The sequence below is a fragment of the Pseudochaenichthys georgianus genome, chromosome 5 (genome assembly GCF_902827115.2).
Source record: "Pseudochaenichthys georgianus chromosome 5, fPseGeo1.2, whole genome shotgun sequence".
Classification (NCBI taxonomy): Eukaryota; Metazoa; Chordata; class Actinopteri; order Perciformes; family Channichthyidae; genus Pseudochaenichthys; species Pseudochaenichthys georgianus.
Genome location: NC_047507.1, coordinates 1 through 110,138, shown reverse-complemented (window position 1 = coordinate 110,138; position 110,138 = coordinate 1). Strand labels below are relative to the sequence as shown.

General features: G+C 40.2%; 5 protein-coding genes and 2 long non-coding RNA genes across 8 annotated transcripts; 4 read left to right on the top strand and 3 right to left on the bottom strand.

Annotated features, from left to right (window-relative positions):
- Positions 1-11,374: 11,374 nt before the first annotated feature.
- LOC139433836 (uncharacterized) lies at positions 11,375-12,823 on the top strand. The gene is made up of 3 exons (XR_011643238.1): positions 11,375-12,068; positions 12,267-12,401; positions 12,611-12,823. It is a non-coding gene; the product is annotated as an uncharacterized lncRNA (long non-coding RNA).
- Positions 12,824-25,854: 13,031 nt separating this feature from the next.
- Positions 25,855-27,845, top strand: LOC117447286 (uncharacterized). Its single transcript, XM_034083979.2, has 3 exons — positions 25,855-26,548; positions 26,747-26,882; positions 27,093-27,845. The coding sequence occupies exons 1-3, from the start codon at positions 25,956-25,958 to the stop codon at positions 27,843-27,845; spliced, it is 1,482 nt and encodes a 493-aa protein (XP_033939870.1). The 5' UTR covers positions 25,855-25,955.
- A 6,182-nt stretch (positions 27,846-34,027) lies between these two features.
- Positions 34,028-38,220, bottom strand: LOC139433835 (uncharacterized). Its single transcript, XR_011643237.1, has 3 exons — positions 38,141-38,220; positions 37,103-37,247; positions 34,028-34,082 (listed from the first exon to the last, which is right to left on the bottom strand). It is a non-coding gene; the product is annotated as an uncharacterized lncRNA (long non-coding RNA).
- A 3,469-nt stretch (positions 38,221-41,689) lies between these two features.
- On the top strand, positions 41,690-46,043 carry LOC117447280 (homeobox expressed in ES cells 1-like). Its single transcript, XM_034083973.2, has 5 exons — positions 41,690-41,770; positions 44,218-44,342; positions 44,914-45,059; positions 45,240-45,341; positions 45,882-46,043. Exons 1-5 carry the CDS (start codon positions 41,751-41,753, stop codon positions 46,041-46,043), a joined length of 555 nt encoding a protein of 184 aa, XP_033939864.2. The 5' UTR covers positions 41,690-41,750.
- An 8,414-nt stretch (positions 46,044-54,457) lies between these two features.
- Positions 54,458-99,431, top strand: ergic3 (ERGIC and golgi 3). 2 transcript variants are annotated; one of them, XM_034083089.2, is made up of 14 exons: positions 54,458-54,627; positions 57,599-57,669; positions 60,741-60,828; positions 61,620-61,739; positions 68,710-68,806; positions 69,333-69,498; positions 70,531-70,588; positions 74,627-74,641; positions 75,920-75,951; positions 77,037-77,133; positions 87,389-87,453; positions 88,112-88,248; positions 92,579-92,634; positions 94,070-99,431. In XM_034083089.2, the coding sequence occupies exons 1-14, from the start codon at positions 54,480-54,482 to the stop codon at positions 94,147-94,149; spliced, it is 1,230 nt and encodes a 409-aa protein (XP_033938980.1). In that variant the 5' UTR covers positions 54,458-54,479; the 3' UTR covers positions 94,150-99,431. The 2 variants fall into 2 exon arrangements, with proteins under 2 accessions (XP_033938980.1, XP_033938981.1); XM_034083090.2 differs by lacking the exon at positions 74,627-74,641.
- romo1 (reactive oxygen species modulator 1) lies at positions 84,269-86,557 on the bottom strand. The gene is made up of 3 exons (XM_034083091.2): positions 86,423-86,557; positions 85,076-85,206; positions 84,269-84,495 (listed from the first exon to the last, which is right to left on the bottom strand). Exons 2-3 carry the CDS (start codon positions 85,204-85,206, stop codon positions 84,387-84,389), a joined length of 240 nt encoding a protein of 79 aa, XP_033938982.1. The 5' UTR covers positions 86,423-86,557; the 3' UTR covers positions 84,269-84,386.
- On the bottom strand, positions 92,661-93,257 carry LOC139433923 (probable inactive protein kinase DDB_G0270444; the record flags this gene model as incomplete). The annotated part of the gene is made up of 1 exon (XM_071203334.1): positions 92,661-93,257. A coding segment is annotated over one exon (597 nt), but the record flags the coding sequence as incomplete, so codon positions are not given.
- Positions 99,432-110,138: the final 10,707 nt, after the last annotated feature.

Genomic DNA, 110,138 nt, shown 5'->3' with positions numbered 1-110,138 from the left:
GAATAAAGTATTATTTTCTTTAAAAAAAAAAAGGTTTTTCGGATTTCATATTGTATTAACACCATATCCCTACATGCATTGCGGCTAAAACATCCAATCAGCAAGCTTAAACCATAGCTGAGGATCTTGGGTAATTAGTTCAGTGGCTGTGTATCGCAATGATGCTCGAAATGTCCCTTTTCGGCCTACGTCTGTTTCCGGTGTTATTTTTATTTTGAAATTCAGTTCCTGACGGACGCCAAAAAAGCCCGAGAATATGGAATCAAACCAATAAATAAAAACAAGGATAATTGTGTGTTATTGGTGAGTAAATAACAGTGTGTTTTTTAGAAAAGAATAACAAATTAGAAGGAAAAAAAGATTTAAAAAAATACAGATTTCAGTATTCTGAGGCTCTGAGCCCCATTTATTTTCCTCAAAGACGACAAAAAGAGTCAGACATTATATGATTTAAAATAAAAACAATAATCGTGGCTTGATATTGAGTAAGAACATGTTTTTATGATCCACACAGCTTCCGGTCTTCCAAGACCCGAAAGGACAAAAAGACGTGCTGCAGGCACGAAACATACTACCAATAGAAATACATTGCTTTTAAAATCGTTCTGTGTGACATGAAAAAAAGGGGAAAATCGTGTTGGTGAACACGAATCAATAGATGAAATGTCGTGACTATAATACGAAATGCCGTTGGATGTGCACTCTTTTGAACGTTTATGCCGGTGCACCGATGCAAATCGGTGAATCGTAACATCCCTAGTGTGTGTGAGCAGGCTCAGATTGGCCATCGGGAGATTCGGGACTTTTCCCGTTGGGCCGCTGCCTTCGGTGGGCCGCTGGCTCTGGCATAGGTGGGCCGTGGACTGTCACAGCATCCGCCGCCATTGCGAGGCTCCGTTGCGAGGCTCCGTTGCGAGGCTCCGTTGCGAGGCTCCGGCACAGCGGCGCTGTGAAAGTCCACCGCCGTTGCGAGTCTCCGGCTGTAACAGTCCACTACCGCCCGCGAGGACCCAGGTTCGATTCCGGCCTGAGGTCCAAAAAATAACTTAAATAAAATAATAATCTCCCGTTTGTCGCGTCCATTCGCGACCCACCTATCACATCTCTGCGCCCCACACTTTGAGAAACGCTGCTTTATAGCCAACATTAGCCACCTCTAGCTTAGCGGTGGTGACGTGAAGTCATGTGACCGTGCTGTAGTTCCTTTATAGCCCAACATTAGCCACCTCTAGCTTAGCGGTGGTGACGTGAAGTCATGTGACCGTGCTGTAGTTCCTTTATAGCCCAACATTAGCCACCTTTAGCTTAGCGGTGGAGACGTGACGTCATGTGACCGTGCTGTAGTTCCTTTATAGCCCAACATTAGCCACCTTTAGCTTAGCGGTGGAGACGTGAAGTCATGTGACCGTGCTGTAGTTCCTTTATAGCCCACATTCGCTAAAAACAGGATTATTTTAATTTAAAAAAATCATGTTTGGCTTTGGTCTCACCTGACACAGTGATGTCATCTTGGATCCTGTGTTTGATCAGCTGCTGTGTGGCGACGCAGTGGAAGCGATTGTTTGATGTCTTGCTCACAGTGGTTTGGATGCTAACGTCACAGCGTCCTCCTCTCTCTTGCCCCTTTCACATCAACGCGGTTCCTGTTCTAGCTCCGTGCTTGCGCTCTTCTGGTTCTCCCCAACGGCGCTCACAACAACAACAATGGTGGACTGCGTCGGGTCGATGATCGTGTTGCTTTTAATCATACAAAACCAGATTAAATTAAATAACGACTTCTCCAACCTTATACTTTTCTCAACCTGATCTCACCAGAATCCGTGACTCCACCACGACTCCTTAACACCACAATGCGTGGTGGAGTCACGAACTTTGTTACATTTACGTGTCTGCACCACGCAAACAACCCCAATGTAAAGTGAATGAGGCTCCTTTGTCGTGGTGCACACACGCATTTCTACAACGTCCCACAGTGAGCTTGTATTCTATACAACGTTTTTGAAATCTACTTTATAGCTTGTAGTAACTCACGGGAGGCTTCTTTTATTTTATTTGTATTCATAATTATTTAAATTTTTCGTCAGAATGTAAAAATTTGTGTTCTCAAAAAACAGTACATTGTGTGTAATGCAACTGTGATTTTTATTAAATTAGTTAGTTTTTAAGGAAGGCCAGAGCTTCAGCTGTGTCAAATAGATTGTTCCCTTTAGTTAACGTTATTTAAAAGATAATGATCATGTCCCCTGTATTGTATTACGAGCGTCCATTCCCATTGGATAACGGAGAATTTTACACCCGGAAGTAAGTATTCTCCTTACTGTCGATTGATTTTACAGTGATATCTGCACTACTCATAGGATGGCCGAAGACACTACACTACCCAGAATCCTCAGCTATCGTGTCCTACCCCCCCCCCCTTAGGTCACAGGCTCCTCCAACAGTGCTACGCAATAAAACAGATACACAGAAAAAATAGTGAAATAGTGCAATAAGAGTCTATATACAAGTGATTGGAATATGATATATTAGATAAATAATTTCTAAGTAGCAGCCAGATGAATGTTATTTCTAAGTTCAGGTGTTTAATAGTCTTCTGGCCTGTGGGATGAAGCTGTCTCTGTGTCTGGTGGTTTTAGTCCGGATGCTGCGGTACCGCCTGCCAGACTGCAGCAGACAGAACCGTTTGTGGCTGGGGTGATGGGGGTATTTTATAATCCTGAGGGCTTTCTTTAAGGTTAACCTGGTATTTTTACTCCACTACATTTATTTTAGTTACTTTACAGATTTGGATTAATGATGTGGAATATAAACAACCCTTAAATCAGACTTTAGTTACACCTGAGTGAAATTCAGGGAAGGTGATTGTCAAGTGCCAACAATCAGGAGAGATATTTGATAGTTGGTGCTTGAGAAGACTAAATATTTATCTGCAGATCCATTTAAAGCATATTCATTACTCGTTATTCTCTAATAGTTCATTAAAGACTGTATATAATTGCTATTTTGCACATCCCTTTCAAGATTTCAAGATTTTCTAAGGTTTATTGACATATCATATACACAACAGTGTAGTTATGCAATGAATGAACAACTTGGGTCACAGATTCATCAACAGTGCATTACAAGACATCTATCAATGTGTGTATACTTCCACCATTACACTGTCGTATTCTGCACATTTCTTTAAATAAAGCCGTATTAGTTAGCACATCCTCCTATCAGGCACTAAACTGTTTTACTCTAGATATCATTTGAGTATCTTCTTGATATTTTCTATTCTATATTTATATAATTGACCTTCTACTTTCCCACTATTTTGTATGTACTCTTAATATTTAAATGTTTTCATAAAATATAACACATTCAAAAGTGCTTTACAAAAATGAAAGACATTAAGAAAAAGGCATTTTAAACAGTCATTAAAATCAACACAATCTTCCTGCATTGCAATTACTCTAAACGTGCAATAACGTGCTTTAACCAGTAGGTGGTTTGGGTTAAGTCAAGTCAAGTCAAGTTTACAGTGTTAACAAAATAAAATATATTTCCGGTTTAGTTTACGACGAATATTATTTTGTTATTGTTTTGATATTTGTAACACAAAAGCGATGGAAAAAACCCATAGCAACAAAAAAAAGATGGTCTTAACATGACCCAGTTGTCTAATAGTTAATAAAAAACAATAATATCAAAACAAAATATTACTACTAACTTTATTGTGAAATTAAAACAGAACGGTAAAAGAATAGTTTCCGGTCTATTCTGATGCCCGATCTCTGTAGATAAATAAAGAACTACGACAGATGTGTAATATTTAATGCAGCCAAACCATGTATTACAATGCATTCATGTGATGACTTTCAAAGAGTAAAGCAAGCACTGCTGAATAAAGTATGATTTTCTCTTTTACGAAACGTTTTTTTCATATGGAATGCAGTTGGAGGTCAACCAATCAAAGAGCTTGAGGACTGATCACAGGGTTTGTCAAGCTAAGCACATGGTGTAGTCCCAAACGATAGCTGAGGATTCTGGGTAGTGTAGTGTCTTCTGCCGTCCAAAAACTCAGAAAAAATATTTGTTTCTCCGAATCGAAGGGGGAAAATACAAAAGCATTGCACACAATTCAAACCAATCAATGTTGTGTAATTAACAAGGATAATCTGGTGTTTTTTAGTCGATGAGTAGTGCAGATATCACTGTAAAATCATTCGACAGTAAGGAGAATAGGCTACTTACTTCCGGGTGTAACATTCTCCGTTATCCAATGGGAATGGACGCTCGTAATACAATACAGGGGACATGATCATTATCTTTTAAATAACGTTAACTAAAGGGAACAATCTATTTGACACAGCTGAAGCTCTGGCCTTCCTTAAAAACTAACTAATTTAATAAAAATCACAGTTGCATTACACACAATGCACTGTTTTTTGAGAACACAAATTCGTAACTAATGTAATTTTTACATTCTGACGAAAAATAAAAAATAATTATGAATACAAATAAAATAAAAGAAGCCTCCCGTGAGTTACTACAAGCTATAAAGTAGATTTAAAAAACGTTGTATAGAATAAAAGCTCACTGTGGGACGTTGTAGAAATGCGTGTGTGCACCACGACAAAGGAGCCTCATTCACTTTACATTGGGGTTGTTTGCGTGGTGCCGACACGTAAATGTAACAAAGTTTGTGACTCCACCACGCATTGTGGTGTTAAGGAGTCGTGGTGGAGTCACGCATTCTGGTGAGATCAGGTTGACTTTTCTCCTGAGTGCCGTGGTTCATTGCTTATTAATGTGTTTCAGCGGCATTTACCGACCGCTGCAGTGCTGCTCGTCAACCGGAGTTTATTCTCCCGGCAGCGGCCGCTGTAAAGTATTCACTGTATGACTGTAACACAAGCAGCTGATACATATCCCCAATTCCCCATAAGTGAATGTGTTTCAGTATGAATTGATGCTGTTTGGCATCACAACGCTGTTACGAAAGTTTCTCTGGTATAAAATGGGTGAAGTTACCATAGCAACCGAAGCTAAACTGACTATAACTTGACTACTTATTGCTATCCTATTGTGGCATAAGCCGTTTTCTACAGGCACATTTTACCGGCGTATTTTTCATTATGATTCTACTTGTGATAGTCGGACATGACAACCTGTGCAGCCCATGTATCGATTCCATCCGATAGCTGCTATAATACAAAACTAAACGTCTGCCTGCTCTCCACAATGATCAATAACAGCGAACGGATGGTCAAAGTCAGGTACAAATAAACAGATTCACACGAAGCCTGGTTAGTGTTGCCTGACTTTATAAAGTGTGTTTTTTTTATAAGTGTGTGGTTGCATTCTAGTCCCTTTGCTCAGCGCTACTGCTTGTTACAACTTTCATTTGCCGTACTCGCCATAAACGTAATCAAAAACAAGGTATTTAATTAATACTTAGAATATTAATGACTAAAGAAATAGATTTGAAAATGTACAGTAAAGAAACACTCAGCCATGCATGAAATAACAAATCGCAAAATAATACGGGTAATGTTTGACCCATGTTGTGCCTTAGAAGTGTAGTGATACAAACATGATTTTTATTCAAAAAGTAAGAAAGGTAAAAATAAAAATTAGAATTGGTGTTGATCCAAAACAGGTTAATTGAGGAATACCTGGAATCCTGAATGATTAAAGTAATTTATTGCAAAGATATTTACAATTAAAACTAATTCAGATCACTTTTGACGCATGTTGGTTGTATGTTGTGTAACAAAGGGTTACCATGACAGCTGTAATGTTCACTCTTTTGACAGAGCACCAGTGGACAGTGAAGACTATGGAAGAGAAGATGTGATGGCTTTGTGTGGAAAGCTGCTGACGCCAGCCGGTGTCCCTCTCATCAGTCTCTCCAGGCAGCACCCAGCTATTCTTCTTCCATCTTGCAGATGAAAATACTTTGATATGTGAGTAATAACTAACTTGTGTCTAACATAATATTGAATGTGTTTTAGTAAAGTATTTAAAAATAATAATAAGAGTCTGAGTTTGAAAAATATGAACAACTCTTCATAGAGCCACATCCACAAAGCTCAACCTGATCTCACCAGAATGCGTGACTCCACCACGACTCCTTAACACCACAATGCGTGGTGGAGTCACGAACTTTGTTACATTTGCGTGTCGGTACCAGCAAACAACCCCAATGTAAAGTGAATGAGGCTCCTTTGTCGTGGTGCACACACACATTTCTACAACGTGCATTGTGTGTAATGCAACTGTTAATTTTATTAAATTAGTTTGTTTTTAAGGAAGGCCAGAGCTTCAGCTGTGTCAAATAGATTGTTCCCTTTAGTTAACGTTATTTAAAAGATAATGATCATGTCTTGTATTACGAGCGTCCATTCCCATTGGATAACGGAGAATTTTACACCCGGAAGTAAGTAGCCTATTCTCCTTACTGTCGATTGATTTTACAGTGATATCTGCACTACTCATCGACTAAAAAACACCAGATTATCCTTGTTAATTACACAACATTGATTGGTTTGAATTGTGTACAATGCTTTTGTATTTTCCCCCTTCGATTCGGAGAAACAAATATATTTTCGGAGTTTTTGGACTGCAGAAGACACTACACTACCCAGAATCCTCAGCTATCGTTTGGGACTACACCATGAACCCCGTGATCAGTCCTCAAGTTCTTTGATTGGTTGACCTCCAACTGCATTCCATATGAAAAAAAACGTTTCGTAAAAGAGAAAATCATACTTTATTCAGCAGTGCTTGCTTTACTCTTTGATAGTCATCACATGAATGCATTGTAATAAATGGTTTGGCTGCATTACATATTACACATCTGTCTTAGTTATTTATTTATCTACAGAGATCGGGCATCAGAATACACCGGAAACTATTCTTTTACCGTTCTGTTTTAATTTCACAATAAAGTTAGTAGTAATATTTTGTTTTGATATTATTGTTTTTTATTAACTAGACGACTGGGTCATGTTAAGACCATCTTTTTTTGGTTCCTATGGGTTTTTTCCACCCCTTTATGTTACAAATATCAAAACAATAACAAAATAATATTCGTCGTAAACTAAACCGGAAACAGCAGTATATTTTATTTTGTTATCACTGTAAACTTGACCCAAACCACCAAACCACCCTACTGGTTAAAGCACGTTATTGCACGTTTAGAGTAATTGCAATGCAGGAAGATTGTGTTGCTTTTTAATGACTGTTTTAAAATGCCTTTTTCTTAATGTCTTTCATTTTTGTAACGCACTTTTGAATGTGTTATATTTTATGAAAACATTCAAATATTAAGAGTACATACAAATAGTGGGAAAGTAGAAGGTCAATTATATAAATATAGAATAGAAAATATCAAGAAGATACTCAAATGATATCTAGAGTAAAACAGTTTAGTGCCTGATAGGAGGATGTGCTAACTAATAAGGCTTTAATTAAAGAAATGTGCAGAATACGACAGTGTAATGGGTGGAAGTATACACACATTGATAGATGTCTTGTAATGCACTGTTGATGAAACTGTGACCCAAGTTGTTCATTCATTGCATAACTACACTGTTGTGTATATGATATGTCAATAAACCTTAGAAAATCTTGAAATCTTGAAAGGGATGTGCAAAATAGCAATTATATACAGTCTTTAATGAACTATTAGAGAATAACGAGTAATGAATATGCTTTAAACGGATCTGCAGATAAATATTTAGTCTTCTCAAGCACCAACTATCAAATATCTCGCCCGATTGTTGGCACTTGACAATCACCTTCACTGAATTTCATTCAGGTGTAACTAAAGTCTGATTTAAGGGTTGTTTATATTTCACATCATTAATCCAAATCTGTAAAGTAACTAAAATAAATGTAGTGGACCCCAGCCACAAACGGTTCTGTCTGCTGCCGTCTGGCAGGCGGTACCACAGCATTCGGACTAAAACCACCAGACACAGAGACAGCTTCATCCCACAGGCCAGAAGACTATTAAACACCTGAACTTAGAAATAACATTCATCTGGCTGCTACTTAGAAATTATTTATCTAATATATCATATTCCAATCACTTGTATATAGACTCTTATTGCACTATTTCACTATTTTTTCTGTGTATCTGTTTTATTGCGTAGCACTGATGGAGGAGCCTGTGACCTAAGGGGGGGGGGGGGGGGGGTAGGACACGTTCGATTCCTGTTTTGAATAGTGTGCCGTCGATGGGTTTCATTCCATTTCAAAGTCCTTTTGGACCCTCTGTGTAAACGTCGCGCATCCAATCACAGAGGTTGAGGACTGATCACGGGGTTTGTCAAGCTAAGCACATGGTGTAGTCCCAAACGATAGCTGAGGATTCTGGGTAGTGTAGTGTCTTCTGCCGTCCAAAATGAAAATATATTTGTTTCTCCGAATCGAAGGGGTAAAATACAAAAGCATTGTACACAATTCAAACCAATCAATGTTGTGTAATTAACAAGGACAATTTGGTGTTTTTTTAGTCGATGAGTAGTGCAGATATCACTGTAAAATCAATCGACAGTAAGGAGAATAGGCTACTTACTTCCGGGTGTAAAATTCTCCGTTATCCAATGCGGAATGGACGCTCGTAATACAATACAGGGGACATGATCATTATCTTTTAAATAACGTTAACTGAAGGAACAATCTATTTGACACAGCTGAAGCTCTGGCCTTCCTTTAAAAACAAACTAATTTAATAAAAATAAACAGTTGCATTACACACAATGACACGTTGTAGAAATGCGTGTGTGCACCACGACAAAGGAGCCTCATTCACTTTACATTTGGGGTTGTTTGCGTGGTGCCGACACGCAAATGTAACAAAGTTCGTGACTCCACCACGCATTGTGGTGTTAAGGAGTCGTGGTGGAGTCACGCATTCTGGTGAGATCAGGTTGACAAAGCTTTAAAAGTTGTTAGGAAGCCGAAGCATGCATTCGTGCCAGCGCCTAGTTGTAGTTTCTAAGGTATTAGAAGTTGGTTTTTCTGGAAGGTGTTTAGCATTTGATCAATTCCCTTGGGATGCTATCAAGAACTATTTTACAATCAGTGTGTGTGTGTTTAAGTTTCCAACCCTGCTTCAAAGGTCATCATACAAGATAGGGATCTATTGGCAGCTGCTGATAATAACATTCATCATTATGGTTTATAATTGTTGTACTTTTGTTCCTCTAGGTTGCACTGCCACATCTACAGTAGCGCAGAATGGACAGAGGAAACATGATTGGGCCTCAAGTTTTTTGCAGCCAATATACATTCTCCTACAAACTTGGGATAGGAGGGTGAGTGAACAAGTTATCCATTGGTTGGAACCTACCATTGTAGACGTACTAAATCCTGCACAATGCTCCTTCAAATTGACAATGTGAACATATGTCGCCATTTTGTAATTTCTGTTATTTTTAGTTGAGAATGTTTCAAAGTACTCTTAAAAAATGTAGTCTGCCGTGGTTCCATTCCATTTCAAAGAGCTGTTGACGCTCAGGGTAACCTTGTCACACTGCCACTCCAACCTCTAATCACAGTGCTTGATGACTAGTCACAAGGTTTTGTAAAGCAAGGTGGATGTTGTAGTCCCAAACGATAGCTGGGGATTCTGGGTAGTGTAGTGTCTTCGGAAACTGTAGTATCTAAACTCCTTTTGTTTCTCTGAATCGAAGGTTTAAAAAACACAAAAGCATTGTACTCAATTTAAACCAATTAATATTGTGTAATTAACAAGAATAAACTGATGTTTTTTAGTGGATGAGTAATGCAGATATCACTGTGTAATCATTTGACAGTGAGGGGAATATATCCGGTTTTATTATGAAAACTTCGAGACCGGAAAAACTGTTTCTCACCCACGCTAACTTACATGGAAGCTGCCGCATATACACGTTCTCCTGGCGAGACCTCAGATCATCTTCGTAAATATCTATCAAACTATAGATCCTACACATCCACTGGATGTGGATTCTAAAAGTACAATATACACTTCTCGCTAGAAATCTAATCAAAAAGCATTTTAATGGCCAAACTATTGCACAATTTAGGATTTTCCAGAGAGGGTTATTTGTGAATAAATGGGAGCATGTTGTTTCTTACACGACCACTAGAGGTGCTACACTTTAAAACGTGGCTATGGGTCGTAATCTAAGCTGCTTAACAATCGACCTATTTGTAGTTTGTTGTGTGAGGACAGGCTTGCTATATTCCCTGGGAATGTGATGCTCCATTACGCATGGTGAAATGGACATGGGTTATTAATTGAGTAGGTGTGTTTTTGTACTTCTGGTAACGGACGGACCAGTGGGGCGTGGACTACTTCCTGCTTCGCCCTTAACCCAATAGCGACAGCCTTAAAGGCGAAGCCTTATACGATATAGCACTGGGGTTACGTACTGTAACCCAGCTTCTATGAGTATAGAGTGGCAAAGCCCCTCCCTTCCGGTGGACCTCCATGGGACCTTATTTCGAAAAAATTATGTATTGAAGTCAATGGAGAGAGAAAGATTATGTTTCGATCCCGTTTGAATTGTGCCACAAATTACACATATGATGTTTGTCAATTTAAAAGATAATTTTGCAAGTCAAAAAAAAAAAAACACATTTGTTTGTGTGAAACGCTGAATGAACTACATCTCTGGTCTCGCAGAGCAACACCACGTCACCAAGATGGCCGTCACTACTGTCTTGTCAACAAAACGATTGGCTACCCTCACTATCACCACAAGGAAACACGTCCTGAAGAATGTCATGCAAAGCTGCCTGCCTGCCTGCCTTTGATTCTCCCTGAACTGCCTGGTCTTTTTAATGTTTAATGTCAACCATTTGTGCAGATAGCATGAAGTAGAAAAGATCGGCGATCGGCGATGCTAGCGTTAGCATTTATCCCCCGGGCTTAAATTGTGTATTATATAATGATCACACCGTGACAGTACTCTTCAAAAGGTTCACGAAATATGACTATTACTCTTACTGTTTAACATTTTTGGGTTACTTAATGTTACTTCATATTAAGGCTAATAAAAATGACAAGGCTAAGACTGTAATGCTAACTAACGTGCTAGCTACTAGCTAGGCAGCTAACTTGATCCAGCCACTTCTGTTCCTTTCATCAGACGGGAAGCGAAAGAACGAGCAAGACCCATTGCTGGTATGATAACAACCTGGTACTAAGCACACAGGCATCTTGTTAAAGTTATCTTATCTTAGCCAGCGCCATATAGATAGATTATATCTATATGGCGCTGATCATAGCTATCTCTTAGTGGAGGAAAACAATTGGATTAAGTCTGTCGGTGCTGCACATGTGCAGTGGGATTACCCAATAGGCTACATGCACTAGGGTCTGAGACGTACTTCCGCCTTAGCCGTAATACTGCTTGGGAGCTTCCGGTTTGCTTCCGGTCTGCGTAGCTGAGCGTCCACAAATGTTTTACTGTTTAAATCTATGGTTTAAATATGAGTCGACGGAAGATTTTCAAAACGGAGCATTTGCAAAGACAAGTAAAGAACTACTCCGAGCACTGCTGTGTCCCACTTTGTACGGCGTCAGCTAAATTTAACGGGGTCCTAAGTTTCCATGGCTTTCCGACCGAACTCGAGCTGCGAAGACAGTGGCTGGTTAAAATACGACGCGATAACTTCACAATCTCCTCTCACTCCAAGGTCTGCAGTCGTCACTTCGCTACGGATCAACTAATAGAGCCAAAAACCCTTGATGGCCGTAGGAGGCTTGTGAAAGGTGCTGTACCAACTCTGTTTGAGTGGAATCACTTCACTGCTCAAACACCGCGGGCTAGTGTTTGGGAGAGAAGGGAGCGGCCCACTGAACCAGTCTCTCGGGAGGAGCAGGAAGAGCACATCGATGTCCGTGACCATGATTACTGCTCAGCCCCTGAACCAGCTTCACTGGACATGTCCTCTCAAGCTACAGAAGACAACTCCAAAACAGTGGAGGATCTGCAGAAGCAACTGCAGGAGTTAAGAGTCCAGCGAGAGTTTTGCTTACAGCGGTTTGCTGGCTCCGACGACAACATCCGATTCTATACCAGGTAATGCTTTGGCTAAATTCTATCCAAGTTTTTGAGATGGGTTACATGTTACTGCTGTATATTACTATACCTGCACCAAGTGCCTTCTTAATCAGTCTATTTGAATTGTAATGTATTATAGCAAACAAGAGGAAAGCATTAGCCCATGTGTGTCAGTTAACGAGTCATTAATGACTGACATGTGTCTTTTGTGTACAGATTCCCGAGCTATAACCACCTGATGGCCTTCTGGTTTTGATTGAGCCTTCCATTTATAAAATGGTTCGTGTCACAAGAGCGATATCAGCTGCCAAGAGGAATGAAGAAGTGGTTACACACGCACGTCCATCAACGGTAGGCTACGTTTCTTTTAACACACACTCTAAACACAAACTGAAGGGAAAATGTTTCTCTGACATTTCATTGCTTTCGTGTAGGCTAAAAGGCTAAGTACTCAATCATTTTTGAATACATCAGAGAACTAAAACAGCTTAATGTTTTTCCCATGGTGTGCTACTCTCATGACATTAATATAGTACCCTTTTTTTGTTTTTATCTTCCAGAGACAGCTGCTTCAGTCAATTGACGAGTTCTTCCTTTTTCTCTGCTTCCTGTCGGTGGGTTTGAAAGAAAGGGACCTTGCAAACCGCTTCAACATACACCAGTCCACTGTGAGCCGCATCATTGCAACATGGACAAGTTTTCTTACAACTTTATTGGGGTCACAGTGCATCTGGCTTACACCTGCAGAAGTTCAAGCCCACCTCCCAGAGGCATTCAAATTTCCCAGACACACAGGTGATCCTGGATTGCACAGAGCTGAGGTGTCAAACACCATCCTCACTCCTCCTCCAAAGTGAAATGTATTCTACATACAAATCTCACTGCACCATGAAAGCCCTGGTTGGCATAGCCCCACATGGCGCAGTGACATTGTTTCCAGTCTGTAGGTGGTTCTGTCAGCGACAAGGAGATTTTCAAACAGTCTGGAATAGCTGCGTTGTTGACTGAAAACATGGCAGTGATGGTAGATAAGGGCTTCCTGATCAGCGATTGCTGCAAATGCAAAGTGTACTGCCCACCTTTTCTGTCGAAGCAGAAGCAAATGCCAGCCTATCAGGTGAGGGAGACACAGGCCATTGCCAGACTGAGGGTTCATGTGGAGCGTGTCATCAGGAGGATAAAAGAGAACAAACTTTTTGATGGCGTCATCCTCCTGTCCCATGCCTACAACATCACCCAGCTGTTTGCAGTAGCATGTATGCTGTCAAACTATCAGAACAAAGCACTGGTCAAGAAATGGGTGAAATAAGACAAGATGACACCTGTGCAGGTAGCTGTGATAAGCTGGGCGAGCACACCGTGTTGCCTGACACACGCTAGTGTTTTGTTTGAATAAATGGTAAATAGCAAATTACAATGCGTTGATGATTTCTTACAAATGCAATGATTTACTATTCATTACAAAAAATCACTTCACTTTATTGTCTTTTTAAATACAATTGTATATTTATTTACATATATGAAATGTGAACAAACAAACAATATAAACAATATATATCAAAAACAAAATATTAAAATCACATTTTGTTGTCATTCAAAACTAGGGTTGGGTACCGAGAACCGGTTCCGAACCGGAACCGGTTCCAACATTTCGATTCCAACGGCATCATTTAGAAATGTGAATTTCGGTTCCGCTTTTCGATGCCTGAGGAAATGTTTCTCGCCGCTCTCCGTAGCCTACTATATGCCTGCAGCGGGGCGGGAGATGTAGCGTTGTACCTACACTTTCTACAGTGTAACCTGAGACCAGGGCCGGCCCATCGCACTGGCATTATAGATGTTCGCCTAGGGCGCCAGATCTGTGGAGGCGCTGCGCTGGCAGCTCTGGGAGGAAAACAATTTGTTTTGACCGTTGGTGCTCATCCTAATTGTTGGCCTTGATGTAACAACATTCATAATTAAGTAAATGTAATACCCTTTTCATCCCGGTTACAATTTTCATTTCCCCTGTACGATGGGCGCTGCAAGTGATGAAAATGGGGGATGTTGGCTTATCTGGCAACCGCAGCTCACAGCCAACGTGCGAGTGAGCGAGGGAGAAAGGGAGGGCGCTGTTGTTATTAGCATCTGGTGCTAGCTGCTCTAACGGAAGAAGATGTTTCTACAATGATGTGGAAGAGAGTCCTCTCCAGTCAGACTAAAGGAGGTAAAGGACTCTGAGGGTTGAGATAGTTCACTTTAGTCTAAGTTATCTCAGTGGGTCTCAAACGTTTTGATCACAATTTACGTAAACACATATTTCCAAGGCTCTCCTTTATAATTATTGGGATAAAACAGGTTTGAAATCATTCCAATGTATACTATAGGACAGTAAACCAGACATATCGTTTTAAACTGGAGAGATACAAAAATATGCATAAATAAAATAGTAAAATAAGATATGAATGAACAACAAAAATAAAATACGTTACATGTATTTGTTATTGGCTATGGTAGGTTACTGGTTATGTTCACATACTTATTTAATTATTCAAATGTGAACCGATCTTTTTCATATGGGTGTTTAGAGTTGTACCCCCTAGATCTAGTCTCTAGTAATTCTGCTTAAAGTGTACCAGATTGAAGCATTTTACTTCAAAATGTTCAAACCTTTCTTCCCGGTATGCCTGAGAGGCAGATATGCTGGTTTTTCTCAACAAGAACTGTTCTTTAAAAGTTGGACTGTTGCACTGTTGTAGCTTCAGTGGTTCTCAGGTTGCAGTTACATAGCAGTGAATATAAACAGACTGATTAATGTGAATATTACTGTAAACTAACCTGTGTAAAAGTTTCTCGAATAAATGTAATTTTTTTGGTGGAAGAAGCATGTATCATTTTTTTTACCCTGCCCCTCAAAGAACCGGAATCGAGAACCGTTAAGAACCGGAATCGAAAAGTAGAATCGGAATCGGAATCGTGGAAATTCAAACGATACCCAACCCTATTCAAAACACATGATTGAGGGATTGCCTCCTAAAAACAATGGCGGCTGAGCCAGGGTCTAGCAGCTAACTGCTCACAGAGTTATCAATGGCTGCAGTGCCCACTACTTTTTAATGACAGGTACTTCGGCATGTATGTGTAAAAAAAAAAGTCTACTTTTTCTCTGATTGCTCTTTGCACTTCTGGATCTGTGTATATTCTTTGCACCAGGTAGTCCTCCTGTGCCCACACTACAAAGTCACACCACTGCATCCAGACACAAGAAGTTGACCCTGTACTTGCCAGTAATAGGCATGGCTTTTCTTGAGCTTAGGGGAGCACATATTTGCAGTCGACATAATTTGGGACATTGGGACATTTGAATTCAACAAGGCCAAATTGGGGATATTCTGTTGGGTCAAAACAACTCCATCAGGGGAGGCACCAAGCCAGGGCGTAGAGGGGTGAATGACAAGGCCACAAGGGGAGTAGTTCACGTTTGCCAGTCTACTGTATTCAGCTGCTACTGTGGGCTCCATCTCTGCACCTCTCCTCATTTCTGCAGTCTGCCTTGTACCTTTGAGTATTCGCTCTGCAAGAGAGTTAGCAGAGCTCTCACCTCTGACGTGACAATCTCTCTAAACCTAGAGGCAGTAACCCTGGGTTTGCGGAGCAGATGCCACTCTGAGCTAGAGCTTTGCTCACGGGTAGCCTCCTCAATTTTGTGAGACATTTCTAAATCAACAGATAAGCTGTTAATATGCAGTTGCTCCTCTTCTGAGCACACCAGCGGTAAATCACATGGCAAGATCACATACCCCTCTATGGGCAAGTGGGTGTTGGTGGTGTGTCAGTGTGAAGTGTGGTGTACCGAGACGTCAAAGCAGGCATCTGATAGGACAGAACACTGCCCTCCTGCACATCCCGAAGGCACTTTCCACAAGGGGCTTGTCAGGTCTCATGTTCATTGTGGTCACAAGCGGTCTGTCTTCAATGCTGAACGCTGAGTATGCCTCCGTAACTCTGAACAGGCAGGGATCTGGTAATGGCCCCACCATGCCTCTGTAACTCTGAACAGGCAGGGATCTGGTAATGGCCCCACCATGCCTCTGTAACTCTGAACAGGCAGGGATCTGGTAATGGCCCCACCATGCCTCTGTAGCTCTGAACAGGCAGGGATCTGGTAATGGCCCCACCATGCCTCTGTAGAATCCACTCCTACAAAGAATGGCAAAGACAATATAGCACATTAATGTGACAAAGGTTAGGAATACAGCACCAGAATTATGAATTTAAAAAACACAGGAAACACAATTTTCCAGCTAAAATGACCTCACTCCAGTCTGCACCATCCTATCAGGTACGGCTTGGTGAACACCATGGAGTTGATGGCCCTGGCTTCACACCCTTAAGGAAAAGACAAGTACTGTTCGTTGAGTCACTTTAAAACAGAAACTCTGTGAAAGATTACAAGTATTTGAACCTCATTGAAATTACCATTGTTCGCGGCTTGTGCCATTGCTGTTCCGATTCAGTACAGCTATGCACAGGTGGCACAACTGACATGTTCAGTTCAGTGTAATGTGCTGTTTGGAACAGCAATGCTACCGTGTGATTGCACTAAACAGTTCCTGCAACACAGGAGCGCTGGTTGTGCGTGAGCACCACTGGTGATGAATCACGAAGCGTTATCTAAAAAAGAGAGAAGAAATACTAGTGACTAGTAACCTCACTTGTGGCAAATGAGCCAGGAGGTTATGAGTAGAATTATTGGTTATTTTTACTGACCCATTATCCGAGAAGAAGCATGTATTCCTGAATGCTTGGTGTTACCCTCTTACCCTACAATACCACAATGAACTTTCTTTGGAAACTAAGATGCCTTGAAAATTGTATTAAAGCAGTTTTGACTATATATTTGAACCCCCATACTTACACATCCATAATCAATGTAATAATATCTGACCAATCAGCTGTGATAAAGCAGTAGGACACTGTAGGACAAGTAGGACACTGTTGATTTTTCTAAGTAGCAGCCAGATGAATGTTATTTCTAAGTTCAGGTGTTTATAGTCTTCTGGCCTGTGGATGAAGCTGTCTCTGTGTCTGGTGGTTTTAGTCCGGATGCTGCGGTAACCGCCTGCCAGACTGCAGCAGACAGAACCGTTTGTGGCTGGGGTGATGGGGGTATTTTATAATCCTGAGGGCTTTCTTTAAGGTTAACCTGGTATTTTTACTCCACTACATTTATTTAGTTACTTTACAGATTTGGATTAATGATGTGGAATATAAACAACCCTTAAATCAGACTTTAGTTACACCTGAGTGAAATTCAGGGAAGGTGATTGTCAAGTGCCAACAATCAGGAGAGATATTTGATAGTTGGTGCTTGAGAAGACTAAATATTTATCTGCAGATCCATTTAAAGCATATTCATAACTCGTTATTCTCTAATAGTTCATTAAAGACTGTATATAATTGCTATTTTGCACATCCCTTTCAAGATTTCAAGATTTTCTAAGGTTTATTGACATATCATATACACAACAGTGTAGTTATGCAATGAATGAACAACTTGGGTCACAGATTCATCATGCATTACAAGACATCTATCAATGTGTGTATACTTCCACCATTACACTGTCGTATTCTGCACATTTCTTTAAATAAAGCCGTATTAGTTAGCACATCCTCCTATCAGGCACTAAACTGTTTTACTCTAGATATCATTTGAGTATCTTCTTGATATTTTCTATTCTATATTTATAATTGACCTTCTACTTTCCCTATTTTGTATGTACTCTTAATATTTAAATGTTTTCATAAAATAACACATTCAAAAGTGCTTTACAAAAATGAAAGACATTAAGAAAAAGGCATTTTAAACAGTCATTAAAATCAACACAATCTTCCTGCATTGCAATTACTCTAAACGTGCAATAACGTGCTTTAACCAGTAGGTGGTTTGGGTTAAGTCAAGTCAAGTCAAGTTTACAGTGTTAACAAAATAAAATATATTTCCGGTTTAGTTTACGACGAATATTATTTTGTATTGTTTTGATATTTGTAACACAAAAGCGATGGAAAAAACCCATAGCAAACAAAAAAAAGATGGTCTTAACATGACCCAGTTGTCTAATAGTTAATAAAAACAATAATATCAAAACAAAATATTACTACTAACTTTATTGTGAAATTAAAACAGAACGGTAAAAGAATAGTTTCCGGTCTATTCTGATGCCCGATCTCTGTAGATAAATAAAGAACTACGACAGATGTGTAATATTTAATGCAGCCAAACCATGTATTACAATGCATTCATGTGATGACTTTCAAAGAGTAAAGCAAGCACTGCTGAATAAAGTATGATTTTCTCTTTTACGAAACGTTTTTTCATATGGAATGCAGTTGGAGGTCAACCAATCAAAGAGCTTGAGGACTGATCACAGGGTTTGTCAAGCTAAGCACATGGTGTGTAGTCCCAAACGATAGCTGAGGATTCTGGGTAGTGTAGTGTCTTCTGCCGTCCAAAACTCAGAAAAAATATTTGTTTCTCCGAATCGAAGGGGGAAAATACAAAAGCATTGCACACAATTCAAACCAATCAATGTTGTGTAATTAACAAGGATAATCTGGTGTTTTTTAGTCGATGAGTAGTGCAGATATCACTGTAAAATCATTCGACAGTAAGGAGAATAGGCTACTTACTTCCGGGTGTAACATTCTCCGTTATCCAATGGGAATGGACGCTCGTAATACAATACAGGGGACATGATCATTATCTTTTAAATAACGTTAACTAAAGGGAACAATCTATTTGACACAGCTGAAGCTCTGGCCTTCCTTAAAAACTAACTAATTTAATAAAAATCACAGTTGCATTACAACAATGCACTGTTTTTTGAGAACACAAATTCGTAACTAATGTAATTTTTACATTCTGACGAAAAATAAAAATAATTATGAATACAAATAAAATAAAAGAAGCCTCCCGTGAGTTACTACAAGCTATAAAGTAGATTTAAAAAACGTTGTATAGAATAAAAGCTCACTGTGGGACGTTGTTAGAAATGCGTGTGTGCACCACGACAAAGGAGCCTCATTCACTTTACATTGGGGTTGTTTGCGTGGTGCCGACACGTAAATGTAACAAAGTTTGTGACTCCACCACGCATTGTGGTTGTTAAGGAGTCGTGGTGAGTCACGCATTCTGGTGAGATCAGGTTGACTTTTCTCCTGAGTGCCGTGGTTCATTGCTTATTAATGTGTTTCAGCGGCATTTACCGACCGCTGCAGTGCTGCTCGTCAACCGGAGTTTATTCTCCGGGCAGCGGCCGCTGTAAAGTATTCACTGTATGACTGTAACACAAGCAGCTGATACATATCCCCAATTCCCCATAAGTGAATGTGTTTCAGTATGAATTGATGCTGTTTGGCATCACAACGCTGTTACGAAAGTTTCTCTGGTATAAAATGGGTGAAGTTACCATAGCAACCGAAGCTAAACTGACTATAACTTGACTACTTATGCTATCCTATTGTGGCATAAGCCGTTTTCTACAGGCACATTTTACCGGCGTATTTTTCATTATGATTCTACTTGTGATAGTCGGACATGACAACCTGTGCAGCCATGTATCGATTCCATCCGATAGCTGCTATAATACAAAACTAAACGTCTGCCTGCTCTCCACAATGATCAATAACAGCGAACGGATGGTCAAAGTCAGGTACAAATAAACAGATTCACACGAAGCCTGGTTAGTGTTGCCTGACTTATAAAGTGTGTTTTTTTTATAAGTGTGTGGTTGCATTCTAGTCCCTTTGCTCAGCGCTACTGCTTGTTACAACTTTCATTGCCGTACTCGCCCATAAACGTAATCAAAAACAAGGTATTTAATTAATACTTAGAATATTAATGACTAAAGAAATAGATTTGAAAATGTACAGTAAAGAAACACTCAGCCATGCATGAAATAACAAATCGCAAAATAATACGGGTAATGTTTTGACCCATGTTGTGCCTTAGAAGTGTAGTGATACAAACATGATTTTTATTCAAAAAGTAAGAAAGGTAAAAATAAAAATTAGAATTGGTGTTGATCCAAAACAGGTTAATTGAGGAATACCTGGAATCCTGAATGATTAAAGTAATTTATTGCAAAGATATTTACAATTAAAACTAATTCAGATCACTTTTGACGCATGTTGGTTGTATGTTGTGTAACAAAGGGTTACCATGACAGCTGTAATGTTCACTCTTTTGACAGAGCACCAGTGGACAGTGAAGACTATGGAAGAGAAGATGTGATGGCTTTGTGTGGAAAGCTGCTGACGCCAGCCGGTGTCCCTCTCATCAGTCTCTCCAGGCAGCACCCAGCTATTCTTCTTCCATCTTGCAGATGAAAATACTTTGATATGTGAGTAATAACTAACTTGTGTCTAACATAATATTGAATGTGTTTTAGTAAGTATTTAAAAATAATAATAAGAGTCTGAGTTTGAAAAATATGAACAACTCTTCATAGAGCCACATCCACAAAGCTCAACCTGATCTCACCAGAATGCGTGACTCCACCACGACTCCTTAACACCACAATGCGTGGTGGAGTCACGAACTTTGTTACATTTGCGTGTCGGTACCAGCAAACAACCCCAATGTAAAGTGAATGAGGCTCCTTTGTCGTGGTGCACACACACATTTCTACAACGTGCATTGTGTGTAATGCAACTGTTAATTTTATTAAATTAGTTTGTTTTTAAGGAAGGCCAGAGCTTCAGCTGTGTCAAATAGATTGTTCCCTTTAGTTAACGTTATTTAAAAGATAATGATCATGTCTTGTATTACGAGCGTCCATTCCCATTGGATAACGGAGAATTTTACACCCGGAAGTAAGTAGCCTATTCTCCTTACTGTCGATTGATTTTACAGTGATATCTGCACTACTCATCGACTAAAAAACACCAGATTATCCTTGTTAATTACACAACATTGATTGGTTTGAATTGTGTACAATGCTTTTGTATTTTCCCCCTTCGATTCGGAGAAACAAATATATTTTCGGAGTTTTTGGACTGCAGAAGACACTACACTACCCAGAATCCTCAGCTATCGTTTGGGACTACACCATGAACCCCGTGATCAGTCCTCAAGTTCTTTGATTGGTTGACCTCCAACTGCATTCCATATGAAAAAAAACGTTTCGTAAAAGAGAAAATCATACTTTATTCAGCAGTGCTTGCTTTACTCTTTGATAGTCATCACATGAATGCATTGTAATAAATGGTTTGGCTGCATTACATATTACACATCTGTCTTAGTTATTTATTTATCTACAGAGATCGGGCATCAGAATACACCGGAAACTATTCTTTTACCGTTCTGTTTTAATTTCACAATAAAGTTAGTAGTAATATTTTGTTTGATATTATTGTTTTTTATTAACTAGACGACTGGGTCATGTTAAGACCATCTTTTTTTGGTTCCTATGGGTTTTTTCCACCCCTTTATGTTACAAATATCAAAACAATAACAAAATAATATTCGTCGTAAACTAAACCGGAAACAGCAGTATATTTTATTTTGTTATCACTGTAAACTTGACCCAAACCACCAAACCACCTACTGGTTAAAGCACGTTATTGCACGTTTAGAGTAATTGCAATGCAGGAAGATTGTGTTGCTTTTTAATGACTGTTTAAAATGCCTTTTTCTTAATGTCTTTCATTTTTGTAACGCACTTTTGAATGTGTTATATTTTATGAAAACATTCAAATATTAAGAGTACATACAAAATAGTGGGAAAGTAGAAGGTCAATTATATAAATATAGAATAGAAAATATCAAGAAGATACTCAAATGATATCTAGAGTAAAACAGTTTAGTGCCTGATAGGAGGATGTGCTAACTAATAAGGCTTTAATTAAAGAAATGTGCAGAATACGACAGTGTAATGGTGGAAGTATACACACATTGATAGATGTCTTGTAATGCACTGTTGATGAAACTGTGACCCAAGTTGTTCATTCATTGCATAACTACACTGTTGTGTATATGATATGTCAATAAACCTTAGAAAATCTTGAAATCTTGAAAGGGATGTGCAAAATAGCAATTATATACAGTCTTTAATGAACTATTAGAGAATAACGAGTAATGAATATGCTTTAAACGGATCTGCAGATAAATATTTAGTCTTCTCAAGCACCAACTATCAAATATCTCGCCCGATTGTTGGCACTTGACAATCACCTTCACTGAATTTCATTCAGGTGTAACTAAAGTCTGATTTAAGGGTTGTTTATATTTCACATCATTAATCCAAATCTGTAAAGTAACTAAAATAAATGTAGTGGACCCCAGCCACAAACGGTTCTGTCTGCTGCCGTCTGGCAGGCGGTACCACAGCATTCGGACTAAAACCACCAGACACAGAGACAGCTTCATCCCACAGGCCAGAAGACTATTAAACACCTGAACTTAGAAATAACATTCATCTGGCTGCTACTTAGAAATTATTTATCTAATATATCATATTCCAATCACTTGTATATAGACTCTTATTGCACTATTTCACTATTTTTTCTGTGTATCTGTTTTATTGCGTAGCACTGATGGAGGAGCCTGTGACCTAAGGGGGGGGGGGGGGGGGGGGGGGGGTAGGACACGTTCGATTCCTGTTTGAATAGTGTGCCGTCGATGGGGTTTCATTCCATTTCAAAGTCCTTTGGACCCTCTGTGTAAACGTCGCGCATCCAATCACAGAGGTTGAGGACTGATCACGGGGTTTGTCAAGCTAAGCACATGGTGTAGTCCCAAACGATAGCTGAGGATTCTGGGTAGTGTAGTGTCTTCTGCCGTCCAAAATGAAAATATATTTGTTTCTCCGAATCGAAGGGGTAAAATACAAAAGCATTGTACACAATTCAAACCAATCAATGTTGTGTAATTAACAAGGACAATTTGGTGTTTTTTAGTCGATGAGTAGTGCAGATATCACTGTAAAATCAATCGACAGTAAGGAGAATAGGCTACTTACTTCCGGGTGTAAAATTCTCCGTTATCCAATGGGAATGGACGCTCGTAATACAATACAGGGGACATGATCATTATCTTTTAAATAACGTTAACTGAAGGGAACAATCTATTTGACACAGCTGAAGCTCTGGCCTTCCTTAAAAACAAACTAATTTAATAAAAATAACAGTTGCATTACACACAATGCACGTTGTAGAAATGCGTGTGTGCACCACGACAAGGAGCCTCATTCACTTTACATTGGGGTTGTTGCGTGGTGCCGACACGCAAATGTAACAAAGTTCGTGACTCCACCACGCATTGTGGTGTTAAGGAGTCGTGGTGGAGTCACGCATTCTGGTGAGATCAGGTTGACAAAGCTTTAAAGTTGTAGGAAGCCGAAGCATTGCATTCGTGCCAGCGCCTAGTTGTAGTTTCTAAGGTATTAGAAAGTTGGTTTTTCTGGAAGGTGTTTAGCATTTGATCAATTCCCTTGGGATGCTATCAAGAACTATTTTACAATCAAGTGTGTGTGTGTTTAAGTTTCCAACCCTGCTTCAAAGGTCCATCATACAAGATAGGGGATCTATTGGCAGCTGCTGATAATAACATTCATCATTATGGTTTACTAATTGTTGTACTTTTGTCCTCTAGGTTGCACTGCCACATCTACAGTAGCGCAGAATGGACAGAGGAAACATGATTGGGCCTCAAGTTTTTTGCAGCCAATATACATTCTCCTACAAACTTGGGATAGGAGGGTGAGTGAACAAGTTATCCATTGGTTGGAACCTACCATTGTTAGACGTACTAAATCCTGCACAATGCTCCTTCAAATTGACAATGTGAACATATGTCGCCATTTTGTAATTTCTGTTATTTTTAGTTGAGAATGTTTCAAAGTACTCTTAAAAAATGTAGTCTGCCGTGGTTCCATTCCATTTCAAAGAGCTGTTGACGCTCAGGGTAACCTTGTCACACTGCCACTCCAACCTCTAATCACAGTGCTTGATGACTAGTCACAAGGTTTGTAAAGCAAGGTGGATGTTGTAGTCCCAAACGATAGCTGGGGATTCTGGGTAGTGTAGTGTCTTCGGAAACTGTAGTATCTAAACTCCTTTTGTTTCTCTGAATCGAAGGTTAAAAAACACAAAAGCATTGTACTCAATTTAAACCAATTAATATTGTGTAATTAACAAGAATAAACTGATGTTTTTTAGTGGATGAGTAATGCAGATATCACTGTGTAATCATTTGACAGTGAGGGGAATATATCCGGTTTTATTATGAAAACTTCGAGACCGGAAAAACTGTTTTCACCCACGCTAACTTTACATGGAAGCTGCCGCATATACACGTTCTCCTGGCGAGACCTCAGATCATCTTCGTAAATATCTATCAAACTATAGATCCTACACATCCACTGGATGTGGATTCTAAAAGTACAATATACACTTCTCGCTAGAAATCTAATCAAAAAGCATTTTAATGGCCAAACTATTGCACAATTTAGGATTTTCCAGAGAGGGTTATTTGTGAATAAATGGGAGCATGTTGTTTCTTACACGACCACTAGAGGTGCTACACTTTAAAACGTGGCTATGGGTCGTAATCTAAGCTGCTTAAACAATCGACCTATTTGGTAGTTTGTTGTAGGAGGACAGGCTGCTATATTCCCTGGGAATGTGATGCTCCATTACGCATGGTGAAATGGACATGGGTTATTAATTGAGTAGGTGTGTTTTTGTACTTCTGGTAACGGACGGACCAGTGGGGCGTGGACTACTTCCTGCTTCGCCCTTAACCCAATAGCGACAGCCTTAAAGGGCGAAGCCTTATACGATATAGCACTGGGGTTACGTACTGTAACCCAGCTTCTATGAGTATAGAGTGGCAAAGCCCCTCCCCTTCCGGTGGACCTCCATGGGACCTTATTTCGAAAAAATTATGTATTGAAGTCAATGGAGAGAGAAAGATTATGTTTCGATCCCGTTTGAATTGTGCCACAAATTACACATATGATGTTTGTCAATTTAAAAGATAATTTTGCAAGTCAAAAAAAAAAAAACACATTTGTTTGTGTGAAACGCTGAATGAACTACATCTCTGGTCTCGCAGAGCAACACACGTCACCAAGATGGCCGTCACTACTGTCTTGTCAACAAAACGATTGGCTACCCTCACTATCACCACAAGGAAACACGTCCTGAAGAATGTCATGCAAAGCTGCCTGCCTGCCTGCCTTTGATTCTCCCTGAACTGCCTGGTCTTTTTAATGTTTAATGTCAACCATTTGTGCAGATAGCATGAAGTAGAAAAGATCGGCGATCGGCGATGCTAGCGTTAGCATTTATCCCCCGGGCTTAAATTGTGTATTATATAATGATCACACCGGTGACAGTACTCTTCAAAAGGTTCACGAAATATGACTATTACTCTTACTGTTTAACATTTTTGGGTTACTTAATGTTACTTCATATTAAGGCTAATAAAAATGACAAGGCTAAGACTGTAATGCTAACTAACGTGCTAGCTACTAGCTAGGCAGCTAACTTGATCCAGCCACTTCTGTTCCTTTCATCAGACGGGAAGCGAAAGAACGAGCAAGACCCATTGCTGGTATGATAACAACCTGGTACTAAGCACACAGGCATCTTGTTAAAGTTATCTTATCTTAGCCAGCGCCATATAGATAGATTATATCTATATGGCGCTGATCATAGCTATCTCTTAGTGGAGGAAAACAATTGGATTAAGTCTGTCGGTGCTGCACATGTGCAGTGGGATTACCCAATAGGCTACATGCACTAGGGTCTGAGACGTACTTCCGCCTTAGCCGTAATACTGCTTGGGAGCTTCCGGTTTGCTTCCGGTCTGCGTAGCTGAGCGTCCACAAATGTTTTACTGTTTAAATCTATGGTTTAAATATGAGTCGACGGAAGATTTTCAAAACGGAGCATTTGCAAAGACAAGTAAAGAACTACTCCGAGCACTGCTGTGTCCCACTTTGTACGGCGTCAGCTAAATTTAACGGGGTCCTAAGTTTCCATGGCTTTCCGACCGAACTCGAGCTGCGAAGACAGTGGCTGGTTAAAATACGACGCGATAACTTCACAATCTCCTCTCACTCCAAGGTCTGCAGTCGTCACTTCGCTACGGATCAACTAATAGAGCCAAAAACCCTTGATGGCCGTAGGAGGCTTGTGAAAGGTGCTGTACCAACTCTGTTTGAGTGGAATCACTTCACTGCTCAAACACCGCGGGCTAGTGTTTGGGAGAGAAGGGAGCGGCCCACTGAACCAGTCTCTCGGGAGGAGCAGGAAGAGCACATCGATGTCCGTGACCATGATTACTGCTCAGCCCCTGAACCAGCTTCACTGGACATGTCCTCTCAAGCTACAGAAGACAACTCCAAAACAGTGGAGGATCTGCAGAAGCAACTGCAGGAGTTAAGAGTCCAGCGAGAGTTTTGCTTACAGCGGTTTGCTGGCTCCGACGACAACATCCGATTCTATACCAGGTAATGCTTTGGCTAAATTCTATCCAAGTTTTTGAGATGGGTTACATGTTACTGCTGTATATTACTATACCTGCACCAAGTGCCTTCTTAATCAGTCTATTTGAATTGTAATGTATTATAGCAAACAAGAGGAAAGCATTAGCCCATGTGTGTCAGTTAACGAGTCATTAATGACTGACATGTGTCTTTTGTGTACAGATTCCCGAGCTATAACCACCTGATGGCCTTCTGGTTTTTGATTGAGCCTTCCATTTATAAAATGGTTCGTGTCACAAGAGCGATATCAGCTGCCAAGAGGAATGAAGAAGTGGTTACACACGCACGTCCATCAACGGTAGGCTACATTTCTTTTAACACACACTCTAAACACAAACTGAAGGGAAAATGTTTCTCTCACATTTCATTGCTTTCGTGTAGGCTAAAAGGCTAAAGTACTCAATCCTTTTTGAATACATCAGAGAACTAAAGCAACTTAATGTTTTTCCCATGGTGTGCTACACTCATGACATTAATATAGTACCCTTTTTTTGTTTTTATCTTCCAGAGACAGCTGCTTCAGCCAATTGACGAGTTCTTCCTTTTTCTCTGCTTCCTGTCGGTGGGTTTGAAAGAAAGGGACCTTGCAAACCACTTCAACATACACCAGTCCACTGTGAGCCGCATCATTGCAACATGGACAAGTTTTCTTACAACTTTATTGGGGTCACAGTGCATCTGGCTTACACCTGCAGAAGTTCAAGCCCACCTCCCAGAGGCATTCAAATATTTCCCAGACACACAGGTGATCCTGGATTGCACAGAGCTGAGGTGTCAAACACCATCCTCACTCCTCCTCCAAAGTGAAATGTATTCTACATACAAATCTCACTGCACCATGAAAGCCCTGGTTGGCATAGCCCCACATGGCGCAGTGACATGTGTTTCCAGTCTGTACGGTGGTTCTGTCAGCGACAAGGAGATTTTCAAACAGTCTGGAATAGCTGCGTTGTTGACTGAAAACATGGCAGTGATGGTAGATAAGGGCTTCCTGATCAGCGATTGCTGCAAATGCAAAGTGTACTGCCCACCTTTTCTGTCGAAGCAGAAGCAAATGCCAGCCTATCAGGTGAGGGAGACACAGGCCATTGCCAGACTGAGGGTTCATGTGAAGCGTGTCATCAGGAGGATAAAAGAGAACAAACTTTTTGATGGCGTCATCCTCCTGTCCCATGCCTACAACATCACCCAGCTGTTTGCAGTAGCATGTATGCTGTCAAACTATCAGAACAAAGCACTGGTCAAGAAATGGGTGAAATAAGACAAGATGATGACACCTGTGCAGGTAGCTGTGAGTAAGCTGGGCGAGCACACCGTGTTGCCTGACACACGCTAGTGTTTTGTTTGAATAAATGGTAAATAGCAAATTACAATGCGTTGATGATTTCTTACAAATGCAATGATTTACTATTCATTACAAAAAAATCACTTCACTTTATTGTCTTTTTAAATACAATTGTATATTTATTTACATATATGAAATGTGAACAAACAAACAATATAAACAATATATATCAAAAACAAAATATTAAAATCACATTTTGTTGTCATTCAAAACTAGGGTTGGGTACCGAGAACCGGTTCCGAACCGGAACCGGTTCCAACATTTCGATTCCAACGGCATCATTTAGAAATGTGAATTTCGGTTCCGCTTTTCGATGCCTGAGGAAATGTTTCTCGCCGCTCTCCGTAGCCTACTATATGCCTGCAGCGGGGCGGGAGATGTAGCGTTGTACCTACACTTTCTACAGTGTAACCTGAGACCAGGGCCGGCCCATCGCACTGGCATTATAGATGTTCGCCTAGGGCGCCAGATCTGTGGAGGCGCTGCGCTGGCAGCTCTGGGAGGAAAACAATTTGTTTTGACCGTTGGTGCTCATCCTAATTGTTGGCCTTGATGTAACAACATTCATAATTAAGTAAATGTAATACCCTTTTCATCCCGGTTACAATTTTCATTTCCCCTGTACGATGGGCGCTGCAAGTGATGAAAATGGGGGATGTTGGCTTATCTGGCAACCGCAGCTCACAGCCAACGTGCGAGTGAGCGAGGGAGAAAGGGAGGGCGCTGTTGTTATTAGCATCTGGTGCTAGCTGCTCTAACGGAAGAAGAAGATGTTTCTACAATGATGTGGAAGAGAGTCCTCTCCAGTCAGACTAAAGGAGGTAAAGGACTCTGAGGGTTGAGATAGTTCACTTTAGTCTAAGTTATCTCAGTGGGTCTCAAACGTTTTGATCACAATTTACGTAAACACATATTTCCAAGGCTCTCCTTTATAATTATTGGGATAAAACAGGTTTGAAATCATTCCAATGTATACTATAGGACAGTAAACCAGACATATCGTTTTAAACTGGAGAGATACAAAAAATATGCATAAATAAAATAGTAAAATAAGATATGAATGAACAACAAAAATAAAATACGTTACATGTATTTGTTATTGGCTATGGTAGGTTACTGGTTATGTTCACATACTTATTTAATTATTCAAATGTGAACCGATCTTTTTCATATGGGTGTTTAGAGTTGTACCCCCTAGATCTAGTCTCTAGTAATTCTGCTTAAAGTGTACCAGATTGAAGCATTTTACTTCAAAATGTTCAAACCTTTCTTCCCGGTATGCCTGAGAGGCAGATATGCTGGTTTTTCTCAACAAGAACTGTTCTTTAAAAGTTGGACTGTTGCACTGTTGTAGCTTCAGTGGTTCTCAGGTTGCAGTTACATAGCAGTGAATATAAACAGACTGATTAATGTGAATATTACTGTAAACTAACCTGTGTAAAAGTTTCTCGAATAAATGTAATTTTTTTTGGTGGAAGAAGCATGTATCATTTTTTTTACCCTGCCCCTCAAAGAACCGGAATCGAGAACCGTTAAGAACCGGAATCGAAAAGTAGAATCGGAATCGGAATCGTGGAAATTCAAACGATACCCAACCCTATTCAAAACACATGATTGAGGGATTGCCTCCTAAAAACAATGGCGGCTGAGCCAGGGTCTAGCAGCTAACTGCTCACAGAGTTATCAATGGCTGCAGTGCCCACTACTTTTTTAATGACAGGTACTTCGGCATGTATGTGTACAAAAAAAAAGTCTACTTTTTCTCTGATTGCTCTTTGCACTTCTGGATCTGTGTATATTCTTTGCACCAGGTAGTCCTCCTGTGCCCACACTACAAAGTCACACCACTGCATCTCAGACACAAGAAGTTGACCCTGTACTTGCCAGTAATAGGCATGGCTTTTCTTGAGCTTAGGGGAGCACATATTTGCAGTCGACATAATTTGGGACATTGGGACATTTGAATTCAACAAGGCCAAATTGGGGATATTCTGTTGGGTCAAAAACAACTCCATCAGGGGAGGCACCAAGCCAGGGCGTAGAGGGGTGAATGACAAGGCCACAAGGGGAGTAGTTCACGTTTGCCAGTCTACTGTATTCAGCTGCTACTGTGGGCTCCATCTCTGCACCTCTCCTCATTTCTGCAGTCTGCCTTGTACCTTTGAGTATTCGCTCTGCAAGAGAGTTAGCAGAGCTCTCACCTCTGACGTGACAAATCTCTCTAAACCTAGAGGCAGTAACCCTGGGTTTGCGGAGCAGATGCCACTCTGAGCTAGAGCTTTGCTCACGGGTAGCCTCCTCAATTTTGTGAGACATTTCTAAATCAACAGATAAGCTGTTAATATGCAGTTGCTCCTCTTCTGAGCACACCAGCGGTAAATCACATGGCAAGATCACATACCCCTCTATGGGCAAGTGCGGTGTTGGTGGTGTGTCAGTGTGAAGTGTGGTGTACCGAGACGTCAAAGCAGGCATCTGATAGGACAGAACACTGCCCTCCTGCACCATCCCGAAGGCACTTTCCACAAGGGGCTTGTCAGGTCTCATGTTCATTGTGGTCACAAGCGGTCTGTCTTCAATGCTGAATGCTGAGCCTCCGTAACTCTGAACAGGCAGGGGTCTGGTGATGGCCCCACCATGCCTCTGTAACTCTGAACAGGCAGGGATCTGGTGATGGCCCCACCATGCCTCTGTAACTCTGAACAGGCAGGGATCTGGTAATGGCCCCACCATGCCTCTGTAGCTCTGAACAGGCAGGGATCTGGTAATGGCCCCACCATGCCTCTGTAGAATCCACTCCTACAAAGAATGGCAAAGACAATATAGCACATTAATGTGACAAAGGTTAGGAATACAGCACCAGAATTATGAATTTAAAAAACACAGGAAACACAATTTTCCAGCTAAAATGACCTCACTCCAGTCTGCACCATCCTATCAGGTACGGCTTGGTGAACACCATGGAGTTGATGGCCCTGGCTTCACACCCTTAAGGAAAAGACAAGTACTGTTCGTTGAGTCACTTTAAAACAGAAACTCTGTGAAAGATTACAAGTATTTGAACCTCATTGAAATTACCATTGTTCGCGGCTTGTGCCATTGCTGTTCCGATTCAGTACAGCTATGCACAGGTGGCACAACTGACATGTTCAGTTCAGTGTAATGTGCTGTTTGGAACAGCAATGCTACCGTGTGATTGCACTAAACAGTTCCTGCAACACAGGAGCGCTGGTTGTGCGTGAGCACCACTGGTGATGAATCACGAAGCGTTATCTAAAAAAGAGAGAAGAAATACTAGTGACTAGTAACCTCACTTGTGGCAAATGAGCCAGGAGGTTATGAGTAGAATTATTGGTTATTTTTACTGACCCATTATCCGAGAAGAAGCATGTATTCCTGAATGCTTGGTGTTACCCTCTTACCCTACAATACCACAATGAACTTTCTTTGGAAACTAAGATGCCTTGAAAATTGTATTAAAGCAGTTTTGACTATATATTTGAACCCCCATACTTACACATCCATAATCAATGTAATAATATCTGACCAATCAGCTGTGATAAAGCAGTAGGACACTGTAGGACAAGTAGGACACTGTTGAGATTCCCTTAAGGTAAACTAATGTTTAACTGAAACTCAATAAACAGGGGGGAACACAGTGGCAATGTTGCCTGCCTACACTCAAACGGTGTGCTGTCTCGCTCTTCCTCGTTGACCTGTAGCACAAGGCTCTCGAGCTGACCTCCCTTAGCAAAAAAATCTATAGAATACTATAGAAAAATCTATGGACAAATTCTATAGAACATTTCTGTAGAATACTACAGGATTTTTGCGGATATACTATAGAAATTGCCTACGTGTTTTACTATAGATTCTGGGAAATAATCTATAGAAAAATCTATGGACAAATTCTATAGAAAATGTCTGTAGAATACTACAGGATTTTTGCGGATATACTATAGAAATTGCCTACGTGTTTTACTATAGATTCTGGGAAATAATCTATAGAAAAATCTATGGACACATTCTATACAAAATGTCTGTAGAATACTACAGGATTTTTGCGGATATACTATAGAAATTGCCTACGTGTTTTACTATAGATTCTGGGAAATAATCTATAGAATACTATAGTATAGAAAATATACACTGTAGATGGTTTTTTTGTAGAAAATAGTCCTATAGAAAACCCCATGGATGCTTTCTATAGAACTGTTCTGGAGAATACCATAGAATTTGTGACCTATATTCCATAGAATCTATTGATGTTTCTATAGAATTTCTGTAGAATATACTGCAGAATATTGGCAAATATTCTATAGAATGTACCTATGGATTTTACTATAGATTCTGCATAATAATCGATAGAACATTGCTATTGTTTTCTATAAAATGGTTCTGCAGAATTTATAACATTAATTTACGGGAATTGTCCTTAAATATTTTACAGGTTTTACAGATGTATCTGCTCTTTTTACAGTCAATAACGTTTAATAAAAGTACAGCACTAAAACTTCTATGGGCAAAAAAACCGGAAAAAACGGTCAAATGACTGGCAGCAGGCTGCCAAACAAAAACCATAAAATTAAAGTAAAAATACTTTAACTGAAATAAAGTGCAAAAGCAATTAGTATACAGAAATTGTCCTTAAATATTTTAGAGGAAACTTTCCTCTCTTTTCAAAATCCATTGTCTTAAAATGTTACATTAAAATACCTTAAATAAAGTTCTGATGAGAAAAACAGTTTTTTACATTTTCTTTTATTAGATTTGTATGATCAAACACTAAAATAAATACAGAACCTAAAGAGCTAGAATACTGTTATTTTACAGCTTTTTTCTAACATATTCCAATCAAACAGGTTCAACAAAATGACATCACAAAATGTTCTGTAGGAAACAATTACTCTGAAAACTTAAAATTATTTGTAGAATTATAGTACAACTAATGAATACAGCATTTCATATTTAAACATCATACTTATAAACAGTAGAAACAAAAAGTAAGTTGAATTTTTTAAGATTACTTTGAAACATTCAACTGAAAATAACAGAAATGGCAAAATGGCGACATATGTTCACATTGTCAATGTGAAGGAGCAGTGTGCAGGATTTAGTACGTCTAACAATGGGGATGTAGGTTCCAACCAATGGATAGCTTGTTCACTCACCCTCCTATCCCAAGTTTGTAGGATAATGTATATTGGCTGCAAAAAACTTGAGGCCCAATCATGTTTCCTCTGTCCATTCTGTGCTACTGTAGACGTGGCAGTGCAACCTAGAGGACAAAAAGATCAGAATTAGAAACGGGTTTATTGCCAGGTATGTTCACACGTATGAGGAGGTGTCGTACATACAAATAAAAAAATGTAAAAACTACACAGATAGCGAACTATATTAAGAAATAGAATGCAATAAATTATAGAATATAAAATATTGGCAGTAAGCAATATTTAAACATTGCATTATTTACCATCCTGTGATCTCCATGCAGAGTCTGCGTTGTGGCTGAGGTAAAGTGTCAGTGGGGGGGGGGGGGGGTGGGCCTTGTTGAGGTGCCGAGAGGTTCTGGTCCTGATGGAGAGAGGTTTTGGTCCTGATGGAGAGGTTTTGGTCCTGATGGAGAGAGGTTCTGGTCCTGATGGAGAGAGGTGTTCTGGTCCTGATGGAGAGAGGTTCTGGTCCTGATGAAGAGAGGTTCTGGTCCTGATGGAGAGAGGTTCTGGTCCTGATGGAGAGAGGTTTTGGTCCTGATGGAGAGAGGTTCTGGTCCTTATGGAGAGAGGTTCTGGTCCTGATGAGAGAGGTGTTGGTCCTGATGGAGAGAGGTTCTGGTCCTGATGGAGAGAGGTGTTCTGGTCCTGATGGAGAGGTTCTGGTCCTGATGAAGAGAGGTTCTGGTCCTGATGGAGAGAGGTTCTGGTCCTGATGGAGAGAGGTTCTGGTCCTGATGGAGAGAGGTTTTGGTCCTTATGGAGAGAGGTTCTGGTCCTGATGGAGAGAGGTGTTGGTCCTGATGGAGAGAGGTTCTGGTCCTGAGGGAGAGAGGTTCTGGTCCTGATGGTGCGCAGCCTCCAGCCAGAGGGTTGTGTTGAAGGCAGAGCTGAAGTCCCCAAACAGGATCCTGGCATAGGTTCCTGCTGTGTCCAGGTGCTGGAGGAGGAAGTGAAGTGATAACTATTAGTAAACCATAATGATGGATGTTATTATCAGGGCATTGATTATTTTATAAGTTTAGAAGGGGGGAACATAGTCTAACAACAGTTAGCTTTTGTTAATTTTACCTCGAGACAAACTTGTGAGACTTGTTTCTGAAATCCCTTTCTCTTAAAGTGAATAAATAAAAAATAAAACAATGGAGGTGACCCTAAAACTAACCACTGGATTGCTTGTCTAACATGACCTAGTCCATAAGTGAGGTAAGGGTGGGAACAATCAAACACACCCTCCCAGGCACTACGTGTTAGCGAAGTACAACTGGGATTTCGAAGAGGAAGATATGCTTGCTCAATTCTTAATAATAAAGAAAAACCAACAAATTGAGCACTTGAGTTTTCATTAGCAGCGCCTAGCTACAGCTGTGGAGCTTCGGTCAATACCACTAATGCCCCTTTCACACCAGCGCCTTTTCAGCTCCGGCTCGGAGCTAGAGCCTGAAAAGCGCCGGGTTTTCCTGTTCACACCGCAGCGGCGCCGGCTCTTAGCTCCGGAATCCGCTTCATTTCCAGCTCCAAAAAATTGTCGGTCCAGAGGCAAGAGCTTTGGAGCTAAGAGGCGACGTCGCTTACGTCTCTCTTACGTCGAGGCGTGCAGGAAACTAAACCCACCTCCCCTGAACATGGGTCGACTGTTATGCCTGCCTACAAGCAGTAGTGCCTATAAACACACTTTATAAAGTCAGGCAGCACTAACCAGGCTTCGTGTGATTCTGTTTATTTGTGCCTTACTTTGACCATCCGTTCACTGTTATCGATCATTGTGGAGAGAGGCAGACGTGTTGTTTTGTATTATTGCAGCTATCGGATGCAAGTAGTCAGTTTAGCTTCGGTTGCTATGCCAACATCACCCGTTTTATACCAGAGAAACTTTCATAACAGTGTTGTGATACCAAACTAGTGTTAATTTCGTTGACTAAAACTATGACGAAATATGTTCGTCAACGACCTTTTTCTCCATGACGAAAACGAGACGATGACGAGACGGCACCGACGGCAGTAAACAATAACTGTAACGAAATCATCATGCAATATCGTTGACGAAAAGTGACGAGACGAAAATGTAGTTTACTAAATAAAAACTATGACAAAATCTCTCTTTATTTTCGTTGACGAAAAATGAGGAGACGAAATATTATCAAAGATAACGTTAAATCTCTGATAGTCAGTTTTTCTCCCAGCAGTTCCATTTCCGGTGCTCCGGCAGAGCAGCAGCTGTTTCTGTGCTGCGCGCGGCGGTACATTTGAATTACACCGGGCAGCGGCACAATATGAACTGTCACGAAGACTAACTCATTGTCTAACTCATGGTCTAACTAACCTTATTTAACAGAAAATAAAATGGCAACAACAGGGCTTAGGAGCAGTGGTCGCGTTAACCGAATACCCCCCCGTCAGCGCGAGTGAGTGATAAATTGTGCACTCGACGGATAATAATGGATTATGACGGAAATGTTACAATCCTGTCCGTCAAAATTACTGACAACGAAAAAGTCTAAAGCCACCACTGCTTGGGAGAAAGAAACTATGTGATATTTGGGCCCATTTTCGCTACAATGAGGCGGAGAAAAAAAGCGAATGCATTGTTTTATCAGAAGGGAAGCAATGTGGCCAAAACACAGCTGGTACAAACACCACAAACCTGACCAGATACTCTCTGCAAAGCTTCTTAATCATTCAACCTGTTTTTCATCAAATAAGGACAAGATAATCTTATTTATTTATATACTAAAATGACAAATTATTGGTTTTGGCTAGACTAGTTTGACTGAAATGTTCTATATAATCTGATGACTAAAAAAGACTCAACAGTTTTCATTGACAAAAAGTAGACTAAAATAATTCGTTTTCTTTGACTAAAATAAGACTAAAATAATCAGACTTTTAGTCGACTAAATCTTGACTAAAATGTTTACTGTTTTAGTCGACTAAAATAAGACTAAAATGCTCAGACTTTTAGTCGACTAAAACTTGACTAAATAAAAACAGGATGAAGGTGACTAAATATGACTAAAACTAAAAAGGAAATTTAACACAGGACTAAGACTAAAACTAAATAAAAAAATAGCTGACGAAATTAACACTATACCAAACAGCGTCAATTCAGACTGACACACATTCACTTAGGCGAAGGGGAACTGGGGATATGCATCAGCTGCTTGTGTGAGTCGGACAGTGAATACTTTAGAGCGGCCGCTGCAGTGTGAGCTAACCGGGAGCTAACGGGAGAATAAACTCAGTGGAAGAGCAGCCAGCACTGCAGCGGTTGGTAAATGCTGCAGAAACACATTAATAAACAATGAACCACGGCACTCTGGAGAAAAGTATAAGGTTGGAGAAGTCGTTATTCAATTTATTCTGGCTTCATGTGATTAAAAGCAACACGATCATCGACCCGACGCAGTTGTTGTTGTTGTGAGCGCCGTAATGGCTGCCGTTGGGGAGCAAATCAGCGATGTAAACGGTGACGTCATGACGCAGCAGGGGCAGCTCTGGAGCGCCAGTGGGCGGTGTGCACAGAGCGGGAGCTGAAAAGGGAAACCGGAGCTGAACCAGAAAAGCTCCCGCTCGGAGCTAGAAACTGAAAAGCGCTGGTGTGAAAGCTGCATAACAGTCTATTTCCTTAAAATGGTACATATCGATGAATCTATATTTTCATCTTCAGGTGATTAAATCTGCATAATGTCCCTGTACAATAAGATTCAAGCATTTTGTAATCCAGTGAGGAAATTCAAGACCAGTAAATATTGATTGATTAAACAACACTAAATAAAATGTTAGTGCTTTCTTCAAACTCAGACTCTCTGCTGTGGCTGTACCTCAAAGACAAAACAATTGTCTTATGATCTTTGTTGAACAAGGTCTGATTGTCCTGTACATGTACAATGTGGGGTATTTTTAAATACTTTACTAAACCACATTCAATACTATGTTAGACACAAGTTAGTTATTACTGACATATCAAAGTCTTTTCATCTCCAAGATGGAAGAATAGCTGGGTGCTGCCTGGAGAGACTGATGAGGGACACAGGCTGGCGTCAGCAGCTTTCCACACAAAGCCATCACATCTTCTCTTCCATAGTCCTCGCTGTCCACTGGTGCTCTGTCAAAAGAGTGAACATCACAGCCGTCATGTTAACCCTTTCTTACACAACATACAACCAACATGTGTCAAAAGTGACCCGAATTAGTTTTAATTGTAAATATCTTTGCAATAAATTACTTTAACCATTCAGGATTCCAGGTATTCCTCAATTAACCTGTTTTGGATCAACACCAATTTGTATTTTTTCCCTTTCTTACTTTTTGAATAAAAATAATGTTTGTATCACTACACTTCTAAGGCACAACATGGGTCAAACATTACCCGTATTATTTTTGCTATTTTATTTCATGCATGGCTGAGTGTTTCTTTACTATACATTTTCAAAAATAATTAATTTTAGCAGTGATTTGGACCAAGCATGTATGATGTAGTAATCCAAAAAGTATTTTAGTTCATACAGTGTGACATTAGCTAGTCATGTTAGCTTGTAATATATAGAGCAGAGCTAACTAGCAAGTTAGCCAAACGTTAGCGGTTAGCTGTTTATGCTATGCTAGCTGTTACTGAACATTAACAAACTAGATTCCGCTATAAGAAAGCTGTGAAACGTTACATTAAACTTGGCGACAACATTGTGACACCCCGCTGCATGTTTATGTGTAATTCTCCCGTGTTGGAGACGAGAGGGTGGGGGGGCAGCACTGCAATAAACTGTAAACTAACGTTAGCAGCCACCTGTTAAGCCAGGTTTTCCGGGCGCAACATCTTGCAAGAAACAGCATGTCAGGGCTTCTTAACATTTAACAACCTATTAATGATGAATACCAACTTAACGGGAAGAAACTCAGCTAACTAGAAGAAGAAATGTAACCTTAAATAAAAAATAAAACATTCACAAACTAAGGATTATCTAAATACATATTTAACTCCATTACAGTTGCAGGACTCACCAGATCTCAAGTCTTCTGTTCTTTGTTGACGTCCCGATGCTCATATTTAACGTGTAAAACGATCCCGATATAAATCCATACAATCCTGCAGCAGACATACAGACAGACAGCTGTAGCTTGCAGGAGGAGACCCACTCAAACTGACGTGGATGTTTCAAATGTGAACGACAGGCGCGGACAGTTCTCATTGGCAGGTTTCTTCGATTACGTTTATATTAACCAATCAGGAGTGTTGTGGACTCATTCCAAACATGCCTGACTTGTCTGCCGTGTTTTGGCTGAATTCTATTTCAATTGCCGTAGCTCTGGCTGTCGGCCAGAATCCGAAAACCATACATTATACTGTAAAACTAAGGCTTATTACTGTGTATTGACCAATGGGAGAAAAAAAAAAAACAGCAACATAAATAAAACAAGGATAACTGTGACTTGTTGAGTAAATAACAGTGTGTGTTTTAAACCTTGATCCTCCCTGCAGAAATGTCTCCACTTTCTATCATTTTAATTTGTTTTAATGATATTGTAAACTGTAGATGTTTACAATATAGTAAGTTAGGAATTTAATAAGAACATATTTATTTACTTTTGTTTCAACATTGGATATTTTGTGTTTGTGGTGGATTCAATCGAATATTGAGAAAATTATGTATGTAAAAAGGTTTTAATTACATTTTACGTTTTTTTTAGTTGACGCTTTTTTTACAGTTTTATGATTACCTTAAAATTACAAAGAAAATCTTAAAGTCTTATAATAGTAATACACTTTTATATTACGAGTTACATATTTAATTACAGATAATACTTTTTATTTGACGTACATCTGCATTTATTTTCTGAAAGTGCAAAAATACTGTAAATATTATATAGTAAATTTACTGTAAAAAAAAGGAAATAAACGTTATTTGTGGTTATTGTCAAAATACTGAAAATAATGTTTTGGGTTGTTAATTTATAGTTAATATCTGCCATTTTACAGGATTTTGCAAGTTATTTAAAAAAACATGATACTTACTATAAACATTTACAGTTATTTCCTGTAAAATTACGATCTTTTTTTACAGTATATAATAGACTGCAAAACAGAGTAGAGTACTGCAGACTCCAATGAGTTGTTTATAACAGACTCATACTAACAATAGATATTGTTATATGTCACTTAGCTTTAATCTCCAGTTGTAACAGATAATTAGTTACATAACAAAAGTGATCAATGTATACATACAGATGCAGTCACAGCAATTCTGGAGCATTGACATCAGATTACAAGGACAGTGACATTCATTCAGTTTAGAGTTCCATTCCAATATGTTGTATGGTTGTATATGGTTATGTATAGGTTACATAATTTAATTGGGCACATAATCCAGTATACAGTTGTAAAGATTTCAAAGGGACCCATACAGCTTTTGCAAAGCAGCTCAGTTCCACAAAATGATGTAGATTACTATGATTTTCTCTATTCCAATTTAAAGACGAGTTTTATAGAATTCTATAGAATTCTATAGAATTTAGTATAGGTTGCATCAGAGAGAAAATGTCATGCATGTTTTCTTTGAATGCTATAGATTTCTACACATTTCTATAGATTTCTATAGATTTCTACAGATATGTCATGAGTCGGTTCTGTCCTATAGAATTCTTTAGATTGTTATAGTTTTAATTATAGAAGTTTATAGAAAAGTACACATTTATAGTATTCTACAGAATGATCTAGAGATTTCTATAGTATTCTATAGAATACTTTAGCATGGCTTACAAATACGACTATGTTCTATAACATGCTATAGATTTCTACAAGATTCTATAGGATTCTATAGGATTTTATAGATTTTTTTGCTAAGGGCTGCCCTGTCAGCCTGTCTTTATTGGACACTGAATGAAAAAAAACAGAGCAACAGCGTTAGATCTATACTCACGTCAAAACATCTATGGCAACATTGCTTTACAAAAGCCGATACCATTATGCAGTGTGGCTAACAACAAGACAACCTTGGCTAGGCTATAAGGCTATTAAACGATAGTATTTGTTAGCAAAATGGCTAATGTTTTAAAGAATTAACACCAGAAACAGTACATAGCGTTACCCAGAGCCCTATAGTAGTCTACTATAGTAATAGTATAATAATAATAATAATAATAGTAGTTATACTATAGGGCTCTGGCGTTACCTAGCTTTTGACAGCTAACGTTAGCATAACCCGGAGCATAAGCTAGCTGGTTAGTACCTGTTACCTTCTTACCATCATAGTTGTGTATTTATGACGCACCATATAATTTGAAGCCTTTATCGAGTTTGCTGGCTGGGGCTTTAGTCGTCCGGCAAATCCGATGAACATCCGACATTTTTAATTTCGGAAGCTCTTGTAGGCAGCGGGTGTAGAAGGTCGTCATTTTTCATCAACAGGAAATGAATCGGCCGCTCTGAGTAGAATGAGGAAGTGACTGTGCATGTAGCCTATAGAGAACCGCAGTGACGCGTCCTAAAACCCAGAAGTAAGTTAGCATTTTTACCACTTCCGGTTCTTTCGATAAAAAGCAATGCAATTTCTCCATAGGGTTTTGGAAAATAGCTCCAAATAAGGTCTGTGGTTGACACAAATCGAAGAGACGGATCACGTTTTGTTCTACGACATTAAATCCATCAGCAGTGACCCCGCTGGTGATTTTTTAAGAGTTTACGTGTCTGAAAAACGATGGTTGTCACCAAGTGGCTGAATAGAACTACAGAAGTTGTCCAGGACGTTGTACGTCATTACGCCGAACACGTGAACACTCCTCTGAGTTAGTTTGCCCTGTTCTGCTTGAAAGCAAGTCCCTGCCTCCTGCAGACTGTTCAAACAAACGCTTCAACTCGTACCATTTAGAATCTGTGTGTTTGAATATGGATCTTGAGTTGGCGTGACGTTGAAGCAGCGACCCTGCTGTAGTTCCTTTATAGCATAACGTTAGCATTTTGTTTCTGGCGACTAGATTTATGATTTGAAAATTATAAAAGTAGACATGTGGAGATTATCCGGCTGAACAAAACGTGATCCGTCTCTTAAATGTGTTTCAACCACAGACCTTCTTTCCAGCTATTTTCCAAAACCCTACGGAGAAATTGCATTGCGTTTTTGACGAAGGAACCGGAAGGAGTTTACTTCCCGGTTTTAGGACGCGTCACGGCGGTTCTCTATAGCGATAGCCTTAGAGGGCTGCGCCTATACTCATAGAAGTTGGGTTACAGTACGTAATCCCAGTTGCTGGTGTTTGTGAGTTGTTATGATGAGGCAAAGGGGGAGTTTGTTGAAGATGTGTTGGGCCTGACGAACCTCAGTGGACACACAAAGGGCAAGACATTTATAAAGCACTAATGGGAATGCTGAATGAAAGAGGGTGCAGCTGCCTTTATTCATAACTGTGCAGCTCTTACTGTTACGCTCCTCGTAAAGAGACTCAAAACTTGAACCCGCTATGCAAGAACACTTGGGACGGAGACTTAGGTGAAGTGTCTGGATTTATTTACGTCCTCAAAAAACAGGCAGGAGACAACGTAAACTCTCAACAGAGTGGGAAGAACGTGGAGCAGGGCTGAGACGGAGGTTGGGCTGGACGTGGCAGGCAGGACGGAATGGAATATGGAGTTTCACTGTGAGTATACGAAGAACTGGCGAAGTCTGATGATCGAACCGGAGTTTTAAGCAGCAGCAGGTGAGTGGTGGTAATCAGTGATGATGAGAAACAGGAGCGGAGGTGAGTTGGCGGAAAACGGAAAGTAGGTCAACCACGCCCAGCCAGGAAGACAGACAAACAGATAGACAAACAAACAGAAGAAAGGAGAAGGAGATACTGCAATTCCTCACACTTACACTGCGACTCTGAGGGGTCAAGCACAGACACAATAACATGAAAACAGCTGCATACAGATTATTTTGTTTTTGCAACCTCGTGTTAAGAATCTTGTTGCAATTGTTTAAAAGTTTGAATGACCGTAATAAACGGACCTTTGTCTTATTGAAATTTTTCTTTGGACCTTTAAGATTTGTATTTGAGTGCCCCTGATTTAGAGCATCAATAAAAGCCATCCGCCTATTTTCTTGTGAATATAACGTTGAATGAACATGAATTGTTGTCACAAGTTGCCAGGTTTGAAGTCCTCTAAAGAGACAACTGGAAATGCTGGTGAGTAGTAGGAGGACACACTGTTTGTTCGGAGGTTGTCTCTCTGCGTAATTCCCCCATAGAAAAGCTCTTTCTGAGGGATAAATAAACAAGTGTGCTTCAGGCCTTCATCAGAAGCTAATCTTCTCCTGAAAGGTCCCCCCCCCCTGCTGCTTCTCCTGCTTTCAGACGCTACGAGCTGCATCTGCATCACAACACACACAGATTAGGATAATAGTATTAGTGGATCATTATTATTGCTGTCATTATCATCACTGCCATTATTATTATCATTAGATTGAACTCACAGAGCTGCAGCAGAAGCATGGAGGCATGTTTTAGGGAAACTGATTTTCTACTTTGGTAATTCAGAAGAAAAGGGAGGAATTATGCTTTGTGTTTTTTGTGAAAGGCTCCTCATCCTAATCAGACTGGGAACACTGAGATTTAAATAAACACACATGCTGTAAACACAATGTTGTTGTTGTCTCCTGTGAAGTTTGCAAAGACTTCCTTTTTGCAGAGTTGCGAATTTTAGAATCAGATTTGTTTTTTGTATCTCGGAGGAAAATTGGGTTTTGTGACAATTTAATTTAAATAAATGCACTTTCACTTGCCCTGCATGAGTTATCTTAGTGTCAAATCACACCTTTTTGACTGTAGAAAATTCAGACCTCAGGAAATACTCAGAAGCTTTATTTCACCGTTTCTAAACCAAGCTACCAAACTAATCAAAGCCAGAGGAAGAGTAGCTTTTGTCAAGAGCAAAAGCTATTGGGGATCCTAAATAAACAAACAAACAAATGGAAACCTGTGAAGCCTAACATGCATGGTATTGGAGGTATCTATTGTAGATACCTCACTATGTAACACTCCTGTTGTGCAATGTGCAAGATATATATGATTATGTACCATAAATAGCTGTGCACTTATTCGACCAGCTGTAATACTTTTACCTGGATGCCAAACTGGTATTGGTACTGGATGTGTGTTTTGTAAATTGTGTAATTTCTAGTTTTATTTTTAATATTTTGATGCTTCTCGAGAGATATTAAGCTATATGTGGATCTTTATTTGCTGTTACAATTGTACATTTCCCCCAGTGGGACGAATCAGAGCATTGCAAAACTGGCCCCGGTAATGGTACAAATCTCAACCTGTCGTCCAATGGACAGCTTCCCCCCCCATCTATGTATATACTCGCATTTTAGACTATGTTACTAACTGTATATCTGTAGACTTGGTATGTCTTAAATGTCCGGTTAGGATGTATTAGAACGAAATCTAAAATGAAAATTGTAAATAAGCCATCTGTATGTCAAATATGTCTTATATGTCTTAAATGATATGATGAATTGGAAATGGGGGACCCTTAACAATTGTATTTTTTGAGCTGTACTGTACTGTACCCAATATACAAGCTGTTAATAAACTTTTCAATCAATCAATCAATCAATCAATCAATCAATCAATCAATCAATAAAGGTATTCTAATTCAGTTTCAACTTTGAAAGGATTAAAATAAAAGATAAATTAAAAAATAAGCTAAAATATATATCTTAAGTGAAGAAGTTAAAGGTAGAATGTATTTGAACATTAGAAGTAAAGTAAAAAGTGCTTCTACCATACATACCACTTATACAACACAATGCATACAGTGGTGTATTATGTAAAGTTTGAAGAGCACACACTCACACACAGATTAGTGGTTGTAAGGAACCATAGGGAATCTCATTCTCATGGAAAGCCTGTAATTAATTCTAATTAATGGCCGGTGTAAATCCTCCGCTGTCATTTAAAGCAGCAGTTTGTGTTCCTGCTGCTTCAGAAGCATTCAGACTGCAGACCCTCACTCAGCTGCTTTCAGACCTCAGACCTTATCATCCCTGGTGAAGGAGAGTCGGTTTATGGAGCTACTTTTCTGTGTTTGGCTGCAGGAGTTTTGGTAGATTAATAACTATGGCGTCTTGTGTGAAAACTGAAAGGCCGGCGTTCTTTATCGAGAAGATTCTGGAGCTGGAAACACCTGAAAACTTCTGGAAACTTCACCGACCCTGGGCAGGTGAGGGGGAAAGGTTTTATTTTAAACCATTGCTTGCAAGTTTTATTCCCAGCCATCAGTCTGATATGCATTGTGAGCCTCTTGCTGTAGTGTTTAACATTTGTTATAGAAATATAGAATGTACCCTTAATTCCCTTTGCTTGGATAAGTAATTTACAATATTAAGGTGCAATTAAGTTGATTTGTTCCTTGTCAAATGGGCAGAGGTGTGAAGTAACTAAGTAGATTGACTAAAGTACTGTAGTAATATTTGGAAGTAAAGTAACATTTCCAATTAAAGCTTAAAAAAAGAAGTTATAATGTTTTAAATATAATTTAAGAACTTAAAGAAATAAAAAGATCAAATAAAATCACACATCTTCAATATTTACCATTAATACTGACCTGTAAAATATGATCTATTCATTAATTAACTGATTTTTAACTAAGTATTAACACATGTGCGAAAAAGGATGGCAGGAAAGCCTCATGTGAAAGCACTGGTGCCTCCATTCACTTTGTTGTTGTGAGAATGTATTGATTGTTTGTCAAAGGTTTTTAATGTGTAATTTCCCATTTTTTATTTCCCCAGAGATTGGAGCAGAGAAGGAGAACGTAGGACACACAATTTCCTCTAAACAAATATATCCTCCTCATCCTCATCATCCTCAGCAGATGAGGCCGACGTGCAGCTGGTACATCGGACGCAGACCGCGCACCGCCTTCACCAACTGCCAGGTAACACTATAGGTTTTAGTGCATTTAGGTCTGCTAGGCTAGTTAAGGACATATTTGTTAATCTGTGTGTGTGTGTGTGTGTGTGTGTGTGTGTGTGTGTGTGTGTGTGTGTGTGTGTGTGTGTGTGTGTGTGTGTGTGTGTGTGTGTGTGTGTGTGCGTGTGCGTGTGTGCGTGCGCAGGTGAATGTGCTGGAGACAGTGTTTCAGGTGAACTCCTATCCAGGTATCCAGCTGAGGGAGCAGCTGGCAGTCAGACTGGAGCTGGAAGAAGACAGAATACAGGTGACACCTTTTATTTATTTATATAAAGTATAAATCTAAACACACACTGTGCAAAGTCAGTTAATACAGTTTCCCAACGTTATTTATGATGAGAAAGCAAAGTAAAAATACACGATTTTCCACCTTAACACAGTTTAGAAATAGTGGTTTTCCACCATAGGCCCCACGGTGGAAGCGGGCCCCAGCATGGAGCTCCGCAGTGGGACACTAGTGGTCCTCCTGCCGCAGCATCAGGACAAAAGCCACCAGACTCAGAGACAGCTTCATCCCACAGGCCATAAGACTATCATCCATAACATTCATCTGTTTGCAACTTACAAATTATTTATCTAATACATCATATTCCATTTACTTGTATAAAGACTCTTCTTGCACTATTTGTATTTTCTCTTGCACTATTTGATCAGTTGTATCTGTTCTATCTCCTGTATATATTCATGTTGCTGTTGGAGGAGCCTGTGACTTAAGATGTTGTGCTAATGACAGTAAAGCCTTGAACCTTGAATCCTGCACCTCGTTAACTTTCCTTTTGTCTCTCAGATCTGGTTCCAGAACCGGAGGGCCAAACTGAGGCGGGCCCTGAGAGAGAGCCAGCTGCAGCTGGTTCAGACGGCCGTGGGTGACCTTGGGGTCAGACGGGAGGTCAAAGGTCACCTGGATCTCGCTCAGAGGCTCGAGAAGGAAGAAGAGAAGGGAGGATGACGTCTGGATTCACTTTTATTCATCAGTTTGTGTCTCACTGTCATGAAAAACTCTTGTTGACACGTTTAAAATCTCCGTTAGCTTACATATCCTTCAAAGGATTTTAATGTTTACACCCTGCTCTTGAGTTAGTAATGTCTCAATATGTGAATATATTTCTGTTAATAATAAATTAAAGTATTTCGATTGTGTGATCTGTTTCAAAGCTTTTAAACTCATTAATGACAAAATATAATAATAATCCAACAGTATAATATAAATTAACACGTTTTTTTACACGGTCAAAACTCCTGACGATAAAGCAAACAGTGGCATAATCCATTATTTCCACGCTTTCTTAAGTCAATAGAGTGGCACAGTGACGCGTCCTAAAACCGGGAAGTAAACTCCTACTTTGATCATTTTCTAATCATAAATCTATCAATTAGATTTTTTTAGAAAATTATAAAAGTAGGGTAGACATGTGGAGATTATCCGACTGAACAAAAGGTGATCCGTCTCTTAAATGCGTCTCAACCACAGACCTTATTTCAAGCTAATTTCCAAAATCCTGTGGAGAAATTGCGTTGCTTTTTGTCGAGGGAACCGGAAGTGGTAAAATGCTAACTTACTTCCGGGTTTTAGGACGCGTCACTGTGCCACTCTATAGCTATGTTTTTTCGCACGTTTAATATTTTAAAACAACACTTTTTGTAAAGCAAACAGTGGCCACTACTTCAACGTGTTCTTAAGTCAAAACCAATGTTTTTTGCGGGTTTAATTGTTTAAAACTACACTTTTTATGTCTTTTTCATAGTACCTTACTGAATTTGTGTACCTTCGTTTCCATTGATTTTCACTCTCAAGCAATTGAACAGCAACTAAATCATTATTTGTTTGTGTTTTGTTATCTAACCTAATCAACAGTCAGATGATTAAAGCCTTAACTTTGAGCCTAGCTGAAAACTAAAGGTGATTCATGCATGAAAAACCAATGCATAATCCACTGGGAACAATTAAAGTAATAGAATTTCTGATGTTGTTGCAATGACTTCTACACCTATGTATAAATAAATGTCTAAATAAATACAGGAATATATTCCCAAAAAACACCTGAAGTTTGGTAAAGCTGGAAAGGTACCGAGGCTTAATTCCATTGTTTCTAAAGGACTGTTACGTCCCCACTAAAAATGAGGGAGTCAGCATAAAGGTTAACAAAAAGGTGTATTCTTCGTGCAACAAATAATACTGACCAGAAACGAAATAAATAAGTAACAAAACCAGGACTGTCTCTACATCTATCCTCTGAAACCAAAACTCAAACAAAAACCCTCACTGACTAAACTACTCAGAACTGGACAAAGCAAAATACAGGGGTGGCAACAATCCGCTAACCGAGTGTGTCTAACAGTAGTTACCTACGTGATGAGAAATGTACAGACTTACCTAACTCCACCTCCCAACACACACACACTTTCACAAAGGTCAAAAAATACAAAGTAGTATCAGTTAGTGATGTTACGTATTGCGCCGAGGCTTCGGAGCGTGTGTCGAGTAATCCCCGAAGCTTTTTGTGAAGCATGTATCGAGGCTTGTATCGTTTTGGGCCAGTGACGTCATCGATGACAAACGAAGCCTCGCTGCCTGTCGATACCACGTGATTCAGATCGGTTGAACCGTTGAACCACGACGCTCATAATACCCATGGATGTATAATAAGAACCATATTACCCCTCCTGTACCCGGGCCCGGTGACACGATGGAATCAAGAGAGCTCAGACCCTCACTTATAGAGGTCGGAACATGTCATAAGTATAAATAGATACAAGCATAAATAAATGTAGGAATAAAAACATCAATAAATACAGGAAAAAATATGCTGCAGTGTTTTCAGGGAGCTTCAGTGTGTGTGCTGTGGCTCAGCTGGAAAGCAGTTGACTCACGACCGCAGGGTCCCTGGTTCAACGACTGGACAATACGTATTTTTTGTTGTTTATAAAAGCTACAGCTAAATGAGATAATGTAGTTAATAAATGTATTCTTTGATATGGTTTAGCCTTTCTCAGGCTACAACTTGGTTAAGTTTATGAATATTATTAAGGAATACAAATCCCTCTTTGCAATGTTTACCAGCCTCCTAAGGCTTTTCAATCACAATCATTCAACTGGAATAAATACAATATTGTTAACATGAAAATATGATTTTATGTTCGTTCGATGTATTCTAAGGCTTTACTCAATGGGAACTCGGTATGAGATAGAGCACACTGTTGAGATGTCCAATCTGCCTGTTTTACACACTTTGACCAGCAGGGGGTTTGTGTTCAAATGAAGCCCAAGATGAAGCCTCATGAGATGAAGCCTTTTGCGAATCAATTGGCTGGAAAGTTTCAAAGCTTCATAAGGCTTCATCTCGCCATCACTAGTATCAGTTTCTAACAACAGTGGAATTCAGGCTCCTCAGTCAGCAACAGGCCCAGGGTGAGAAAGAGGGAGAAGGCTTCCTGGGTGCCTCCTTTATGGTCAGCCCTGGCTGCTGATAGGCCAGCTGAGGGTGAGAGGATCCAATCAGCCTTCAGACTCAGGTGCACAGGCAGGTACTGATCAGCTGCTGATTAGCTGCAGAGAAGACAGGGGCCGTTTCTCAATCTTGAAGATTCCAAGCCAAATATTGGCTTCCAAGCCAATATTTCAAGGATGCTACGTCATCGAGTGCCGCCGAACTAGCCTACTGTTCCAATGTCCAGTATACTTGGAATTCTACCGAGGCCGCGTCCTTGGTTTGGGGGAAATTTCGAGGCTGCACATGGGTAGACTTCGCGTCCTTAAAATCCCCACAATGCTTTGCAAATATTGGCTTGCAGTCAGTATCCTCGCGATTGAGAAACGGCCAAAGAGTGGAACAGGCTAGCAAGAGTGCAGGTGTGCGTCATATGAGAGACCCCGCCTTACATTTTCCGCCACAGTTTTGGGGAAATTGGTCCGTGCGCAAAGCATTGTGGGGATTTTAAGACTGCGGAGTCTACACGTATGCAGCCTCGACATTTCTCCAAACGAAGTACGCCGGGCTCGGTAGATTTCCAAGTATGCTGGACATTGGAACAGTACTTCGGCGTCACTCGATGACGTAGTATGCTTGAAATAGTGGCTCTGGAGCAGCTTTGCTCGAGATTGAGAAACGGCCAGGGAGAAGAGAGAAAAGCAGGAGGGAAGGAAACCCACAAGTACAGCCTGCCTGGCGCGTAACAGACATATTAAAGAAACCTGACTCCAGATGTGGTGGCGTTGTTTTTTCTGGAACAGATGTCAAAAATGTACTGTGTACGAGTGTTTGAAAGCGTACAACAGGTTTATGATATCACTGCCCCGTCTAAGACACGAGTGGATCTGACTTTAATTACATTTGAGTTGAGTGTTTCGTCAACTTAATGTGTTGCTTATATGTCTGCATACAGTATGTGACAATGTAAGTGTTGCACGGCCAGCTAGCTACGGCTCGAGAAGCTGACTCAGATAAGGAAATATTGTTATATTATATGATCGATGATCTGATTGATGATGTGATATCAGTGTGATATGAATGATAAGTGCGACACGTCGGCGTCTTCTCTGCATACGGCAGTTTAAACTGTATTTCCTTTATCCTGTAATATGACTTGATAGATTTAAACTCCGCACACTGAGCTCTGATTGGTCAGCAGGTGGTGCTTTCACTGAGTTGATCTCTTTTCTATAGACGCCGGGGGCGGGCAGCGTCAGGTAAATAAAAAGAGAAGTTATTTAGCCTTCCCAAACCTGAGCCTCACGCGCCGCCTATGAACTCCTAATTAGATCAGCGGTTCCCAACCTTTTTCAACTCAGGGCCCACTTAAGAATCAAAAAGATTTCCACGGCCTACATTCAACCATAAACAATACGGAGGCTTAATACAGTTCTGATTGGTCAATTCAGAACATGTGGCACGTTGTTAATCCAGTAGAACAGACCGCTGTCAAGGACTGTAATGACCGTTGCTAAGGAGGATCAAGAGAGAGAAAGGAATAGAGGTTTAAAAAAAACAAATCTTAATAATGAAAATGTTTCCACAAAAATCAAAATGTTTTGCAAATTATTTGGCGGCAAATATTGAATTTACTTTTACACCCTTTAATATTCAATTTGGGCTTTTAGATGAAGACCGCACACAGTTAATAAATACAACTATTCTTCTGGCTAAAATAAATATTTTTGAAAGTCAATCAAGGAGTGATCTTAATTTAAGGTGTTTGAAGAGTAGATTAGTAGTGGCTCAACACGCCATGAAAGGGGAAATAATGAGCTCTAACGAAGAGTGGGATCAAAGGAACAATAAATATGCCATGTTGTGTTTTTGGTGGTTTTTGGTTGTCAACCTATTTTTGTTTGTGAAATGTTGAAGTGATCCTACTGACTGTATCTTTATTTCTTCTGTTTTTGTTGTGTTTGTGTCTGAGATGGGAATGTCATCTCCTATATGTTATTGGTATGTTTGTGTCTTTAGCCTGTACAAAATTAAAAAAAATAAAATGAAAAAGGGTTAGGGTTTTGGGGAACACGCTGCGCTCCTGGTGCACGGGCTCTCGGGTCAATATTTTGTGTTTAAAAACCTATTTAAAAAAACTCCTGTAGTAAAACCAAAAGTTTATAAAAGCCCTGTTTGGTCTGGGTTAAAAATGTTTTTTAATAAAAGGGATAGAAGAGAGCAGCAGCTGCAGCACAGAGCATATGCGGCGGGGTTAAAACCTGTACTCCTGCCCCCCCGGGAGGGGGTCTCCCCCGGTGGAGTGTCCAAGGCTGCGTCCCACAGCATTTGGTAAAAGACCTGGTAAGTTTTTAAGTCGTTGAGGCAGTCTTGAATTTTATTTAGATGATTAATTACATCAGGCTTGATTGATAAATATAGTTGAGTATCATCCGCATAACAATGAAAATGTACAGAATGATTCCTTATAATATTGCCTAACGGAAGCATATATAATGTGAACAAAATAGGTCCGAGCACTGAGCCCTGTGGCACTCCATGGCTAACTTTGGTTTGCGTGGAAGATTCATCGTTAACACGTACAAACTGAGAGCGTTCAGATAGATAGGACCTAAACCAGCCTAAAGCAGTTCCCTGTATGCCAACTAAGTGCTCTAGTCTTTGCAATAGGATATCATGGTCGATAGCATCAAATGCAGCACTAAGATCGAGCAAAACAAGAATAGAGACACGTCCCTTGTCAGAGGCTATTAGAATGTCATTTGTGACTTTAACCAGAGCTGTCTCTGTGCTATGATGTGTTCTAAAGCTAGACTGAAAATCTTCAAATAAATCATTGTTTTTTAAGTAATCACACAACTGTTTTGCGACCGCTTTCTCAAGAATCTTTGAGAGGAACAGAAGATTATAAATAGGTCTACAATTGGCTAAAACCTCTGGATCGAGGTTGTGCTTTTTAAGAAGCGGTTTTATCACTGCTACTTTGAATGATTGTGGAACATGATAATAAAGACATATTCATAATATTTAATAAGAAAACTTCCTTCAACAGCTTAGTTGGAATTGGGTCTAACATGCACGTTGATGGTTTAGAAGAGAGAATCATTGAATGTAATTGTTCAAGGTTTATGGCTGAAAAGCATTCTAGTTTACTATCTAGTGTAATATTAGAACTTACGTTTCCGGGAGCTGTTGATAACACTATACTGGTCAAAGGCAAGAAGTCATTAATTTTGTTTCTAAGAGTAACAATTTTATCTTTAAAAAAGCACATAAAATCATTGCTACTGAGTCCTATGGGAATAGAAGGCTCAATGGAGCTGTGGCTCTCTGTCAGCCTGGCTACAGTGCTGAAAACAAATCTTGCATTATTCTTATTCTCATCTATTAATGAACAGTAGTAGGTTGCTCTCGCTTTACGCAGTGCTTTCTTATATTCATTGAGAGTAATATGCCAAATTAAACGAGATTCTTCAAGTTTAGTGGAACGCCATATCCTTTCAAGTTGTCTAGACTTTTGCTCTATTTTGCGGGTTTCGGCATTATGCCATGGAGCTAATCTATGTTGTTTTATTTTCTTCTTTTTCAAAGGAGCAACAGAGTCTAATTGTATTCGCAGCGCATCTGTAGCACTATCAACAACATGATCAATTTGGGGTGGTGTACATTTTGTATAAGTTTCCTCCCCTACATGCAGACATGCTATCGAGTTAAGTATTGGTGGAATCTCTTCCTTAAATTTGGCTATAGCACTAACAGATAGGTTTCTGCTGCAAGAGCTTTTGACTAATGCTTTGTAGTCTCGTAATAGTACTTCAAAAGTTACTAAGAAATGGTCGGATAAAGCAGGATTATGCGGTTCGACTAATAGTTGCTCAATTTCAATACCATAAGTCAGAACAAGGTCGAGAGTGTGATTATAGCAGTGGGTTGGTTTATTTACACTCTGACAGAAACCAACAGAATCTAATATAGAGTTAAATGCAACAGTAAGGCTATTTTTATCATCGTCAACATGAATATTAAAGTCACCTACGATAATTACTTGTTTGTTTTAAGAACCAAAGTTGATAAAAACTCAGAGAATTCTGATAAGAATTCTGAATAAGGACCTGGTGCACGATACACTTTAACAAATAAGATTGGCTGCAAAGTTTTCCAGGTCGGATGCGTAAGACTAAAAACGAGACTTTCAAAGGAGGTATAATTTAATTTTGGTTTAGTATTGATAAGTAAACTTGAGTCAAAGATTAGTAAATGAATGGAATCTACCTTTTGCCGGTCCGCACTGGCTAACATAGGCTTTACTGTAGCTGAGTTACTTTCTAAGATGCGGAGCCGGGCTTCTATGGCTATGATTCCCGCCTCCAACCTAACAACTATACTACATTTAACACATGTACCGGTACCAGTAAAGGAGGTAGGGAAGTAACCAAACATGAGACAGTTAGAGCAGGAAATAGCACCCGAGGGTGGGGAAAGAGCCATGGCTAGCTATCAAGCTAAAGTAGCTACCGTTAGCAAACCCGAAAAGAGTGTAGGCAACTGTGGAGTTACAGTCGCTAAGAGAAGGTTGTGAGTGCTTAAGCTGTAGTAACGTGTGATTACAACATCAGGCAGTTGCCGTGATCAAGAGTTTTTAAACGATCGATTAAGTTAAAGGTGACATGTCATGCTTTTCCGGTTATCACCCGTCCCCTTGTGTGTTATGAAGGTTTTTATGTATGTAAACGGTCTGCAGAGTCAAAACCCTCAAAGTACACCCTGTAGGGAGTACAACTTTAAAACAGAAAATACCTCCCCAAAACGCCTCGTTGGAGATACGTCACTGTCCATTTGATTCTTCCGGGTACATCATGATGTCATGTCGTCCCCGGAACGAAATGGACCAATCCGTGGAGCCGTAATGTTACGTCCGCGGAGCCGTTACGTTAAGCCCCCGCTGATTGGTCCATTTCCACGGACTTCCTCACACACTCAGTGCAGGCGGCTCTGCTGATTTCTCCTCCCTGGCTGCAGGCTGATAACAGACAGTTGAAATTCTCTCTGCAGACCCATCCTCTGCAGACCCATCCTCTCTGCAGACCCATCCTCTGCAGACCCATCCTCTCTGCAGACCCATTCTCACAGCGTTTATCAACCTTTTTCTTACTCAATATCAAGCCACACTTATTGTTTTTACTTCGGCTGTGACTTTGTGTGTGCTCAGGGTGAGTTTGGCTGTGTTTCGCTGTGTATCGCTAAACAGGGAAATCACACCTCCACGGAGCTTAGCACGATTCACAACGTCCCGACCTATCGGAGCACACTGGGCTCACAGGGAGGGGGGGGGGGGCAAGAGCTGCAACGAGCCGTTTAGTGGAGAGAGTGAATACACATACTTTACAGAGATGCTGTATGCGAAACCAATGTGAGTTTGGAAAATTGCACAGTATAAATCTATTCTAGTAGACCACAACAATGGAATTATGATCAGTGGAAATGGCCATGACATGTGACCTTTAAGATAATAAGCTATCAGCAACAGAACAGGCACACGGGATACCCGGAGATGACAACAACCGGAAGTTACAACATGCTTCCCGCATTAGTGGTCCGGTTAGGGCGACGGCCCACTTGCAATGCCTTCGCGGACTACTAGTGGGCCGCGGCCCATAGGTTGGGAACCGCCGCCACAATCCACGCATCCACCCATCTTTCTATTGATTAAAAACGTAATCTGATTTGTTTTCCTATTTATTTATTTACATTTTAGAATTATTTTATTACTTTATATATCAACCCTTAATGTGAACTTTTTTCTATACAAAATATATGATGTTAATTTCGTTCTTGAATACATAAATACATAATAATACATTAAAAAAGGTCTGAATTACGCGGCGGCCGCTGATTGGCTGAGCCGTGTCCCGGAAGTGATCGCGCGTGTGTGTGTGTGTGTGTGTGGATGTGTGTGTATGCAGGAATCTGTCGGTAACATTTGTGTGTGTTTAGCGGCGGGTTTTCTGCTCTACAACATGGAAACGTTTAATAAACTAAAACAGTTTGACGCTTATCCCAAAACTCTGGAGGATTTCCGAGTGAAAACGTGGGGAGGAGCGACCGGTGAGAAGCGTTATTTATTAAGAGAGAAGAAGAAGGAGCCACTGTTAGCTGCTGATGCTAACAACAAGGCTAATTCATGCTTTAATTCATGATACAACATACAGAAAACACACCGTTTTAAAGACCTAACATGGTCCCTTTAACGCAGTGTGACTCTGAGCAGCAGCAGCAGCAGCATTTTCTCCATTAGCTGTTACAATTAAACATATATCATTTAACAAGGAAAGCAGAGGTGGAAGAAGTACCCAGATGCTTCACTTACGTACAAGTAGTAATACCACATTGTATAAATACCCTGCTAAAAGTAAATGTCCTGTATTAACACTCGTAATTAAGTAAAAGTACAGAAGTATTAGTATCGAAAGATACTTACTCACCAAAAGTAAAAGTAGGCTACTCCTTGTCCTTTTCCTAATAGTATATAGTATGTATGTCTAAGTTGACTTATGGGAGGTATGCTATATTTAACCCGGTTTTAAAGGATGCTTTCAGGATATTATAGCACATTATAATCTGATTTATTGTGCAGTTATCATTACACTTTGTGTACTATATAAGATTACGTAATTCCTCACAGCTGTAAATAGCTGAATACGCTTGAAAAATGCACCTTGAGACGCTTGATAAGTGCTTGATTTAGACCTTTGGAAAGGTGTAGGAACCCTGACAATAAAATGATACTTTATTGATCACTGGAGTACATTTTTTACCACTAGTTTGTTTGATGAATAGTTGGGCAGTGTCCAGTAGTACCTGCGTTTCAACAGTCACATTAAAACAGTTACTAAATCAGCCTGCTATCACCTAAAGAACATATCTAGGATTAAAAGACTAATGTCACAGCAGGATCTGGAGAAACTTGTCCATGCTTTTATCTTCAGTAGACTCGACTACTGCAAAGGTGTCTTCACAGGTCTCACTAAAACATCTATTAGGAAGCTGCAGCTGATTCAGAACGCCGCTGCTCGAGTCCTCACTGACACTAAGAAAGTGGATCACATCACTCCTGCTCTGAAGTCTTCACACTGGCTTCCTGTGTGTCAAAGAATAGATTTCTAAATACTGCTGCTGGTTTATAAAGCACTGAATGGTTTAGGCCCAAAATACATTTCTGACCTCCTGCTAAACTATGAACCATCCAGATCTCTCAGGTCGTCAGGGACTGGTCAGCTTCCTGTCCCCAGAGACAGATCTCTCAGGTCTTCAGGGACTGGTCAGCTTCCTGTCCCCAGAGACAGATCTCTCAGGTCTTCAGGGACTGGTCAGCTTCCTGTCCCCAGAGTCAGAACTAAACATGGAGAAGCAGCGTTCAGTTATTATGCTCCAAACATCTGGAACTAACTCCCAGAAACCTGCAGGTCCGCTGCAACTCTTACTACTTTTAAATCCAGCAAGAAGACTTTTCTTTTGTCGCTGATTTTAATTGAACTATTCAGGCTTATTTTTTTAGGGTTGAAGTCCCCTACGTGTGCCGTTTTGGTTTCAAGACCCTGGTTCGCAGAGGACACCAAAAAAGTCCTAGAAAAACAACTTAAACTTAACTAATGTCGATTAAAACAGAGGAATAGTTTTGGTACCCTGGGGTCAGATTAGAATCGTCTAGCACTTGAGGTCAAAGACATTACTGCTAAAAAAGTGAGCAATGATTGAGAGTCAGAGCTAAACGTTTCAGATGTATCTCACACTGCGACTTTAATTCATGTACCTTTGTTATTCATCTTTGCTTTTAAATGAGTGTTTTAAAATGCCATTTCATAATATGTTTCTTAGTGTCTTACATGTTTGTAAAGCCCTTTGAATTGCCTTGTGTTGGAAGGTGCTGTTTAGGGATAACGAACATTTCCCCTAATCCTAGCTACTTGCTCTTGAATCTAATATTCACTCTTTTCACACTTGAACAGAATATATCCATAATAGAACAATGTGTTTATTTTTATATCTATATTTGAACCATTACCTGGATTCTTATAAAAATACAACATTAGAAAACTTCTAAACTCTCAGAGTGTGAACGAGGATCTAAATAACTGCTGATGACAATATTTTAAAAGCTGAAAGCATAATCTAAAGCAGGGCGGTCAGACTCAAACACACAGTGGGCCAAAATAAAAAAAATGGGTACTAGTCGGGGGCCGGACTGGTTCAATGTTCAAAACGTATTGAAATGAACTTATTGCACATATTAAACCTGGAACTAACAAAGCTTAAATGATTGCCTATAAAAACAACATTAAATAATCAGCTGCATTCATTTCTCACGGCTCTATCTGCAGCTTCTCCAGAGTCACTTCTGATGAGTACATTTCCCCACAGGCCGACAACAGCTTCAACAAAACTATTCCCCTCACAGAGAAACCAAACACGCCCTGTTGTCGTGAGAGAAAGTGCAGAAGGAAGCATCCATTGAAGTCAGCGTGCTGCTCTGTGATGCTAGCTCAGATACTTGGCGTCTCATCAGGGGGCAAGGTCATCAATGTGTGGGCTCAGGCTCTGAGCGGAGGAGACGCTCAGGATGGAGTGAAGGTGTGAGAGCAATATACCAGCGGGCCAGATCTAATAGGAATTAGAAATTATCCTGCGGGCCGAAATTAAATCCACCACGGGCCTGATTTGGCCCCCGGGCCTCGAGTTTGAGACCCCTGATCTAATGCATATTATTTAAAAACATTACAACCCACTGCTTGTGCTTTAACATGTTATTTATCTTGTTATGTAATATGTATATTTTATTCTTTTTTTGCTAACATTTCCAGTTCTCGATATTGCATGTTTTTATTGATTGTATTTAGTTGATATTTTAAATGACATGTTGACTCATTAGGGTTTCTGTGCAGCGACTGCAGATCAAAGCCTCTTGACTATTTCATATACTCTAAGTAATGTGTCCCTGTTTGAGAGATACATAGGCAGAGGGTCTGGGTCTTCTTCCAGACCCTCAGTGTGAACATATCCGATGTCTCTCTCTCTGCAGTGACGATCATCAGCGGGATCATCATGTTGATCCTGTTCGTCTCCGAGCTGCAGTATTATCTCACTAAAGAGGTGAGTCTTGCTCCCGTCACCTGACCGCCTCGTCAAGATACACTTTGATTGGTCCTAGTTTGAGATAAGATAAGATATTCCCCTTGTTATAAACAAGGCTTCTGTGTTGAGGACAAGATCAGAAGTACGGTATTGATCCCAATGTGGGACATGCATGCGCTGCAGCAGTTTACAAAGACAAGGCATTACATTAGAGACATTACAAGACTAGACATAAATAATCCCAAATGTAAACTTCTCAATAGAAATAAAATAGCATTCAAAAAGTAAAACATGTGGAAATACAAATGTGTATAGCACTTTCCATCTCACACTAAGTGCTTCACAAACCAGCTATACATGTAGAAATGTTGAATTACAAATGTACAGTGACGACATTAAAGCAGGATATTATACAGAAGTATGTGACGAATGGAATATTACATATTGGATTGGATATAAATGTACAGTGTGGTTTACTCTCGTCCCGGCAGCATGTGGACAATTATGGCGCATTTCCACTGCAGCGCCGTTCAAGCGTCCTTAATCGCCCTCAAGCGGCCAGGCCAGTTTTTGGTGGCCTTTCCATATAGAGTAGCACCGGCTAGCGGGTACCCCTCTTTTCCGGCCCCATAAAATCGTGGTTCTATCAGGCCAGGGCTGAACTAGTGACGTCAACACTCTCGACTGCTGATTGGTCAGAGAGAATCGTCACAAGATGGCGCGCGAGATCATCCATAGCATCGCATATATATCTAGAAGCAAGCTTGCAGCATTTTTATAAACAGCATTTTGTAAACGGAGGAGCTACAAAAATGGCAACGTCAAAGAAAAGCACACCGTGGTCGACCGAGGAGGTGACGACGTTCCTACATCTCATTGGGGATGATACAATCCAGCGGGAGCTCGACGGGAGCCCCGCCTACACTGCGTTGCTATAGTAACTACCCCAGGTGCTAAAGTGTAATGGGAATGCGCCACGGCCTCGGACGGCCAGCGAGGCAGCCCGAGGCCTGAGCGAGGACGCTTAGGGACGCTTAAACAGGGCTACCCCGCTGCAGTGGAAATGTGCCATTAGATAAAATACAGTTTTAAGAGCAAGTCCAAAGTCTGCAGCTTCAGAGACAGAGACGGTTCTGTGGTGGGGAGGACACTCGAATTCCCTGATAAATGATTCATGGGGAAAGTTTGTCTTTTGTTGTATTTAATAAAGTAATAAAGAAAGTCAATACATATAGTGGGATGGATCTCAAATGCAGGAACAGAGCTGCTTATAACCCTTTCACTTATTTGCATAACAAGCTTGAGACGTGCCTTTCTTATTTGCCCTCGTGATAAGCAATCTGAAGCTTCTGTTCTGAGGGTAATAATAAAAACGCCTTTTGTTGAACGTAAAGCAGCGTTCAGGCTTCAGGAAGCTCTTCCTGTCAGACCGGTCCGACAACCACAGCACACTGAGGCTGCGGCCCCACTGTTTAGTGTCATATAGACCGTTCGGCCACATGAGGACGACCGAATATGGCACTAAACGACTGAGGAAACGACAACGGGTCCCAAGGTGGATAGAAATGCATACGCCACTCTCTGGGGGGTCAAACAGCTCCGTGTGTGCGCCCTATACGGACATTTTCAGATCACTGATAGTGATTGCGCAATAGCCCCGCCTCTCCCCACCTCTTCTGCTCACCTCCGCTTACCCCGCGCCAGTGCTGAAGTGTTTCGCCACCAACAACAACAACAATGGCGGATCGCAGAGTTGCTATCGTGCTCCGGACGCTATTGACCATGCTACAGTTGTTTGTGCAACATCTACAGCAATAATGATGAGGCAACAGCCCCGCCTCTCCCCACCTCTGCTGCTCACCCCCACGTCAAAGTAAACTGCACCCTGAATTCAGATTATTTATCTTTCTCTCGCGAGTGAAGTCTAATCTGACAGGACGGAGACACGCAGCTCTGCTCACCTGCAGCTCCTCCCGCTGCAGCAACACACACACTTCAAGTCAGATCATCACCCTTAGCTATTTTAATTACCTCTCAAACTAAACTAGTTATAAATATGTTTATTTTTACTGTCGGCCGGGTCACTGATTACTGGATCAGCTGCTGCATGAGACAGACACTGGCGCTGTCCGAAGAGAGGGAGGAAAAAGAGAGGCTCCGTGTATTTTATCATTATATTATATAGAGTCGTTATTCATTTGTTTTAAAGCTCAATAAATAACAAAGAAGACCTTTGACCGGCACTTTTATAATTTTGTCCGGAAGATTTCAACTTTAATACACGCTGACTGGCGAAAAACTCTGCCCGGTTCCCTCGACCCCCACCGCGGAGAATAAACAGAAGGGCAACCATGACAACCATGCTTCTTCGCTGCTTTTGTGGAGGAAGTTACAGCGCCACGTAGAGGCTCCTGCATATGTACTGCAGCTTCTCCAGCGGTTGGAGCTAAACGGAGCGGTCTCGTGTGGGCAGACACTATCCGGATAATTATTGCGTGTGGACGGAAGCCGATTGCGTTTGCGTTAATCCTATGCGTTTAGCCGTTTTCGTCCTCGTGGGGCCGCAGCCTGAGAGACCTCCTTTTGCAAACGGAGAGTACTTCGGGAATGCTGCTTCTGTTCCACTTCTGCTCTGTTTGCCGTGGTTTCCCTATGAAGCACAGCGTCAATAAATGATCCTTAAAGCATTATATAATCATATAATACAATACAGCTTCATCCTGAAAGCAAATACGTTCTTTTGTCCGTCCAACACCCCTAAGATATTCACTTTATTGTATATAGACCTTTTGTATTTCTGTGTTTTATGATATATGTTGCATCGTTGGAGGAGCTCGGGTCAGAAGGACTGCCATTGCTACGCTGTAGCTCATGTGCATATGACAATAACACCTTTGAATCTTCTTGTAATGTAAAACTGAACAAAGCAGATTATCTTCCTATTTGAGAAACTTAAAACTGAATTTCCCGACATTTTTGCTGGAAAAGTTACTTTACGACCTATTATTTCCTGATCATGGCAGCTCTGAGCCTCAAACGTGTTTTGTGTTTTTTTTTGTACACTTTAAATGAATTCTCTTTCCCTGCAGGTTCACCCTGAGCTGTACGTGGACACGTCGCGAGGAGACAAACTCAAAATCAACATAGACGTGCTTTTCCCTCACATGCCCTGTGCCTGTAAGTGGCTCCGCTGTTACCTAGCAACATGCTAACTGTTGGGAAAATAGTGAATGTCCTCTTCCAGCATGAGAGTAACATGATAACAAAGGTATCAACTGTAGCTGTGAACATGACAGGATGTGTGATGACCGAGAAGAGCATCAGGACTGCTTGAGGCAGATGATAGCTATGTGATGAACATGATGACTCAGCCTCTATGGAGAGAGACATCAAGCATGCTCATTTCTGACGTGGAGCTAATCTGAAGTAAACATTGAAGACTGCTTTCTGTTCCTCCATCTTGTGACTGAGTGACTCCCTCTCTTGATATCAGCGTGTGAAGGACACTGCTCAGGAACTAGTCTCTGTATGTGATGACTCCTTCCCTTCAGGAGAGGACCACAGATACGTGGATCCTGATGTCGGGCTGCTCGATTATGGCACAAATCATAATCTCGATTATTTGGGTCAATAATTGTAATTGCGATTATTAAATGCGATTATTCATTGACTTTGAATACATCCATTTATTAGAGAATTTGTTTTGAACAGTGTGTTTTTAACAGTTGATTACCCTGAACTTTAAGTATAATTCAACTGAAAAACCAAATAGAATTAATAATAAAAAAATCATCGTTTTATTTCAATCACGTTCGTTGCAAGCCATAATCGTAATCACGATTTAAAATACGATTAATTGAGCAGCCCTACCCTGATATTGAAGCTCAAGACGGTGACCAGTGAGATTTGTCTAACAGTAATGACCACATCCTATTATCTATAAACAGTTCTTCCTCTCTTCCTCTCAGATCTCAGTATAGATGCGATGGACGTGGCCGGCGAGCAGCAGCTGGACGTCGAACACAATCTGTTCAAACATCGGCTGGACAAAGACCTGAAGCCTGTCACCAACGAGGCAGAAAAACACGGTAAAATCTCACTTTATTTTATCGCCCTGACTTCAGAAATCAAAATGTTTTTCACTTTTAAGTCTCTCTTAGTCTTAAAGCTCAGACAATGATTTGTAATCCATCCTGGAACAACAGTTTTTCAAAGAGACCTCACAAAGCTTAAAAAGAATATGAATAAGAATATGAATAATGGTTGTGTACAGAGAAACCGTCTTTTGTTATTATTGCCCCAAATCACACATTTTACATTGGTTGTTTGGGAAAAACTCCTAAAGAAACCCAACAATAAACAGAGGACATTTTGTTATATTAAACTCCAGGAGAGCAACAAAAGAGGACCCTTTTCATAGGATGTGCTATAGATGTACATTACAACATAGACAGTCCAAATACTAGAGAATATACAGGGCCGCCCCTGGCCAACTTGGGGCCCCAAGCGACAATGTGAGATGAGGCCCCCCCCCCCCCCCCAACCGACAGGAGTGAAAAAAAACGTTTTGGAAACAAAGTAGGCTACTTTGCAAATATAATTCATGTTTATTATTATTATCAACACTCTTTTATGCAGTGAGGTAAATGGTTGTGCATGTATGTCATTTCCTGCCAAATACTAGCCTCACAAATATTAAATGCAAATAAACAACTTCTACTAATAATAATAATAATCATAATAAATTCAATAATATAAATACTATATTATTTTTAGAGCCGGGACTCAATTAAAAAAATTAATCTAATTAGAGGCTTTGTAATTAATTAATCGAAATTAATCGCATTTTTAATCAAATATACATATTTGACCTGAGAACAGTGAGAAGCCAGTTTCACATGGATGTGACTCCAAGTGGTCGACAGTCGAGTGCAGTCCAGTGAGCAGGGAGCTGGTTATTCTCTCAGACGTGGACTGACTTACCCTGGCCCTGAAACCAGTCATCTGGTTGAGTGTGGGTTGGGTCAGGGTGTGGTTCCTTGCACTCGGAGTCGGGCTAATGTCCACGCTAGCTGCTACATTCTAGCTGCTACATGCTAGCTGCTACATGCTAGCTGCTACATGCTAGCTGCTACATGCTTTGCATTTAGGTGATACTTTAGGCTTGATGTGCTGCGGTGATATGCGGTGCTCTTATCGACGCTTCCATCCGTCCATTTTTTAAAACAAAATGTCCCATCCACGGGGCCGACCAAAGCGGTCTCATCAGCTTGCTCGTTCATGTTTGACTATTGTTCACCGTGGTTTGTTGTTGTTTGAAGTCCCATGCTGAAGTCATGAACGTTAGTTGGTGCTCCAGTATAATCGGTACGCCTGAAACTCAACAAGTGAGAAACGTTCCGCAAAAATAAGTGCGATTAAAATGCTAAAATGTTAGGAGTTAAGGGGAGAGGCTGAGCGTCACCATGACGATGACTGTTAGGAGTTAAGGGGAGAGGCTGAGCGTCACCATGAAATGTGCAAATTGACATAAAAATAAATAAAAGGGGAAAAAATGCTCCATGTTTTTTAGGCTGTAAACTTTAACTGTTATGTAAACCAACTAGACAGACAGTGCATCTCTCTTCCTCCTGCACATTATCAGATAAAAGGCATCACATACTTGAATGAATGGTGAATAAAGAATGCTGGAAACAACTGCATCTCCATTAGTATGCTCTGCAGAGACTGCCTTCTTCATGTCCTGAATTGCAGATGTTTTAATATGGCAATTGGCAATTTGACGTATACAACATTCGCAAGTTTTACATTTGACTCATACAATAACCCACCTTCGAGTGATGCTCTAGTTTCTTCATGTTTTGTTTTTTGCGCCGGACTGAAACTGTCTTTTCATCGACATCTCTTCACCTGCGCTAGTGGCCGTATCAAAGCCGTGATTGGTCAGATGTCGATTCATTGCAACGGTGTCGGGTTACAGACGTGCTCCCCTTGTCACCTCTCACTCTCGCGTGTCAGCCGGGGGTGCGCGGAGAACTGCGCGGAGAACTGCGCACAGCAGCTGAGGCCCTCTGGGCGGGGCCCCATGCAGCCTGCGTGATTGGCCTGTAGGGAGGGGCGGCCCTGAGAATATATATAAAGAGGAAGATGCATCCAGAGTAGGGCTGCACGATATTGGCAAAAACTGTTATTGCGATATGAAAAAATACAGGAATTGAAGAAAAGACCGTTTTTTTCCCCCCGCAAACCATCCCGTCTTGAACTTTAATGCTATACGATGGTATTCTTTTAACTATATTTAAGCGGATGAAGGATTTTAGTCACGGACGTCTGGATCGTAAGTTATCAGAGCAACAAGCTGAGCTAGCTCGGTTAGCAGCGCCGAACTGGAGAAACACATGAAACCACTTTATTCAGTGTTTTGACCTTTAATCACCGGGTCCGGTTGCTTTCGAGATTTGATTGTGATCGGTGGTTTGCTGTCACTCACTCAAGTTCCCCGACATGAGAGCTGCGCAAGTTTTCCTTTTGTAGCAAGCAGCAAAACGAATTGTAACATGACGTGTTTGAGTTAATTTGCCTACTTAAAGAGCAACTTGCAGGGTTTTTTTTCTTCTACATTTATGCTTAAACTTGCTTGAAAATTACAATTAAAAAAGTGAATGCAGGATTTGATATGTTTTACGAGACATAAGGGCAGTGTGGGGGAAACTTCTGTGTAGCAGCGATGCAGTGGGAGTCACCGACTCATGAAGGAGACACGGGAAGAGCAGGAGCTTTGATGTCAAACACTGATGGTTTATCTGGAGCTTCGGCCGGAGGATTCACATCAAGTCCAAGAGCCAGAGGTTCTGACCGCACGGAGAGCGCCTCTCTCTCGTCAGCCCATTGAACTGGTTTCACAGAGTCATCAACATGTTTGAGAAGATAGCCTAAACAGTGGGGAACACTGAGTTACTTGCGTCTGACACTTATGGCCTCGAAGATTTCACACCTTGGAGTCCACACACACCGAGAAGGAAGCGTCCCAGTGCACCCACAACAATACACCATCTGTGACCGAGGGTTGCCCGGTCAGAACGGGAACAACAACATATGGCTGAAGCAGCCTCTCTCCTTAAGGAGATAGCAGACGTCAGGGTTGGTCCTGCACGACATATCTAGGAGTCTAGGACAATTATTTCCCTAACCGGCAGGAATTCAGAGGGAAAGGAGCAATTTTGAGCTTTGCTCTTAAAAACGGCTTTTTTTTAAGGTCATACGTCAAACGCGTCGTATTACATCACAAAGGGGACACATCTCCGCTCTCTGACCGCGGGCATAGTTAGTAGTTGCGTTGAGCGGTTGTGATTTAGTGAGCTGGTATCTTTCTGTAGTTTTACATTGTATTTCACCATTTGTTATCATGGTGCAGTATTGTGTTTGTGTAGGTTGCACAAATACCAGCCTGTCAGGACAAACGTTTATCAGGAAACCGTATTCATCTCTCTCCCCCCCCTTCCCTGCTCTCTCTCTCCCCCCCTTCCCTGCTCTCTCTCTCCCCTCCGGTACAGCACCGTAGTGCGGAGTTGCATTAGGTAACGCGAGATACGGCTGATACTTGCGCATTAGTTTCTGTTATGGATCAGTATCATCAGTCCTGCCAGTAACGTTACTATATTATCAATACCACTTTAGTTATAGCCTGATATATGATAGCTAACTTTACAATGTTGTGATGTGACGTTAGCTAACATTCTGTAGCTAACGCCGGTCACTCACCAAGACAGCTGCTCTGTTCTCCACTGGTTCTCCTCACACCACAGCTCCAGTTCTCTCCCATGGCCGTTATTCCTTCTAATCCTTGGCTGCTCCTGGTCTCTTGGACGCCTAGCAGGCTCATAATTATAAGGTTGTGGTCCGTCATATGCATTCGAATTTACATGTTCAACTTCTTCTGTGTCGAAACTAGCATTGGGATCCATGTTTATTAATACGTTAAACCGGCCGCTCTCCCCCTTGTTTCCCCTTTGTTACGTCACACGCGGGAGGTCACGTGGGGAGGCTTTTTTGATGCGGAAGTAAAAATGTCTTACAAAAACGACGCCAGATGTCACTGTAGTGTATATGTATATTTTTTTGATAATCTAGTGTATTCATCATTTTCCTACACATTTATTCACAGGTGTCTTTAACCTGGAAGTTGCTCATTAATATCGCACGTCCTAAAAAATATATATATATCGTGCAGCCCTAATCCAGACTGATGTCAACTATGTTCTGGGTTCGACCAAAAATAAAAATAAAGACCGTCAGGCTTGAACACAGCAACAGGTCCTCTTTCTGCAGACAGGAAATACTTTCAGCTGGAAAACCAACTTTTTGTGGAAAAACAAATGGAAAAACGTCAGGACTTTTTTTTGTAAAATATGTCAGTAATCGTTAAACAGTAGTGTGCCAAGACTTGGAGCTATTTTCTGAAGTCTTTTTTGACTATTTATACATTCATGTGACCTCTACATATTCTGATAGCTTAGTTTGTCCTGAGCATAAAGATGTGTTTTGACTCGATTACAGGGTTCATGTTTTACAGGCTCTTTACACAAGGCGAACAAAGCATACAAAATAAGGGCTTAAACTTAAAAAAATAAAAATACAAGGTTATATTTTATGTTTTCCGGTGGTTTCAGGTTGTTGAAATAGATATTAAATTAAAACACTGCACAGGGACAGGCTGCTCCTCTTCCTTTGGTAAACAGAAGGAAGTCGAACTGGATCATTTGCATGTGCACATATTTTAATTTGCCTACAGTTGCACGGCTGCAAAAGTCAAATGAACCAGGATGCAGTTTGTTTGGTTTGTTTTTGCAAGCCAGCGTCTACTTACAAGTTGTTTTATTTGTTAGCAATCAACAACAAGATAGCTTGTTGAACAACAAGGTAATTGAAAAAGCTTTACTAGATATATGAACCCTTAACGTCCTGTATCCTGGAGGATAAAAGGCCAAGCTAAGGTTATACAACTGGGATAATGACACACAGATGTACTTGAGTTTTAAGCAGGTTTAATAACAGTCTACTGTGAGGGTAGGATGGTTGTAATATCAAAGATAAAACTGAGGTAATGGTTTTTGGAGCCAAGGCAGAACGTATAAAAGTTAGCGCTTTCAGTCTGCAATGTTCAAACCAACAGATAGAGCCAGAGATCTAGGTGTAGTCATGGACTCTGACCTGAGCTTCAACAGTCACATTAAAACAGTTACTAAATCAGCCTACTATCATCTAAAGAACATATCTAGGATTAAAAGACTAATGTCACAGCAGGATCTGGAGACACGTGTCCATGCTTTTATCTTCAGTCGACTGGACTACTGCAATGGTGTCTTCACAGGTCTCACTAAAACATCCATTAGGAAGCTGCAGCTGATTCAGAACGCCGCTGCTCGAGTCCTCACTGACACTAAGAAAGTGGATCACATCACTCCTGCTCTGAAGTCTTCACACTGGCTTCCTGCTCTGAAGTCTTCACACTGGCTTCCTGTGTGTCAAAGAATAGATTTCTAAATACTGCTGCTGGTTTATAAAGCACTGAATGGTTTAGGCCCAGAATACATTTCTGACCTCCTGCTAAATGATGAACCATCCAGATCTCTCAGGTCTTCAGGGACTGGTCAGCTTTCTGTCCCCAGAGTCAGAACTAAACATGGAGAAGCAGCGTTCAGTTATTATGCTCCAAACATCTGGAACAAACTCTCAGAAACCTGCAGGTCCGCTGCAACTCTGACTACTTTTAAATCCAGGCTGAAGACTTTTCTTTTTGTCGCTGCTTTTAATTGAACTATTCATATCTTAGACTGCACTGTAACTTTTATCCATGTATTTTTCATTTTAATGTTTATTTTATTAGCTTTTCTTTTTTAATGCTTAATGTCTTTCATTTTTTTGTAAAGCACTTTGAATTGCCTTGTGTTGAAAAGTGCTATATAAATAAACTTGTTGCCTTGCCGTAATAACAGTCTACTGTGAGGGTAGGATGGTTGTAATATCGGCGCAACATGGATATAAAACCTCTGTAATACGGGGGGAAATGGGTGCACCATGAATGTAATGTCGGTTCAATAAAAGTGGTAAGGTGGAAAAAAGTCTGTGTAATTTTAGCCTAGATACATTCGAACATAGCAATTACTTTTTTCAAAATGTGTTCATGTGCTTACCCAGTTAAGGGTTGTTACGTCCGCACTAGGGATGAGGACACACACCAGTTGGAATTGGTATAATTATAAATGGTTTATTTTAAATAGCAGCGGTAAACAAAATGGCAGGCATGCAGCCTGGAACAAACAGGTTGACAAATAACCAAACGAAAGGAGGACTCTAAAACAAAGGAGTCTAATGGCATACAAGGAAATAACACTATCACACTAAATAAGAAACTAAACAAAACCTCACTTTAAAAGTGGTACAACTAACACAAAGAATCTATACAACAACACAGCTAAAGGCAACAGCCACAACATCCTAAGCTACTCGAAGCACTACTAACACGCAATATCACACGGAGATGGGCACACAAGTTTAACCACAGTTCTAAGGACCGAGTAGCGAGAGGCGTCTGTCCCACATCACAGAGCCTCCGATGCGCTGCGATTGGAGTGCGTCGGGCCCGGCGTGCTCCAATCACAATCCTCCGGGGGCGGACCAGGAGATGGCAGCCAATGACGTCAGGGCAATCGCACTGCTCATTTACATACAACACAGATGAACACAATAAAGACGACCCGGAAGGCAGCAGCCGTAACGAGGGTTAAAAGCATCCGTGCAACAGAAACACATTTAAAAACAGTTATTAAAGAGCAAAGAGAATATTAATTCAAACGCAAGACGGGCGTAAAACAAACGGGACGGTGCGGTGTCAGAAAGGAATGATATGTGTAGGTAACCTGGAGTTTCGCCCACGTAATGTCACGCATCTCAACTCGTGTTTTCTGGGTAATTGAAGTGCTCGTGTTTCAGCTCATCACCTTGGCGCCATGTTCTCACGGGTGAAGCATGACGATTTATTTTATGTTTTTGGTGCAGATCTCGGTACGGCGGACGATGGGCAAACGTTCGACCCGAGTTCACTCGACCCAAACAGATGTGAGAGCTGCTATGGAGCGGAGACTGAAGACCTGAAGTGAGACACACACACACACACACACACACACACACACACACACACACACACACACACACACACACACACACACACACACACACACACACACACACACACACACACACACTGAAGACCTGAAGTGAGACACACACACACACACACACACACACACACACACACACACACACACACACACACACACACACACACACACACACACACACACACACACTGAAGACCTGAAGTGAGACACACACACACACACACACACACACACACACACACACACACACACACACACACAAACAAACGTTCTTCAGTAATATATCGAACAGTTTAAAATCAGGTCCAAATAATGTATAGTTTTTATAAAGATACTAATATGAATGTACGAATATTAAGATGTAAAATAAGAGTGTTGTTATTCACTGTGTGTGTGTGTGTGTGCGCGTGTGTGTGTGTGTGTGTGTGTGTGTGTGTGTGTGTGTGTGTGTGTGTGTGTGTGTGTGTGTGTGTGTGTGTGTGTGTGTGCGTGTGTGTGTAGATGCTGTAACACGTGTGATGATGTTCGGGAGGCGTACCGGAGGCGCGGCTGGGCTTTTAAGAACGCCGACACCATCGTTCAGTGTAAGAGAGAAGGATTCACGCAGAAGATGCAGGAGCAGAAGAACGAGGGCTGCCAGGTGTACGGCTTCCTGGAGGTCAACAAGGTGAACACACACACCTTTAGTCGTTCTCTCACCTTCCCTAAAGTGTTTTAACTCAGAGCAAGAGTCCTGTTTCTGTCTGGAGGCAAACCGCGTGACGTGTTTTGAGTTGGCGGGAAAGAGAAAATCAGCTTTCAGTAATAAAACTACCTCTCTTAAATTCTGATATACTGCACATATTTTATTTTTAATTTATAGTTTACTTATTGTACCTACTTTTTTTGTTTATTTGTGTTTCTTGTTAACATTTTAAAAATAATAATTTATTTTATAATAATTAATAAAATTGTTCTATCTCTTTTTTATATATACTTTATTTTACATCTTAATTCCTCTTGCTGCATTAATGTATGCACCGTTACACACCGAAGCACATTTGGGAATCAATGGAAATACTTGATTTACTTCACTGGGGAAACTGGGGGCTCATCTCAATGTCGCCGCTCGACTGCTCTCTCCTCCGGGACTTGACCCGGAAATCGCTCAAGACACGCCATGTCGAAGGACGTCCCACTCCTCTGTCCTCGCGTCTCTCGCTCGCGTCTTACGGAGGCGGAGCTAAGACGCGAGTGAGGGAAAGGAGGAGGGGAAATATTCAATTGAGATGGTCCTCGTGTGTAGTGACGTAATTCCCAATGAATTACTGAGAGGCTAAACTTGGCTCAACTGTGAGAGTTAGTCTAAAATATGTACTTTTTTTAACAAAGAAGTGAAAGTTTATTTAATATAAAAATAAAATCAAACAATAACCAAAGTAGGACATTAAGATCAACAGAGAAATATACAAATAAATTGATGTAAAATATAAGTAGAATCCGTAAAATGTTTAAGTAAGATTGTGCAATAAAGTCAAATAATCAAATTTTTAAAGAATAAACAAAAATAACACCTTTTTAATTTCAACAATATCTTCATAATACTGTGAATGGATTGTTGTCCATGTTCATGATATTTGCTCCAAGATGTCGTGTTTCTCCCGTTGGACTATAACGATTACGTGTCGTTGACCTTCTCCTCGCCCCCTTTGTGCTTCAGGTTGCAGGAAACTTCCACTTTGCTCCAGGAAAGAGTTTCCAGCAGTCTCACGTCCACGGTAAGACCTGCTCAGAAACACTCACAGAATCATCAAAGGTTTCTGAACGCCAGGCTGATTTAATATCAAACGGGTGAAGTGTTTGCCTTTCATTAAAGGACCCCTAAATACGCTCATTCAGAGACCGGTTGGGATCTGACATCGTGCTTTTAGTCTTTCAAAATCGGGTTGTAACTACATTGTTAACTATAAAGTGTTTTAACATACCGTACTTTTCGGACTATACAGCGCACCTGCATATGAGCCGCAGCAGCAGCTACACTGTCCGTCTGCCTTGCTCTCGTTCTGTCTCTCGGTTCCACTTTTACTTTGGCGCGCTACCTGTCTCACTCTTTTCCGGCCTCCAGCTTTTCCTGCTGGAGCCCGCCGCTTAAAGGTGGCGGGCGCGGACCGGTCATAGAGCCCGTAGAGTTAAAGGTGGTTAATTTTACCTGTAAAATCCATAGATTTAGGAGGTTCCCTATTGGCCGTTAGCTGTACACAAAAAATGGGGGAAAAGTCGCGGCTTATAGTCCGAAAAGTACGGTAGTTGAATATGTCTATCAGTGTTTCCCTTAGCCCAAGAAACAGTAAGCATCCAGTTAAGAGTCAGAAAGGAGTAAAGAAACCATAACATTCAAATGTAAGAATCTGAAATCAGAAAGAAAACATTCCTAGAAAGTAAAACAAATCTGAATTCTGGGGGAAAAAAGTCAAAATTATCAGAAAAAAGTCCCAATTTCTTAGAAAGTAAAAAAGAAATTCAAATTGTGAGAAAAATGTCATAATTCTCAGAAAAGAGTCCCAAATTCTTAAAGTATAAGAAATTCTTAAGTCTGAGAAAAAAGTAAAACATTCTTAGAAAAGTAAAAAAAAGTCCAAATTGTGAGAAAGTACAAAATCAGAATTCTGAGAAAAAAGTAAAAATTGTAAGAAAAAAGTAAAAAATAAAAAAAATCTGATAAAAGTAACATAGGTGGAAATCTAATCTACAAAAAAATGTCCGCACTAAAACTCCACAACTTTGGTCCTCATGAGACACACTTGACAAATATCTGGAAGTGAGAAATGTTCATTGTCGCATCGTCACACCCTGAGATTAATTATTAAAGTTATTGATATTTCCAACGAGTGCATTGCTCTCCCACATAATGCTGAATCATGTTCAGAAACATTTGATTAGGTCATCAACAAATCATCACGACTCATATCCACACCTGATGAATGTGCATCGTGTAGAGATGGGTTTCCTCCCTAGCAACAATTAAAGAAGTAATATAACATTAGGTTGGAGGTGTCTCAATAGAGTTTGAGAAGCTGCTTTAATCAGCGTTTTTATGTCGTTTTTTATTCAGCATAAATCCATTTGAACCCATTCGACATTTTGTCTATTTGACCAGTTTTGAACATGGTTTTTTCAGAGGCTCGGCAAAATCCTGAATCATGTTCCCTAAACATACAGCGCTAATGCTGCATGTATCACTATCGTGGTTTGAAAAACAAAAAATGAGGATGGTTGTCAAAGCCTAAATATTGGGTGATTTAAAAAAGAGAAATGTGTGTGTGTTCGCTTTAGAAATAAGCAACGGAAAATACAAAGACGCATATTTTCCTGTCACCGGATGAATGAATGCACACATTACCTTCATCTCCACACGGTGCTTTAGACGGCCTGAAGCTGATTCAAGTGTTACCCGAGTGATGCAGTATTCTGTAAGAGTACATTTAGGATTTCTAAAGACAGTGCTTCTGTCCTGACGAGTGGGAAAGCCTCAAACACCAGTGAATCTGAAGAAACACATTATTTTAAAGAAACGGACCATCTATCTGCAGCTGCTAAAACAACACTTGGTTCAGCGTTAGTCAAACTCTAAAGCACTGTTTCCGCTTGCAGACCTTTCTCTCTTCTGCCTTCTTCTGTTTTCCTTCATTTATTTTCTTGGTATTATTGAATGGACTGTCTGTTTGCCTGCCTGCTCAAAGTTTCCCTTCATCTGCACTTTAAACCAGGAAATTAACAGTAACAGCCGCTTCAGCAGGAATAGTTCAATAATCTAAGAAAAATGATTGGCTACTAAAATGGAGAGTTTGGCAAAACATCCGTTAACAAAACGGTGGTGCAAATCTGGCAAAATGTAAGTGGCTGAAGCGTCTGTTAGTTTCCTGTGATCAATTAATCCGTTTGAATGTATTATAAGGTAAACTTCACCCACAAAAGGACCGTCTGTTTATTCGACGAATAGAACTGTTTGAGAAAAGTCAGAATTGTGAGAAAGTCAAAACATTCTTAGAAAGTAAACATTGTGAAAAAAAAATCGTGATTCTTACTTTTTAAGGTTTTGAAAAAAAGTCCTAATTCTGACAAAAAAGTGAGAACAAAATCTAAATTCTTAGAAAGTCAAGAAAAAGTCAGAATTCTGAGAAAAGAGTCAAAATTATTAGAAAGTCTAATAAGTCAAAATTCTTGGAAGAATTGGGAGAAATAAATAAAAATTCTTAGAAAGTCAAATAAGTAAAAATTCTTAGAAAAAAAGTAACAAATTGTGAGAAATAAATAAAAATTCTTAGAAAGTCAAGAAAAAGTCAAAATTGTGAGAGTAAAAAAGAAAATCTCAATTCTTAGAAAGTCGAAAAGTCAGAATTCTGAGAAAATTGTTAGAAAGTAAAAAAAAAAAGTCAAAATTGTTAGAACTCTGAGAAAAGGTCAATATTCTAAGGAACATTTAAAATCATAGTTTTCTCAAATGGGGCTTTCACACCAACGTGGTTCCAGGGCCGGTTCGGAGCTAGAGCCTGAAAAGCACCGTTTGTTCCTGTTCACACCGCAGCGGAGCCGCCTCTAAGCTCCGAAACCCGGTTTGTTTCAAGCACCAACAAATGTTCCACCTAGAAGCAAGAACCGCATATATACGTCACGCTTATGTTGGAGGCGGGGGCAGGGGCATCAGTTTATGGCGAGTACGGCAAATGAAAGTTGTAACAAGCAGTAGCGCTGAGCAAAGGGACTAGAACGCAACCACACACTTATAAAAAAACCACACTTTATAAAGTCAGGCAACACTAACCAGGCTTCGTGTGAATCTGTTTATTTGTACCTGACTTTGACCATCCGTTCGCTGTTATTGATCATTGTGGAGAGAGACAGACGTTTAGTTTTGTATTATAGCAGCTATCGGATGGAATCGATACATGGGCTGCACAGGTTGTCGTGTCCGACTATCACAAGTAGAATCATAATGAAAAATAGGCCGGTAAAATGTGCCTGTAGAAAACGGCTTATGCCACAATAGGATAGCAATAAGTAGTGAAGATAGTCAGTTTAGCTTCGGTTGCTATGGTAACATCGCCCATTTTATACCAGAGAAACTTTCGTAACAGCGTTGAGATGCCAAACAGCGGGCAGCACTGCAGCGGTCGGTAAATGCCGCTGAAACACATGAATAAGCAATGAACCACGGCACTCTGGAGAAAAGTACAAGGGTTGAGAAGTAGTTATTTAATTTAATCTGGCTTCGGATGATTAAAAGCAACACGATCATCGACCCGACGCCGTTGGGGAGAAAATCAGCGACGTAAACGGTGACGCCATGACGCAGCAGCGGCAGCTCCAGTCGGGCTCTGGGCGGTGTGAACAAAACGGGGGCTGAAAGGAAGAACCGGTTCCGAACCAGAAGAGCACAAGAGGAGCTAGAACGGGAACCGCGTTGGTGTGAAAGGGGCAAGAGAGTTCAAAGAACTATGTGGTGAACGTTGACAAATGGTTCTGTGGGTGAAGATGACTTTTGTTTGTTGTTATCTTTAAACATTCAGCGGCAGAAACAAGAGACGAGACTCACTCTGAGGAGGTGACTGAACATCTCCAGCTTTTAGATCAACCCTTATGCTCGAGTAGAGATTAAATCACGAGCACAGACGTTTTAAAAGCTTTCAGGATCATTTCTAGAAATATAAATGGAGCATATATAAGATTGTTCTCAGTGTTGTGCATCCTCACACACAGTGCCGTGGTTTGTTGTATACCTGCATCATTACAGTGACTCTTCTCTCTTCTTTCTGCAGTGCACGCTGTGGAAAGTAAGTCCTTCTTTACTTGGAGTTTAAAAAATAAATAATCGTATAAATACCTGTCAAGTCCTCCTTGTCCCTCGCAGGAACCTGTTTGTGTAAATGTGGTGAATGTTTGCAATGAGACAATCATTTTGTACATTTAAGTGGAAGATACTTAATAACTTAATACTATATAGAATAAATTGCAATTTGGATACAACTTTTTCTAAATAAACAATAACAGGGGACCTACAGCTTAAAGGAAGTCATATTTCAGTCTACTAAATACATTTTAATTACATTTAAAGACCAATTTTACATGCATTTTTACGCTATGTTATGTCATCACGCCCAACATTAGCCTCCTTTAGCTTAGCGGTGGTGACGTGAAGTCATGTGACCGTGCCGTAGTTCCTTTATAGCCCAACATTAGCCTCCTTTAGCTTAGCGGTGGAGACGTGAAGTCATGTGACCGTGCTGTAGTTCCTTTATAGCCCAACATTAGCCTCCTTTAGCTTAGCGGTGGTGACGTGAAGTCATGTGACCGTGCCGTAGTTCCTTTATAGCCCAACATTAGCCACCTTTAGCTTTGCGATGGTGACGTGAAGTCATGTGACCGTGCTGTAGTTCCTTTATAGCCCAACATTAGCCCCCTTTAGCTTAGCGGTGGTGACGTGAAGTCATGTGACCGTGCCGTAGTTCCTTTATAGCCCAACATTAGCCTCCTTTAGCTTAGCGGTGGTGACGTGAAGTCATGTGACCGTGCCGTAGTTCCTTTATAGCCCAACATTAGCCTCCTTTAGCTTAGCGGTGGTGACGTGAAGTCATGTGACCGTGCCGTAGTTCCTTTATAGCCCAACATTAGCCACCTTTAGCTTAGCGGTGGTGACGTGAAGTCATGTGACCGTGCTGTAGTTCCTTTATAGCCCAACATTAGCCGCCTTTAGCTTAGCGGTGGTGACTAAATACCTCCTGATGTTTATAATCACAAATGAGGAGATTTCAGGGAGGTCAAAGGTCAGAGCCTCAGATGCAGTGCTAACTAACCTCTCTGTGTCTTTTATCTTTAAACTAATCACTCTGAGGAGCTGCATCTCTCACACACTGATCAATAACTCCCTCTTCTGTGCTGAATGTGTATTTAAAGTATTTGTAATTAACACATTTCCCGGGCGCCGTACATAATGCTCCTAACATTAGGATGGGTCAAAAGCAGAATGTACACTTCCTCTCTGTGGGTCGATTAAGGGTTTTTCCTTCTTCTCCTTCGCTTCTAACGGAGTGTTGTTTTCTTTGTGTTTGCAGTTCACGACCTGCAGAGTTTCGGCTTAGACAACGTAAGTGACTTTGTTTAAAGGAAATGCAGAACAGCAACTAACGATTTTTTAGATAAACCTATTAAGTGTTTTTTTAATAAATGTAAGAAAATAGTGTAATTTTCAGTCTCTCAAAAGTTCAACACGATGTCTTTAGCTTCTTCCTTTGTCAGTCCTAAAGTCCACATATTCATTTTTATGATATAAAAACAGGATTTTATTACTTAAACATTTTCTTCATGCCATTTTTGCACGAAAAATTACTTAACGGTTTAAATATATATTGAAAAAAATACTTTTCTTATGTTAATTATTATCATTTGGTTTGGAAGTTTGAATACATTGTGACTCAGAACTTTATTTGACAGATTGTAATCATTTAAATGGTAGATAGTAACACTATTCAGTGGAGGGAATACGTTTGATCCCTTGCCGATTTTGTAAGTGTACCCACTTCCAAATAAATGAACAGTCGGTCATTTTAATGTCAGGTTTATTCGACTAATGAGAGAGAGAGAATATCAAAAGGAAAAAATTTCTTTGTAAGTGGGCAAACTAACTAAATCTGCAGGGGATCAAATACTTATGTTTAAACACCAACTTAAATGTTCTTTTAGTCTTTATTATTTACCTACTTTTATATTATTTTATAGGTCTGAAAAGATGTTACACGTTTCAATAGCAATATTTATTTTTACGTTGTTTTTTAAATATTTTAATTGTTTCACCTTTATTAGAATTATGCCATTTTTATTACTATTATCTTTTTATTTGTATTTCTGTTGTTCCTACATGTTCACTTTGTTGAGGGGGTTTATTGTTGCATCGACTCAGTTGTCTTGTGTCTTATCTGTCCGAGAGAAACCATTATTTGTTAAAATGTTATATTTTGCTGCATGTACCTTTCACAGTTCTCAACAAATAATCTGAGGGGAATTTGTTGTTGTTTGTTTTTAACTTGTGATGTGTCATTTCGTAAAGCACTTGGAGCTGCATGTGTTGTATGGCAAGTGCTGTATAAATAAAGCTTTATTGTTATTCATTCCTCCACTGTATATAAAAGACCTGATTGTTGCTGTTAATAATTCCTCTCTTCCTTCCTGCAGATAAACATGACCCACCTGATAAAACACCTCTCGTTCGGGAAAGATTACCCCGGCATCGTGAACCCTCTGGACGACACGGACGTCAACGCACCTCAAGGTCAGACACTTCACATTTAACTGTTTCAATATAATGGTAACAGGAACAACCAGAGGTGGGAAGCAGTGGAGTACAAATACTTCGTTACTGTACTTAAGTACATTTTTCTGGTATCAGTACTTTACTCCACTACTTATTTTCCTGACGACTTTTTACTTTGACTTCTTACATGTTGAACTCAAATACCTGTACTTTCTACTTCTTACATGTTGAACTCAAATACCTGTACTTTCTACTTCTCACATGTTGAACTCAAATACCTGTACTTTCTACTTCTTACATGTTGAACTCAAATACCTGTACTTTCTACTTCTTACATGTTGAACACAAATACCTGTACTTTCTACTTCTTACATGTTGAACACAAATACCTGTACTTTCTACTTCTTACATGTTGAACTCAAATACCTGTACTTTCTACTTCTCACATGTTGAACTCAAATACCTGTACTTTCTACTTCTCACATGTTGAACTCAAATACCTGTACTTTCTACTTCTTACATGTTGAACACAAATACCTGTACTTTCTACTTCTTACATGTTGAACACAAATACCTGTACTTTCTACTTCTCACATGTTGAACTCAAATACCTGTACTTTCTACTTCTTACATGTTGAACTCAAATACCTGTACTTTCTACTTCTCACATGTTGAACTCAAATACCTGTACTTTCTACTTCTCACATGTTGAACTCAAATACCTGTACTTTCTACTTCTTACATGTTGAACACAAACAACTGTACTTTCTACTTCTTACATGTTGAACACAAATACCTGTACTTTCTACTTCTTACATGTTGAACTCAAATACCTGTACTTTCTACTTCTTACATGTTGAACTCAAATACCTGTACTTTCTACTTCTTACATGTTGAACTCAAATACCTGTACTTTCTACTTCTTACATGTTGAACTCAAATACCTGTACTTTCTACTTCTTACATGTTGAACTCAAATACCTGTACTTTCTACTTCTCACATGTTGAACTCAAATACCTGTACTTTCTACTTCTCACATGTTGAACTCAAATACCTGTACTTTCTACTTCTCTCATGTTGAACTCAAATACCTGTACTTTCTACTTCTCTCATGTTGAACACAAATACCTGTACTTTCTACTTCTCACATGTTGAACTCAAATACCTGTACTTTCTACTTCTTACATGTTGAACACAAATACCTGTACTTTCTACTTCTTACATGTTGAACACAAATACCTGTACTTTCTACTTCTCACATGTTGAACTCAAATACCTGTACTTTCTACTTCTTACATGTTGAACTCAAATACCTGTACTTTCTACTTCTCACATGTTGAACTCAAATACCTGTACTTTCTACTTCTCACATGTTGAACTCAAATACCTGTACTTTCTACTTCTCACATGTTGAACTCAAATACCTGTACTTTCTACTTCTCACATGTTGAACTCAAATACCTGTACTTTCTACTTCTCACATGTTGAACTCAAATACCTGTACTTTCTACTTCTCACATGTTGAACTCAAATACCTGTACTTTCTACTTCTTACATGTTGAACACAAATACCTGTACTTTCTACTTCTCACATGTTGAACTCAAATACCTGTACTTTCTACTTCTTACATGTTGAACACAAATACCTGTACTTTCTACTTCTCACATGTTGAACACAAATACCTGTACTTTCTACTTCTTACATGTTGAACACAAATACCTGTACTTTCTACTTCTCACATGTTGAACACAAATACCTGTACTTTCTACTTCTTACATGTTGAACACAAATACCTGTACTTTCTACTTCTCACATGTTGAACACAAATACCTGTACTTTCTACTTCTTAAATGTTGAACCCAAATACCTGTACTTTCTACTTCTCACATGCTGAACACAAATACCTGTACTTTCTACTTCTCACATGTTGAACTCAAATACCTGTACTTTCTACTTCTCTCATGTTGAACACAAATACCTGTACTTTCTACTTCTCACATGTTGAACTCAAATACCTGTACTTTCTACTTCTTACATGTTGAACCCAAATACCTGTACTTTCTACTTCTCTCATGTTGAACTCAAATACCTGTACTTTCTACTTCTTACATGTTGAACACAAATACCTGTACTTTCTACTTCTTACATGTTGAACTCAAATACCTGTACTTTCTACTTCTTACATGTTGAACACAAATACCTGTACTTTCTACTTCTTACATGTTGAACTCAAATACCTGTACTTTCTACTTCTTACATGTTGAACTCAAATACCTGTACTTTCTACTTCTCACATGTTGAACCCAAATACCTGTACTTTCTACTTCTCTCATGTTGAACACAAATACCTGTACTTTCTACTTCTCTCATGTTGGAACTCAAATACCTGTACTTTCTACTTCTCTCATGTTGAACTCAAATACCTGTACTTTCTACTTCTCTCATGTTGAACTCAAATACCTGTACTTTCTACTTCTCTCATTTCCCAAACAGCTGGTTCCTTTAGTCTGAATGTGTGTTGGTGCGTGATCATTATTATTTAGAGTCATTGCGTGCGTATTGATTTGAACACGATCCGTGTATCCATCACTTCCTGGGGCCTTGCGTATAATTCACGTGGGAAGGTTGCTTACGTAGGGCAAATGAACTCGAAATGCGGTGCAGCTTTTGCGGGCTTCACGTAACGCCCATATTTGCCTATAAGTAGTCAAAGAAACGCCCATTCATTCATTCATCCTGACTGACTGCATGGAGAAGAGCAGGACATGAGGACAGAACAGCTCAAAAAGATCTCTCACCGTGTCAGATTTTGGTTATTTTGGGCAGGTGGAGATAAATCATATTGTTTGGTGGATGCAGTTTGAACAGAGCAGCAGCATGGAGGTCGGATCGTCACCAACATAAATAAATAAGTGGTCCGAAAAAGGTTCATGACGAAAACACTCCTCAGGCAGTGTGTTTGCACCGGGGGCCTCATGTATAACGCCGTGCGTAGGACTCACGTGGGAAGGTTGCTTACGTGGTAGAAATCCAAAAAATAGGTACAGAAATGTTCCGACATTTTCCGATTCACCAAACATTGCGTACCGGCGAGGAAAGTGCGTACGGCACTTCCTACGCCGGTTTCCCTTTATAAATCACAATCGATCGTTTCTCGTCTCTCCCGTTGTTGTGCTTCGTGCGTACGCATGGGTTACGGCCCGTCTACACGACAGCGTCGAAAGCTCCAAGCTGCTCCAATCTGCCCATTCACTTTCAACGGGGTGACGTCACGTAGCCGCGCTTTTTCGCCGAACTGAATTGTGGGTAGCAGAGCGAGGCGTCTCAGGCGTCCCAGGCGACCAGAAGTTGAACATTGTTCAACTTCTGGTCGCCTGGACGCCGGAGTAGCCAGCGCCAGCCAATCAAATCCCGTTCAATCAAATCCCGTTTCCCAAAATCTGACAGCTGAAGCCGTAGCCAATCAAACCGCGTCTAAGCTGGGAGAGATATCCCGCCGTTCATTTCTATATTTCAAAAAAAGTTGGAGGAGAAACTAACTATCGCCGTAGCGAATCACCCGGTTTTGTATGACCAGACCCTCTTCACCTCCCGGGATACAAACCGGAGGAACCAGCATGGAGGGAGGTGGCAGAGACAGTGGGGGAAACTGGTAGGTTTTCGCCTGTTTGGGGAGTTTATATATATATATATATATATATTGCTCTCATAAAATCCCCGGGGGTTTTTGCTTTGTATGTCGGGGGCGGGAGATTCATGTGATTGGTTGTTGGCCGTGTTGCTTGAATAAAATCCCCAAGCTCCAGACACGCCCAGCTCCAAGCTATTTTTGGAGCTGTAGTGTGGACGCTCCGTGAGAGTTTGCGTGGAGGACCGCACATTTTCTCGTCAAGTTAGTATTTTATAAATCGCAAACATTGCGTAGAAACTGGCGTACGCCATTTTTTGAGCGTATATTCCTTTATAAATGAGGCCCCAGGTCTTCTCTGAAGAAGAGGGACCAATGGAAACGTTGTCATGTTGCCGTTGGTCACCATGGAAACATTCATTAGCTAACAATGACATCATTGTTCTATTGATATAAAGGGAGGTCAGGTACTCTTTAAAGCAGCTGCTAGCTATGAGTACTTTTTACTGGGGCTTTTTACTCAGGCTTTTTACCCAAAGCCTCTTTACTTTCACTTGAGTAAAGAAGTTTAGTCAGTACTTCTACTTTCACCAGAGTATTTCTAAACACGAGTATCTGTACTTCTACTTGAGTAAAGGATGTGTGTCCAACAAATAGGGGAACGTGTAACACTGTTTATGCATCATTTTGCACCAAATCGGACCATTTCATCTGGACTACGCCACTATCTAATCTAATCAGGTGCAATTATAACCGGGTTTCAGAGGTGAGAGAAGTACTCAAATCGTGTACCTGAGTAAAAGTAGAAGTACTCAGATCTTGTACTTGAGTAAAAGTAGAAGTACTCAGATCTTGTGCTTAAGTAAAAGTAGAAGTACTCGGATCTTGTGCTTAAGTAAAAGTAGAAGTACTCAGATCTTGTACTTAAGTAAAAGTAGAAGTACTCAGATCTTGTGCTTAAGTAGAAGTACTCAGATCTTGAGTCAAAGTAGAAGTACTCAGGTCATGTACTTGAGTAAAAGTAGAAGTACTCAAATCGTGTACCTGAGTAAAAGTAGAAGTACTCAGATCTTGTACTTGAGTAAAAGTAGAAGTACTCAGATCTTGTGCTTAAGTAAAAGTAGAAGTACTCAGATCTTGTGCTTAAGTAAAAGTAGAAGTACTCGGATCTTGTGCTTAAGTAAAAGTAGAAGTACTCAGATCTTGTACTTAAGTAAAAGTAGAAGTACTCAGATCTTGTGCTTAAGTAGAAGTACTCAGATCTTGTACTTGAGTAAAAGTAGAAGTACTCAGATCTTGTGCTTAAGTAAAAGTAGAAGTACTCGGATCTTGTGCTTAAGTAAAAGTAGAAGTACTCAGATCTTGTACTTAAGTAAAAGTAGAAGTACTCAGATCTTGTGCTTAAGTAGAAGTACTCAGATCTTGAGTCAAAGTAGAAGTACTCAGGTCATGTACTTGAGTAAAAGTAGAAGTACTCAAATCGTGTACCTGAGTAAAAGTAGAAGTACTCAGATCTTGAGTCAAAGTAGAAGTACTCAGATCTTGTACTTGAGTAAAAGTAGAAGTACTCAGATCTTGTGCTTAAGTAAAAGTAGAAGTACTCAGGTCATGTACTTGAGTAAAAGTAGAAGTACTCAGATCTTGTGCTTAAGTAAAAGTAGAAGTACTCAGATCTTGTACTTGAGTAAAAGTAGAAGTACTCAGATCTTGTACTTGAGTGAAAGTAGAAGTACTCAGATCTTGTGCTTAAGTAGAAGTACTCAGATCTTGAGTCAAAGTAGAAGTACTCAGGTCATGTACTTGAGTAAAAGTAGAAGTACTCAAATCGTGTACCTGAGTAAAAGTAGAAGTACTCAGATCTTGTACTTGAGTAAAAGTAGAGGTACTCAGATCTTGTGCTTAAGTAAAAGTAGAAGTACTCAGATCTTGTACTTGAGTAAAAGTAGAAGTACTCAGATCTTGTGCTTAAGTAGAAGTACTCAGATCTTGAGTCAAAGTAGAAGTACTCAGATATTGTACTTGAGTAAAAGTAGAAGTACTCGGGTCATGTACTTGAGTAAAAGTAGAAGTACTCAGATCTTGTGCTTAAGTAAAAGTAGAAGTACTCAGATATTGTACTTGAGTAAAAGTAGAAGTACTCAGATCTTGTACTTGAGTGAAAGTAGAAGTACTCAGGTCTGGTACTTGAGTAAAAGTAAAAGTACTCAGATCTTGTACTTGAGTAAAAGTAGAAGTACTCAGATCTTGTACTTGAGTAAAAGTAGAAGTACTCAGATCTTGTGCTTGAGTAAAAGTAGAAGTACTCGGATCTTGTGCTTGAGTAAAAGTAGAAGTACTCAGATATTGTACTTGAGTAAAAGTAGAAGTACCAGAGTGTAGGAATACTCTGTTACAATAAAAGTCCTGCATTCAAAATGTTCCTCAAGGGAAAGTAGAAAGTATTCTCATCTAAATATAGTGAAAGACAGTAAAAGTAGTCGTTGTGCAGATTGGTCCATTTCAGAATAATATATATGATATGTTTTATAATGATTGATCATGAAAGTGTTCTCAAAGCTGGTGAAGGTGCAGCTAGTCTGAAGTACTTTGTAGACTGCAGGGTAGCTGGTGAAGGTGCAGCTAGTCTGAAGTACTTTGTAGACTGCAGGGTAGCTGGTGAAGGTGCAGCTAGTCTGAAGTACTTTGTAGACTGCAGGGTAGCTGGTGAAGGTGCAGCTAGTCTGAAGTACTTTGTAGACTGCAGGGTAGCTGGTGAAGGTGCAGCTAGTCTGAAGTACTTTGTAGACTGCAGGGTAGCTGGTGAAGGTGCAGCTAGTCTGAAGTACTTTGTAGACTGCAGGGTAGCTGGTGAAGGTGCAGCTAGTCTGAAGTACTTTGTAGACTGCAGGGTAGCTGGTGAAGGTGCAGCTAGTCTGAAGTACTTTGTAGACTGCAGGGTAGCTGGTGAAGCTGCAGCTAGTCTGAAGTACTTTGTAGACTGCAGGGTAGCTGGTGGAGGTGCAGCTAGTCTGAAGTACTTTGTAGACTGCAGGGTAGCTGGTGAAGGAGCAGCTAGTCTGAAGTACTTTGTAGACTGCAGGGTAGCTGGTGGAGGTGCAGCTAGTCTGAAGTACTTTGTAGACTGCAGGGTAGCTGGTGGATTCACTCCAGGTGGAACTAAAGTCTGATTCAACACTTGGTTATATTTCACATCATTCATCCTGATCTGTGAAGTAACTAAAGTAACTAAATACATGTAGTGGAGGAGAAGTACACAGTAGCATCAAATGGAAATACTCAAGTAAAGTACAAGTATCTCAAAATGGTACTTGAGTAAATGTACTTAGTTACTTTACACCTCTGTCAGGTTGTGGCGTGATACAAAATATGATTTCGTACAGATGCTCATTTGAAATCCCCCTTCCTTCTAATATTACAATATCATTCATAATAACTCGTTCCAAAATCATGCAGCTTAGAAAATATCCTTCAAAATGAAACGTGCCGTTTGATGTCGGTAAATTAAGAGCATCAGAACACATCGTTTGACGAATCGGAACTTTTATTGACAAAAACTGGACTGTCGTAGAGAGAGAGCGTTGTTATCTGAAAAGTCCCATAGCTGTATAACAGAGTGGTGGAGGTGGCTCCTCCTCCTCCTCTCAGCAGCGTATTCCCATCCCGATGGACATGAAGGTGCCGAACGTCCCGCCGCTTTGCATCATGGTCTTTCCCACGCCTCCCATCAGCTCCCTGCCACGCATCCCAATCCTGGAGGCACACAAGACGCATTCAGATTTTTTTTAACATCGTTTTTCAGCCTCAAAATGTTTTTTTACAATTCTTTATTGAGAAGACAGTTGAGAACATGTTACAATGTGTTCCTACCCAGTTAGTTCTAGTGCTTTGTATAACATATGTTGGGCGCAGAGTTACCGGAGACAGGGCCGACCATTCGTTAGAAATGCAATTATACTTTTGAGGATTTTTCATTTGTCTAATTAGCCAGTTCTAAGGGACACTTTGGACATCTTTAAAGTATTGGACCACAACAGCTGGGATTAAATGAAGTCTAGAGTTTACCCAGGTGCAGTTAGTGTTTCTACCCGGGTGCCATTATAGGTTTTTTTATATAATCTTTTGAGTGCAGAGTTAGACTATTATAATTATACTTTTGGTTAAGGATTTTTCATTTGTCTAATTAGCCAGTTTTAAGGGACACTTTGGACATCTTTAAAGTACTGACCACAACAGCTGGGATTAAACAAAGTCCACATTGTAGATATGTCCCCCAGGTGCAGTTATAGCGTTAGTGTAACATCTTGTGGGCGTAAAGTGAGCGCAGCGTTACCTGAGACAGGAGAAAGTGCCGAACATGGCTCCAGCAGCCATTCCCACGGCGAAGCCCATCATGAAGCCCATTTTCACCCGATCGAAGCAGTTGGGCTGCGTCTGTCCGTACGAACCGACAGCCACCGGCATCTGGAGGGGGAAGAGAGACGGGTTGATATCCAATTGATTCACGGCTTTATCGTCATGTGCTCAGCAGCTACAGTTTAGATATGGTGATGAAAAACTGAAGTCTCGGGCTCCTCTAACAGAGCCACATGAATATGAGATACTTTCCCCGACTAAATTAGCCTTTACGCAGCGTTCTCTTTAAGCGGCAAACCAGCAGAGAATGAGTCGGAGTTCTCTGTTTTGTTGTTGTAATATCTGGGTTCTGATCTGACATTTAAAGTCATCAACTTGGACAGTTTTCACGATTTACAGTTTAAGACTAAACAATTGTTCTAGAAAATACTCCATAAAGAAAGTAAACGTTGGTTGCAGCACTGACACAGGAAACTGTTTAATAAAACCAGTTAAAGATCCAAGTATGCAGCTTTGAAAAACTGGCAGCAAGATGTTGATGAAGATGAGGTGGAAGAAATACTCAGATTTGTAGCAATACTACATTTAAAAAGTAAAAGTCCTGCATTCAAAATCTCACTTAAGTACAAAAGTGTTGTCATCAAAATATACTTAAAGTACTAAAAGTGAAAGTACTCATTCTGTGTAATGGCCCATCTCAAAATCATATATATATATATATTGTGTTTTTATCACAACTGGTAAAGGTGGAGCCAATTTGAATAACTTTATGTACTGCTGCTGGATATTTTAACCTATCATTAAATGTCATAGTTTATGTATTAGTTATAAAACAATAATACTAACCCTAAAGGTAACTAGTATTGGCTTCTGAAATATAGTAGTGTCACTGTACTTAGTTACTTGACCTTTCCATCTAGCTTGCTATGAGTACATTATGAAGTACATATTGGACACTGGTTGATACTTAAACAGAAAACCCTACTAGCTGCTAGCTGTGTCTTAAACCCAGACATTAATCAGTTGTTCTAACTCAGGTTAATGATTGGTTAGGTAATCACTGTTATTGCATTAGCTAGAGCTAATGTTAGCCAGCACCTGTTTTTAACATTTAGCATTAAAAACAACCAACACATTGTTCACTGCAGTCCGTAAACATTTGATAAAATACAATGTGATATTGTTTATTTTGTAAAGTTCACTTTTAATCCCCACAGTGTGTTGTGTTAGCTTAGCATGCTACCCGACATGCTAACGTCTCCTGTGGCCTTGACAGTTAAACACGCGTGTTTTATCACTAAATATCTCCGTGAATCCACCTTACCTTGGACTATGAGTGTGAAATGTGTTTGTTTGTCTGGATCTTGACGGCAGGACGGTCGAGGGTTTGATGCTGCGGGGTTTAAATGTCTTTTAGCAAACCTCCATTACCGGATAGAGAAGAGAGAGAGGGATAATGTGGAGGAGAAAATAAACAGCGCCACCGGTGGTTCATTTTAGTACTGCTGCTAGTGAGGTTTTTAACCATTGTGCCATAGATACTATACTTTATGTATATCTACAGAAACATACTATAGATAATGGCATTGGATTGAATATATATTATAATTGTGCAAATAGTTCTGGGTTATAGAAAAGGAGACACTTTACACGCCAGCGATTTGTTGTACAGGTTATTGCAGTTTGCAGGTTTTCCTCTTAGACTTTTCCGAATTTATCGAATTTCTACTTTTTCTCAGAATTTCGATATTCTATGAATTTGGACTTTTTCTCATAATGTCGTCTTTTTACAGAATCTTTCGATTTGTACAATATGTTTGAATTTTTCAGAATTTTGACTTTCTCAGAATTTCTACGTTTTTACAGAATTTCGACTTACTATGAATTTTGACTTTTTCTCAGAACATTTTGATATTTCACACAATTCTATATGTAAACAAGCTTGCATTTATTGCATTAAGACTCTATAAATGTACCAATATTTAGTAGTTATGATCAAGAGTGAAGCGTGTTTGTCATCCAGTGGTACGGGTTAATAAATAAACCAATTAAAAAATCTATTTTAAGCCATCTCCAGTTTGGAAGAAATATTTTTTGATCTAAAAGTATGTCCATCCATCTTCTACCTGTTATCCGTGGTCGGGACCCCAAACTTCCCTTCCCCTGACATTTGACCTCACTCTGTTCGCTTTTGATGCCTTCAACATATATTTACAACCTACTGCTCTCCCTTGTGTTGTGTGTGTCTGCATTCATATTTTAACAATCCTTCCCTTTCCTCTCCCCACAGCATCAATGATGTACCAGTATTTTGTGAAAATCGTCCCTACCATCTACGTAAAAACTGACGGAGAGGTGAGTTCATTTGACTTTCTTTCCGTATATAATATCCTCTTTTTATTCAAACCAGGCAGCTAGACCGGTGGACTTGAATTCATCATTTAAAACGAAAAAACATTCATCCATTATTTATATTTAAATAATGTTGGTGCTATAAACTAAAACGTGATTAGTGTATCCTTTTTTCTGTTTGTGAAATTATCTTTAAACCGTTATTTATCATTAAAATGAGACTTAAAATGATGGTTTTCCACCATCATTGTTTGTTGTTGTACTCAATTGAATCTAATGTTTAATTTAAAGCTGTATGAGGCAACAATTTATAAGTTAAGACATTTAAAAAATGGAGAGGATCACATCGTCTGTCAATCACAAACTGGAACTATTTGTTTTGGAGAAAGTGGACTGATTTCGTAAAACCTCATAGTCCAGATTTCATTTTTACAAACGTTTGATTTGACTGTGAAGTCCCGATCGCTCCCTAATGCTCGTATTGTTCGTACACATTTCGGACCGACAAACTTAACATGTACAATTACTATGTCTCTAAAAAACACTGTGTAGTTGTTTGCTGCCAAATGTCAATACAAAATATATTACAAAAGTATTTATAACCTGCTATCCGTCTCCCCTTGCTGTAATAGTGTTGTGTTGTCTTTTTGTTCTCCTGCAGGTGGTAAAAACAAACCAGTTCTCCGTCACCAGGCACGAGAAGGTGGCCAACGGGCTGATCGGAGACCAGGGGCTGCCGGGCGTCTTTGTTTTATACGAACTGTCACCTATGATGGTTAAGTTCACAGAGAAACACAGGTAGGAGAAATAGAATATAGTCCTCTATTGTCAGTGTGTTGGGTAAAAGTAGAAGTACTCAGATCTGGTACTTGAGTAAAAGTAGAAGTACTCAGATCTGGTACTTGAGTCAAAGTAGAAGCACTCAGATCTTGTACTTGAGTAGAAGTACTCAGATCTTGTACTTTAGTCAAAGTAGAAGCACTCAGATCTTGTACTTGAGTAGAAGTACTCAGATCTTGTACTTGAGTAAAAGTAGAAGTACTCAGATCTTGTACTTGAGTAAAAGTAGAAGTACTCAGATCTTGTATTTGAGTAAAAGTAGAAGTACTCAGATCTTGTACTTGAGTAAAAGTAGAAGTACTCAGATCTTGTACTTGAGTAAAAGTAGAAGTACTCAGATCTTGTATTTGAGTAAAAGTAGAAGTACTCAGATCTTGTACTTGAGTAAAAGTAGAAGTACTCAGATCTTGTACTTGAGTAAAAGTAGAAGTACTCAGATCTTGTACTTGAGTAAAAGTAGAAGTACTCAGATCTTGTACTTGAGTAAAAGTAGAAGTACTCAGATCTTGTACTTGAGTAGAAGTACTCAGATCTTGTACTTGAGTAAAAGTAGAAGTACTCAGATCTTGTACTTGAGTAAAAGTAGAAGTACTCCGATCTTGTACTTGAGTAAAAGTAGAAGTACTCAGATCTTATACTTGAGTAAAAGTAGAAGCACTCAGATATTGTACTTGAGTAGAAGTACTCAGATCTTGTACTTGAGTAAAAGTAGAAGTACTCAGATCTTGTACTTGAGTAAAAGTAGAAGCACTCAGATCTTGTACTTGAGTAAAAGTAGAAGTACTCAGATCTTATACTTGAGTAAAAGTAGAAGCACTCAGATCTTGTACTTGAGTAGAAGTACTCAGATATTGTACTTGAGTAGAAGTACTCAGATCTTGTACTTGAGTAAAAGTAGAAGTACTCAGATCTTGTACCTGAGTAAAAGTAGAAGTACTCAGATCTTGTACTTGAGTAAAAGTAGAAGTACTCAGAACTTGTACTTGAGTAAAAGTAGAAGTACTCAGATCTTGTACTTGAGTAAAAGTAGAAGTACTCAGATTTGGTACTTGAGTAAAAGTAGAAGTACTCAGATTTGGTACTTGAGTAAAAGTAGAAGTACTCAGATTTGGAGAACTCTTTAAAGTAGAGACACTACATACTGATATACACCTGAACATCAACAGGAGAGGACTCTTTAAAGAAGAGACACTACATACTGATATACACCTGAACATCAGCAGGAGAGGACTCTTTAAAGTAGAGACACTACATACTGATATACACCTGAACATCAGCAGGAGAGGACTCTTTAAAGAAGAGACACTACATACTGATATACACCTGAACATCAGCAGGAGAGGACTCTTTAAAGTAGAGACACTACATACTGATATACACCTGACCATCAGCAGGAGAGGACTCTTTAAAGTAGAGACACTACATACTGATATACACCTGAACATCAGCAGGAGAGGACTCTTTAAAGTAGAGACACTACATACTGATATACACCTGAACATCAGCAGGAGAGGACTCTTTAAAGTAGAGACACTACATACTGATATACACCTGAACATCAGCAGGAGAGGACTCTTTAAAGTAGAGACACTACATACTGATATACACCTGAACATCAGCAGGAGAGGACTCTTTAAAGTAGAGACACTACACACTGATATACACCTGAACATCAGCAGGAGAGGACTCTTTAAAGTAGAGACACTACACACTGATATACACCTGAACATCAGCAGGAGAGGACTCTTTAAAGTAGAGACACTACATACTGATATACACCTGAACATCAGCAGGAGAGGACTCTTTAAAGTAGAGACACTACATACTGATATACACCTGAACATCAGCAGGAGAGGACTCTTTAAAGTAGAGACACTACACACTGATATACACCTGAACATCAGCAGGAGAGGACTCTTTAAAGTAGAGACACTACATACTGATATACACCTGAACATCAGCAGGAGATGACTCTTTAAAGTAGAGACACTACATACTGATATACACCTCAACATCAGCAGGAGAGGACTCTTTAAAGTAGAGACACTACATACTGATATACACCTGAACATCAGCAGGAGAGGACTCTTTAAAGTAGAGACACTACATACTGATATACACCTGAACATCAGCAGGAGAGGACTCTTTAAAGTAGAGACACTACATACTGATATACACCTGAACATCAGCAGGAGAGGACTCTTTAAAGTAGAGACACTACATACTGATATACACCTGAACATCAGCAGGAGAGGACTCTTTAAAGTAGAGACACTACATACTGATATACACCTGATCATCAGCAGGAGAGGACTCTTTAAAGTAGAGAAACCACATACTGATATACACCTGAACATCAGCAGGAGAGGACTCTTTAAAGTAGAGACACTACATACTGATATACACCTGAACATCAGCAGGAGAGGACTCTTTAAAGTAGAGACACTACATACTGATATACACCTGAACATCAGCAGGAGAGGACTCTTTAAAGTAGATACACTACATACTGATATACACCTGAACATCAGCAGGAGAGGACTCTTTAAAGTAGAGACACTACATACTGATATACACCTGAACATCAGCAGGAGAGGACTCTTTAAAGTAGAGACACTACACACTGATATACACCTGAACATCAGCAGGAGAGGACTCTTTAAAGTAGAGACACTACACACTGATATACACCTGAACATCAGCAGGAGAGGACTCTTTAAAGTAGAGACACTACATACTGATATACACCTGAACATCAGCAGGAGAGGACTCTTTAAAGTAGAGACACTACATACTGATATACACCTGAACATCAGCAGGAGAGGACTCTTTAAAGTAGATACACTACATACTGATATACACCTGAACATCAGCAGGAGAGGACTCTTTAAAGTAGAGACACTACACACTGATATACACCTGAACATCAGCAGGAGAGGACTCTTTAAAGTAGAGACACTACATACTGATATACACCTGAACATCAGCAGGAGATGACTCTTTAAAGTAGAGACACTACATACTGATATACACCTCAACATCAGCAGGAGAGGACTCTTTAAAGTAGAGACACTACATACTGATATACACCTGAACATCAGCAGGAGAGGACTCTTTAAAGTAGAGACACTACATACTGATATACACCTGAACATCAGCAGGAGAGGACTCTTTAAAGTAGAGACACTACATACTGATATACACCTGAACATCAGCAGGAGAGGACTCTTTAAAGTAGAGACACTACATACTGATATACACCTGAACATCAGCAGGAGAGGACTCTTTAAAGTAGAGACACTACATACTGATATACACCTGAACATCAGCAGGAGAGGACTCTTTAAAGTAGAGACACTACATACTGATCTACACCTGAACATCAGCAGGAGAGGACTCTTTAAAGTAGAGACACTACATACTGATATACACCTGATCATCAGCAGGAGAGGACTCTTTAAAGTAGAGAAACCACATACTGATATACACCTGAACATCAGCAGGAGAGGACTCTTTAAAGTAGAGACACTACACACTGATATACACCTGAACATCAGCAGGAGAGGACTCTTTAAAGTAGAGACACTACACACTGATATACACCTGAACATCAGCAGGAGAGGACTCTTTAAAGTAGAGACACTACATACTGATATACACCTGAACATCAGCAGGAGAGGACTCTTTAAAGTAGAGACACTACATACTGATATACACCTGAACATCAGCAGGAGAGGACTCTTTAAAGTAGAGACACTACACACTGATATACACCTGAACATCAGCAGGAGAGGACTCTTTAAAGTAGAGACACTACACACTGATATACACCTGAACATCAGCAGGAGAGGACTCTTTAAAGTAGAGACACTACACACTGATATACACCTGGACATCAGCAGGAGAGGACTCTTTAAAGTAGAGACACTACATACTGATAAACACCTGAACATCAGCAGGAGAGGACTCTTTAAAGTAGAGACACTACATACTGATATACACCTGAACATCAGCAGGAGAGGACTCTTTAAAGTAGAGACGCTACATACTGATATACACCTGAACATCAGCAGGAGAGGACTCTTTAAAGTAGAGACACTACATACTGATATACACCTGAACACCAGCAGGAGAGGACTCTTTAAAGACAATACCATGATTCAAGAAGTCAATGTAAATGTTCATGTCAGTAAAATAAGTGTTCTTGTTAAAACAATATGTCCTCTCTTTTTCTCTCTCTCTTTTTCTCTCTCTCTTTTTCTCTCTCTCTTTTTCTCTCTCTTTTCAGATCGTTCACACACTTTTTAACAGGAGTGTGTGCCATCATTGGAGGAGTATTTACAGGTCAGTCCCTAACACACACAGCAGCTTCAAATGCATAAAAATGAAGTGGATAATAAAACCTGATGTTCTCTTTCCTCTTTCCTTTCCTCTTGTGTGTCCTCTTTCCTTTCCTCTTGTGTGTCCTCTCGTGTTTCCTCTTGTGTGTCCTCTTGTGTTTCCTCTTTCCTTTCCTCTTGTGTGTCCTCTCGTGTGTCCTCTTTCCTTTCCTCTCGTGTGTCCTCTTGTGTTTCCTCTTTCCTTTCCTCTTGTGTGTCCTCTCGTGTGTCCTCTTTCCTTTCCTCTTGTGTGTCCTCTTTCCTTTCCTCTTGTGTTTCCTCTCGTGTGTCCTCTTTCCTTTCCTCTTGTGTGTCCTCTTTCCTTTCCTCTTGTGTGTCCTCTCGTGTGTCCTCTTTCCTTTCCTCTTGTGTGTCCTCTTGTGTTTCCTCTTTCCTTTCCTCTTGTGTGTCCTCTTGTGTGTCCTCTCGTGTGTCCTCTTTCCTTTCCTCTTGTGTGTCCTCTTGTGTTTCCTCTTTCCTTTCCTCTCGTGTGTCCTCTTTCCTTTCCTCTTGTGTGTCCTCTTGTGTTTCCTCTTTCCTTTCCTCTTGTGTGTCCTCTTGTGTTTCCTCTTTCCTTTCCTCTTGTGTTTCCTCTCGTGTTTCCTCTTTCCTTTCCTCTTGTGTTTCCTCTCGTGTTTCCTCTTTCCTTTCCTCTTGTGTTTCCTCTCGTGTTTCCTCTCGTGTTTCCTCTCGTGTTTCCTCTTTCCTTTCCTCTTGTGTGTCCTCTCGTGTTTCCTCTCGTGTTTCCTCTTGTGTTTCCTCTTTCCTTTCCTCTTTCCTTTCCTCTCGTGTTTCCTCTTGTGTTTCCTCTTTCCTTTCCTCTCGTGTTTCCTCTCGTGTTTCCTCTCGTGTTTCCTCTCGTGTTTCCTCTCGTGTTTCCTCTTTCCTTTCCTCTCGTGTTTCCTCTTGTGTTTCCTCTCGTGTTTCCTCTTTCCTTTCCTCTCGTGTTTCCTCTTTCCTTTCCTCTCGTGTTTCCTCTCGTGTTTCCTCTCGTGTTTCCTCTCGTGTTTCCTCTCGTGTTTCCTCTTTCCTTTCCTCTCGTGTTTCCTCTCGTGTTTCCTCTTTCCTTTCCTCTCGTGTTTCCTCTCGTGTTTCCTCTTTCCTTTCCTCTCGTGTTTCCTCTCGTGTTTCCTCTCGTGTTTCCTCTCGTGTTTCCTCTTTCCTTTCCTCTCGTGTTTCCTCTCGTGTTTCCTCTTTCCTTTCCTCTCGTGTTTCCTCTCGTGTTTCCTCTTGTGTTTCCTCTTTCCTTTCCTCTCGTGTTTCCTCTTTCCTTTCCTCTCGTGTTTCCTCTCGTGTTTCCTCTCGTCTTTCCTCTTGTCTTTCCTCTCGTGTTTCCTCTTTCCTTTCCTCTTGTGTGTCCTCTTTCCTTTCCTCTTTCCTTTCCTCTCGTGTTTCTGCAGTTGCCGGATTGATCGATTCGCTCATCTACCACTCAGCTCGAGTCATCCAGAAGAAGATAGAGTTGGGGAAAGCCTCCTAACAGCGCCCCCTGCTGGCCTCCGCGGTGAAAGAAAAACAGACAGGAAAGAAAGGACAGAGGGAGACAGAGAGGTTTTAAATCCGACACGTTTTCGATTCCTCTGTCTCTCTTTTCGTTCTGGAAAAAGCACTGAAGAGGAACTTGTTGGGGGGATTTTGCTCTCCGGTTAAAATGTAAGAGGTTTGTTTTTGTGATTGAACTCAAGAGAGGAAGCTTCTTTTTCTTCTTCTTCTTCACGGAGGACGGGAACTTCACTTTCTTCTTTAACGTCCTGATTCACATTCGTTAGAGGATCCAAAGGGGTGAGGATGAGAGGGAGGCTTTTTGGGAAGGAATACGTCACCCCAAAATTATTCATTTTCATATCAGTAACTCTTTTCTCCATTTAACTTGAGAAGAACCACCATATATAACAAGTTGTGTGAAGTTGATTAGACCTTTTTTAGGGTGAACTGTTCCTTTAAAGACCAAAAGGACTTCAATACCAGCTGAATAACGACACTTTACGGCAGAAAAACGAAATACGTCACCTCAAAGTTATTCCTTTTCCTATCAGTCACTCCTTTCAAACTCTTGTACACGTTAAAGAAAATGTATCCTTTAATGTGAGGAAGTTGAAAGTGAAGAACGACCATCTATTACAAGTTGAAGTTGATATTAAAAAATGTCGTGTGATGTGATCCTTTAAAGACTTTCTGTACAAAAAATCCCTCAAAACCAGCAGATTTTCTTTGATTTTCAACAAAATAACGTCAAAGAAATACGTCACCCCAAATTATTCATGTTCCTATCCCTCACTCCTATCAAACTATTCCTCAATTTAAAGCGAAGTTAAAGGCGACGACCATCTCTTACAAGTTGTGAGATGTTGATTAGACACTTTTGGGGTGAAATGTTCCTTTAAAAAATCAAAAATACTTGAAAAGCAGCTGATTTTCTCTGATTTTCAGCTAAATAACGACACTTTAAGGAAGATAAACTAAATACATCACCTCTCAATGATTAGTTTTCTCATCAGTGACGTCTTCCTCGACACGTATTACAAGTTGTGAGAAGTTGATAAGGAAACGTGTTGGGTGACGTAATTCTTTAAAGACTTTCTGTACAGAAATCCCTCAAAACCAGCAGATTTTCTTTGATGTTCAGCTAAATGACGACACTTAAACTGCGGATAAAAAACCCCAAATGATTAGTGATCTTATCAGTTACTTCCTCCATGTAACAGCGGAAACCTTAATGGAAGAAACAATGTATTTTATCCAGAATCACAGAAAGTCTAACACGACACATAATCATTTTTTCTCGATAAGATCTGAATGTATTGGGGAAAATGTAGGGATTCGTTTTGTATTTTTCTTATTTTCAACAAAAACCACATTATTATTTTCCCTTGTTGGGTGACGTGTTCCTTTAAAGACTTTCTGTACAAAAGATCCCTCAAAAACCATCTGATTTCCTCTGATTTTCAGCTCAAGAAGCCGCTTTAAAGGCAGATTTCTGACCTCAAGCTTGAATTAAAACCCACTCTGTGTAGGATTTGGTTTTTTCATCGTGAGAATCTGAATGACTTGAGTTTACAGCCGTCAAAACAGGTGCAAATAGTCAAAAACAAATAGAACATATGGATTTATTTAGCCGGGAACTCGAAGTCAGTCGCTTTCCATCCGATAATAACGTCACATTTTATGAACTTCCACCTGTTTCAGTGCCAACTCTCCACTGTGACATGAACTGTATTATTTGTCTCTCATAGTGTTTTTTGGATTCATCCATTTTTCTAAATCCTACACACAGTGGCTTTAAAATAAAGAGATTTTATTTGAAAATGACTCGATATAATCAGACGTCCTGCAGTGTGAATGGAGTCAGTGTTTAAGAAGTGGTAGTGAAGGAAGTCCCATAATAGTCTGTTTGCAGTTTGTGATCACAGAAATGTTGTATGTTAAAAATGTATCGTGGGGTCTCCAGCACATAGAAACTGCCGGATACTAACTTGCATTTGTTGGTAAATGTGCACAATTAGCACAAGTTGTATTAATTAGCATCAATACACACACATTATTGGCCAATTTGGAACATTTAGGAGTGGTTTTGGAGGTTATTGAGGATGTTGAATCCAGTTCGGACATGTTCAAGAACAGAAATGGCAGATTTAACAGATTTGTTGACAACTGTAGTTACTTGTGACAGTAAGTAGGTAGGTAGGTTGGTCAGAAAGTGGCTATATTCATACTGTAGACTCATTTTGATGGACTTTGAGTCGATTTAAAAGTTTTACGGGACACAAAACAGCCATTTTGGATCCTGGAAATGTCAGAAATTGATTAAATATCCTCAAAAACCACTTATAAACCGTCCAAATCGGCCAAGAATTTGATTAACTAATGTCGGCATATGCTAATTAATGCCAATTGTACAAATTGGTCAACATGCAGGTTAGCATCCGGCAGTGTCTATGAGCTGGAGACCCTGCTATACATTTCTATCATAAAACGTTGTCATGAATAGGTTCACTAAGCTGGAAAGTAGACTAGTAGTTCAAAAAAAGGACTAGTTTTTTGTGGGGCTGTCTCACACAGAAACCCTTCATAAGTCAAATCCTGGCTTATAAAATACCGCTTCCATAAAATATCTCCATCTTGGCTCAATTTGAACTTCGTTCAAGCCAATTAAAGCAGTGTTTATTCTTAGCCTGAGACCCCATTTACAGGCAAACGCATACGAAATGCAAACGAACCGAATACGATATCAAAAAGTCTTCCGTTCACACGAGACCGCGCGGGAGTAGTACATAGGCCTGTAAGTGGCGCTGTACTTTCGCCACAAAATACACCAAAAGTAGCGAAGAAGACCCCCGAGCGTGGTTGCCATCGTTGCCCTTCTGTTTATGCCCCGCGGTGGATTTAGCAACATGTAGTTCATGTCATTCTCCATGTCCACTTGTTGCTGAGGGTTGAGGTAGAGGAGCTGTAGATTTTGCACTAGCATCTGTAGCATGGTCAGTAGCTACCGACCATGCTACAGCAGTGAGCAGCAGAGGTGGGGAGAGGCGGAGCTATGGCTTCATCGTTATCAGGAAATGATCGTATAGGGCGTACACAGGGAGCCGTTTGCCCCCCCAGAGCGTTCTGTTTGCAGATCTATCCTCCTTGGGACCCGTTATCGTTTGCGGGGTCCGTTTCCGCGTTTCCGTTACGGCCTCGTGTGAACGAACGGGCTGTACGAAAGAGAAAGTAGCGGATACAACCGTTTGCGTTCTCGTGTAAACAGCACCTTAAACAGAGCGTTTCAGAGAGGAAGTGAACACAGGTGTATAAAGACGGACATTATGAGAAAATAAAAGTGTATTTTGAACATTAAAGCAGGTAATCATGTTGGAGTAGAAACCAAAAAGACAAGAACACTCTTACAAATGAAATAATTTGCCTCTTTAAATGGATAGAAATGCAAAGCCAGGCTCTCTTTTCCGGAAATTCGGTCATTTTTCTGACTTTGTCTCACAACATGATCGAGGAAATGTATAATTTAGAAGTCAAAGTTTGTTCAATGTGTAAATATTGTACAGACACATCACTGCTGCCTCAGAAACACTGAGTGAATCTCACCCGATTGAGTGTTTTCTGTGTTAAAAAAACACTTACATATATTTTTATTTTGCATTGTTTTTTGAGGGAAAAGGGCATCTTCTTTTCTGCTGCTTTCTTTTTGTTGTTTCTTTGGATTAATGGACAACAGTTTGCTGTTTAATGATTATATTTGGGATGTGGGATTTGGGGACATTAAAGGGTTAAAACCAGTGGTGGAAAGTAACGGAGTACATTTACTTTAGTACTGCATTTAAGTACAATTTAATGCCACTTTAAACTGTTTCTAAACTACATTTAAAAGGGTACATAATGCATTTAACATCCTATTAAGATATAGCATTATGATTTAAACTTAATGCATCTCTACAAATAAAATAGGGAACAGTTTGAGGTAAGAATGTGAAATCATCCAATATATTACAAAAAGAGAATATTGTACTTTACTTTATTATTTTAGATACCTTGAAGAAAGAAAGAAACTTTAATAATGAACAGTTAACAGTAAAATGCTACTTGATGCAACAATACACACACACACACACACACACACACACACACACACACACACACACACACACACACACACACACACACACACACACACACACACACACACACACACACACTAAAATGCTACTTGATGCAACAATGTTGGCTCGCGCTACCACACATTGTGATAAGCTAAGGGGCGGGACATCTCTATGGTGTTGACCAATCACAACAGAGCCGACCAGCTAACCAATCAGAGCAGCTCTGGTTTCAGACAGAGGGTGGAAAGAGGTTCTGCAGCACAGGCATGAGAACAATAAAGATCTTTTTGAACATCCATATTCATTAGTTAATGTTGTCTTAATAATATAAAGCTGTAACTAATGTTGTCTTATATAGTTCAAAATGTAGTGGAGAAGTTTAAACTATGTATACAATACAATAGAAGTACCTCAAAATCAAACTTAAGAACAGTACTTTAGTAAATACTTAGTTACTTTACAACACTGCTAATACATAAGCAAACATGTAAAGGCGTTTACTTGTAATGGAGTATTTTGAGATTCATTCTTTGGTGCTTTTGCTTCAGTAAAGTCTCTGAGTACTTCCTCCACTTCCTGGTTGTTTCACAGTTTCTTGCACTGTTTAAAAAAGTGTTTTATTCAGATGTTGAAGCTTTTCTAATGACAGGGAGGCGGCTAAATGTGGGGTTTATCTTCTCATTTTATTCCTCTCACACATGTGGAGCCTCCAGATGAGACCCAGATGTTTTCACTCGCCCCTTTGAGTCTATTTTTAGAGTCGTAGACAGATTTGTGGGTAAAAAATGTTGTATTATGGAAGGACAGCACTGGTGGTTTCACATGTTCGTGGCCCTTTAACTACAACAGTTTAGAGGATCCGTAGAATAATAAAAGTCTGAATCACGCTGAACCAGAACCTGGATATAAATCCCTTCCTGTCTGCTGGAAGGTTTCATTTTGTTTTAATGATGTTCGTTTATTGAAAAAGCGTCTGAAATGTGATCCTGGACGTTTCAGCACCTTTTAACATCTAAATAATCAGTGGCGTGTGTGCGTGCGTGTGTGTGCGTGTGTGTGTGTGTGTGTGTGTGTGTGGGGCTGAGAGATGTATTTATATTTTGATTGTCCTCAAACAGTTTTTAAAATGACAGATAATAAATGTTGAATACACCAGCTGCTTCAACCGTCCGTCTCCTCTTTATTCATGTTTACTTTTTTAAATGTTCTATTAATAGTAGATTATATGTACTTTATTGATTCCAAAAAAAGTATATATATATATATATATCTAAACATCTGTAAGGTATGCACAGTATAGAAAACACTATGAAATAAACAGAATAAGTTAAAATACACTGTAAAAGACCAACGTACTACAACAAAGATATAGAGGATACGTCATACATTTTACAAAATACCATAGATCTAGTATTTAGAAAATATATTTAAAAAGATATATATATAGAAAATAATATATCTATTTAAAGATACATTTTTAAAATAATATTTTATTATTCTCAACACAATAATCATATTTGATCACCTGACATAAAAGATGTACACTTTGATTAAACCACATCTTAGTCAGTAATTGTGAACTGTCCCGCAGTTGCACCTGATGGCCGCTAGATGGCGACACTACACTTCAAACTGGCATTTACACACAGATAGGAGCAGAGCATCTGAATGAAATTACAACGTGTGTGTGCGCGCGCGCGTGTGTGTGTGTCCACAGAGAACAGTTAGATGCTGGAAATGTAATTATGTGTCTGGGCGTTGTACATTTGAACTGCTCAAGTAAAAGCAGAACATACAACTCAGTGAACTTCATTTCAAATAACATCCGGCATTCATCATTTTTGCTTAATTAAACGTAAAGAAGTATTATTGAAAAACGATCAAATAGGGGGTTCTAAATCGATTAATTACCACCGGAAATCTATAATACGCAATACGCGTTAGGGACACAGTTACTCGATCACACTGGATGTAAAACCAATCTTAGTTCAAGTATATTACATACATTTAAGAGAGTCAACAATGAGCTTATGTTGGTTGGTTTCAGGGTCTTAAGGGTTTTGGAAAAAGAGTTAACGTATATATTTTGGAGGAGAGGCTCCACTTTAGGGTCAGAGGTTTTGGTGTGTTTATATTCAGGGTCTAAAATGTGTTTGGGTTGAGATGTAACTCCTGTTATTGAGCGGGTGCAGGATTTAGAGTTATGGTTGGACACAAGACTCTGTTGTCTCTGATCTCCTTATTATTGAACATCAAACTTTAGATGTTGTGACGTAACGCGAAGTCTCTGGATAATCAGTCTGCCATCACAAAGTTAGCATTTCTGTCTTCATTTCGCTTTTTCTTCTGATCATGACTCACTCTGAGATCAAAGAGTAATAAAAACGAAATGTTCAAGATAAGTAGATTATATTTCACAAATCAAATTAAGAGGGATGGGATGTGGTAGGCCAATAAGTGGAATCAGTTGATGTGAGGAATGTTTTTACATACTTTAAAGGTGGGGTATGTAAGTTTGAGAAACTGGCTCGAGATACACTTGTTGTTATATTCCATGGAATGCTCTTAAAGGGAGGCGATCCTCATGACACGCATTTTTAAATAATTATCATCCGATAAAACAGACCAGTCTCTGCCAGTCTTTTTTTTTTTTTGTAATCCGATGACGTCATCAGTGATTTTAAGCTGATTAATTACCGAAATAACATCAACCCTGTGGGCGGCGCCATTTTGACGAGTCACATGACTTATTTTACCGGAAGTGACGTGAACTATGCGTTTGGTGTCGAGGACAAATTGACGGATGTGCTTTGTTCATGTTGTTTACTCTAGTTACTCTCTCAATTCTACTGAAATATGCCTTATTGTATTGCGAAACATTGCCACAATTCGGATAGGAACAATCCACGGAATGCTCGGTTCCATCTGTTGCCAACGGGTAAGCGTAGGAAGTACGTTCGGAGGCAGTGGCTAGCGAAATGTGCTCGGCCCGAACCGAAAGATCCACAGGCGCATGTATGCAGCGAACATTTCAAGTTTCCGGACGACTACTCTGAGAGTATGATGAAACATAAAATGGGATTTATTAATCAACCATTACTTAATGGGGATGCCAGCCAGCGTAAGCACATTACGCAGCAGACCTTACTTATTGTTTACTACGTAAGGAAGCAGGACCCAGAGCGCACGCAGCACAGAGCGGACAGCAGATAACAGAATTGCAGTTTTATTGCTTATAGATTATCAGAACATTTCAAAGGGGACACAGCCCCATTGGATATTAACCTATGGATTAACTACATCATCGTTTGTATCGTTGTAATGCCATTGAAGACCAGTTTAGACCAGACAATGAGGAAGGTAAGCCATGTTAGCCTAGCGCATGTTAGTACCTAGTGCCACTTGTTTTGATGTACGTTTTTGTTGCTAATGTCGCGAGTTTGTATCCTTCAGTGTTGAGGTGAGCACCGTTAGATTCTGTGTCTTTACGATCATAAACGATGTGTTGGATGTGCAGCTAGGATAAGTCAATCAATGTTTATTTATATAGCCCAATATCACAAATGTTACATTTGTCTCAGTGGTCTTCACAGTGTGTACAGAATATCAGTATGACAATACGACACCCTCTGTCCTTAGACCCTCACATCGTACAAGGAAAAACTTCCAAAGAAAACCCAGTTTAAAGGGAAAAATGGGAGAAACCTCAGGGAGAGCAGCAGAGGAGGGATCCCTCTCCCAGGACGGACAGACGTGCAATAGATGCCGTGTGTAAATTGAAAAGATAATACATTTGCAACATAGGTAGTCCAGATGTTTGGAAATGCATGTGTGTATAATAGGAAGATGAATCCACGAGGATATCCACCCAGGACCGATTATCCAGGACCACAGCCACGACTCAAGATCCAGCGCTCGCGATCCAGGACACAGGACCGCAGGATCATCCATGACTCCGGATCCCAGCGTATATAGACACCAAAAAGAAAGACATTTGGGGAAGCTGGGTTAATCGGAACATGAGAGGACACAGGTACAGACAGAGAGAAGGAAGAAGTAAGATGTCCCCCGACAAACTAAGCCTATATCAGCAAAACTAGGGGCTGAATCTAATCAGCCCTAACTATAAGCTTTATCAAAAAGGGAGGTCTTAAGCGCACTCTTAAAAACGGATAGGGTGTCTGCCGCCCGAACACAAACTGGAAGCTGATTCCACAAATGTGGAGCTTGATAAGAAAAGGCTCTGGCTCCCATTGTACTTTTAGAGATTCTAGGAACAACCAACAACCCTGCATTCTTGGAACGCAATGCCCTAGTAGGACAGTAGGGTATAATGAGTTCTTTAAGGTAAGATGGCGCCTGCCCATTAAGGGCTTTGTAGGCGAGAAGAAGAATTTTAAATTCTATCCTGTGTTCTATAGGGAGCCAGTGTAAGGCAGCCAGAACCGGAGTAATGTGGTCCCTTCTCCTAACTCTGGTTAGTACACGAGCCGCAGCATTTTGAATCAGCTGAAGCCACTTGACTGACTTCTTGGTACTCCCTGATAATAAAGAGTTACAATAATCCAGCCTAGAAGTAACAAATGCATGGACTAGTTTCTCTGCATCGTTTTGAGGCAAGATATGCCTGATTTTTGCAATGTTACGTAGATGGAAGTAGGCGGTCCTTGAAATTGATTTTATGTGGGCGTTAAAGGATAAATCCTGATCAAATATAACACCAAGATTCTTTACAGTCTCACTGGAGGCCAAATTAATGCCATCCATAGTTAGTATATCTTTAGATAATTTGTTTCGTAGATTCTTCGGGCCAAGTACAATAACTTCAGTTTTGGTCGTGTTTAACATCAAAAAGTTTAAGGTCATCCACGTTTTTAAGTCCTTAAGGCAGTCTTGAATTTTATTTAGATGATTAATTTCATCAGGCTTGATTGATAAATATAGTTGAGTATCATCCGCATAACAATGAAAGTTTACAGAATGATTCCTTATAATATTGCCTAACGGAAGCATATATAATGTGAACAAAATAGGTCCGAGCACTGAGCCCTGTGGCACTCCATGGCTAACTTTGGTTTGCGTGGAAGATTCATCGTTAACACGTACAAACTGAGAGCGTTCAGATAGATAGGACCTAAACCAGCCTAAAGCAGTTCCCTGTATGCCAACTAAGTGCTCTAGTCTTTGCAATAGGATGTCATGGTCGATAGCATCAAATGCAGCACTGAGATCGAGCAAAACAAGAATAGAGACAAGTCCCTAGTCTGGGGCTATTAGAATGTCATTTGTGACTTTAACCAGAGCTGTCTCTGTGCTATGATGTGTTCTAAAGCCAGACTGAAAATCTTCAAATAAATCATTGTTTTTTAAGTAATCACACAACTGTTTTGCGACCGCTTTCTCAAGAATGTTTGAGAGGAACGGAAGATTAGAAATAGGTCTATAGTTGGCTAAAACCTCTGGATCGAGGTTGTGCTTTTTAAGAAGCGGTTTTATCACTGCTACTTTGAATGATTGTGGAACATAGCCTGATAATAAAGACATATTCATAATATTTAATAAAGAAGTGCTAATTAATGGAAAAACTTCCTTCAACAGCTTAGTTGGAATTGGGTCTAACATGCACGTTGATGGTTTCGAAGAGAGAATCATTGAATGTAATTATTCAAGGTTTATGGCTGAAAAGCATTCTAGTTTACTATCTAGTGTAATATTAGAACTTACGTTTCCGGGAGCTGTTGATAACACTATACTGGTCAAAGGCAAGAGGTCATTAATTTTGTTTCTAAGAGTAACAATTTTATCGTTAAAAAAGCACATAAAATCATTGCTACTGAGTGCTATGGGAATAGAAGGCTCAATCGAGCTGTGGCTCTCTGTCAGCCTGGCTACAGTGCTGAAAAGAAATCTTGCATTATTCTTATTCTCATCTATTAATGAAGAGTAGTAGGCTGCTCTCGCTTTACGCAGTGCTTTCTTATATTCATTGAGAGTAATATGCCAAATTAAACGAGATTCTTCAAGTTTAGTGGAACGCCATATCCTTTCAAGTTGTCTAGACTTTTGCTTTATTTTGCGGGTTTCTGCATTATGCCATGGAGCTAATCTATGTTGTTTTATTTTTCTTCTTTTTCAAAGGAGCAACAGAGTCTAATTGTATTCGCAGCGCATCTGTAGCACTATCAACAACATGATCAATTTGGGGTGGTTTTGTATAAGTTTCCTCCCCTACATGCAGACATGCTATCGAGTTAAGTATTGGTGGAATCTCTTCCTTAAATGTGGCTATAGCACTAACAGATAGGTTTCTGCTGCAAGAGCTTTGGACTAATGCTTTGTAGTCTCGTAATAGTACTAAAAAAGTTACTAAGAAATGGTCGGATAGAGCAGGATTATGCGGTTCGACTAATAGTTGCTCAATTTCAATACCATAAGTCAGAACAAGGTCGAGAGTGTGATTATAGCAGTGGGTTGGTTTATTTACACTCTGACAGAAACCAACAGAATCTAATATAGAGTTAAATGCAACAGTAAGGCTATTTTTATCATCGTCAACATGAATATTAAAGTCACCTACGATAATTACTTTGTCTGTTTTAAGAACCAAAGTTGATAAAAACTCAGAGAATTCTGATAAGAATTCTGAATAAGGACCTGGTGCACGATACACTGTAACAAATAAGATTGGCTGCAAAGTTTTCCAGATCGGATGCGTAAGACTAAAAACGAGGCTTTCAAAGGAGGTATAATTTAATTTTGGTTTAGTATTGATAAGTAAACTTGAGTCAAAGATTGCTGCAACTCCACCTCCTTGGCCCGTGCCTCGAGCAATATGAGTGTTGACATGGCTGGGTGGAGTGGCCTCATTTATGCTGACATATTCTTCATGTCTCAACCAAGTTTCAGTGAGACAGCATATATCAATATTATAATCTGATATTAAATCATTTACCAATATTGCTTTAGATGCTAGAGATCTTATGTTTAAGAGACCACATTGAATCTTCCTGTTTTGTTGCACTGTAGTAGTTGTTACATTTACTTTTATTAGGTTATTATGTATGACACCTCTATTAGGTTTTACCTTCAATTGTCCTTGGGCAGACACACACACCGCTAATATTGGGTATTTTATTGGGTTCGGGATTCCTATGGATGACTGCCTAGGAGAGAGCACAGAGAAGCGTGTAAGACTGCGACTCCGCCTCCTGGTCTCAACTCCAGTTTGTCATGGATTAAGTCCACAAAGCCCTGAAATGTTTGCCGAAATGAGATCTGCACCTTCCAAAGTAGGATGAATGCCGTCTCTCTTAATCAGACCAGGTTTTCCCCAGAAGGCTGTCCAATTATTTACGAAGCCCACATTGTTTGCTGGGCACCACCAAGACAACCAGCTGAAATGATGACATGCGGCTATACATGTCATCATTGATCAGATTGGGGAGGGGACCAGAGAAGATTACGGTGTCCGACATTGTTTTAGCATAACTACACACCGACTCCACATTAAGTTTGGTGCATTCTGATTGGCGTAAACGAACATCATTACCACCGACGTGAATAACAATCCTACTGTATTTACGTTTATTTTTAGCCAGCAGTTTAAGATGCGCCTCAACGTCGCCCGCTCTGGCCCCCGGAATGCATGTGACTGTGGAGGCTTCGGTCTCTAAATTCATGTGTCTCATAATAGAGCTACCAATAACCAGAGTTGGCTTCTCAGCGGGTGTCTCGCTGAGTGGGGAATATCTGTTAGATACGTCAACGGGTTGGTGGGGACCTGCGGGTTTCGCGTTATGCCCCTTCTGAACAGTCACCCAGTCTCCCTGCTGCTCGGGAGTTGCCGGGGGACGGCTAAGAGGAGCTACCTTTTGCCGGTCCGCACATGCTAACATGGGCTTTACTTTAGCTGAGTTACTTTCTAAGATGCGGAGCCGGGCTTCTATGGCTATGATTCCCGCCTCGAACCTAACAACTATACTACATTTAACACATGTATCGGTACCAGTAAAGGAGGCCGGGAAGTAACCAAACATGAGACAGGAAGAGCAGAAAATAGCACCAGAAGGGTGGGGAAAGAGCCATGGCTAGCTATCAAGCTAAAGTAGCTACCGTTAGCAAACCCGAAAAGAGTGTAGGCAACTGTGGAGTTACAGTTACAGTCGCTAAGAGAATGAGAGTTGGAGTGCTTAAGCTGTAGTAACGTGTGATTACAACGTCAGGCAGTTGCCGTGATCAAGAGTTTTAAAACGATCGATTAAGTTTAAGTTAATAAGCTATAAGTAAGTAAGGTGGGCTAGGGTTGCGTTCCAATAGTCCATTTAGCTTAGGAACCTTCCTAACCAAGTGAAATGACCCGGAAGTACGTCAGTGGCAGCCATGATAAGTGCCCTTCCAATTCTCCAAATGAAAGGAAAGGAGGTTTCAAACTTCCTTTATAGCCTCCTTTAGCTTAGGAACCACTGGACCTCCCTTACCGAAAGGAGAGGAGAAAATGCTGCCCCACAATGCATTGCAGCCGCAGCATTTGCCGTCACTCAACAGTCGGCCGTTCACGGAAACAACCGATTATGACCGAGAAATGATATCATGAAAGTTACGGTGCTTATTAAGCATTTTAAAACATAGGTGGTAAGTTGCCAAAGTGCTTTGTTTTGAACGTTCATCAGTATTATAATCAAAGAGAGAAATATGAACGTTAGTTTTTACTGAAATGATCAAATAAAGTCAACATCTCACAGTCTTCACTGAGCTGTGTGGGGTTTGTTCTACTTTTAAAAGATGTTTGAATGGTGATATACACAGTGATAGATGTTAAGGACTAACGTTTATAATAAATACATTTGTATTGATTTTAAGATCTTTTCATAGTTCATACAATCATACGTATTTGAATCATTGGTATTAATGTGGACGAGCAGAAGTTTCACTTTCCTTTTCTATTTCAATTCCAACTTTGGTCCTGAAGAATATGTTTCTCTGTTGTCCACGTTCATAAAGCAAAGCAACAGCATCAGAGCACGGTGCAGAGTCTCTGGATGAGTCCCTCGTTCTTATTGAGCATCCATGTTGTAGTCCGCTGGATAGAAAACTGTAGTTTCCATAGTTTCCCCACAGCAGCAGACGCACACAATGACGTCCGCTGGCGCATCATAAACACGTCGGATAGTGAAAGTGCAGTTGATTCTCTAAAGTACCGCAGTCTCTTCTCCTAAGTCCTTTTGAATTCTCCTATCCACTATCCCTTAACCCCGTGACCTTTCACTCAGAGGTCAAGGAATAGGAGATAGGGTTAGAATTTAGAATTTAGGAGCTGATTTTTGGATTATCGGAACGCAACCTAGGAGTGATTTTCGGTGCAGTAATAGGATAGCATGTTTCGCTCGGGGCTAATTCAGAGGCTCACTGTTAGCATTGTGTGTTTTTTTTGAAGAAAAAAATGAAAAAGATCAGTTAAATTAGTTTTTTTCCCATTATATGGATATAAAATAATCATAGTTTATTAAATATTAAGGTTCCTTAGACGTTGTTTCCTGCAAATGACGCGATTTCGGCCCCGGAACCGGGTCCGTGGGGCCTAAGAGGATAACAGAGTATGTTTTTTATTTTTTTTATGGTTGTATTTGGATGGAATGAATACCTATAGTGATAATTCAAAGTAAGTCCGCCTGGACTTTATTTTTCTAAACTTCTTCCTCGGCTGACGAGTCCGAACTCAAATACTCCGCCATGTTTTCGTCGAATGAGCTGTTCGTGTGTTTACAAAGTGAACGCATAGATGACGTCACGACCTAGTTTTTCGGATCATGTGAAAATGGCCAAAATGGCAGCTGCCTGACGGAATATACAGGTTTTGATAAAAAAGAGCTATAAAATCATTATTTTCCGGTGAATATTGCTGATTTCTTCAGGGTATGGTTTAAACATAATGTTTCACTAAATACTGAAGTTTTGATTAACTATCTAATGACTGGAGCCTTCCTTTAACATCCCGATAGCAATGAATATCTGAAGTGCTTTGACAAAAATTCCATAAAGAAATGTCATCCGTGGAAGCCGTGGCGCTGTAAAAAGCTCGACCAATCATCTGAGCCGGCTAAAGTAACTGGACGGCCTACCTGCCTGCCAGCCTCCCATCGGGGCACAAACTTACCTCGTGCCCTCATTGGTCACGTGCGCGTTCCTGTGTGTTGGGGGAGGGGCTCTGTGAGGAAGTGGCAGATTTTCTCCGGTTGTGTATTTTCAAATTCTAGCGATCTCGAGCCGGTTTCTCAAACTTACCTACCCCACCTTTAAGTAAATTAAGATATATAAGGTATAATGAAACTTAGGTTACTAATGTGACCACGGTTCTTTGAGTCCGGGATGAACGCATTTACAGATACATGTCTTCCCTTCTCTTTATTTTATCTCATCAATGAAACCAAAGTTATCACGTTAACTGGTGTTTTATCAAAGAGATACATTGGAATTTTATTTTTACTTTGATCTAGAATTGTGCCATCAAAGGAGAGATAAATGATAGAGACATTCAATGATTTTGAGGACTTGAGATTATGATTTCTCCGGGTTTCAGACGTAAAAAACGAGTAAATATAGAAAACCCAGCCGAACGTAGTTTTCCTTTAGGTCGAACTCGGTATTCTGACTTTAGTCCAACTTGCAGGAGGAGACAGAGTTCAGAAGAGTTTCCACCGAGGACACACACTGATCCTCCTGGAGGATTTATTATCTGTTTCCTGTGAATTAAACAACTGGACAGCAACGAAAAGGCCAAACAAAAACACACGTCATCACAGAAACCTCCCTTTTAATCCAACACACACACACACACACACCCTACACACACACACCGTCCCGCCCTACAGCAGACACACACACACCGTCCCACCCTACAGCAGATACACACCCCCCCCCCACACACACACACACACACCGTCCCACCCTACAGCAGACACACACACACACCGTCCCACCCTACAGCAGATACACACACCCCCCCCCACACACACACACACACACACACCGTCCCCCCACACACACACACCGTCCCACCCTACAGCAGACACACACACATCTTATCTTATCATGCTGCAAACACACATCATCACAGACATCTCCCTTTTAATCCAACACAAACACCCACCCCCCCCCACACACACACACACACACACACACACACACACACACACACACACACACACACACACACACACACACACACACACACACACACCACACACACACACACACACACACACACACACACACACACACACACACACGCAGACAAACACGCACGTCTCACACACACACCATCCCACGCAACAGTAGACACACACACACACACACACACACACACACACACACACACACACACACACACACACACACACACACACACACACACACACACACACACACACACACACACACACACACACACACACACACACACACACACACACACACACCTTATCTCATGCTTTCCCAACATTCTCAGGAATCAGAAAGCACAGTGAATTCCCCAAATGGACTCTGGGTGTAATGTGTCCTCCCATTCTCAGTGTGCCAAGAAAGATCTCTATCCCAGCTCAAACAAGCTGTGCAACATTTTATTTTCAAACCACAGAAGCACACGCACAGATATGTTGTGTCCCAGAGGCTCTGCTGTCCCGCAAATGTCGTAATACGTTGGTATCTTTCAGCAATAATGGAGTAAGTTCCCGTCTGTCTTTGGAGCCTCCCTCCGGTTTGAAAGACTCACTGGCTCCAAAGTTTAAACAAATGAGATAACGAGAAACGTGGAAAAACTCTCCTTCTGACCCCAGTGCTTTTCTTTATTCACCATCATCATCATCACCATCATCAC

Excerpts from the sequence above, each read along its gene's own strand:
- LOC117447280 (XM_034083973.2), top strand. The coding sequence starts at position 41,751 with ATGGAATATGGAGTTTCACT. Across the intron at positions 44,343-44,913 it reads ACTTCACCGACCCTGGGCAG|AGATTGGAGCAGAGAAGGAG; the intron begins GTGAGGGGGAAA and ends TTATTTCCCCAG. Across the intron at positions 45,342-45,881 it reads TGGAAGAAGACAGAATACAG|ATCTGGTTCCAGAACCGGAG; the intron begins GTGACACCTTTT and ends TTTGTCTCTCAG.
- LOC117447286 (XM_034083979.2), top strand. The coding sequence starts at position 25,956 with ATGAGTCGACGGAAGATTTTCAAAACGGAGCATTTGCAAAGACAAGTA. Across the intron at positions 26,549-26,746 it reads AACATCCGATTCTATACCAG|ATTCCCGAGCTATAACCACC; the intron begins GTAATGCTTTGG and ends TTTTGTGTACAG. Across the intron at positions 26,883-27,092 it reads CACACGCACGTCCATCAACG|AGACAGCTGCTTCAGCCAAT; the intron begins GTAGGCTACATT and ends TTTATCTTCCAG.
- romo1 (XM_034083091.2), bottom strand. The coding sequence starts at position 85,206 with ATGCCGGTGGCTGTCGGTTCGTACGGACAGACGCAGCCCAACTGCTTC. Across the intron at positions 84,496-85,075 it reads GGCACTTTCTCCTGTCTCAG|GATTGGGATGCGTGGCAGGG; the intron begins GTAACGCTGCGC and ends GTGTGCCTCCAG.
- ergic3 (XM_034083089.2), top strand. The coding sequence starts at position 54,480 with ATGCAGGAATCTGTCGGTAACATTTGTGTGTGTTTAGCGGCGGGTTTT. Across the intron at positions 75,952-77,036 it reads AGAGTTTCGGCTTAGACAAC|ATAAACATGACCCACCTGAT; the intron begins GTAAGTGACTTT and ends TCCTTCCTGCAG. Across the intron at positions 92,635-94,069 it reads CATTGGAGGAGTATTTACAG|TTGCCGGATTGATCGATTCG; the intron begins GTCAGTCCCTAA and ends GTGTTTCTGCAG.